Source organism: Dunckerocampus dactyliophorus, chromosome 8 (genome assembly GCF_027744805.1).
Source record: "Dunckerocampus dactyliophorus isolate RoL2022-P2 chromosome 8, RoL_Ddac_1.1, whole genome shotgun sequence".
Taxonomy (NCBI): Eukaryota; Metazoa; Chordata; class Actinopteri; order Syngnathiformes; family Syngnathidae; genus Dunckerocampus; species Dunckerocampus dactyliophorus.
In genome coordinates, this window is record NC_072826.1 from 30,800,001 (window position 1) to 30,912,433 (window position 112,433).

The 112,433-nt window shown below is 43.1% G+C and overlaps 6 protein-coding genes and 1 long non-coding RNA gene across 15 annotated transcripts in view; 5 read left to right on the forward strand and 2 right to left on the reverse strand.

Annotated features, from left to right (window-relative positions):
• The window catches only part of pfkmb (phosphofructokinase, muscle b), a 15,972-nt gene extending 11,496 nt beyond the window's left edge, over positions 1-4,476 (forward strand). For both annotated transcript variants that reach the window (XM_054785238.1, XM_054785239.1), the window contains 5 exons: positions 1,689-1,750; positions 1,825-1,936; positions 1,993-2,092; positions 2,182-2,287; positions 4,215-4,476. In XM_054785238.1, the coding sequence (XP_054641213.1) occupies positions 1,689-1,750; positions 1,825-1,936; positions 1,993-2,092; positions 2,182-2,287; positions 4,215-4,356 (522 nt within the window). In that variant the 3' untranslated portion in view covers positions 4,357-4,476. The remainder of the gene's footprint in view (positions 1-1,688; positions 1,751-1,824; positions 1,937-1,992; positions 2,093-2,181; positions 2,288-4,214) is intronic.
• A 5,124-nt stretch (positions 4,477-9,600) lies between these two features.
• LOC129186716 (prefoldin subunit 5-like) lies at positions 9,601-18,159 on the forward strand. Of its 4 annotated transcripts, XM_054785240.1 has the most exons (10): positions 9,601-10,908; positions 10,972-11,312; positions 11,393-11,521; positions 12,893-13,057; positions 13,146-13,916; positions 14,154-14,256; positions 14,378-14,409; positions 15,135-15,209; positions 15,303-15,408; positions 17,096-18,148. In XM_054785240.1, exons 5-10 carry the CDS (start codon positions 13,851-13,853, stop codon positions 17,497-17,499), a joined length of 786 nt encoding a protein of 261 aa, XP_054641215.1. In that variant the 5' UTR covers positions 9,601-10,908; positions 10,972-11,312; positions 11,393-11,521; positions 12,893-13,057; positions 13,146-13,850; the 3' UTR covers positions 17,500-18,148. The 4 variants fall into 4 exon arrangements, with proteins under 4 accessions (XP_054641215.1, XP_054641217.1, XP_054641216.1 ...); XM_054785242.1 differs by lacking the exons at positions 9,601-10,908; positions 10,972-11,312; positions 11,393-11,521; positions 12,893-13,057; positions 17,096-18,148 and adding an exon at positions 15,472-15,672 and having other exon boundaries at positions 13,691-13,916; XM_054785241.1 differs by lacking the exons at positions 9,601-10,908; positions 10,972-11,312; positions 11,393-11,521; ... (1 more) ...; positions 14,378-14,409; positions 15,135-15,209 and adding an exon at positions 14,743-14,919 and having other exon boundaries at positions 13,871-13,916; positions 17,096-18,159.
• Positions 18,160-23,052: 4,893 nt separating this feature from the next.
• On the forward strand, positions 23,053-90,289 carry frmd4ba (FERM domain containing 4Ba). Of its 4 annotated transcripts, none has more exons than XM_054783565.1 (24): positions 23,053-23,331; positions 52,667-52,732; positions 52,919-53,013; positions 53,428-53,520; positions 53,852-53,936; positions 54,674-54,730; positions 55,181-55,203; positions 66,959-67,042; positions 68,434-68,499; positions 70,047-70,104; positions 70,833-70,919; positions 76,766-76,842; positions 77,360-77,498; positions 78,960-79,101; positions 79,181-79,314; positions 79,410-79,526; positions 79,673-79,898; positions 80,013-80,069; positions 80,808-80,943; positions 82,956-83,120; positions 84,616-85,376; positions 85,463-85,589; positions 85,852-86,044; positions 88,439-90,286. In XM_054783565.1, exons 2-23 carry the CDS (start codon positions 52,667-52,669, stop codon positions 86,036-86,038), a joined length of 2,982 nt encoding a protein of 993 aa, XP_054639540.1. In that variant the 5' UTR covers positions 23,053-23,331; the 3' UTR covers positions 86,039-86,044; positions 88,439-90,286. The 4 variants fall into 4 exon arrangements, with proteins under 4 accessions (XP_054639540.1, XP_054639538.1, XP_054639539.1 ...); XM_054783563.1 differs by lacking the exon at positions 23,053-23,331 and adding an exon at positions 46,697-46,901 and having other exon boundaries at positions 88,439-90,289; XM_054783564.1 differs by lacking the exons at positions 23,053-23,331; positions 85,852-86,044 and adding an exon at positions 46,700-46,901 and having other exon boundaries at positions 88,439-90,277.
• LOC129185909 (uncharacterized) lies at positions 28,644-33,210 on the reverse strand. Its single transcript, XR_008572157.1, has 3 exons — positions 32,862-33,210; positions 32,509-32,652; positions 28,644-29,211 (listed from the first exon to the last, which is right to left on the reverse strand). It is a non-coding gene; the product is annotated as an uncharacterized LOC129185909 (long non-coding RNA).
• A 959-nt stretch (positions 90,290-91,248) lies between the features above and the next one.
• Positions 91,249-96,732, reverse strand: LOC129185908 (PRA1 family protein 3-like). Its single transcript, XM_054783567.1, has 3 exons — positions 96,518-96,732; positions 92,757-92,974; positions 91,249-92,677 (listed from the first exon to the last, which is right to left on the reverse strand). The coding sequence occupies exons 1-3, from the start codon at positions 96,694-96,696 to the stop codon at positions 92,502-92,504; spliced, it is 573 nt and encodes a 190-aa protein (XP_054639542.1). The 5' UTR covers positions 96,697-96,732; the 3' UTR covers positions 91,249-92,501.
• Positions 96,733-98,636: 1,904 nt separating this feature from the next.
• Positions 98,637-106,920, forward strand: trnt1 (tRNA nucleotidyl transferase, CCA-adding, 1). Of its 2 annotated transcripts, XM_054785146.1 has the most exons (8): positions 98,638-99,097; positions 99,301-99,430; positions 99,574-99,767; positions 100,003-100,141; positions 101,227-101,353; positions 101,455-101,648; positions 103,280-103,533; positions 106,351-106,919. In XM_054785146.1, exons 2-8 carry the CDS (start codon positions 99,301-99,303, stop codon positions 106,594-106,596), a joined length of 1,284 nt encoding a protein of 427 aa, XP_054641121.1. In that variant the 5' UTR covers positions 98,638-99,097; the 3' UTR covers positions 106,597-106,919. The 2 variants fall into 2 exon arrangements, with proteins under 2 accessions (XP_054641120.1, XP_054641121.1); XM_054785145.1 differs by having other exon boundaries at positions 98,637-99,430; positions 106,351-106,920.
• A 192-nt stretch (positions 106,921-107,112) lies between these two features.
• Positions 107,113-111,850, forward strand: avpr2b.1 (arginine vasopressin receptor 2b, tandem duplicate, 1). Its single transcript, XM_054785147.1, has 2 exons — positions 107,113-109,091; positions 109,640-111,850. Exons 1-2 carry the CDS (start codon positions 108,236-108,238, stop codon positions 109,906-109,908), a joined length of 1,125 nt encoding a protein of 374 aa, XP_054641122.1. The 5' UTR covers positions 107,113-108,235; the 3' UTR covers positions 109,909-111,850.
• Positions 111,851-112,433: the final 583 nt, after the last annotated feature.

Genomic DNA, 112,433 nt, shown 5'->3' on the forward strand with positions numbered 1-112,433 from the left:
TATCCAGGACAAGGTGGAAACTAACTGGCTACCTACTGGGAGAAGCTGCCTGGCCCGCAGGAAGGCGACGAGTAGCAAAAGGTAAGGTCCTCTATCTTAAAACGTAGGAACTGGCGGGCAAAAAGTCTTGGCTGAAGCCGAGAAGCCGGAAGCCGGTAGCCGGTAGCCGGTACCGTGCATCCATGTACAGCAATCAAACGACGCCCTCCTGCCACCACAGGTGTGCCTAAAAAGGTGTTGCGAAGATAGGAAACAGCTGTGGCTAGTTGGGTAGCTCCTCCCATCAGGACAGCCCAGGGTCTGAAACGAGGACACCAAACCATAAACAAAAGCAGGAACACTAAACCAAAAACAACCAAAGAGAAACTAATAGGCAGCTCACCTGAAGCAGCCAACAGGTGTCACTGCAGGGCGTGACACTATGCTGGCCAAATAAGTGGACAAGGTCAAAAACGCAATTCTAAAATATTAAAACGGAAAAAAAGGAATTTGGGAAAAAATAAAACACATTTCAAAGGGCCCTAAGAGTTTGTTAAAAATAAATGTTATATATTGTAAATCACACCACAAAATGATCTATAGCCATGTCAAATGATTGGTCCTACCCTAAAAGTATTTTGCACACCCATTTTTTCCAATTTGATCTTTTATTGGATCTTTTATTGGAGGTTTGTTACAAACACCAAACAATATTGTTGGTCATGCTGTGGAATAAAAACGTTTTGCTTGCATTATTTTGAATGCTTTGAAGAGCTATTTTCATAACCATATTCAATTCCACAAATTTATGTTTGTCACCAAAAGCTTATTATAAAAAATTTTAAAAATCGGATCGGACAGACTATTAAAAAATGGCATTGGAAGCCAACAAATGTGGATGGGGACATGGACACTTACACTTCAATACAGTGTCTTTGTCTTTCTGCACCAGAAGCTCTCTTGGTCACTGACCTCAGTCAAAGAAGCATACCATGCACTGTCATGACTATTCATCACTGTACTCCTGCTTTCATGTCACTTTAACACTCACATGTGACGCAAGCATAGCACCAGTTTGGACTGATTTTGGTTTCTTTTCAGGGACCAACTGTGACGTTCTTGTTAAGGTTTGGACCCCAGATGCAGAGTCAGAAAGCTCGTGGAGCAGTTCAAGTGTTTTTAAAAAGTAGCGTGCAAAATAGTTAGTCCACAAACAGAAGGCGATGGTGTTGGCAAAAAACAAACAGAGAGCAACACCATGAAGCAGTCAAAAAGTAGCCCAAGAGCTGGTTGGGTGGCTGGGAAGCACCCGGGCTAGCCTAGCTTAATACCTGTCCGTTTCTCTTGGAGATCAATAAAGTATCTATCGATCATCCCGTACAAAAAACTAAAAAATTAGCGATGCGAATAGCTGAGCAGGAGTCCATGTGTGGGTGACAAGCAGGATTCGGAACAAAGAACCAGCCACCCCCAGCTGCAAGCAGTCAGCTTAAATGGAGGGATGAGCCATCAGCCACAGGGGTGCCCGGGCTCCTTGACATCTGCAGGGAAAAGAACACACAGGCCAGGAGAAGAAAGGCAAACTACAACACAGTAAGGCCACTGCAGAAAGGTGGCAGAAAGAGCAGAGAAGCAGCAGTGGCTGGCAGGCCCACAATACGTCCTAAGAAAGGCTGCTGAGCAATATTCCCCAACTTTTGTGATTGTAGGTAAACGTGGAGCATCTGGTGGAGAAGATGAAGACGACGGTGAAGAGAGGACTCATTCTAAGGTCTGGATGGAAAACTTCTCAAAACAAAAATCTTGACACATTCATCATTGCCTGTCTTTTTTGTTGTTGTCCAGAAATGAGAAATGCAACGCCAACTACACCACAGATGTTCTCTTCAATCTATACTCAGAGGAGGGCAAGGGTGTCTTTGACTGTAGGAAGAATATACTGGGACACATGCAGCAGGTACGGCATCATGACATCATTCTGGGAATGCAGCAAACACTCTGCTGTGCGTCTAGGGGGGAACCCCCAGCCCCTTTGACAGGAATTTTGCCACCAAGATGGGGATCAAGTCCGTCTTGTGGCTGACTGACAAACTGAAGGAATGCTACCGACACGGTGAGGACGGAAAGACTCGCTCAAGTATTGATGATGTTCTCCTCACACTCATATATTTTTTATTTCTCACTTGAAATTTCGATTTCTAGGTCGCATCTTTGCCAATTCTCAAGATTCTGCTTGTGTGCTGGGCATGAGGAAGAGAGCTTTGATATTCCAGCCTCTGGCGGAGCTTAAAGAACAGGCCGACTTTGAGTACGTGTTTAGAGCAAGAAATGTCCACGTTGTCGTGCTTTTCAACAATCAGGTGTTTTCCACAATGTAGCCTTGACGCTGGACTTGAGACACTTTAAAAGCCCCACCCGGGACACGCTATGTTGTGTGTCTGCAACTTTTATGCTAACGAGCTGTGTGGCAGGTGGGCACCCTCTACAGGCAGTGTCACGACGCAATACGTACCCGGAACGCAATCGGTCCTGCGCATGCGTCACTTCCTCCTTTAGCTCATTTTTACGACAGCGCTTCTGCAACATCACGTGCTGTGGTAGTTATTATTTTTTACAAGTATGAAATAAATGGTCAATGACCGTACTTCATATACAGTATGTAATATGTTGTAAGTGACTCTTGTTAAAATACTTGGTTAGCTTTGGGATGTTTCTATCGTCTTGTGACATCCACCAAGCCTGAGCTACGTGAAAAGGTACAGAATGCACATAGTGCAGACGTAAACGTCATCGCCGCTACGTATAAACACGTAAATAGAATAAAACACATAAAATGCAGTTACATTTCAGTGTAAACCACCGTAAGTAGAGTGCAATGATGGATTCAGCGAGAGTTTCTTTTCTAAACGGAGAACTAGCATCCATCCAAACATCTTCTAGTAAATGCTTTGGGGTGTTATTTTTTCAGTGGCAAAAAAAAACAGAAAATAATTTATGGAACAAAGAAAAGAGGGCTTATTAATTGTCCAATTGCACTATGGATATGATATAAGAAAAAATGATTATGTTACTATTTGTCAAATTTCTATCTATCTTAATAACGTTTTGGGAGTGGAGTTGCTGTCGTAAAATAGATGTACGCCTCATGTGTATGCCAAAAAATAGGCTGACCGGATGAAGACACGTTCTGCACATGCGTGGAACCCAGTTGAACTGATTGTATTCCGGGTACGTATTGCACAGTGACAGGCAGGAAGATGCCTTAACATTTTAATACATTTCAATATGCCTCCTCTGTATGGATACAAAAATTAATCAAATACAAATATTTTCAATTTTCCTTATATTACATATTTACAGTGTTCCCTCGCTCCATCGCTGTTTCTCAGATTTTGTTTTGCGTCCAATTTTAGTGCTTTTTTTACAGGGTAAGGACACCGTTGCAGGCCGAGCCTGGCCCTTTAAGAAGAATTGCATTGTGGGAAGTTGAGTGTTGTAGTTCTGTGCTTTAGCAGGCAGCGGTGTCTCTCTCTTCTGTCTGCACCGCCCACTGTCTTCTGTGTCCTGATTGGCTGTAGACCATTGTCAGTCAATCTCCTTCTCGGCTACCAAATTCGCTAACCGTGTGAGCTGCTTGCTAACCGCCAAGACACTAAACAATAGAAGAAACAGAAGAAGCTAACCGCTAACCTAGTAGTTTGATCATTAAAATTCAAACGAACTTTGAACTTTGAGAGAGTTTAAAACAAGAGAGAAATGTGATAAAATGCCGGTGTGCTAAAAGTGTATAAAGTGCGTGGTGAGTGCTTTTACAGCATTAAAACATCAATCATTGGAAACAAATAAAGTTGGCTACTTTGCGAATTTCACTTATTGAGGACTATTTTGCGAACCTATCCCCAGCGTTAAAGGAGGGAACTCTGTATGTATTATTATAAATGAATTCATTTAATATAAATATTCAAATAATAATAATGATGAAATCTAAGATTAATAAGATTAATAAGATTAATATACTATCTATGAGACAAGACAGAAATTCACATAAGCTTCTCAGAGGTTACTCGGCGTGTCATTATGCCTAAAATAACATCTCTGTGCTAAGTGACATTGGTGCAAAATGGAGTAACTGGCTGGTGACCAGTCCAGGGTGTACCCTGCCTCTCGCCCAAACTCAGCTAGGATTTGACATTTTAATCCTTTCAATGTTTTTTTTGCCCTGTTTTTCTCCATAGACACCGTATTCCAAAAGAGCAATGGTGGCTAAAGTTGAGGCCCATCCAAAAAATCCTGGCCAAGTACGACATCGCCCTGGACACGTCCCTCATGGCTGAACTGGAGCACGTCATCAAGAAGACGGGCCAGGTTCCTCAGTAGTTTTAGCATGTTGTACATTCTGACCATCAGCTCTCAACATCACGCCTCTGCTGGCTCCATCTCTCAAAAAAGTGCCGCATAAATAAATGTTGTGGCGTAATGGAAATGAAGAGCTTCACAATAAACTATTCAAATCACACTGGTGTGTTTCATCGAAACAAAGACAACTGTACAAAAAATACCCCAATTGTGGGCTTCTTAAACATTCAGTCAAGACCAGTTACTCCTCGCAAAAGCTATTTCATTGAATTAAAAATGCACACTGTTTTAGTATACTTGATCTTGTTCATTGATGCATGACTACCATCCATCCATCCATCCATCTTCTACCGCTTATCCGAGATCGGGTCGCGGGGGCAACAGCCTAAGCAGGGAGGACCAGATTTTCCTCTCCCCAGCCACATCGTCCAGCTCCTCCCGGCGGATCCCGAGGTGTTCCCAGGCCAGTTGGGAAACATAGTCTCTCCAACGTGTCCTGGGTCCTCCCCGAAGCCTTCTACCGGTCGGACTTGCCCTGAACACCTCCCCAGGGAGGCGTCCGGGAGGCATCCTGACCAGATGCCCGAGCCACCTCATCTGGCTCCTCTCAATGCGGAGGAGCAGCGGTTCTACTCCGAGTCTCTCCTGGATGACAGTGCTTCTCACCTTATCTCTAAGGGAGAGCCCACCCATCCTACGGAGAAAACTCATTTCGACCGCTTGTACCCGCCATCTTGTCCTTTCGGTCATTACCCAAAGCTCATGACCATAGTTTAGGGTAGGACCGTAGATCGACGGTTAAATTGAGAGCTTTGCCTTTTGGCTCAGCTCTCTCTTCACCACAACAGACCGATGTAGAGTCTGCATCACTGCAGACGCTGCACCAATTCGCTTATCGATCTTGCGTTCCATCCTTCCCTCACACGTGAACAAGACCCCGAGGTACCTAAACTCCTCCACTTGGGGCAGGATCTCATCCTCGACCCGGAGATGGCACTCCACCCTTTTCCAGGCGAGAACCATGGACTCGGACTTGGAGGTGCTGATTCTCATCCCGGCCACTTCACACTCGGTTGTGAACCGATCCAGTGAAAGTTGAAGTTCACGGCTTGATGAAGCCAGCAGGACCACATCATCTGCAAAAAGCAGAGACCCAATCCTGCAGCCACCAAACCGGAACCCCTCAGAAATTCTGTCCATAAAAATAATGAACAGAATTGGTGACAAAGGGCAGCCCTGGCGGAGTCCAACCCTCACTGGAAACGGGTCCGACTTACTGCCGATTGTAGTGATATTATCAACACTTTTTCATACTTATAGTGGATGTTTGTGCAGCTTCCAAATTGTATTGTTGCTGCTGGAAGAGCATGGAATGTGTTATAGTGTATTATAGATTATGTATAACAGGTGACTATTGCTCAGGATGTTTTCTTCTCACCGCATAGAGCTTCCAATTTCTCAGCTTCAGTCTTATCAGGGTTTTTCAAAATGTATGTATGTATGTATGTATGTATGTATGTATGTATGTATGTATGTATGTATGTATGTATGTATGTATGTATGTATGTCGTGCCTGACTGACCAGTTATTAGTCCAAAAAATGCACATTCAAGCTGATATTATGTATATTTGGCCTTTATCATTTTCCAGCATAAAAATATCAACAAAAATGCAAATATAAGGCATTCAGAAAATCCATTCAAAGACATGTGACATGTAGTATTCTACACTGGTCACTAGGTGTCAGTAGTGTTACATTGAGACAATAGCCACCACAGCAAGTACTACAGTGTACACTAGTGAGGTCCTGATCCCATCTTCAGGATGAGGTTCGGCTGTATTTGGAAGATCTGATAATATCTGCTTCCGACACGAGATCGGGCCGATCCGGTTGCTGTATCACGTTGGTAACTCTGGGCCACAGTCCAACACGGCAAGTGCGGTAATGCGCCTCAAAGCTGGTTGCCACTCGACTCCCACCACCTGCAAGTAGAAGAAAAGGCAACACCACCGTGTAGACCTGCCCGCGGTGTACCGTGGTCGAGTTAGTTTCACGTTGGGCGATATGGACCAAAAGTGATATCCTGATATATTTAGGTTGAATATTGATTCACCATATACAGTATATCCCCATATTTTTTTTACACAAAGTGAGTTTAGACAAAGTCAAATTTAAATATGCGTGCAAAGTTGTTTTATTAAAATGTAAAAAAAAAAAAAAAAAAAGCTGCTGAAATAAAATAGTCTATTCTCTTTTTGAAATAAATATAGAAAAAGCGAAATATAATCAGACTTAATCACGCTGCACTCACGCTAGTCCCTCTGTAGCCGAGTTAGCGCCGTTAGCTCTTCCATCTTACGTTCCCCTTGATGGCAGACGGTAAACATGGTTTATACCGTCTTTTCCGCTTTCGGCGCTTCACTCCCGCTTTGCAGCCTCTCTTTCTCCGTATCTCCACGGGGATCTGCGGTCGCTCGGCGTGGCTCAAAGGTAACAGCTGCGCCCGAGTGTAAACAATGGAGCCGTCAATGAATGCGTCTCAAGCAAGCAAGAGGCAAGCTACAAACGTAACAAGATGAACATCCGCAGCTGCACACTTGTTTAAGGGGTCGGTATTGCACAAAAACAATAAGAAAGTACAAATAAAGCACTTTTAAACTCTAAAAACGCCGCAGAAAATACAGAGCTGCTGTAACTAGCTGCCACTTGGGCGGCGCCATCTTGAAACATGAGACCTCTGCATCATGCATTCATCCATTTTCTATGCCGCTTCTCCTCATTAGGGTCGCTGGAGCCTATCCCAGCTGACTTCGGGCGACAGGCGGGGTACACCAGCTTGTGGCCAGCCAATGGCAGGGCACATATAAACAAACAACCGTTCACACTCTCATTAGTCGCCAATTAACCTGTTTTTGGAATGTGGGAGGAAGCCGGAGTACCCGACGAAAACCCATGCACACAGAAATGCCCAAGGGAGAATCAAACCCATGTCTTCCCGATCTCCAGACTGTGACTATGTTGGCCAACATGATACCCACCAGAGCACCGTGCGGCCCACCTCTGCATCATATCCAGTCTATATCAATATGAACGATATGCTCGCTTTTGATATCGTGCTCAAAAGAAATATTGATATTTCAAAAATATCAATATCTCGCCCACCCCTGGCTGGCCGTGGCCACCATTGGCCATCTAGACATTTCAGGTATCTTATTGCCACCCCAATTAAAAATGTCTGGCTCCGCCACTGCTCGCACAGGAACTGCTTTTCTAACCGCTAGTTATTTATACTAGGGACCGTCAATAAATAACTATTACACTGAAGCGAATTTGTTAAAAAAAAAAGCCATATATTTTAATTCACACCACACATTGATCTATAACCATGTCAAATTACTAATCCTACATAAAAGTATTTTGCACGCTGATTTTTTCCAATTTTATCCTTTATTGGATCTTGTATTTGTCATAGTCTGATGCTGTGTGCTGCCATCTAACCATTTCTCATTGCAGCACACCTGCCTGCCTAGGGGAGGACTTCCTGTCACACCTGTGTTCAATCAGCGTTGGACTATTTAGCTCTTGCTTGTGGTTCAGTCATTTGCCAGATTGTCTCTTCATGTTAGGTAGCATGCTCTTGCTACCATTATCCTGGCCATGCTTAGCTCTCATAAGTACTTTAAGCTCTAGAACTTTTGTGCTACATTCTAGCAACCATCACAAGTTCTGCTGTTAAGCTTTTGCCCTTTTAATTATCGTACCTTGTTCGATAAATCTCATTTTTGCCTCATCTAGTTTTTGTCATCATTTTGCTACACGCTCTTTGTCAAGCGTTCCTAGTTTTGTAGATTTAGTTTTTGGTTGCTGTTAGTTTATCTACCTTGTTTTGTGTTTTGTATTTTGTATTTTGTTTTTTTCCTGCCTCAGGTTTTGTGCAGCGACCTCAGTTCTAGTTTTGCTATTTTGGTTTTTCTTCCTGCCTTGGAGTTTTTGTGCAGCGTCTTGTGTTTTTGTTTCCCGTGGCTGTGCCCGGGTTATGTTTTTGTTTTTGACTGTATTGTTTATTACACGACTAGGAGTATTAAACTCTTTTAACTTGCCACCGTTGTCTCTCTGCATTTTGGAGTCCAATCACACGGCGGTAAGCCACCACGTGACAGTATTGGATTAGGCAGCTGACTCACACAGGTTTGTAACAAAAGCCAAACAATATTGTTGGTCATGCTGTGGAATCAACAAGTACATTCAGCAATACTTTGCTTGCAGTATTTTTAATGCTTTCAAGAGCTATTTCCTTGCATGGTATAACTGCTGTTTTACCATGCACATGACAATAAAACTCTCTTGAATCTTGAATCTTGAAATTCATGTTTGTAACAAAGGCTTATTTAAAAAAAAGATCCGTATCAGATCGGCAAGACTGTTTAAAAAAAATAAATACAATTGATTGGAAGCCCAAAAAAATGTGTATGTGGGCATCCCTACTATACAGAAACTGAAAGTATAAGAGGAACAACAAGGATTCTATATTATGTCTTATTTTCTCTTATGTCTACTATATTGGCTAATAGGAGTGTAAAGGTGACAATAGGGGTGTTATTTCCTGTCTGGAGGGCTCTAATAAGTGTATTTAGAAGGTGCTAAACAGGTTTTCTATGCTCTAACTCCAAAAATATTCCATTTATAAAGGAGGAAGCCTGCTTGGCAGAAATGGATTTGTGATGGTCAGGTGTGGAAGACGTCATAAAGGAGGTCACACTGACCCGCGAGCATTCCCTAATGAAATTCTCTATAAGAGATATACGTAGACTTTCACCCCAGGGAATACGCCACATTTGCTCACTTTCTGAAACGAGCATCAAGAATAAAATGAAAGTCCTTGTGTGAGTACTCAGCCTGTTAGTCTTATATTATTTACTGATTTAGTATTTAATAAGCAAAAAAAACACTTATTATTGTATTATTCGAACAAAAAGGAAACGTTTGTCACAAGGAGAAAGTCGCCATAAAACACGCCAACACTTCCGCCTGGTGGTCAACATCAGGTACTGCATTATAGAATTCCGTGCAGGAAAATATGAAATTGACATTCATCTCATCCTCTCAACCTGACATTGGTTGGAGGGAAGAGCTGCTGCCTATACTGGTGTCAGTCATGAGGTGCTGGGTGACATTTAAGTATGTGGGTATATGGGACATTGCCAAGGAAGCCAATATGGAGCATGTGTAAATGATAGAACCTTGAGGCTGGTGGTGGTATCCTCACAGGTGTACTGGATGAAGGCGTGCTGCTGTTCCTTCTGGACGAGGAGCTGCGGGCGACACTTCTCACGAGCTCTACAACACGCTTTGCGATCTGCTTGACATCTGTCACGAGGAGAGCCCCCACAGCCATCTGTGTGCCGTCTACCTCTGTGAAATGGCCCAGGTTGTTTGTTTCCAGGATTTCAGTGAGCAGACAGACTGGTTATCGCTTCTTGCTGTGGCCTTTTTATTATTTGTCATAATTAACAGTAGGCCTGTGACGATAATCGACTAATCGAACGATTAAAAAATCAACAGGTCAAAGTTTGTTTCACGTGAAAATGCCTCTGCAGGTTATTTTTCTTCAAAACCTTTACTTTGTCGCAAAGTAAATGGTAGTGCTAGTGACATTTACTAACATTTTTACGCTTGAAAATGCAAATATAGGCCAAGAACATTTGCTGAAATATGAATTTTTTGCACTAATAGCAGGCTGTAGTCAACCACAAAATAGCAATCTTTTATTAAGACATTTTTGAGAAACAGCGATGAGGAGGCAGCAATGCTCCAACCGAGATGGAGTGCGGGATGAATGTGTTTTGTAGTCCAGGCATTGATGAAAGTCCCATTTTTAGTGTCTACATTTCTGATAGCGCCATATTTTGTTTAAATGCAAGCATCATTGTGACGCGTTTACCTCGCTGTTGGGAAGGAAGTACTGCATGAGCGAGCACTAATTAGATGGAATGGTTTACATCATCTAGGTGATGTTTGGTGGGCCAGGTGTGGCCCACAGACCGCCTGGTTCGGGCCAAGTATCTTTTTATACATGTGTCCATTAGTTGTGTTTTTTGGCCATCGTTTGCCATATTGCGGATTGACTACAGTATTATTTTTAATGGGAAGGTTGAGTCGTTGAGATTCACTCAGTTGCTTCAAGATAGGATTTCTTAACAGTCAATTCCACACCTTTTTCTTTATCAATGAACTGATTGATTATCCCTAGTGCTATGTCATGTTCACATGTGTCTAATTTGCCACTATAGCCTCTGAAAGCTTTGGAAGATCATCAGCTTGCTGTCAAACTTTCCCGCCAACTTGCCGACACCCTGGGAGGTGTGAGCTCCCTCTGTCAGTCAGCCAGCCTCCTCTTGGAAATGGGCGCCACGGAACTGACTTTGGTAATGCCCTTAGAACTGAAATTATGTTTTCAGGCCCAGATTGAACAAGCAGAGAAAATTGCTTCCGATACCATCAGCGAGGGACCTTCCTCTCTCTCCCTGCTGCTCGTTCTACTGAGAGCTCAGTATTGTTACAGCACAGGACAGGTACAGTCAGTCACAATTGTCACTTTAGAAGCTTAGAATGTATTTTTACAATCACATTTGCAGGTGTCTCGTGGGGTGGCGTATCTGTGTGCCGCGCTGAAAGAGGCCAATGAGCAGAGGCATTGTCGGAGTTGGTATTTACTGCGAGCTCAAGCCCTTGAGCTCTGCAGCTCCTACCTGAGTTTGGACACAAGTTCACTGCCACAAAGCCAGCGGAGCTGCATCACACAGCATGGTGCACTATAAGGCTCAAACGCCCGACCTTGAACGGTTCAGCTCTATCAAAGTTTCCAAAGCCCAGATGCTGCCTTATATGAAAGCCTCAAGCTCCTCAGCGGCCTGCTGCTCACTTTAGTGGGGAAATGCTTACATGGACCCAATGGAAATGGCTCAGATTGACAACGGTATGTTTAACACAAGACAAGCAAAAAATACAAAAATGAATCCAGACATTATTTGTCTCTTTCCTTCCATCATTTAACAGGAAGCAACCTTGTCGTGTTGTGCAAAGAAAATGGTTGTGCTGAGGAACCAGCTGTGGTGCTGTCAGTGATGCCAGACTCCAGTGCCAAGAAGCTCTCAAACTGGCCATCAAGCTGCAAGCGCTCAGCCAGTAAGTGCACGTCCACCTTCAACAATTTAGTTGGACACGTCCTCAAGGACCTACTACCTCTCCCACCAACGGCTGCATACTGAAAAATCAAAGGACGCAGGGGGCCACTTTGATATTAATTTTCGCCATAATTTCCGGTGTATAAGCTGCTACTTTTTTCTTAAACTTTCAACCCTGCGGCTTATGCAGCGGTGCGGCTAAATTCAAATCTCATGACATCTCCTTTACCTCAGAACTACAGTTTGTTTAAATACTGTGCCGCCTGCGAGTCAGTGAGTAAACGATAGCTCTTTCTTTGGCAGGAGCCAATCACGAGCTATCAGTGCACTCATGACCAGCTTGTCAACCCAAAGGAAATCATTATACGTACTGTATATACACCCGGATAATAACATAACACGGTGTCATCTTACAAAGAACACTTTGCTAACACTAAATTCATCACACAGCAACTCAACACCCATTCCGTTAGCACTGTTATTCTTGTATTGTAGTATTTTTTGTTTGTGACTTATGATTTTGTTGTGTGTTTTATATTGTACTTCAGTGTGAGTGAATTTTTATAAGCCATGTTGGAAGGCAAATTTCTGTTCTATGGAACAGACAAAGTTCTATTGTAAAGCATTGCATCTGAGCAACACATTCATTGGGGTGCTGAAATGACGTCGGCCTTCCTCTGGGCTTTGGGCTCTGGGTCCCCTGGCTCCCTCTATTGGACAGAGGCAGCAGTTCAGCGCCATCCACCATTTTCTATGCTCCTCCAATGAAATGGTTTTCTCAAATGAAATGCATTATGGGGATACTTTAAAAACATTTTTTTCATTTTAAACTTGTATTGGTACATGTTTGTATATTTCTGAGGTGTAACCTTTGAGTTTTGAGTTACTGTGTGATGATTTTAGCATTCTTTGTAAGATGACACCGTGAGTCAGACTGTTCTATTGACTAAGGACCTGCAATTTCCAATGGGTTGACAAGCTGGTCATGAGTTTATTCACAGCTCACGATTGGCTCCTGTCAAATAAAGAGCTGACTGGTCCTCACGGGTCGTGTGCGCCACAATATGCCATTTTATGACGTGGACACGTGCGTCTTATGTGTGTACACATCCGTTTTTCTACTATGAGAATATTCCATGCATTAATAAGGAATCCTACGTGGTGGAAATGAACCTATCACGGTGGAGTCTGGAAGCAATGAACCACCATAAACCAAATTCAAAAAGCAACTAGATCAAACTCACGGGCACAATCATCCCCACGGTTCCAACCAAAGGTTTTGCATAGTTTTGTTGTTGTGACGTGCATGTGTTGCTGTGGGCTGAAAAGCTGCTGTTGTCCTCTGCGTCATGTGCACTTCTGGACACGTCAGTTTCATGGGTCACGACGTAGACGTACGCTTCCTTGACAGCCGGGTGGTCCTGAAGCGTCCCATGAGAGCTGCCTCCCTGCTCATCGGGTGCAGCAGCGCCACTCTGGCCGTTCGGGGGGATCAGGAGGGACAAGGCATCATCCTCAATTACCTCATAGCGGGCTGGTGAGATGCTTTCTGTAGTTTTTTTTAAAACATTAAGCATTTATTTGCATCAAAAATGGCATACATCTGGCTTGATTTCATTCCACAGCCCCTTTGTTTTGGGAAACCTGTGAGATGTAACCGATCGAGACATCGACCGCTTTGCTAAAGCCTAGTTGGAATCCTGGTTGTCATCTGAATGTGGAAGCGCCCTGCTGGACAACATGGGCTCTTCTCGGCAGGCCACACACCTAAAACACCTCATTGGCGCCGCACCTGTGGTCTATGGCCTACCAGTCCATCTGCAGTAGCGCAACTCAGCCTGCTACAGCTCACATATTTCATTTTCTTCCTTTTTTATTGTAAAGTACTGCATTTTTTTTATTTATAACAACTGTTAACAGTGAGTGGTTATAACATCTTTACAGAGCATTTTATTGCACTTTTTAATTGACAAACGCTTGCTTGGTCTGTGCCACAAACAGTCATTTCAGTGCGATACTAATATTTAGTGTAATACCACACAACACATAGTATTTAAATCCATATTATCATGACTTTGAACGTTGTTTTTGCAGGATAGGGCTTTCACAAGTACACATGTTGTCATATCGACTTGTATGCATTTTTAATAGTTTTATTCAAGAAATAAAGCGACATACAAACCTATTTGATTCATTTTTAGACTTACATTGAAAGGATTTGTGCAGTCTTGTGCTGTGAGTACTCTACGGTCCGCTAGGGTGCGATCTCGCATGTCTGCGTTCAGTCTTTGAACCGGAAGCAAACATAAGAGCGTGACGTCACACCCAACATGGCGGTTAATCTCACGGACTTGTCTCTGCCTCAGCTAGAGGGTCTTAAAAGCCAATTAGATCAGGTGAATCTGCTCTTTCGTGTAGTTTAAGTTCGACTGAAGCGTAATTGTGCGTTTTATTGTGGTTACAACGTAAAGCTGCACACATTGCGGTGCGTTTTTCGAAGTAGTGTGCACGTGCTGTACGACAACATTAGCCTCCCCAGAAGCGCTAGTGTGACGCTAAATGCAGCACGTTATTACTGCCTACGGCAGTATAGTATGGCATTGTGTTTTATCTGTGATTATTTGGGTTTGCAGGAGATTGAGTTCCTGACGTCCTCAATAGGTCAACTCAAAGTCGTCCAGACCAAATACGTCGAAGCAAAAGATAGTTTGAATGCGCTCAACCAAAACAATCAAGGTAAGCCATCTTTTCCAAGGAAGACGAGATCTGAGCCATCTCAACATTGCACAACCGCAAGTTGTACTTTTTTACTTGGCATGTCTGGAAAAGTGACTTCGTTGTCTTTGTTCTCGTGCAGGTAAACAACTACTGGTTCCACTTACAAGTTCTGTATCCTTTACATCTGGAGTTCATCAGATGAACAGATCTAATGATCGTGTTTGACTTTGGAACGATTGGATGACTAGATCCCTCTTGCGTTTACAATTGATCCCCGCTTCTTTTTAATCAAAACATTTTCTATTTGTGGCAATTTTGTGCTTCTAATCTCCATAATTAGGTTGTTTGTTGGTAGAATAAATGACATTGATAAAGCTTAAATTATACAGAAAGTACTCAGAGGCAAAGTTGGTTTATGTGCAGTCAATCAGCGTGATATTCATTTACAAGTGGAACACACAATGTAACTACTGTAACCCGCCCTGTTTCGCACCGCCCGCACAGGACCTTGTAATGGGAGGCGAGAGCGCTGACCAAACGGCCAAAAGCCCGGACTGTCGACCGTGTGTTCAGCGCAGCTCTCAAGGCAGAGGGAGTGAGGTTTACCAACGTACACTTGCACAGCCTCACAGGCTGGCATCCGGTGGAACACAGTGTAACTACACCACACGGATTATGCAGGTATCAAAATAGATGCTCGCACATTACATGCAAAACAATACTATTTTAAACTCATGCCACAAGGCATGCCTTGTGGGTAGCAGGCTAGGAAACCTTAAAGCCTTGGCGGAGGTCTGCTCTTTACATTGGGATTACTTTGTGGACCAGGCATTTCTAGTGATCTCTGATGTTGGGAACTTTGACGGATGCATCGCCCTTAACGTGACCTTGTATAGATGTATGTGCCCGGCACGTTGAATGATGTGGAGCATGTCTTAGTGGATGTGGGCACAGGATATTATGTTGAAAAGGTAAGCAGGTGTATTCCAAACACCATCTGTCCAATTGAGTGATGCCTGTGTCTCTAAATGTAGAATGTATCATCCCTGTGTCTCCAAATGTAGAATGTATCCGATTCCAAGGCTTTCTTCAAACGGAAAATAGATTTCCTGACAAAGCAGATAGAGAAAATTCAGCCCGCACTTCAGGAGAAACATGCCATGAAACAAGGTGAGTCTGTCACGTAAGACGTGTGTTTATATTTGTTTTGATGTGGTCTGGTGTGCTTTGCAGCTGTGCTAGAAGTGATGAACGTAAAGATCCAGCAGCTGCAACAAAGCGGGCAGGCATTCAGCACCAAGGCTTAACCCATCATGACATCTCTTGAAATTAAAGCAAAGAAACTAAACAACCAAAGTGTCCTTCATTAACATATCATTAACATATCATTAACATAATGACGTCTCCTTACAGCATTTCTTTGGGGGGGGTTATTTAGTTAGAACTTTTTTGGAACTGCAGGTGGAACGTTGAAATGTGAGTGTACACTCGTATTTCTGACTTGTTTGATTTAGGAATTAAGATTGCTCCAATGAGAAAGGAAGGAATGTGTCAAATAAAATGTAAGAAAATCATCTCTGGTGAAAAAGCCCCGCCCCCTCATTGATGTAATCCTGTTGACAAACAGGCAGGCTCCTTGGCGGAGGTAAAAGTGTGAAGTATAATAGTACAGCCTTTGAAAGTCAGTGACGTGACCGAGCAGAGGGGGCTCAGTCATTGGTGACGTCATAGTCCCAAGATCGGCCCCGGTAAAGATAAAATAAATCTAGTTTACAGCCAGGATTGAATTAAAGTGCGTAGTCTGGATTTGACACAGTGCTGTGTGTGTTACACGATGTTTTGTTGTAGAATAGCAAGGTTTTATGTGGCAGGAATCACATGTCACACATTCTGTGCACATCTTTTCATCTGAGTGACAGCAACTCTCCTTGTTCATACAACGTAACAAGATAAAAACATGGCATCCAAAGAAAAGCGCAGAAGTGTGCTTGTACATGAAGCGATTGGGGGGAGAGAGGATCCTGGGGCCCACTTTGAGACAATAATGAGGTGGCTGATGGCTTATGGAATAAAGTGGCACGGCTGCGCTGGCTATGGTAGTCTGCAGAGGATATTTTGTTTGTGTGGATGAACATTTGCACACTTTACATAAGCAATGAACACCAAGTTACTCTTCGCTGGTTTTGCTATACTGTAGTGTGGTGCTCTTGCACTCAATGGCCACTAGAGGGCGCCAGAAAAAACGGAAATCCAACCAGGATTTCAGTGAACTTTATTTTGGATTTATCATGTTTACCTCATAGAAGTAATGCTCACTAAAATGTATCGAATGAATATTGTGTCTCATTTGATGAACCGTTTTGATACCGATCCCACACGTCCGTAACAGGACAAAATGCATTCTATGTACAACCAAACCTCTGCAGATTTGGAACAACAAATAAAGTGGCTATTATGCGGGACGTGCATGTAGTCTGTTTTTACGGATTTTAGTCTCTAGCGCATGCTGCTTAAATCACAGAAACTGAGTAATCCTTTCTGTATTAATGCCCATATCAACAAAATACAGCACGTCACCAGCGTAATATCAGTAAAATGCAATCATATAATTGTCTATAATATTAAAAATTAGGTCAGACTGACAGGAACAACTGGTCACACGGAATTAGCTTGGTGTCTTCCTGGGAGAAATGGCAGAAGCAGCATGATGACAATGACGATGACAGTATCCTGCTGTATATCAGTGTTGTGCAGTCAGGGCCAGCACGAGCACTAACTTACATTTGCAACTTGAATGATCATATTTCTTGTATGAAATTGTGTTAAATTATTCCCAACAGCCAGTTTGTCCAATCAGATTTCAGCTTCTCAAAGGAAAAGGCCCACACGAGAAGAAGAGTGAGAAAAGAACTCCTGCATCGGTGGTCGACCTGGCAAAGGATTCGGCCAAAGCAACCACAGCTGCTCCTCCAGAATCCCCAACTCAGGTTTCAGATGCAGCGGCTCCTCCCTCATCTTCACCACAGGCCTGGCACCCACCTGCTGCATCCACACCCCCCAGGGATGCTTCCTACTGTTGCTGACCATCGTGAAAGCTTGGTGAAATCAGGGATTAAAATGGTTCCCCTCACTCCAGACATGGCAAGATCTTGGATTCTATCCTCAAAAGAGAACAAGAACAGAACAAGACAAAGCGACTTCCCAAGCCTTTTTCACAAGTCACTTTTTCTTGCTCTGATGGTTGATTTATTATTCATTTAAATTAGGGATGCTGCCGATTTGGACACCGATCATCCATGAGCGAGATTGGACAATACGGATACAGATCACATGGATTAATTATACAGTTTCAATTGATTTATGAAGAGTGTTATTGGCCAAGGATGTCATTAGACAATTTCAAGGGCGCCTGGCAAATAGGTAATTATTTCAAAATAATCTTATGAGCAGATTTTTTTTTGGAGTGGGTGGGGTTCTATTTGTGTTTTATTCACGACTGGCAACATTTAAAGTGTACGCTGCTTTATTTACCAAGCACATCTCCACTCACACAGTGTGGCCACCGTCTTCATGCTATTATATGGTCATTTGTCATTATGACTGCTGTCATAGTATCACCAGCGTAAGGCTGGACACACCATGCGTTTGTTCGTTAAACCACACACAAATTTGAGGACAAGACATGATTAGTATCATGACAACAAGAGAGCAAAGTTGTTCAGTTACTACGTACCCCCATGAACGTGATGCCCGACCACGTGTTTTTTACGGAAATCGTCTGATCCTAATCGGTAGCGATCGATCGGTGCATCCCTAATTTAAATAGTAAATTAAATGAGGGAATCCGGTGTCAGAGACGTTATTACTATTATTTTTTAAAAGCCAGTTATTTTAACATAAAATTCAGTCTTTTTACTTTTTAATGGACATCTTTGGTGTTGTATATATATATATATATATATATATATATATATATATATATATATATATATATACATATATATATATATATATATATATAGTGAGAGCCCAACCATAACTGCTTAATGGGAGGGTGAGGTAGTTGCTACACAAGTCATATTTACATTTTCCAAAGCCTTCCCTTATGTTACAAATGCATTTTAATGTGAGCTCATTTAGGTTTTAATTTCTGTATACGTTAACCTCTATAATATACAGTATGTAACTATATTTACAAAAAGAACTGCATAGTTAAGCCTCCCCTCCTCCAGGGGGAACTTGGGAGAGTCCAATCAGGGTGATGACATGCACCTGGCCTGCACTCACATGGGCCCGCTGCCATGCTTGTGCCCAACCAATCACCTCAAAGAAAGGAGAAACTGATGAGACATTAGAAACAACCAATAACTTCTATGTGGAAAACTAACTAATTAAGGATCCAATCATTAGCAGTTAACAAAGATTAGTTGGCAAATAAATCTAATATAAATAAAGGACTAACCAAAATGCCATAAGAAAGTAGATACATTGTACACAGCGTGTAGGCGCAGCATACACCTGATCAGTGAGGGAGGGTTGGCAGCTCACTCACAGTGTCAACTGAATGTTCCTCGTTTTAGTACTTTGAGGAGCAGGCCCTTGCAACGATGACATCATGGCCATCGTTATTGAACGTAATCCTTCTAGCTGCATGGCTCTTTCTTGTGGGTGATATCCTCCATGATCCGTATTGTCATAGTAATGTGGTCTTTAATGTGTATCCGGATGGTTGATGCCTCCGACAACAAGCTCCGTTGCTTCTCCTGGACCTCCATTTAGCTTGATGTAGATTTTGGCATCAAGTCTGGTGCTTTCTTGCCGATGTCGGTATTGCGTTTTGTGTATTTGTGTATTTGTATTTCACGTTTTCGGATGCGTGTTCATATAGACATGTGTGCCTCTCAGCTTCTTTCCCTGTTTCAGCAGCACGGTTTTGAATTCCCTGTTGGTGAACGTAACAATGATGACGGGTGTGGTGTTGTTTCTGCCACACAGTGGGATGCAAGTGTCGATGGTGCTGATATCTACCTCTTTTGACTGTAAGAAGTCGACGATGTGTTGCTTAGATGAAGGAACATCCATTCCATCTGGTTCTCATTTGTTTTGGACTGCCCTATCTTTTGACCTGTGAGGACCACGTCGCTCATCCGTGCATTTGGATCCATCTCATCAATGATATTTTTCATTTGCTCAAGTGATATTTCCCTTTGCTTCTTTCTTTTCCGCAAGGGTGGTGTGAAAGGCAGCATCGTCCTTCAATAGTGCCTTGATATCATCCTGTAGAACCCTAACATCCTTGCATAGTGCTCTATTTTCTTCTATAGGGTTTTCAGCTTCTCGAAGAGCAGCGTGCAAAGCAGCATTGTCTTCCAACAATTCTTTAATATCGTCCTGCAGAACCTTGATATCATTGCATAATGCTCTGTTTTCTTCTATAGGGGGTTTTAATCTCCTCAAGAGCAGCGCACAAGTCTGTGTTTTCATCTTGCAACTCGTTGATTTCTTATCTTAGTGCTTCGGTATCCTTTCTCAGTGCTCTATTTTTTTCCATGATGATTGTGACACCATCATGGACGTCCGTGATTATTTGACAGAGGCTTTTGTAGTTATATTTAGTGTCTGCTTTCAGAAGCGATATATCCATCTTTGTTTTGAATGAATCTTGCAGTGTTTGCGATTGCAGACACCCCAATTTCTCACACTATTTGAAATGCAGTACGCTCTTGTATCTCATTCATCTCAATTCTGGAACTGTTTTTTTTACTCGAGGCGTCATCCTCCTTCCGTAATTCCAGGGCCGGTATCATTTTGCTTTGTGTTTGGCAATGTTGCTAGGCAACCTCTTTGAACTTGATAACATTTTTTTTTAAAGTTGAGCTTTTGGAGAAATCCAGCAAATAAGAGGAGTGGTTTACATTGACAGTTTATTCACCCTGACCTGAAAACTACTAAAGACATAGAAAAGACCAAGCTAGGAGGACACTTAAAGGCTGGTGGCACAAAGATAACTGCACAACAGCTGACCTGCTTCGAGGTCTGGTGAGAGGATGAGATGGGGATGAAGGTCGGTGCGCACTTATTGTTGGTGCAACTTATTGTCATCGCTCCTTTTGTACGGCGTGAGCTGCTCATGTATGCATAAAGTTTCTTTCAAAGCCAAGAGTCAATGTCTGTCAACACATAAAGGAAAATGACATTACCAGTCCATCAAGGTCAAGGCTGACGGTGGGGGGGGGGGCATAGTTAATCTGCCCTGGGGGGTACGGGGGTAATACGCAGCTAAAGACCAAAGAACAACGTGCTCACTGACAATAGGCTTGATGAGCGTGTGCCAATCGGGGGCCCTCTAAGGAGACTGACCTTACATCTGTTACATGAACATAATCCCCCTCAAATTGTACAAAATCATCATGCGCTGTAAAATCATCGTCTTTCTATTTATTCTATTTATTTCTTTGGATAATGAAATAATGAAAAGATTCTTATTTGGCTGCCCATTTGACAGAAGCCCTCTTGACTCGATATCATCATATAAAAAGAGGACGGCTTGCATGAGGTGTCATCTGAACAATAGCTCCAGGCTAATCTCAGTGGGTGCAGAGGGCAAACAAAGATTTGGTGTGTGTGGGTGGGGGGCATACATGTCACCGGGCTGAACCTCATCCCAGCATGGAGAAATCCTCACAAATGGGGGAGGGCTAGACAGTGACCCGTAATGCTTTGAAGAAAGCTTTCTTGAACCGGTAACTTGTGTGCCTTCACCGAAAAGACCCGTTTTCCGTTGTCTACTTTATTCCATACTCCATACATATCCATACTCCATATTCCATACATTTTCTATACCGAGAAAACCTTTTCTGGGTGCCATACCTCTCAGTTCACGTTGTTTGCAATAAGAGTGGACAGTTTCATCCCTCCCACTTCCTCGCTCCTGCAGTTTCAGTGGCTTCCCATTGTTCACTCAACACTGAGACCTCAGCAGAGTGGCACTCCTTTCCTTCCCATTGTGCTTCACGCACGGAAAACTCAGCCTTGTGTCAAACAGATTTCTTACTACCAAGGCACATATATATTTGTTTTCATATTTCATTCATCCGAAAAAGAAAAACATTTAACTCATTCTATCACAGCCAGTTTTCAAAAGACAAGCCCTTCAGCAGTACCGACCATTTTAGACCATTTTGACTGATATTTCAAGGCACACAGAATATTGTGTTCTACGGCTATATCAACATGGACGCTACCAAAAGAAAGATTAGACTCTTGTCTTTCATCATAAAAAAAAAATTGTTTCTACCTTTTTCCGTTCTTTAGTAATCAGCTGTAGGACATAGGTAGGTTTCAGGAAAATATCAGTTTCTGACTAAAACAGGGAGAAAAACAGCTTTTTGTGAAAAGATACATTTGAAGCATAACTTTCACATTGACACAAATATTTGTTGTTTTTGTGACAGCTCAAATATCTAAACAACTATACCACAACGTAAACAAGGGCTTGTTTTACATTTATTTACAAACATAACCCCATGAACTATTTTGCATTTTCACATTTGGAACTGGGATGGAGCGTGAGGTCAACAGGCAGATCAGCGCAGCAGTCGCTGTACCGGACCAATGTGGTGAAGAGAGAACTGAGCCGGAAGGCAAAGCTCTTAATTTACCCCCCCATCTATGTTCCCACCCTCACCTATGGTCATGAGCTTTGGGTTGTGACCGAAAGAACGAGATGGTGGATACACATGTGGCTGAAATGAGTTTCCTTCGTGGGGTGGCTGGACTCACCCTAAGAGATAGGGAGAGGAGCTCGGTCATTCGAGAGGTGCTCAGAGTAGAGCTGCTGATCCTTCATGTGGAGAGGAGCCAGTTGAGGTGGCTCGGGCATCTGCTCCGGATGCCACCTGGACACCTCCCTGGTTCCGGGCATGCCCAGCCGGGAGAAGGCCCCAGGGCAGACCTGGGACACGCTGGAGGGATTATGTCTCACAGCTGGCCTGGGAACTCCTTGGTGTCCTCCTGGTGGAGCTGGGAGAGGTGGCCGGGGACCGGGAAGACTGGACCTCCCTTCTGAGACTGCTGCCCCGGCGACCCGGATGCAAAAAAGTGAAAGAAAATGGATGGATGGACATTAGAAACTGAACTATGTGTGTGCATGTGTGTGTACATGCATGGGTTAAAATGTCCCTACAATGCGTAACCTTCTGCACGTACGCTCCTCCAGGCTCTCCCACTTCCTCCTTCCTGTCACGTGTACTTTTTCCATCCACATGATCTCTGTCGAGCTCTTATTCAATGCACTTCTGCCACCTTGTGGCCGTTTTTATGGCTTAAAATTGCTGTGAAGTGAAATGCATTAGTGGAAAGTTGCGTCATCACCTTTTTTTTCCTCCCACGCGCAAAAAAAACAGTAAAAGATGTATAAATACATTGATAAAATCGGGCGTTCGGGTTTATAAAAACGCATCACTACGTCTTCGGTATTGAATGAGTTAAAGTAAACCACAAAAAAATAAAAATAATGAGACAGAACAGCATAACGGCAAGAACTATTTTCACCCCCGCAAGTCGGTTTGTTTGTGTTATGTGTGTGTGTGTGTGTGGGGGGGGTCGTTTCTTGTAACCTGTCACATAAGTTGTTTTAGATCATTTATCCAATTAACCAAAACAATGGAGAGGAGATTTGGGAAGACTATGACGTTAGCACGTGACATTTTCTTCGCAATTTCGCATTTTACATAAGTTTCCATCGAGCGCGGTCCCGCTACAGAAAAGCGGCCCTCTGTCGGTCAGCGAGCTCACGTGCCCCCATCCTGCTTGCGAGGGCTGAGGATGAGGAGGAGGAAGAGGAGGCGGGCAGTGCGAATGGATGTGTCTGTGGTGAGCGCTCGCGTGCTCCTGCCTAACTCGGTGCCTCTTTTCGGATCTCACAGTCAGTCCGATGCTGAGCAAAGAACTCCGTTTACGTGTCCAGTCACAGTCCAGCCGTTATTGCATCCGGTATTCGCTGGGAGACTGCCTCGGGTCGGTGCCGGCCGGCACACAGCCAGTGAGTACAAACAATAAGTGGCGGCCAACCGAGCACAACAAAGACACAAGGTGAGCGGCGTTTGCTATACTCATCATTTTTAGCTCATGCGAGATGACTCGACTTTCACTTTAACTGCTGTAAAACAACATATAATAATATGATAGCGTCTTTTTGCTGACACATGTCCATTTATGTCGGATCTTAACTGCTTTGATTGAGTTCATGCATTTCAGGTGCACATTTACACAAAATGTACTTTTGCTGTGCACACTGTGCATGCGTGTGCTGTTTTACTGTCAGATGGAACTTGTTGGCATGTCAACATCAGCGCTTTTCCGGTCCGGAACGCACTGACAGCAGCTTGTGTAGGTAGAGTAGATCCTCGGGGGGTTACGGTCCACGACCAAGACGCCCCAGCCGGTGGAGCATCAGATACACAAGTCACATTTAACAGATGAGACGGCTAGCATTTAAAAGGCAGGAAAAACACTTATTTCAGACAAATACTCACAAAGGCCTTGCAAACTGCACTTGTGGGAATTGATTTGTGCGACGGCGCCCTCTGCTGGATCTGTAGCGCTTTTTTCAATTTCCGCTCAGAGAAAGTAAGATATTTGCGAGTATGCGGGGTGGCGAATGCCGAACTGCGACCAGGATAGCGAATAGCTTTTTGTGGAAGTTACTTTCCGGGACCCCCAGCGAATGTTAAAAAAACATGAGTAACTGATATGTCCTTAAAAATATCTATCTACCCCCCCCACCCCACCCTCATGCGACCCGATTTCAGATCAACATTTGTAATAAAAGTGATCTATCTATCTAACAAATTTTACTGGTTGATAATTGTGCTACAAATTATCGTCGATAATCGATTTTATCGACAGCAATTTTTGAGAATTTTTTGTTGTCATAGGTGTAATTCCTCCGCTGCCCGAGGCACCTCCGTCTGTAGTTTTTTTTTTCCCCAGGTGAGAAAACAGTGTCCCTGTCGGTTGTCAGTGTTCATGCGCTCACTGTGTTCATTCTGTTTAAAACCAAAATATTCTGATATATAATAAGTAAACAAATAAATACACAGAAATACTCCCACCCCGGGGCTGCCGGCAGTGGTATTCGCCTTAGAAACCATCGCTTCTGCGCCTTCATTCATGTTAGCGTATGCTGACTCACGAGGCTAACTGCTAGCACTCTGTATCCACTTGCTAGTAGCCCCCTCCACAAAGAGGCTGAATGAGATGAGGGCCCACTCTCTCCTTTCGTTCCACTATAGAACCAATGGGCACAGACAGATGCAGAGTCAACCCTCTTGTCATCCAGCCTAGGTAATTGTGAATTAGATACAGCTGCTTTTCTCTTCAATTGCCATTGTTCCCTCGTGACACAATTTAAGTTTAAGCCCTAAACATGCCTCACACGCTCATTAAACGCATTTAACGTCAAATGTGCAGGGACTCATCGCTAATGAACTAATGAACAAGAACAGGGAAAAGTGCAAAAAGTAAGCGCTTGCGTTTGTTTTTCCGTTTAAGACACAGCCAGGCTTTAATGTTGTCAGCCGGTTCGCTCGGTGTGAATATCCTGTTTCCCTGATCAAAACAAACAATGGCAGGCAGGAACGTGATATCCTGTACGGGTCGTGTGTCACGCTAAGTAATGAAAACAAGTGGCAAGCCCTGAGGTGGCCGTGAAGCGACAGCACGGACGTGACAACATCGCCGTCCATAATAACATAACGCCGTGTAGCCCCTTCATTTGTTGCGGCAAAGAGGCCGATCGTGAGGAAATTCAGTGAAGATGGGACAAAGGCTGAGGACGGGCTTGTGTTCACTGGATGCAATGAAAGCAACATGTGCTTTCTCTCTGTCACTCGCAGCTTTGTGTCGACTTTAGTCTGGGATGTTCATCTGATTTTAATGCGGTCAGCGCTTCCAATTCAATAAAGCTATTAACCACAGAATATTCCAGCGCTGCTGCTAGGCCTGCCACAGATGCAGTATTTACCAATCAGGCCCCATTAACAACCGTATCCATACTGGAGAGCGCTTACGTCCAGTGAATGCGGACTGTGTGACCTGTGCTGAAAAGCTGTTCCCAATTATGTTTTACACAGTCAGCATTTTCTTTTGTCCCCACATGTTTTGATTACGATGCACTCAAGCCCCATTTCAATGAGACCGTGTCAGTTGGGTGATGTGATACTGTTGTCACACGAGTTGGTACGATACAATGCATATCAGCAAGAAAGCATACCCCTGCCAGACTGGTTCTGACAACGTATGTCCACAACCAAGTTTGTCGTCTGGAATGAGCTTTAGTTGACGAGTAAAAATGTTTAGTGCTTTAAAATATGCATTCTTTGCAAGGACAACACATCTGAAAAATATCATTCATCCATTCATTACTCTTAAAAATGGATTTAGCTTGAATGAAAGGTTTATTTTATTTTATTTTATTTTATTTTTTATGTTTTGGTAGCTTGAATCCCCAAAATGTCAAGGTGGCAAATGATGACTTTTAAAAATGGAACTTTTAATAGTAATAAATACGGGTGTCACGAGACACTCAGTTCACGAGACTTTACATTTAAGAAAAGTACAATGAAAAAAATGTTTAAAGAAATATGACATTATATTGCAATCGACGAATTAAATTTCGACTGCGTTACACTCTTTGGCACTCTGTGTGTACGCAACCGGCCCCGCTGAGACAAATCGACTGTATGACTGACAAAAGGGCTCACTCTGTTCATGCCGTTGTTCTACGGAACAAACGTTCCATGGTGCTGAAACCCATGCACAGAGTGAAGCCTCTTCCTGCCTGTTTGGAGGCGGGACACGACAAAAACAGACACGGATGCACGTGGCAATATATTGAGACCGGCAAAATTATCCAGTTTGTTTTCATTAATTGTTGTGATTAATTCATGAATTTATGATTCCCCCAGGCCTACCAGTGCCCCCGAGACCGTTTTTTTTCTGAACGAGAAATCTTGTCACGTTTTAATCATGCGAAATCTTGTGACACCCCTAGTAACAAACATAATATCAAATATCATGGCATATTTATATGGCATATATACAGTGGTGTGAAAAAGTGATTTCTTATTTTTTGCATGTTTGTCACACTTAAATGTTTCAGATCATCAAACAAATGTAAATATTAGTCAGTGACAACACGAATGAACACAAAATGCAGTTTTTCAATCCAACTTTTTATTATTAAGGGAGAAAAACATCCAAAGCTACATGTCCCTGTGTGAAAAAGTGATGTCCCCTAAAGCTAATAAGTGGTTGGCCCCCCTTAGCAGCAACAACTGCAATCAAGCGTTTGTGATAACTTGCAATGAGTCTCTTCCAGCGCTGGGGAGGAATTTAGCACAATTGTTGTCATTCAGCCACATTGGAGGCTTTTCCTTGTCAAGGTCATGCCACAGCATCTCAATAGGATTCAGGTCAGGACTTGGACTAGACCACTCCAGAGTCTTCATCCATTCAGAGGTGGACTTGCTGGTGTGTTTTGGATCATTGTCCTGCTGCAGAACCCAAGTTGCTTTCAGCTTGAGGTCACCAACATTCTCCTTCAGCACAATTCATGCTTCCATTCATCACAGCAAGTCTTCCAGGTCCTGAAGCAGCAAAACAGCCCCGGACCATCACACTACCACCACCATATTTTACTGCTATGATGTTCTTTTTCTGAAATGCGGCCTTACTTTTACTCCAGATGTAATGGGACACACACCTTCCAAAAAGTTCTACTTTAGTATCGTCAGACCACAGAGTATTTCCCCAAAGGTCTTGGGGATCATCAAGATGTTTTCTGGCAAAATTGAGACGAGCCTTAATGCTCTTTTTGTTCAGCAGTGGTTTTCATCTTGGAACTCGTTTTTGCCCAGCGTCTTTCTCACGGTGGAGTCTTGAACACTGACCTTAACTGAGGCAAGTGAGGCCTGCGGTTCTTTGGATGTTGTTGTGGGATGAGTCGTCGTTGTGCTCTTAGGGTCATTTTGGTTGGCCGACCACTCCTGGGAAGGTTCACCACTGTTCCATGTTTTCTCCATTTGTGGATAATGGCTCTCACTGTGGTTCGCTGGAGTCCCAAAGCTTGAGAAATGGCTTTATAACCTTTTCCAGACTGATCTCAATTAATTTCAGTTAAGTTATGTTTTAGCGGGGAGGCAATCACTTTTCCACGCAAGGCTGTGAAGGTTTGGATTTTTTGTCATTCAACCTCAGCCATTTTTGAAAAACAACCCCTTCAGTAGCGGCCATTTTAGACGATTTTGACTGATCCTTCAAGGCACACAGAATATTGTGTTCTATGGTTATATCAACGTGGAACCTATGAAAAGAAAGATTAGACTCTCATCTTTCATCAGAAAACAAAAGTTTGATTCTACCATTTCCCGTTCTTTAGTAATCAGCAGTAGAACATAGGTACGTTTCAGGAAAATATCAGTTAAAAATATCAGAGAAAAACAGCTTTTTGTTTCAAGCTTTCACTTTGACACAAATATTTTTTACTTTTGTGACTCAAATATCTAAACAACTATACCACAACATAAACAACACAAAAAACTACAAATACAACACCATGAACTACATTTGGTACTCAACTATGTGCGTGCATGTGCCTGTACATGTTGTGTGTGCACATGCGTGCGTGTGTGTGCGTTAAAATGACTCCTCCACGCTCTCCAACTTCCTCCTCCTTCCTGCCTTCGGTGTCTCCAGAGGTTGTGGGTTTGTATCTCCGTTGAAACATCTCAGTGTGGAGTTTGCAGCAGGTTCATTGGAGACCCTAAACTGTTCAAATCGGGTTGCATGGGAGTGCGAATCCTGCGATTGGCTGGCGACCAGTCCAGGTTGTACCCCACCTTTCACCACCCCACCAAAGACAGCTGGGATAGGCTCCAGTGGATGTGGATGGATGGATATTTGAAAGCTTTCAGGCAAACCGATCTGTACAAACACCAACAACATTTGTCTGTCAAATGTTAAAAGGTGGGACTTTTGTGCAGTAAAGTTTTGTACATTTAAGAGATAACAGCACTAAACAGGACATTGCATCATCTAGAGGACCCCAGCTGACCTTCATGGCTGAGTGAAAATGTTTGCAGAGCTCTCAAATGTTGACATAAGATCTCATTGGAAGTCATACGCATGCTGGTATGCCTTTCATGTCAGGTGGTGCAACCGGTGTTGTTCCATCATAAAACTCTTGATTCTGTTTAAAAGCGGCACCGATATGCTTGTTAGTAAAGCAAAAGCAACTACAGGTGTCCAAACGGAAGCCTATTGACTTTGAAATTAGTTGAAAAAGTCAAGTGGAAGGAATGTTATGAAATAATCTTATTAAACAGTCCAGATTATGCTTCATATTTTGGGTGCGTGGTCCTGGGCTTTGTTTGTGTTGCACTGTGAATCCTCCATGTCTGTATCCTGGAATCTAACACAAGTAAGGTCGCAAGATCAGCTCAAATGCAACTATTAGCTGTCTTTTAACGGCATTGAAGCTATTACAAAGGACCACTATGAATCCAGTGTTTCCCTGTCTTCCCTGGGGGGGTACGATTAGCACACGATGTTGTTGCCGGAAGCTCAATTCACTCAGGAGGACTGTTTTCCAGTTTGTGTTTTTGGGTCAGTGCTAATCTATAGTCCCGGCAGTATGAATCAATTGCGAGCCCTTCCAGAGCAGATATTTGAGGGAGGGGGCTGGGCCTTCGATTGGGGTGGTCGTGTAGTAAAATGATGCCATTCAGACAAAAGTGTCACCTGATGAATGTAAATGTAGTCTGGAATGTAAACAAGAAAAACGCGTTTCACACCGAAAGTTGTGTCAACAGGAATCCGTTCCTCATTTGCCGTGAAAGAGCTCAGCAGTGTGCAGCCGGTATATCTCTTTTCCTTGTTTCATGTCTGCTTTGTCCTCCCAGACAGGACATCCTGAGTTAAACAAAGACACACACAACACACGCATGACTCACTTTCAGCATTTACGACTCTAGCAAATACCTTTCTGATTCCTGATCGACTCGCTCGTTTTTAAGTGGACTGTAATAATTGTCAGAATTTGTTTACAGTGAAAAACAAACAATTTGTTCCTAATTTTCCAGTGATTTAGTTTCTGTATCATTTAGATCAGGGGTTCTGAAATGGTCTCACCTTGGGAGCCACATTTTCCAGTGGTCATTAAGTCACAACCCACTTTTATTGAAGTCGTTTTTATTTGTATTTATTGATTTATTTATTTAAGACTTTTCTTTCAGTCACTTTTATATTTGTTATTTATTTTTTTCATTTATTTATTCATATATTTTATTTATATATTTATTATACTTTTATTTAACCGTCGGACCAAGCAAATAAATGTTTTTTTTTCAAATCTCCCATGTTGTCTATTGAAACATTAATACACAAAATTACATGTCCAAAGCATTTTAGAGAAGAAGAAGTGAGAGATGAAGCTGGGTCACATAATGATATCATTATGACATAATGATCATTTATCATTGTAATTTTTGACTCGCTGTCTGCAACCTACCCAGAATGGATCCGCGATCCACTTCTGGGTCCTGACCCACCACTCGAGAACCACCTGAATTGGTTTGGCTAGTAATGCAAAATAAGACAGATTGCTAACGGGTTGTTAATAAATACTTGAGTTCCATTGAAGAGCCTTTACTGTGAAGCTCTGTAAAACTCGACAATAGGCAACTAAAGCCGAATTAGATATTTTGTTAAAGTATGATCTTTTATGTGACTATGTGACATGTGACATTCAAAACGAAAAAGACGTTGCAGCAAGTGCCCCAAAAACTTCCATAGTCCAAATTCTTGCCTTCTTCATCTCCTATGCGAAATAATTTGGTTGGGAAAATGCTGCATAAAACCCTTGAAATTGCCACAAATGTGTCAGGACTTGATGTTGCGTCTCTCGGACGTATTTCGTTCACATTACAAGGCGCCGGTTTTTTTTTGTTAAAATGAAGGAACACATAAAAAGATCATATAAAAACAAAATTGAATTGGGACTCATACCTTTGATTCACATTTGAATCAAAGGCTGATGGATTCACAAATGATTCTTAGGCTCAACAAGAGACAGGGACGGCACAGTCAAATTAACTACTAAGAAACGTCGGTCTTCTTCAGCAAGTTTCAAATAGCACTACAGAGCGTTGTCGGCACCATAAAGAGTGTTCAAAGACGCCACCCCACTGCATCAAAAAAATCCCCTTCAGAATAAAAGATTATTTTCATATTTTTTTGCCCAGGCTAAGACCCGTGACCTACCAGTTGATCGCCAAATCAGTGATTTAGAACAATGAAGACATTAAAACAATCTCCAACATGCTCATCCACACACATGCCAGATTGTGCGTGTATTCTTCTCAAATTGCAGCGCTCCATCTCCACATCCTTTATAAATTATGTAAAACAGTACAGAAGGTTGGCTTTACACGTCGGCAATTTGTCGGAGTTTAACCAGACCACAGTGAGATCCTTTTACCCCAGGGGAGGATTTGTGGTAAATCTTTAACAGTATGTGCGTTTTGCCAGTATGGTGGCCCACAGTATGTCATCATTAACCATCGTAAGGTATGAACCCTCCCACAACTGCTCAGGGGCATGAAAATGCTGAGTCGACCCCCTCCGCTAGTGCATGCACTGCATTTCACCTGTTTGTGAACGGGTGAGCCGGCTTGCACGATGCATATAAAAACTCAAGACAAATTGAATTTTGAAAGGATACTTTGGCATTTGGTCATACATGGTCAAATATGGTCACAGTTGATTTTCAACATAATACATCTCCACTGGGGAGGTTATGGAGGGCATATAGTGCTTGCGTGGAGCGATTTGAAGTCATGTACTTCACGTAACACTGCTTTCTTAGCTTGGCTTCGTCCAAAACAAGCAAGTTCAAATTCACATTGCAAAGTATTATGATAAGTCTTCTGAAATGACTACAGACTGCAGGTATCCAGAATATCCAGTATCATATCCACGAGTTCATCCGCCAAGCTTTCAGGCAGTGGCGGGAACCCAGCAGATTTGTGCGGCCTTAAGGCCTTGTCTGTTTGTTTTTGTGTGCATGCGTCTGTGTCTGCGTGTGTATGTCTTTCACAGATGTGGGATGTCCTGCAATCGCAGTGAGGCCAAGGAAATGAAAATACCGACAGAGAAAAGCCCTTTTTCAGTACTTTCCTTAGAGGCCCAAATACACCCACACACCAGCATGGCTGTAAACAGTTATTGCGCCCCTGAGCTGAGAACGGGCGGGTTCGGTGCCTTGCTGGTAGTCAGGAAGCAGACTAGCACATCTCTGACAGCGAACTCTCTAATGGTACTTACGATCTGACCCGTCCCACAGTTCAAACAGTAGAATGAAAATAGATGAGATGCTCTTATTACCGTCTTACTTGCAAATGGAAACACATTTCCCGCTGCAGTCTTAACCCATTGCCTCAGGTCTAACAGTGATCAATACAGCACAACGCTTAAAGCCTCTTGTGAGTGTTTCTCACATTATGTGCCAGAAGAGATGGAGGCATAGCAGGGAGACTCTAGAGACAAGCATGGGATGTTCGTAGGTGTGTTAAGTTCAGGGCTGTTTCCTGTCTCGAGTTATTTTCACCCTCTATTTTTGAATTTTTGTCTGGGTTTTTTTGTGTGAGGTGGGTGGTTGCTTTGTGGTAGATGGTGGGTGGGTAGAGCGTGTACTAGGGATGTCCCAATCCACATTTTTTGGCTTCCGATCCAATTTTTTTTATAGACTTGCCAATGTTTTATTTATTTATTTTTTTATAATAATAAGCTTTTGTTACAAGCATGAATTGAATATAGTTATGAAAATAGCTCTTTAAAGCATTAAAAATAATGCAACCAAAGTCTTGCTGAATGTACTTTTTTTGACCAACAGTATTGTTTGGCTTTTGTAACAAACCTTTGTGAGTCAGGCCCTTCATCCAATAAAAGGCCATCCAATAAAAGATCAGATTGGAAAAAATGGGTGTGCAAAATACTTTTAGGGTAGGACTAATCATTTCACATCAATTTGTGGTGTGATTTGGAATATATGACTTTTTTTTTTTTTTAGCAAACACTCTTCACTCTCTTATTGATGATCCCTAGTATAAACAACCAGCAGTCACAGCGGCACTGGCATAGCCAGAAATGTTGCATTGGGGTGGCCAAGGTGAGACCATTACTCACATGGGGGAGGGAATAAGTTGATACCTGAAATGTCTAGTTGGCCAGTGGGTTGGCCGGAGAGTGACCAAGGGTGACCACTGCCACCATTGGCCGCCACGCAGCTCCGGCACTCTACTGCGGGTCCCGTGCGAGCGTGATGACACAGCAAAGATACAGTTGTCCCTGCAACTTTGACAAAAAATAATGGTAGAATAAGTGAAAGTCACATTAAATGCATGCCTTTTGAGAAATACTGCCAGAGCATAGCATTGCAATAACTGTTTTAATATTAATAAACTGTTAATAACTGTTTTGATGGCCTTAGACTTTTCTTTTGCAGAGTACTGTATATCCCATGCAGTCAAGCCTGAAAAAAAATCCTCATCAGCTTCAGTCACCTTCACCGCTGCAGCTTGAGATGAGGAGGAGTGGGGAGGGGAGGGAAGTCATTATCACCTGCCCCGTGGACCGAAACCAAGCACCCTGCAGGTCTACCACACTCAGAAGATGTAGGTGTTTAGTCAAACAGTAGGGAGGAAAAAAAACATGTCATAGAAAATCCAACATGTCTCTAGAAAAGCTGTCTTCTGCAGGTATCTTTACACACTCTTCCATCCGATATACTGCATATAAAAACTCACAGGGCCCATTTCTCTCAACAGTAGTCACAAATATGCCTAAATCTGTCTTAGTGAGTGCTTCTCTTGAGCTGAGATACTCCATCCACCTCGCAGGTGTGCCCTGTCAAGGTGCTGATTAGACAGCGTGGTTATTGCACAGGTGTGCCAATAAAAGGCCACGTCCAGCATTTTCAATTCGCTGCTGCAATAGTTGGTAAGCATAACCAAAGCTGTCAGAAACCGTCTCACGCAAGCTCATCTGCATGCTCGTTGTCCTCATCGGCCTCGACCCGCCTGCAGTTTGGCACCGTATCCAACGCTCACATTCGATGGTGACACGGGTGCGTTTCAGTGACGGCATTTTGAATGCACAGAGATACCGTGAGCAGATCCCGACGCTCACTGTTGTGCCATTTATCCATGATAATGCTCGGCCCATGTTGCAAGGCTCTGTTCACAAATCATGGAATACATCCGGGTTCTTGCATGGTCAATATACTCACCGGACATGTCACCCATTGAGCATGTTTGGGATGCTCTGGATCGGTGTATATGACAGCATGTTCCACTTCCTGCCAATATCCAGCAACTTCGCACAGCCTTTGAAGAGGCGTGAACGAACTTCCACAAGCCACAATCAACAACCTGAGCAACTCTTTGTTGCACTGTGTGAGGCAAATGGTGGTCTGAACCCCCAGACTATCCCTCAATACCGTAAAACTGCACATTTTGGAGTGGCCTTTTATTGTGGCCAGCCCAAGACGCACCTGTGCGATAATTGCACTGTTTAATCTGCATTTTGATATGCCGGGTGGATGGATTATCTCGGTAAAGGAGAAGTGCGGACTTACACGGATTTGTGAACACAATTTGAGAGAAACAGGCCTTATGTGTACACACACAAAAACATTACATCTTTCAGTTCAGCTCATGAAAGATGGGACCAGAAACAAAAGTGTTGTGTATCTATTTTTGTTGCGTATATACACAGTATATTGTTTGTGCGGCTTTATGTTTGATTGACTATGTTGTTGTCTTGCGGTTATGCTATCGGAGAGCTCTGTGTAATAAACTGAACTGTCCGGATGAGTGAATATCTCTGTGGCTACGATGAAATTAGTGGAACCTCGAGATAATACAGACTCACACAGATGCAGCCGCCGACTTTACATGGGTAAGAATGATCTGAACAGACAACCTCAGTCGATTACCGTAAGGCTTGTTCTTTTGAAGACGCTGATGGACATTCTCACTTTTCTGTACAGCGAGCAAATATTATGCAACATCACGGCGGAGAACGAGAAAAATAACCAGCTGTGAACAGGACACGGGCATGTTGTCAGGGTCAGGGTTCATATTATTCTAACGGGCTGTGCCGTAACCTCACATGAATCTTTCAAGCTCATGGGGAAAAGACCGGACAACAATAAAGGGTGGAGTAACACTGGTAGGAGCGTTTTCATCAGCACGACTGAAAAAAATAAACGATATCTGATGCGGTCAGATAATTGATGATAATAATAATTACCAAGGAGACCATCTGCCTCTTAATCCTGTTTGCTAACTAGATCATTAGAACATAACAGCTACATGAGCTGATTAGGGCAGACCACACAAGGTCCTGATCCAGATCAGATGCTCTATGTTGCTGGAACAGCAACGGGAAAAAAAGATCAAAGATTAGCAACAGTAGACAATGTTACATTGTCTTCTACCGTAATTTATCATTTTGTTTGCAAGATTATGAAAACAAAGGCCTGTTAACGCCCCCTGGCAAAAAGATAGCAACAAAACCAACTAGTAGAGTCCACTTAACAGTCAAGTGACAGAATGAAAAAATATCCAGAACAAAAAAACATAAAATGAAAACTATAAACTAATTTGTATTAGATGAACTTATTTGATCTCCTACCACGCTGAAAGAATTCTTATGCTATGTGCCCATGAAGCACTAAACCTAACCTAAAAAGAGACCACTGTTGGCGCAATAATTCATCAGTGGAAAAAAATACCAGATAAAAGTCAATCACCCTCTCTCTGGAGCTCCAAGCGAGATTTTGTTCGTCCACAATTACAACAGACAAGCTTTTTAGTGATTGCAAGGGTCCTGGGACCAGCGTCTCCAAGAAAAACAATGGTAACACACGTTCTGTAATAGATTGATATCCTGTCCATCTGTTGAAGGCCCATCTAAAGTTTACCAGTGCAGACCCAAACCATTCAGAGAAGTCTTGGGAAACTGTGATGCATTCATGTGAGACTAAAATTGCGATCTTTGGCATCAGTTGACTCAATTTGTTGGCGTTGTGAGCGAGGTGCTGCATCACTACGCCAGAAAAGTAGCTGTTCGGCGTTAGATCCTACAGTAACAATGTCGCTGTAGCTCGGTTATGTAAATGGAACATTGGTGCCGCTTTTTGGAGGTTTTTATTTTTTTAGAGGGCTTTAAAAGCAGAATAGGTGCTTCCCATTACGTGCATTGTTAGCTCCCTTGTGTTAGATGTTTTTCTCTCTTTAGAACGCACAGAAAAGGGAAAGACCATGTGAAAAATGGGCTAAATTCCCCCCAAAAGTGCAGTTTTCCTTTAAGCTCTGAAATCCCATTTTTAAAACTCCAGTGATGAACGGCTTATCACAAATAAGAGACCTTTTTTGGGGCTTTATTTCCCCAAAAATTTATGGATAGAAACTGAACGGATGAGGATCTTAATTTGCTCATATTTTCCTGTCCATGATTATCGTTTATACTCATTTCAAGAGCAAGGCCTGCTTGACAGGATGGAGATTAGGTACAGCATTTGGCTATGATATTTCTTACTAATGACACCAGGGATCATTACTGTGGTCCCTCCAAGAACATTCAAAATGTCACTCCCTAGAGGCAACCTTTTTTTTGGAAGAGTGTTTTCTAATTGTGGACACAGTTGCCACCACATGCTGCTTTCCTCTGACCTCTTCCTACGTGAAGCATCTGTCTTATATTCAGATCATCTGTTCCGCCCCCAGCCCTCCAGCATGCCCCCAAACCCTTCCCAATGTAACAAAAACTTAATCGCCTTCTGTTTTGCTCCTAAGCAAGAAGCTAAGCTACAGTTATGGGGCCAAATTATTCATCCATCCATTCATCCATGCATTTTTGTCCACTTATCTGGGTCCAGTCTCAGTAGGAAAGTCCAGACTTCCCGGTCCCCGGCCACCTCTTCCAGTTCCACCGGGAGGACACCAAGGCGTTCCCAGGCCAGCTGTGAGACATAATCCCTCCAGTGTGTCCTAGGTCTGCTCCGGGGCCTTCTCCCGGCTGGGCATGAACTTAATGTTTTGCAGAAAGTCCATAAAAACAAGAGACCACTTTTTGCGGTAGATCCTTAAGAACAGCACCTCACCAGGGAGGTGACCGGGAGGCATCCCGACTAGATGCCCGAGCCACCTCAACTGGCTCCTCTCCATGTGAAGGAGCAGTAACTCTACTCTGAACCCCTCCCGGATGACCTTAGGTTGAGTCCAGCCATCCTACAGGGGAAACTCTTTTTAGCCGCTTGTATCCACCATCTTTTTCTTTTGGTCACGACCCAAAGCATGACCATAGGTGAGGGTGGGAACATACCTGTAGATGGGGGGGTAAATTGGGTAAAGTGCGATTCAGCTTTTCCAAAAGAACCGTGGCCTCGGATTTGGAGGTGCTGAGTCTCATCCCAGAAGCTTCACACTCAGATGCAACCCGCCCCAGTAAACACTGAAGATCACAGCCCGATGAGGCCATAAGGCACCCACACTGGATTCCCTCAAAGCCTTGGCTGCGCGGGGCAAATCAGTCCACGTGAATAAAACATTAAGTTAATTTTGTACTGACATCTAAAAATCATGTGGTGTCCTCTCATCACGGTTGTTATCGCTGACATACAGTAAGTGCATTAGTGCAAGATTTTTTTTGCCACTATTTTTCTTGAGCTTCACGGTGTTAAGTTTGTGTTTTTACATGTCCCATATGATGGGGCGGTGATGGAACGCTGGAAAAAAATCAGCAAGTTTTGAGTGCACCGCGACTTTAAATTTTGACTTCCTTTTCCAGTCTACAGTCGGCAAGTTCTGAAAACATGTTCTACCAAACACCGATATAATACAACACACCGTAATAAACAGAAAGCGGTACTAAGGCCTGAAGGGGCTAACTATAAATGTTAGGCGGTAACCAAAATAACGCTGTTTTTGTACGCTCCAGTTTTTGTGTGATTCGACAATTTTTTTCCAAAATCTTGCCTCGGTTATTGTACACTGTGTCAGTTTTCATGCAATAAGCCGCAGGTGTCCACGTCGTAACATGGGATTTTAACTGTTGATTAAATAAATGCCTTTACCCAAACAGTATCGAACAGTGTGTGTAACATGGCTAGTTAAACAGCAGCCTTTACCAGAAAAGTCATTCATCGCCATCTTCCTCCTCCTGGGAACTAAAACCACGAAAGTCGTCTTCTCCAGCATCACAATTGAACAGCCTCATAATTCCTTGGTCACGCTTTGTCAGTAGCTCAAATTAGTCATTTAGCTTTCTTAAGCTCGTCTCTCCGTCACGCAGTAGTCAAGCCTTTCGAAACCCTGTGGTGATTCTGGACGGTTGGTGATCCAAGCAGTCCAAACAGAAGCTGTAGTACTCCTACACTTGATCAAACTTACTTAAGGGCAAACTTACTTAACTTACTTCAAAACGTGGTATTAGCCGCAGGGTTCAAAGCGTGAGAAAAAAGTAGCAGCTTATACAAGGGAAATTACAGTAGTCAATTGGCCCTGTATTGTGTCATTCCGTGAAATCAAGTGTCCAAACAAAGCACATGCGTTACTGACTCACTGTCCGTGCGTTTTTTATTGAGCGTTTGGTAAAAAAGCTGAGAAACCCGATTGAAGACTGAGGTGGAGAGGGTGAAAACCTTCAAGTTCCTTGGCACACACATCAGCGAGGACCTCACCTGGTCTCACAACACCCAACAAATTATGAAGAAGTCCCAAAGGAGACTGTACTTCCTGAGAAGACTGAGGAAATTTGGCATGTCCACCACAATCCTGAGTTGCTTCTACAGATGCACTATGGAAAGTGTCCTTACCACCTCCATCACTGTTTGGTACGGTAACTGTACAACACGTGATAGGAAGGCACTCCAGCGGGTGATCAAGACCTCACAGAACATTGTTGGGGCAGCCCTCCCCTCACTGCAAGACATTTATAAAACTAGAGTCCTACGAAGAACACACAACCTCATCAAGGACAGCACACATCCACAACACTCATTATTCACACTCCTACCGTCAGGCAGACGCTACAGGAGTTTGAAGTCCAGGACCACAAGGCTGGCAAACAGCTTTTACCCACAGGCCATCAGGCTTCTCAACGAAGCACTCACACACGCCGCACGCAACACACTCATAGCACTTTATTTATTTATTTATTTATTTATTTATTTGTATTATTTATTTGTATTAATGTCTCTTCTATTGTTGTTGCTTAATTTATTGGTATTTATGTTTCTTATGTTCTTTTTCTTTTTCTTGTGTTTTCTTTCTTTTTTGGGAGGATGAACAGAACAAGAATTTCATTACATAGCAGAACCACCAGTTTTACTGTGCATATGACAATAAAACTCTTGAATCTTTAATTCAATCTCTCCAAGTCCACATCAACAATAAGTTTTGCATATGTTTCAGTTTTCAGACCTTTGCAGAACGGATTAATGACGAAAACCGATGTACCACTATATCGAAGAAAAGGACGGAGGGCAGAACGGCACGCAAAAACCCACCAAAACTACAAAGTACAAACAAAATAAGCAGGGCAGAGAGCAATGCAAGAACTAACCCTGAGCTTGAGGAACAGCCCTGGCATGGATAACGAGATCAGGAATTAGACAGTCCAAAAATAATGGGCATCAAGATTCAGGGCAACAGCATGGAAAAAACACACGCGGCGCATGGGGGTGGTAGGTATGCCAACTGGAAAGATCCAGCGTCCGACAACAACGGAGAGGAGTTAATAGGACAAATAGGAAGCAGGCGTGTATTGCTGCGCCGTTGCCGACCGGAATAGGGAGCATCTGAAACAGAGAGCGAACAAAAAGCACAACTACAAATAAAACAGGAAGTACACAAACCAGAGCGTAACAATAAGAGCCCTTTTTTCATGTACATGTTTTCAAGTGAGCCATATCTGACATGGCTGTGTTTACATTTACTGAAACAATCCTGTTGCACATCCATTAAGACCGTGTCCACACAAATAGGGATATTTAGTCCAAATTATATTTAGATAAATTAGTGTTTGTGCGTGCGTGATGGGTAAAATTGAACTTTTTGGTTTGTGGCATAAGTAATGTGCACCATTATCTCATATTTTGAAACCTTATTTAACAACACAACATAAAGTTACTGGCGTGGACTGACTCTGTCCACCATTAGTTTAAATGTAAGCAACCTCGTCATTCTACCTCTACAACCAAATAACCATTTTTTATGTGTTTTTTAAAACTCACCATGGTTTATTCTGATGATGCTGCATCAAGTCGGTGTTTTTGAGAGCAACTGTGCCACTTGACCCTTGCCTCCCTTGTGTTACTCTCAAGTCAACCCTATGCATGACCAGAGAGGCCCCACTTTCATATTTTATGACCTGTAATCATGTATTTACAATGGCTGCAAATGGCCCACCTATGGAAGATCACCATATTTGACAGCTGGATCCTCCTTGGCAAGCATGCAAACAGAGTCCTGTGTGACACACATCTTGCACGTGTGTGTGTGTGCGACATACTGCACATAATATCTCGTATTCAGCCTGTCAGCTGTAGCCCCAGCATGTGGTAGAGCTCGTCAGCTGCAGGCCCGTGCGGATGACAGCTGTTTCTATGTGCCTTTCACTACGTTCATCCCCTTTTAAAACAATTAATCTGCCAACCCTACACGCTAATTTGCCGTGCTATGTGGAAATACGCTCGGGGACCTGGAAGTGTGATGATCTTGGCAACGCAGCCTCCTGGCATGACCTGTCTTGTATTCTCAACAGATTAAGACCCATTAACACTGGAGTTCAGGAGAGCGAAGGAGTGCTTTAATTTAGAGCAGCGTTCATGTCTTTTTGTCTAACAAGGAACACAGTTAATTGAAAACACATCCACATTATGTTCAATTTGCCTTTTCTTCCTCACCCGTCATGCTGGAGCTAAACTTCGCCATCTGCTGTTCGTAAGTGTGATTTTCAGCGTGACCTCACAGAGTCCCAACAATGGCTCGCCACAACATTTGCTAATGATGTGTCTGAGGGAAAGACAATAAAAGCTTGAAAAGAACAGGCCTTTTAATCATGTCATAAGCAGAACACGAGCGGCACAAAGGAGCGCTTTCAAGAGTGACGTCAAATGAGGTCATCATGTTGACCGTAGTGCCAGGCGAAAGACGGGGAGGATTGAGGCTATGCTAACGTCCGTGGAGAGTGGACAAGTGTTCCAGCACTCTCTCTCTCGCTACCTTTCTGTTGTTTCTATTCAGTTCTCGGGGGGAATTCAATCCATCACAGCTGGACTGTTCGGGTTGTTTTAGAAGACGTTTCACCTCTCATCCGAGCTCAATCCATGCTCAAAGACTAGGGTTAGGGTTAGGGTAGGGTTCGGTGGAAGTAGGATTAGGAGGAGGGTTCGGTTAGGGTTAAGGGTTAGGGTTAGGGTTTAGGGTCTGTGTGTCCCACCTGCCGGGATGAGAGGGGAAACGTCTTCTAAGACCACCTGAACAGTCCAGATGCGGTGGATTGAATGCCCCGAGGATACAATGACCAGGATGAATGAGAATATTCACAGGCTCTATGAAGTTAGTTATTTGTATACATGTTTACCTACCAGTCGTGTGCCATCAGCGCCAGCAAAGCCTTCTCTGCTGGCCTAAATACAAGCAGAAGCAATGACCTGCATTTCCAACTTCAATTCAACTCTGTGTTCCATAAAAGGGTATTAATGTATTCCCAACAGTTTATTATTATATCTTCATTTTGTAGCGTGTCTCTTAGCTGCACTGCTTTGTGTACATGTACAGTATGTGTATGGATTTTTTTGTCCAATCAGATTTCAGCCTCCACAGTTCGTGTTGCCATGTCAGTGTAATCAGAATCAGCAGTGCTGGCCCATGTCACTTAAACACTTGGCGCAATGGGGCTCTTTCTTATGGTTTCTTACAGTAATGCCAGCATTTTTCTGTCCAAAGCATACGCCTAACGTTCCGAGTTAATAGTGTGCGTGAACGCATCCTCAGATGAACAGCGCAGGGCTTAATTGAGCCTGGTCCGACACGAAAAAAGGTGACATACACGGACTTGTTCATGGTTCTGTGTGATTTATATGAACAAATGAGTTAGTTTATACTGTGTTTACTGTATATGTAGAAATAATATAGGGATGTCCGATAATGTATATTATGTTTGGATACTATATGTATATATACAGTATGTATGGATATTGATCTGCAATTCTCACACATCTGTCTCCTGATGTAATTGTCAGACGGCCTGAAAGCGCTGTTCTTCATGCCCCATGTGACTCTCGTGTGTGATCGACAGCGGCTCGTACACCATACTGTGTTTGGCTGTCACCCTGTGGCCTTTCACGCCTGTCTGTTCTTATCATGGCTAGCTAGTTTCAGTGGCTCTATCGCATCGTAATGGCTCTCTGATGACGAAACCAGCCCTCCAGAATTAGATCCAACTGGTTCTTGCAGTTGACTGCATTAGGCGCATTACACCCTTAAAAGACAAAGCATGTCATGCAATTGTCTCATGGCACGCTTTGTCGGAAAAGAAAATTCAATCGCGTGATACGTCCTTTTATACGTGTACAGTCAAGAAAAGAACCATCTAGCTGTGTAGATCACCATTTAACAAGTTTGGTTTCTTTTTTTATGTCTTCTGAACCCAATTTTGTTATCTTTCAAGACTTGAAGTCGTCTTGAGCTCTTATTGTATAATATTTCAGATTATTTGCAGTAATTACAGCGGGGGTGTTCAAAGTATGGATGCAGCCGCCGGCAGTTTTTCTATTGGCCCGCGACACATTCTGAACATAAAATGAACATGTTCATGTAAATAACATAAAATAATTTTTAAAAAGCATCAGCAACAATGGAAAAATCAGCAGTCATTTTACAAGAATAAAGTGAAAATATGAAGAGAAAAAAGAGAATACGGTTGTAATATGATGAGGGGAAAATAACGTCATTTTAGTAGCATAAAGTTGAAATATTGAAGAAAAAAGTTTTTTTTTCAAAAGTTGTAATATTATGAAAAACAAACAAAACTAGAAAAGCACTCGGAGAGCGCAGACCTGCGGCAAGCGCCATAGTTCCCCCCATATTGTGATTTACAGCTTAAATATTAGTCCTACATTTATTTTGTCTACATATTTAGATTCCTTGACCATGAAAACATAGCATTAGCAATAGGATTCATATTGATATCAATATTAGTTCAGTAGTTATTCACAAAAATCATATTTTCCGTAATGGCGGTTTTCTTCTGTATCTAGCGCCATAGCTTTTGAAGATACAACAAATCCGTTGGCACACTGCAGACTCTACAGTGTCTTGGCTATGTGTAATGGTGTTGCATGTTTATAGCTTCATTTGTTGTCGTCCTATGATTCTGATTGGAGTCTTCCAATTCCAAAGGTGTCCTTTTTTATCATATTCTGGATCATAGTATCTGGAACTATTCCATTATCTGGATCAGTCTTTGATATTTTGTAGAACCTGTTGGAAACGTGTCTTGTATATTTTTTTCCAAGCGCTCTGACCAATTTTTGTGGAGTTCTATGCACGAATGCCGAAAACGGTCCTATCTTGCAATGTTGAAGAATCCTTTTAAAAATACCTGGATCCAGATGGCGATCCGGATCACTCCCAAAATGTTATCAGTTCTTCAATATCCCATTTCTGACAATTCCTGAAAATTTCATCCGAATCCTTTCTGAACTTTTCAAGTTATTTTGAACACAAACAGCGCTTGGCGGAGGTAAAAACAAAAAAAACAACTAGGTTGTGGGAAAAGTTACATAATGTTACAAGAATAAAGTCAAAATATAAAGTCATAATTATGAGAAGAAAATTTACAAGAAGAAGAAAGAAGTTGCTATTTAAAAAAAAAGTCATAATTTAAAAAACAAACAAAACAATGAGTAAAGTTGTAATTTTTGGAAAAGTAGGTTGCAGAAAAAGTTAGACAATGTCACTAGAATAAAGAGAAAATATGAAGTCATAACTACGAGAAGGAAATTTACCAGAAGACATTTGAAATAGTTGGAATGTTAAAAAAAACAGCAGAAATGAAAAACAGCTGTGATTTTAGGAGAACAAAGTCCAAATATTAAGAGAAATAAAGTTATAAGGAAAAAATAATGTCATCTTAGTAGCACGAAATTCAAAATAGTAAAGAAAAAATGTGTTTGAAGTCGTGATATTACGAGAAACGAGCAAAACAAAACAAAGTTGTCAAAGATTACTTAAGAAGAAAGTTGAAATATTTGGAAAATGTAAAAAAAACAACAGGAAAAATGGGGGAAAAAAAGAGCAAAATTGATACTAAAAACTTCACCTAAATCACAAAGCAGAGATGTAGTTGTTTTTTTTTTGCAATATATATATATATAACTTCTTAGCATATCTACATGTGTTGGTTTACAAAATATCAACGTCCTTTTCATTTTTCAGTATGTGGCCCTCGCTGGAAAAAGTGTGGACACCCCAGAATTACAGTATATCATACAGTTTTAGTAGTATAGATATTATAGTATCCATAAAACAAAAATGAACATTGTCAATGTTGAAGATTGTCACACATCTTCTGGAAGACTGTTCCAGATTTTGGCAGCATAAAACTGAAACGTAGCCTCACCATGTTTAGTCCTGAGCCCGTGCCCCCCCAGGAGACCACTCCCTGAGCTTCTCACAGCCCAAGATGGTTTACGTGGCTCTGACATGTCAGATGTACAGTACTTTGCATGTTAGCTTCATTGGAGACTCTAAATTGGCCATAGGTATGAATGTGAGTGTGAATGGTTGTTTGTCTATATGTGCCCTGCCATTGGCCGGTCACCAGTCCAGGCTGTACCCCGCCTCTCGCCCGAAGTCGGCCGGGATAGGCTCCAGCATACTCGCGACCCTAGTGAGGATAAGCGGCATAGAAGATGGATGAATGGATGATTTCTTGCAGTATTTTATTTAAAATCCTAGAATCTCTTTGCTGCCCACTGCTGCCATGTTGTATACATTATGATGATGGTTATTTTCCGCAATGCATGATTGGAGCTGATTTACACACGCTGTTATAAACTGGACATTCTGAAGTGTTTAACTGCACGACTGATCCTCATTTGCACTGTGGAATGGCTTGCAAACAAAACAACTCATCTGCTCACTTAAATCAATGCAACATCACAAATATAAAGGATGTAGAGGTCACAGCGTCCTGGGCAGACGTTCAATAAAACAGCATCCCTTCGACTGCATGCAAACACTTAAGTGTTCTTGGGAATGCGGTCACACAAACAAACAACAGTTTCCATGTCGCCGCTCACAGATGTTCCATCGCTTTATTTTTCTTCAGCAACATTACCTTCATGTTCGCTGCCATGATTATTTGCGTCAGGCGTGCGGCGTGTCCATGACCTTTGTTTATTGCTCACAGCTGCTTGCTACACATGAAGACCTGGTAATAATGACTTGCAAGCACTTAGTTTTTACATCAAAGCCTTTGCAAATGTTTAACGCCCTTTCACTTTCTGCCAGGTCACTTCCACCGCCCCCGCTGACAGAAAGTGGGCCAATTATTTTTAACACGCCTGCAGTATGTAATGCAGTTCGTCGAGGATTTTGCAGGCCTTTTTTGAGACTGTCGCAGTTCGGGGTGTCACAAGGTCTCGTGTCGCAACAGATTAAAATGTGACAAGATTTCTCATTCAGGAAAAAAAAAAGTCTATAAATGAAATCAATTCATGAATCACACGACAAATGAAAATGAACCGGATCATTTTGCCCGGCTCCATATATTGCCATGTGCATGCGTGTTTTCCTCGTCTCTCGCCTCCAAAGGGGGCAGGAAGAGTGTTCATTCTGTGGTCTGTGCTGGGGGAGGCGGGGCCACGAGCATACACACAGCAGTGCAGCGAGGTAGCCTCGTGAGGAGCATCCATCCATGCCGCTTGTCCTCACCAGGGTCACGGGGGCATGCTGGAGCCTATCCCAGCTGACTTTGGCAGCCAATCACACTGTCAAAACCCGAGTTACCTAGGTGGTGCAAGACCACGCTTCTTCCATTTCAAGCAAGCGCGCCTCCCCACCTGGCTACTCCGTGTAAAGAGTTAAGCGTCCGCCCTCGAAGGGATGAGACTTGAAAGCAGCACAGCAAACTCACCCAGGTTTTCACTGCCTACTGTGAAGAGACGGCCCTATTTCATCCAGATCAAGCACGATGGCGTAACCTGGCGCTGGACCCCCTACTTTATAGCTGCTTTCCCCCAAATTGGTTTGTTGCTCTTCTTATGGACCTGGGATGAATTTACTCATCTATTAGCGATCAGAAGGACCTGTAAAACTTAATCATAATCAGGATAACCTACAACCAAAATTGCTTACTCTTTTAGCTCACCTCTGTCCTTTTAGATAGACTAAAAGGGTTTCATGAAACAGTGGGCAAGGGCAATAAGCAGTAAAAATAGGAATACAAAATGCATACTTTCGCAGCGTGAACCTGGGAGCAATGGGGATCAAGGGGTAAGTCCACTTTCCCTCATACCTCACCACTAAAAGTCACTCTGTATCCGATCTTCCCAATCTCCTGGTTGTATGGCCAACATGCGACCCACCAGGCCACCGTGCGGCCCCATCGTGAGGACCAATGCAAGGTAATTAAAAAGGATTTAGGAGGAAAAAAAGACGATTGCAAAGCCAAAATCGGTTAAAAAAACGTTAGCGTGTCCAGTCATATTTTTTCATTGAACTTTTCTTAAACTTAATGGTCTCGTGGGCCCAATCGTCTTGTGAGTTGGGTGTCTCATGGCTTAAATGCCCATTTTGCTGGCAGCTTTTCCACCAAATTTTGGAAGTTTTCATGTGTTGGTTGGTTGCAATAAAATTGCAGTAAGTTACGATTTTAGGGGAATTTGTTCAAGAATAAGTTATTCAGATGAATAAAGTATCTATCTATCTAGCGATCTAACTGCCCAATTACCTTTGAGTCCCTGAAAATATAAATTCTGTACTATACGTAGAGCGGGTGTCATGTTTTTGCAAACCCTCTCGAATTAAAGCTGAACCTTCACTCCAGACAGATATTGATTGTTTTCATAAAACATAAACATGTTCAAATACATCTGGACCTAACTGGGTATGGGTGAGTTTCTGCAAGAGAGCCTTGTGATTCTGCATCGCAAACACGCCTGACACGCGTTCTCCTGAGTGATGACTCTCACTGACATCATGTCAACGAGGCAGACACAGTATACATTGTGTCTTTGTGCCTCAGAGTAGCCGCCTTTTGTCACGTTGCTGCTGTCCGAGGGGCGCTAACGCCGAGGCTCTGCGGGGCATCTTTTCTCCTGGTTGCGTGAGGCGTCCGTCACCATCTGAGGTTCAATCTGTCAGGGTCACAGAGTCATGGCTGTGCGCTTGATTCGTGGAATGGAGGACCTGGTGGCATCAGGCAGCCAGCTCATATGGAGCATGGCGCATCAGACCTTGAGGAGGTGGCTGTTGCCATGTCGACGCTTCCTCGTAGCCTGGTTTAGGATTGAAAATTGCTACCAGGTATGGCAGCTCCTTGACTGATGTATTAACAACACATAGTAAATACGATATGTGTGTCGTATTTGCTTTGTGGCCTTCAGTCCGTATTTAACATGTTTGTTTATGTGCTGCTTCTTGATGAGTCACAGAGCTTGACTTTTAACGACACTCTCCAAGCACATATGGCACTCATCAGGACAGCCTGACCAAGCCGTTTGAACTCCATGTCTGACTAAAGAGAACTTTGAGCAGGGGTCCTCATAATTACTGGTTGGCCCCCCTTAGCAGCAACAACTGCAATCAAGCGTTTGTGATAACTTGCAATGAGTCTCTTCCAGCGCTGGGGAGGAATTTAGCACAATTGTTGTCATTCAGCCACATTGGAGGCTTTTCCTTTTTAAGGTCATGCCACAGCATCTCAATAGGATTCAGGTCAGGACTTGGACTAGACCACTCCAAAGTCTTCATCCATTCAGAGGTGGACTTGCTGGTGTGTTTTAGATCATTGTCCTGCTGCACAACCCAAGTTGCTTTCAGCTTGAGGTCACCAACATTCTCCTTCAGCACAATTCATGCTTCCATTGATCACAGCAAGTCTTCCAGGTCCTGAAGCAGCAAAACAGCCCCACACCATCACACTACCACCACCATATTTTACTGTTGATATGCAATTTTTTTTTCTGAAATGGAACTTTACTTTTACGCCAGATGTAATGGGACACCAACCTTCCAAAAAGTTCAACCTTTTTCTTGTCAGACCACAGAGTATTTTCCCAAAGGTCTTGGGGATCATCAGGATGTTTTCTGGCAAAACTCTGAACTCTGCCATGCAGGCCGTTTTTGCCCAGAGTCTTTCTTTTGGTGGAGTCATGAACACTGACCTTAACTGAGGCAAGTGAGGCCTGCAGTTCTTTGGATGTTGTTGTGGGGTCTTTTGTGACCTCTCGGGTGAGTCACCACTCTGGGGAAGGTTCACCACTATTCCATGTTTTGGCCATTTGTGGATAATGACTCTCACTGTGGATGGCTGGAGTCCCAAAGCCTTAGAAATGGCTTTATAACGTTTTTCACACTGATAGATCTTAATTATTTTCTTTCTCATTTGTTAATGAATTTATTTAGATCTCTGCATGATGTCTAGCTTTTGAGGATCTTTTAGTCTACTTCACTTGTCAAGCAAGTCCTGCGGTTCTTTGGATGTTGTTGTGGGGTCTTTTGTGACCTCTCGGATGAGTTTCCGCTGGGCTTTTGGGGTCCTTTTGGTTGGCCGGCCACTCTAGGGAAGGTTCACCACTGTTCCATGCTTTCTCCATTTGTGGATAATGGCAAGCATAATGGCAAGCTTTAGAAATGGCTTTATAACCTTTTCCACACTGATAGATCTCAATTACTTTCGTTCTCATTTGTTAATGAATGTATTTAGATCTCTGCATGATGTCTAGCTTCTGAGGATCTTTTAGTCTACTTCACTTGTCAGGCAAGTCCTACTTAAGTTTTTGAGAATAGGTGTTGCAGTAATCAGGCCTGGTTGTGACTGGAGAAATTGAACTCAGGTGTGATAAACCACAGTTATGTTTTAACGGGGGGAGTGGGGGCAATCACTTTTTCACACAGTGCCATGCAGGTTAGGATTTTTTTCTACCTTAAAAAGTTTCATTTAGAAACTGCGCCTCTGTTCACTTGTGTTGTCATTGAACTAATATTTAAATGTGTTGATGATCTGAAACATTAAAGTGTGACAAACATGCAAAAAAAAAGACATGTAAGGGGGGCAGACACTTTTTCCACAATCAATTTTGGACATATGGGTCATTATTTTACTTTAAAAAGAATACAAATCCCATAGTTTTTGCATGTATATGTTGTTTGTTGCGAGTGGTGACCCGTCCTTGAATGCACCAGGGTAACTTTGTCCCACGCAGCACTCTGAAAAACAAACTCCAGGCTCGTGCTGGTGGATGGTGGGTCTGCATTCATTTTGTGCTTTTAATTTGATGTTGTTAGTTTTACACATTACACATACTGTACATATTAGATCGCTATAATGTACCACCCCCCTCCGGTCTGCCGGAGATATGTGGGAACACGAGCTGATCCGTGGGTCAAAAAAGGTTGGGGGGGGGGGGCACTGCACTAGAGGACCTGTGTTTTCGAGCTCGAGGATAATCAACAACTATGTCGGTATTTGATTCATCGTTTTTTTTCATTTAAAAATGTAAATATCCTCTCATTTTAGTCTCACAAATGTGAATATTTTAAAAGTTATCTTTGTGTTTTAAGCATAACAAGATATTCACACACATCAGCTTTGACTTTGGAAAACAGTGATGGACATTTTTGGACCAAATCACTAACACTTACTCGATTAATTGAAAGAACAAGCTTCAGATTACCGGTCGGATGTGCCCTGAACACCTCCCCAGGGAGCCACCTCATCTGGCTCCTCTCAATGCGGAGGAGCAGCCGTTCTACTCTCGAGTTTCTCCCGGATGACAGCGCTTCTCTAAGGGAGAGCCCGGCCACCCTCCGGAGAAAACTCATTTCCGCCGCTTGTACCCGCGATCTTGTCCTTTTGGTCACTCCCCAAAGCTCATGGCCATAGGTGAGGGTAGGAACTGGGGCAAAACCTCACTCCCAACCCGAAAGGTGCAGTTAATCCACACTTTGAAGACACTGTGTCTTTCAACTGGCCTGGAAACGCCTCGGGATCTGGACGAAGCAGCCAAGCAGACCTCGGATAAGCGGAAGAAGATGGATGAATGGATGGAAGCTTCAGATAAATAGATGAAGAAAAAAAACGTTAGTTGCGGCCCTAATGTGTTTCCCAATCTTTATGGAGCCAAGGCACATATTTTACATGACAAAAATCTCACGGCACGCCACCAAGCGTGACTTATTTTGTTGCATGAATGGCAACAGGTGGACAAACAGGTTAACTGTGTGCCTTCTGCCATCTAGTGGAAGAGCATTTAGCTGTTCTGTCTGTCACTCCTTTGCTTGCATCGACAGATGAACTTTACTTGTAGTAAATGTTTATATTTTATTTGTTTACAATGTCATTATCGGACCAAAGAAATGAAGTTGGATACCTCTGTTTGTTTGTTTTTTAACCACATGCTCATGATCGTCAGTGGTGTCCCCCCGCTGTATACATAAGAATCAATATACAGTTACAGTATACAATATACAGTTCAGAGACATCTAGTTGGTATGCTGCAGGGCGGGTGCAGCTGACTTTGAGTAGGTCAGGTTTGAGGTCGTGTGAAAAGCAGCACAAGAGATTCCTGACCTGCGTGACACTTTGCTGTGCTGCCACAGCAGCTGAATACAGTCATTTCTTGCAGTAAAACATTCTTGTTTGTAGTAAAGGCAAACAAGATGAATACAGTAGCAGTTTTGTTGGAAAGGTGACCTGGTTCACGCTGCTTTCTGGCGGGTTTTTTTCTTCCAAAAAGCCACTTGGAGGTACCAGTGTGTACGTAGTTTGACACAAGGACACTACAGTGTGTACACAACAAAGGCGTACCTTGTCTCGCGTTGCACATCAGTTCTGCTGACTGCAACAGATCCGATGTTGAAAAGTCTTGAACAATAGAGAGTGTCGTCGTCTTATTAAAACTTTGGCAGAGGGATCGCTCTTCCCTTCACACACGTACTCACAACACATCATGCTCCATAGACATTCATCATAAACACATTATAAGGGGACTGTCTGTGTAACTCCACTAGTGCAACTGCTCAGCCAGATAATAAGGAAATGTAGCAAGAGGGATCAGCGTTGCCAAATTAGCGACATTGTCAGACCCCTTGAAAAAAGCAACAAAGAGACTTGGAGATTAAAATATGTGCGATGTCTCCTGGGATTTAACAAGTTTAGCGTGGCAAAGGTATACATACAGTACGTACAGTAACTGTGGATGTAGCTCACTGCCCCCCCTCACCTTGCAGGCACTACTCTACTCATGATTGGGCATGGGACACAGGCTCAGGCTTGATCACGCTGCAGTTGCCCGCCTTTGATGAGGGTGTGTAGTAGTGAGGGGCATCACGTATCGTTTCGACGCAGTGACACACTGTATTGACACTGTGTTGACACGGTGTTGCTGAATACTGACACTTGGTGGACTTAACAAATCCCTGCAGGAAACATAGTTGACAGACTCAACTGACACTGATTTGATGACCTATTGTATCCAATACCGTCATTTACGTATTTGCATTCACATTTTCTTGTTCCATATATGTAATTTAATTAAAAATCCTCTTTGATATTTGAGACACAGTTGATAAATTAAGTGAACATCTGTCATAATGTCAAAACCTCAGTGAAAGTGCTGTGAATGACAATGACAGTGGACTCATTGTTTAAAGATTTTTATTTAAAAAAAAATGAGTTTCTCCAGTGTTTTGTAATTCAGTCTATTTCGTTTCTTTCATGCAATTTCTCCTGCTTTGGAGAATGGCACAGAAGATGCTGGTGTGCATAGAAATTGGTTCGCTAATAAAAACAGATAAGGGAAAGTGGACTGCATACTCTTCCAATCATGAAGTGGGTAAAATGAGGAGATTGATATAAATACCTTATTGTCTGGCAGAAGGTCAAAATGATCCCACACGGCAGAAAATGTACGTTTTCCATGGAGGTCCTCCATCTTTGACCGCAATATTTGCCAAGCAATGAACGCGTCAATAACAGATGCGCTTCCTTATCAACACAGTTTGGCGCGCGACTGCCGTGTCGACACAGTTCCAGCATTGGTCACGTGACTATCTTAAAGCGGTACACGCACCGACACGGGGTTTGCCCTGGGAGCTCGGCGCACGCATCGGCGCATCTGTGTGGCTGGACCCATCACTAGTGTGTAGTCTTGATAATATCGATTATCGCCGATAATTTGTAGCACAGTTATCTACCAGCAAAACTGTGACAGTCCTTTTCATGACATTAGATTACCCTCACAGTGCATGAAGTCAGCCATGGCATGTCCGACACGACAGAGTGAAAATAAGTTCACCTCCCATTCCATGTGGAAGTGGTATGTGTTTAGCTTCTTTGTCCTTCTTCCCCACTCCGTTTTAAACCCTTTCCTAAGTTTATACTACAGTAAATAAATAGGAGGCTAACTACTCATCTTGCTAGCTTGCTAATAGTTACATTCATGGCCGTCTCTTGTGTCCCTGCAGTGATCCCGTAGCTTGCGCATTGCAGCTGAACAATGTGGTGTAGACAAAGAACAATAGGAGTGTAAAGGTGACTACAAGAGTGTTAGTTCATGTCTACAGGGCTCTAATAAGGGTAAAGATTGCATATAGAACGTCACAAACAGGTTTTCTATGCACTAAATATGAAAATGTTCCATTTATTAATATTGAATCCACCCCCAACCCCAACCCGCCACTGCCACAAATAGATTGGAGTTCTTACGGGTAGAAGAACCGCTTTAAGCAGCATATCTTTGCTTTGTAGGTTTCGGCACTTATTATTATTATTATATAACTCCAACCAAAGAGGATGATGTTGCACGGTGTGTCATTTGTCAGGGTGAAGTTCCCATGTGGAAATGTGCCGAGTGGCTCAACTTACCTATTCATTCACAACAAAGGCAAACATGACACTGCGGTGAATCACTGTTCATCCCCACAAAAGTGAAAGAACCATTTAGCCGCAGGCGGGTGGAAGCATGGCGTTTGGTTAGCTGGCCACAGGTGGGGGTGGAGGCTTGTTTTGCAATGAGGGCATCGCGTTGCAAAAGCTGTCATGGCTCATGTTTTCCTTCTTCCTTCAGATGACGGAGGGACGTCAGTGCCAGGTACACCTACTCGACGGCAGGAAGCTGGAGCTGCAGGTTCAGGTAGCACGCGACATATGATCTTGCATTCCTTTGAGGATGATAAAAATGTGTGGGCTTGCATATTGTATAAATTTAACTAACTTTTATCTTGTGTCTCATTTTATTTTATTTAAAGATATTGTGTGTTTATTCACGACAGTACTCAAACAGCCAGTTAAAGGTCTTTTTTTTAAACTGTGTTTTCAGCCCAAGCTTTTATCCCGAGACCTGTTAGACTTGGTGGCATCCCATTTTAACCTGAAGGAGAAGGAATATTTTGGACTTTGCTTCATTGATGACACGTAAGTCAATGCAACACACAATTTAGCACAAAAAAACCTTTCTTTTATTCATATTCAGTGCAAGTTATTGCAGCCGCTTGATTGCAGTTGTTGCTGCTAAGCGGGGCCCAACCAGTTATTAGCTTTAGGGGGGAATCACTTTTTCACACAGGGCCATGTAGCTTTGGATGTTTTTCTCCCTTAATAATAAAAAGTTTCATTTAAAAACTGCGTTTTGTGTTCAATTGTGTTTGTCTGAGACGTTTAAGTGTGACAAACACACAAAGAAAACAAGAAATCAGGATGGGGGCAAACACTTTTTCACACCACTGTATGCTGAAAAAAACCCGTTGGCTTCGATACACATTGGTCAGTTGCAGGTTTTCAGTTGCACCGGATAAAGGACTGATGACAAATTCTCTTCGTTCTCCATAGTGGTCAGAATAACTGGCTGCAGCTTGATCGAAAGGTCCTTGATCATGACTTCTCTAAGGCTTTAACTGCACTGGAACTCAAATTCTATGTGAGGTGAGTATGTTTAGTGCTGGGTGCTATAGAGTGAGTTGGCTGTTTGTGTGTGAATGTGACTATGGCTGATATGTATTTATTATTTAGCCTTTTTATATAGTATAGATATTATTCTATTAGTGTGTATCTGTTATTGACACACTGCGATTTCATTGTAATGTACACCTGTTGTGCAATGACAATCCATATTCTATTCTACTCTGTTCTATTACATTGCAGCTACATGTTTATACCAGCAGGTGGCACTCATGTAAACGCGTGGCCACTACACTGTACAGTATTTTCAATAAGTCCAATGGAGTTGGTGTAACAACAAATAACCTCCTCACAGATTTTACATCGAGAAGATCACCTTTTTAAAAGAGAACACAACTGTGGAGCTTTTCTTCCTGAATGCCAAATCCTTGATCTTTAACGTAAGTGTAACAGTTTTTTTAATACACAAGTGCATCTCAATAAATTAGAATATCGTGAAAAAGTTGCTTGATTTCAGGACTTCAACACTGAACATTTCAAAGATATTCAAATTTATCGAGATGAACCGCATACAACAACTAATATATCTATGGATAGTATGTATATAGAAAATGCGCACATTGCCTCATTTTGTAAAGATAAGTGTTTGTATTATGTAAATGAGTACTGTAAGCACGCCAATGTTTTTGTAAACGACTAAAATTACAAAATATTCTAGTGATTCTGTTAGTACTATTTAACCAGAGAATGGGAGTGTTGAGAAAAACGAGCAGTACATGAATGCAACAAACGGTCAAATTTTGTAATCCAGTTTTTTTTTCTCGCGGGGATAGCAGACTGGTCGCCATGGGAGATTGTTGAACCTGCTCGGACCGTACCACTCTAAGAAGGACGCCCAGTTTTCTTGATGGATTTCCAGTTAGACGCTCCAGGCACCAAAATTAGTTAGCTTTGTTAATAAACATCATGACACCGAGTTGAAGTACAGTCAATCTTTAGTGCTTGCCCTTCAAATAGTTTTTTTAGAACAGCGTTGCCCCCTTGATAGTGGATCAGTCCGTAACGGGAGGACAGAGGTACCGTCAAGTGTTTGGCTGAACTGCACTTCGTTGTCGTGTATAACACATCTTTTGTGATTAATCCCGAGTTGTTTTATTTCTTTTCAACAATAAAACAGGAGTCAATCGAAGTGGAGAGTGGACACGTTTTCAAGTTAGCTGCATTCGCTTTGCAGGTAAGCAAGACCCACTGCTTTCCACTTAAATGTTGTCAAAACTTAGCGGCATTTCAAACAACTCTCGGTTTAGGCTGAACTAGTGGGAGAGACCAATACAAAACTTTTTTGTGCTAATTTGACTACAAGGAAATTAGAATGTCTAACATAAACCTGGGGAGGGGAAGTACATCTTGTACATTCCCGTACCATGTATGCATTTGGCGAGCATGCTGAATATAAATGTGAGATATGGTTACAGTACAGCATCTCTTTAACAATTGCACATTTCAGGCCTGCATTTACTTAAAAAGAGTTATTCTTTTGTACTATACTCCGCAAATGTGGCTGCTGTAGCATAGTATAACCTCAATCAAATGTAAGTGTTATTAGTCCTGTGCTACTTGGTAAGTCAGTCAGCGAGTTTTGTTACAGTCCTGTTACTCACTTCAATGTTCACCTTTTTTCTAGGAGGCCAAGGGAGATTACACATGGTAAGAGCATTTTGTACAATTATGACAAATCCGTGAATACATGAGTTTCAGAATAATGGTAATTGCACACAGTGTAGTACAGCCACAGTCTGCCCGTAATCCATTGCATCCGCAATCAAACATGTTCGTGTTCGAGTTTGCAGATGTACCAAATGAAGGGTTCGATTAGACTGCATTTGAACAGATTTGGGGCATGTACGTATATGCTGTATATCCATATACATGCAGTGGTGTGTTTGCCTCCTTCCTGCCCCTTTTTTTGCATGTTTGTCACACTTGAATGTTTCAGATCATCAAAGAAATTTAAATATTAGTCAGTGACAACACAACAGAACACAAGATGCAATTTTATAAATGAAAATTTGGATTATTAAGGCAGGAAAAAAAATCCAAACCTACCCTGTGTGGAAAAAGTGATTGCCCACCTGTTAAAACATAGCATAACTAAAATTAATTGAGATCTATCAAGTCTGGCAAAGGTTATAAAGCCATTTGTAAAGCTTTGGGACTCCAGCAAACCACAGTGAGAGCCATTACCCACAAATGGACAAAACATGGAACATTGGTAAACCTTCCCAGGAGTGGTCGGCCAACCAAAATGACCCCAAGAGCGCAGCGACGACTCATCCGAGAGGTCGCAAAAGACCCCACAACAACATCCAAAGAACTGCAGGCCTCACTTGCCTCAGTTAAGGGCAGTGTTCATGACTCCACCACAAGAAAGACGCTGGGCAAAAACAGCCTGCATGGCAGAGTTCCAAGACCAAAACCACTGCTGAACAAAAACAACATGAAGGCTCGTCTCAATTTTGCCAGAAAACATCTTGATGATCCCCAAGACCTTTGGGGAAATACTCTTTTTGGAAGGTGTGCGTCCCATTACATCTCTCCAGCATCATACCAACAGTAAAATATGGTGGTGGTAGTGTGATGGTGTGGGGCTGTTTTGCTGCTTCAGGACCTGGAAGACTTGCTGTGATCAATGGAAGCATGAATTGTGCTGAAGGAGAATGTTGGTGACCTCAAGCTGAAAGCAACTTGGGTTCTGCAGCAGGACAATGATCTAAAACACACCAGCAAGTCCACCTCTGAATGGCTGAAGACTCTGGAGTGGTCTAGTCCAAGTCCTGACCTGAATCCTATTGAGATGCTGTGGCATGACCTTAAAAAGGAAAAGCCTCCAATGTGGCTGAATGACAACAATTGTGCTAAATTCCTCCCCAGCGCTGGAAGAGACTCATTGCAAGTTATCACAAACGCTTGATTGCAGTTGTTGCTGCTAAGGGGGGCCAACCACTTATTAGCTTTAGGGGGCCATCACTTTTTCACACATGGCTATGTAGCTTGTGATTTTTTTTCTCCCTTTTAATAATAAAAAGTTTCATTTAAAGTGCATTTTATGTTCAGTTGTGTTGTCATTGACTAATATTTACATTTGTTTGATGATCTGAAACGTTTAAGTGTGACAAACATGCAAAAAAATAAGAAATCAGGAAGGGGGCAAACACTTTTCCACACCACTGTACATGGCAGCTCGTCTGATATGTGGGTGTTCTATGATCTTCGTTCCTGCAACGCTGTGTCCATGATGAATTGAGTTGGGGATTGGAGGTGCTACATGTCAACAATCTGACATCAGACAATATATTCCAATGTATTGTGTAGGTAATGTTGTGCTCAGATGTCATCCAGGAGCAGGAAATCTCACTTTGTTTGCGTATGACTGCATATATTTACTGTAGATAATGTTCAACCAGCCTCGATCAGATTTGTATTTATTGCTAGGCGTCTTCCTTTCGTTAATGATTCTCGAATCGGCATCCACATGAATCTGAAACTTGTAAATGAAGGCAGAATTGTTGTTATGTTTAGACAATGACGACTTTGTTTGGACATACATTGGACTGTGTGCGACTCTTTTTGGAGACTGTGCCTGCATAATCTGTCCACCAGTGGAGATAAGATTAGTGGGCCTCAGAGGCTTGTCCTGCTGATAAGGTACGTTGTTTTATTTTGCCTGGCACTGGAATGAAGGGCATTCATTGGCTGTGGCTAGTAAACACTGCTCAGCATGAGTGTGTGGCTCAGCTGCAGAACAAGTGTCTTGCCGAAATGATGGCCTCTGTCCTTGCTGCTAACAAGTATAGTTGTGCTCTGTAGGAAATTAAGCATGTCTGAATGCACTTTGACCTCTTGTCCAACCCTTGTCTTTGTCCTCTTAGATGAAACTTGGCACCGTCTGTTTGTGCACAATAATGGCTTCATTATTCCAAAGCGGGACCGATCTGATACAATGTTCTTATTTTGGATCATACTTTTAATTATGACTGTGAACATTTGTGTTTGAATGTTTAGCTCATGGGCGCACAGGGACAGGCTGTACTTTGACCTTCCCGCAAAAATCAAAGCGTGAACAAATTAAGCTTTTCACTGGTGCATCCCCCCGCAGCCATGTGGCAGTATTTCTCCCCCTTTGTTTCTGCTCCTTTTCGTGAAGAGGCTCAGTAAATCCCCTCATAAAGCCTAAAGTGTAAATGTGCCTCCTCTACACTGTATCAGCAAAGGGCCCTTTAGCAGTGAGATTAGCTGGAGTCCTCCTCTTCTGACAGTCAGCTGCCTTAAGAGGGATGAGCCTGGTCTGCTGTCCAATAGTAGACGTGATTTGAGTTGGAGCATCGTGGGCCAACCCCCCACTGACTGTGGAATGAATGCGCTACCAGGTTTATTGTATTTGAATTCCTTTTGGTACATTAGCATGGAAACATGATAGACTACACAGTGCTGTTATGCTTACAACCGTTAGTCAGCTTTTAGTTATGTAAGTATTCATTTGAAAGTGCCTCAATTGTTTTGTCTTGCAGCTGTAAGTAGCTTAAAAAGAGCAGTTCAGACAGTCTGGAAATTAGCAGTGCCGTGCATTCACATTTTTTTTTTTTAATTAATTGTACTCACTCTACCTGGAAAGGGCATTTTAATGAATGTCCTTGGTCACATGCATACAGTGGTGTTTGCCGCCTTCCTGAGTTCTTATTTTTTTCCATGTTTGTCACACTTAAATGTTTCAGATCATCAAACTAATAGAAATATTAGTCAATGCAATAATAATACATAATAAGGTAATAAGTCCAGTCCAGTCCAGTCCTTCCACAACAGGAGTTATGTGTGGTATCGGATGATATCGGAACCGGAAATTGAGAGTTGGACAGTATCGGTTATCGGCAAAAAAGCCAATATTGGCCATCCCATCATATTTTTGATATCGGTGAAATAACAACTGTTAGATTACAATAGATGACTTTGCTTCCTTATCTTAAAATTAGCATCATAACTCATCTTCTGTTGTTCGCTAAGTTGCCCAGCCGGTGTTCACACATGTGGTTCAGTAATCTGGGATGCACCAAATGTAAAAAAAAAAACAAAAAACGGTGTGGACAAAAAGCTATTGTTGTGATCATGCTTAATTGTACTTGTGAGTGTTCCCTGTTATTGGTTCATTCACAGAAATATGTTCCCTCATTGTGCCTCCTCCACAGTCACCACATCTGAGTGGTTTGGAAGAGCTGACACAGGAGTATTTATCTCCAGCACGCTGGGTAGGCTGCTCTGGGCTGGGCTGTACCGGGCGTAGGAATTGGCCCCACGCTTCAGGCTGTGGGGAGATAACAGACGTAGTAATGAATTCCAGATTGCTGACAGGGCAGTGTGGCTGCGGAGTAGATCACACCGACAACGGCGGGCCCCAACTCCTCGTAAAATGTATGCCATCAAACACGCAGCATAGTGCCGTGGCAGCAAAACCCAGTCGACCTGGGAGAGGTAGCAACAGGGAGCGGGGAACGCCCCTGCCCTTGCTAAAGCTCCCCCCTTGTTTTTTGATTAGTAAGCTGCTTCACATAACTGAATCATTATAGATCGGACATACACGGACAGTCGCTGTTAAATTCTATTATTTTTTTGACTGACGATTAGAAAAGACAATTTAAGGTCAAATGGCTTTTGGTCTCAAAACCTAATCCTTTTAATTTTCATGTTATAGGATTAGTTGGTTTCATTTTCAAATAGTGTGCCGAGCGACTGCTTTTGGACAGTCCTCGGGACTTCAACGTAACCTTTCAACAAAGGCAACCGAGTCTGCCAGGAGTTTTGAATAGCTTTTGTTTAGGTCCCCAGTGGACTGGCCTGCCAAGCCAGCTCTCTTTTTGTTCAGAGCTGTGTGCACTACCTCCGACACGATGTTAGTGAGTCAGACCTAGGGGCACGCCACCATTTGTGTGCACGGATAACGCGGCCAGTCCGTGTGAGACTTGAAGCCACTGACGTTTGATGTGAGAGATTGAGGGTAAATCTCTCATGGTTCAATCTTTAACTACCCAGTCAAGGTAAATCAATACGCTGTTGTTTTCATACAGTATTTTGAAGCATCTTGTCTGTTTTGAAGTGGCTTTATTATGGATATATTATGTCTTCCTAAGTTCTCTCAATGTTCTTTATGACTTAAAGGCCCTCAGCAGGCTTTGATATATTAAGTTTGGCAGGACATCAGTGAAGTTAAAGTTTACTCTTGGCACACACTGCTTACGAGACTTTGTACTGAAGATTAAAAAAATGAAAACACTTTTCTTACAGTGTGCACCTTTTCAAAAAGTTCTTCATAATTGCTATGACTATCATCAACCCCCACACATAGATTGAATGCAGCCGGAAGCACAAATGTGGCAAGATTGGCTAGGAAAGGGAATAACAGAATGTCTGAAATGTTAGAGTTTCATGTACAGCACGTACAGCTTGTAATTATTCTCTAATAATATGTTTGTCATCATCTTAAGTGCAAATGTGGGGCCTTGTGTCTCCCCTATGCTCCAAAGGCTAAATGAGGATCTTGATTCCTTTTTCAGAGTACAGTCGTCCCTCGCCACTTTGCGCTTTCCAATTTCTCGGCTTCACTCTGTCACATTTTTTCAAAACTATATTTATTAATAAATCATGCTGTTTTTATGCTACTGAGCCTGAATCAATCACAATGGACCAGGAGCCGCTGGAAGCCCGGTCCCAAACCCTGCTAAAATAGACAAGGAGCTGCGACACAGACTGAGCAAGGCAAGTGTCGCTTTTGGCGACGGTGGAAAAATAAGCATGTCTCCATCGGGGTGAAGTGCAAAGTCTGCAGAGTCGGTGGTTTTATCAAGCATGGACCATATACAGGGCATAGGTTAAATCACAAATGAGGAAATTCTGTGTCATGCAAACCTGCCAGGCTTGGCTGACGTTCTAATACGGAAAAACCTCAGATGGCTCGCTCATGTGCACAGAATGGAGAAAAGCCAGCTTCCAAGGCGCAACTGCTCTACTCCCAGCTCTGTGAGGGAATTGGTAACGAAGTAAGGCCGCGAACAAGATTCAAATATGTGGCAAAATGAAACATGAAATGGAAAGACATTGACCAGAATGCCTGGCAGCCATCAGCTGAGAGCAGAGTCTTGTGGAGAATTGCTGTCAAACAGATGCTGAAGTCATAGGACAGTCTTAGTCGAATTGACTGATTGCAAGAGAGATTAGTCAAAACTAGGGATGCTCTGATCTGGTTTTGACGCTGCTGATACCAATCATGTAGATTAATTGTAAATTTTTAAACGTACTATTGGCTATATCAGCTGTCACCAGTGTTTTTTCTTGTGAGAGCTACTTTTACAAAATAAAAATGGCCAAGAGCCACTCATTTTTGTAACATTTATTTTCATAGCTTATTTCAGCCCAAGCAAAACGAATATGCTTGTTTTACCAGAACATGAACAAAATGCTGCTATCCACAGCTCACATTTTGTATTTCACAATGCATTCCTTTCAAGTGTTCTCACATTAAGAACTGAAAACATGAATGAAAAGCAGGCTTGCAGGCACCTCATGTGTTCATGGGGGGCTCACATTGGTGACTCCCTGGGCTATATGATATGAAAGGGGAACCTGTGAGGGTTTGTATGACAGTTGTCTGGATCCCAGTATGCAGAGGCGTACACGAGTTATGAGAGAAAGAGTCTTTAATACTGGTGTAAACAGCTCAGGAACAAAAAACTACGATGCCACGGAAAAGAAAAGGGCATCGCGGAAAAATGGAATAAGATATACTGTAACTGAAAAATATACCAAAGCTGGTCAGGCGGAGCTACCACAAAGCCGTGAGGAAAAACCAGGCGGGACTGGATGGCCGACGGCAGCAGCACGGATCTTGGCTTGGAGGTTCTGCCACGAGGAATCACCGAGTGCCATCCAGTCGCCACAGGTGAGCTTAAAAAAGGAGTGACCGACAATGAGGCACAGCTGTGCCTGTTCTGTAGCTCCGCCCAACTAGAGATCACCTGGGTCTGTGTGATGACACAAAAGCAGAAAATGAACAAGGGAAAGGAAATAAGCCACAAATAATAACCTGTACCCAAAATGTAAAACTAGTGTCTACGCCAGGCGTGACAGTATTCCCCCCCCTCATTCAATGGACGCCCCCTGGTGGACCACCTGGTTTGTCTGGGAACCTACGGTAAAAATCAGAAATGAGGTTATTGTCGAGAATAAGCGGCCGGGATATCCATGAACGGTCTTCGGGACCATAACCCTCCCAGTCCACCAGAAACTGCACACCCCTGCCTCGTCTCCTGGCGTCCAGGATCTCCTTGACGGTGTAGGCAAGATGACCATCCACAAGCCGGGGAGGTGGGGGGGTCGCCAATGGGGGGCTCAGAGTACTGGAGACCACTGGCTTCAGACGGGAAACATGGTGGACCGGATGAATCTTGAGAGAAGGGGGAAGTTTTAGGCGAGCCGTCACCGGATTGATCATCCGCTCTACCTCATAGGGACCAATAAATCTGGGCGCTAGCTTCTTAGTCTCTCCTGCCAGGGAGACATCCCGAGATGACAGCCATACCTTCTGGCCGGGCTTGTAGGCGGGGGCTGGTTTGCGGTGGCGGTTGGCGAGCCTCTGATTACGCTTGGCCGTATGGGATAGAGCGGCCCTGGTACTGCGCCAGACGCGATGGGCACGGCGAAGGAATGCGGCCAGCGAGGGTACAGTGCAATCGGCCTCTTGGGAGGGAAAAATGGGGGGCTGAAAGCCGTGCACCACATGAAAGGGGGAAAGGCCTGTCGCAGAACAAATGAGGGTGTTGTGGGCGTACTCTACCCATGGGAGATACGTGGACCACGAAGAAGGACACTGCTGGCACACACACCTCAGTGCTGCCCCCAAGTCCTGGTTGGCGCGCTCCGATTGTCCGTTGGATTGGGGATGGTAGCCAGATGATAAACTTGCAGATGCACCCAGAGACTTGCAAAAGGCTTTCCATGTGGCAGAGGAAAATTGAGGGCCCCTGTCCGACACCACGTCCTGAGGGATGCCGTGAAGGCGCACCACATGCTGAATGAGTAACTTGGCTGTCTCTATGGAGGAAGGGAGCTTGCGGAGGGGTATGAAGTGTGTGAACTTGGAAAATCTATCCACAATAGTGAGTATAACAGTGAATCCTCTTGAGGAGGGCAGACCGGTGACAAAATCCAAAGAGATGTGAGACCAAGGGCGAGACGGGATAGGGAGGGGGTGGAGCAGTCCTGCTGGCGCCTGATGGGACGACTTGCCTCGTGCACAGTTGTAGCAAGCCGCCACAAAGCTCTTGGTGTCCGCATGAAGGGTTGGCCACCAAAAACGTTGAGCGACAAGAAACGCCGTACGTCGGGCCCCTGGGTGACAAGCGATCTTAGAGCAATGAGCCCAGACCAGGACCTCTGAGCGAAGGGGTCTTGGGACAAAGAGGCGGCCAGGCGGACAACCACTTTGAGGAGGAGAATCCTTGGAGGCTTCTGCCACCCGTCTCTCGATCTCCCACCGCAGGGCCCCCAGAATCCGAGACTGGGGGAGGATAGTCTCTGACTTCGGCTCTTCCACTGCCGGGGAATACATCCTGGATAATGCATCAGGTTTTCCATTGAGGGAACCAGGGCGGAACGTGATGCAAAAATCAAACCTCGTGAGGAAGAGGGCCCACCGCGCTTGGCGAGGGTTAAGGCGCTGGGCAGAACGGATGTAGGAGAGGTTACGATGGTCCGTGTAAATCACAAAGGGGTGAGCCGCCCCCTCCAGCCAATGTCTCCACTCTTGGAGAGCGAGTATGACTGCCAGAAGTTCTCGGTTGCCAATGTCATAATTCCTCTCTGCTGGTGAGAGGCGTCGAGAGAAAAAGGCACAGGGGTGCAGTTTCTGATCCGCTGTGGACCGCTGGGAGAGCACGGCCCCGACTCCGGTGTCAGATGCATCTACCTCAACAAAAAAGGGGAGAGTAGGGTTAGGATGAACAAGCACCGGAGCGGAAATAAAAAAATGTTTAAGGCGCCGAAAGGCTCGGTCTGCCTCCAGCGACCAACAAAAGGGAACTTTAGATGATGTGAGCTTATTCAGAGGTTCCGCCACCTTGCTGAAATCCCGTATAAAACGCCGGTAAAAATTGGCAAAACCCAGGAACCTCTGCAACAGCTTCCTTGATGTAGGAATGGGCCAGAGGGCCACAGCCTGGATCTTGGCTGGGTCAGGTCTGAGTTGCCCTTTTTCCACAATGAAACCCAAAAACGACACCGAAGACATGTGAAAAGTACACTTCTGGGGTTTAACGTACAACTTATTCTCTAGCAGTCTTTGAAGGACTATACTGACGTGCTGCCTGTGTTGTTGCGTGGAACGAGAAAAAATAAGGATGTCGTCTAAATAAACAAACACGAACCGGCCGATCATATCACGAAGAACGTCATTGATCAGACACTGAAACACCGCAGGAGCATTAGTGAGACCGAAGGGCATGACGCAATACTCAAAATGCCCTAACGGTGTGTTGAAGGCAGTCTTCCATTCATCCCCTCTCCGTACCCGCACCAAATGATAGGCGTTGCGTAGGTCGAGCTTAGTAAATATGACCGCGTCATGAAGCGGCGTAAAAGCGGAATCGATGAGGGGCAGAGGATATTTATTACGGACCGTAATTTTATTGAGGGCGCGGAAATCTATACACGGACGTAGAGTACCGTCTTTCTTTTTAACGAAGAAGAACCCAGCTGCAAGCGGAGAGGAAGAAGGACGGATATGACCCGCAGCCAGGGAGGATGAGATATATTCCTCCAGTGCATGTTGTTCAGGTTGTGAAATATTGTACAAATGGGAGGAGGGGAGAGGAGATCCCGGCAACAAATCAATGGCGCAGTCGTATGGACGATGGGGGGGAAGAGAAAATGCTTTGATCTTGCAAAAAACCTCACTAATATGATGGTATTCTCTGGGTACAGATGACATATCGGGAGGAGTACAGGTGGGAGGTTTAACAGCACTGACAGGGGAAGAGGCAGCCCGGAGACAATGACTATGACAAAAGGTGGACCAATTAGAAATTTTAAGAATAGACCAATCTATAGTAGGATTATGCCGCTGCAGCCAGGGCAACCCAAGCACCAACGGGGCTGAACGAGACGGAATAACAAAAAACTTAATTACCTCGTGGTGGTTACCCGCAAGCAGCAACGAGACCGCGTGTGTCTGGTGGGAAATACTCGCCAGGTGGCGCCCATCAAGAGAACGGACATTCTTAACATTATCCATCTTAGAAACTGGAATATTCATAGAATTAATCAGTCCACAATCAATAAAATTTTCATCAGCCCCCGAGTCAATAAGTGCCCGTACAGGACACGTTCCCCCCGGCCAAGAAAGAGTACCTTCTATTTGGAGACGTCCCACCATGGATGACGAAGCTGAGGCCTGAGTGAGAGGGAGGGGTCCTCCTCCCCTAGGCGTATCCCCAGTGGACGACGAACGACGTCTTGTGGGCCGGGCTGGGCAGGTTGCGATGTTGTGGCCCGCCTCCCCGCAGTAGAGGCATAGGTGCAACCTTCGGCGACGGCTCCTCTCCGCCGCCGACAGACGACTACCTCCGAGTTGCATGGGCACCACCCCCTCGGCGTCTTCTAGTGGCGTTCCGGCGCTGGAGGGTGGAAGCAGCGGGTTCGAACGAAGACCAAGCTGTGGAGCCGAATCAAGCCGGGGTGGTGGAAGAGGCTCCGCCTTCCGCTGTGCGCTGCGCTCCCGCAGGCGGTTGTCGAGGCGGATGGAGAGTGAGATGAGATCCTCCAAGGAGCGGGTCTCATCCCGAGCGGCCAATTCATCCTGGAGGCAAGCGTTGAGACTGGCCAGGTAGACACACCGCAGAGCCTTCTCATTCCAGCCGCTTTCTGCTGCCAAGATCCGGAAGGAGATTGAGTGATCCGCCACGGACGCGGCGCCTTGACGTATGGTAAGGAGGCGGCCGCCAGCCTCGCGTTCCCTTACGGGGTGATCAAACACACTCCGGAATTCTGCCGTGAAGAGAGGTAAGCTGGAGCCCAGTTCCGGTTTGCTTTCGCACATCGCCATGGCCCAACTGGCGGCACGACCGGAGAGCAAGCTGAGCATATATGCCACTTTAGAGGAGTCCGTGGCGTACGTGTGGGGCTGTTGGGCGAAGATCAAGGAGCACTGGTGTATGAAGAGCTGACACTGGCCAAAGTCGCCGCCATACCTTGCTGGGTGTGGAATGCTGGGCTCACGGAAAGCGAAATGGGAGGATACAGCAAGTGTATCGCTTGCTGCTGCGGGCTGCGTTGGTTCAGCAGCCGCTGTCTGCGGGGCTCCCGTGATACTTGCGTGCAGCTCGCGCACCAGCGTGGTCAAGTCACTCAACGTTTGCTCGTGGGCACTAATGCGCTGGCCATGAGCCCGAAGAGCCATCTGGACCTGACTCTCCTCTGCGGGATCCATACTTATTGACTCGGTGATTCTGTGAGGGTTTGTATGACAGTTGTCTGGATCCCAGTATGCAGAGGCGTACACGAGTTATGAGAGAAAGAGTCTTTAATACTGGTGTAAACAGCTCAGGAACAAAAAACTACGATGCCACGGAAAAGAAAAGGGCATCGCGGAAAAATGGAATAAGATATACTGTAACTGAAAAATATACCAAAGCTGGTCAGGCGGAGCTACCACAAAGCCGTGAGGAAAAACCAGGGGGGACTGGATGGCCAACGGCAGCAGCACGGATCTTGGCTTGGAGGTTCTGCCACGAGGAATCACCGAGTGCCATCCAGTCGCCACAGGTGAGCTTAAAAAAGGAGTGACCGACAATGAGGCACAGCTGTGCCTGTTCTGTAGCTCCGCCCAACTAGAGATCACCTGGGTCTGTGTGATGACACAAAAGCAGAAAATGAACAAGGGAAAGGAAATAAGCCACAAATAATAACCTGTACCCAAAATGTAAAACTAGTGTCTACGCCAGGCGTGACAGAACCATAACATTTCGACAAAAACATAGTTGACTTACTTTTTCAAACTCACTGGTGAAACTTAGAGGACCAGGCGCCTTCTTTAAGGAGACTTTGGATGCGAGAGCCCCGACATCACTTCCTGTCTGCCACTCACGCCTCCCCTTGGGAACTCATTTATAGCAATACACACAAACACAAGTCTTATGTCATAAATAACTTATTTACTCTTCTTATGTGTACTATATTGGGTAACGAGTGTAAAGAAGACTATAGGGGTATTATGTCTCAAGGGCATGCTCTAACTACGAAAATATTCTATTTATACATAAGGAATTCTACTACATGGAAATGCGGTCAGGTCAGGAACCAATAAACGAGGGATTACTGTATTGTTTTGAATGTATCAATTGTTTTTTTTGTTTTTTTTATATAGCACTGAAACTGCCAGATCAGATCTAAAGCAGCTCCCAGTTCTGCCCACCCAAGTTCTCAGAAAGCACCCGTCGCTGAGCTACTGGTAAGTTATCTGAGCAGTTGTGGTCTCCTAAAGCCACATAATGGTACACGGTCCCCAATCTCCCAAAACCCATATGTCTACAGAGGTAGACCTAATACTAAGTGAGTATTTTTACGCATTTTTACCTCAAAGTACACTGGTATTATACGGTCTGTAAAACTACGCAAGAAGTTTGGGAGGCCAGTAAATTCAGTTGTTCATGGTCATATTAAAGTCATGGTTTGACAGAAAAAGATTATCCTTGAACTTAAGTAAAACTAAAATAATGCTATTCGGTAATAGCAGAAAGGATACGTACGACCAAATGCAAATAAACGGAGTGGACATTGAAAAAGTGAAAGAAAACAAATTCCTGGGGGTCATAATAAACGAAAAAATGAGTTGGAAATCTCATATTAAATATATACAACAAAAGGTGGCGAGAAATACAGTACTTCAATATTGAATTAGGCAAAACATGTTCTTGATCAAAAGTCCCTCCACACTCTGTACTGTTCCTTAGTATTAGCATATCTAACATATTGTGTGGAGATATGGGTAATCATTACAAAAGTAATCTTCACTCACTCACTGTACTGCAAAAAAGATGGTGAGGATCATTCATAATGCCAACATAATAGACAACATATAAACCCTTTATTTTTAAAATCACAGATACTAAAATTTGCAGATTTAGTACTCTTTCATACCGCTAGAATAATGCATAAAGTTAATAATAACTTGTTAGCCAAAAACCTCATACAGTATTTCTCTATCAGAGAGGAGAAATATGATCTTAGAGGAAAATTCAACTTAAAACATTTATACACGAGAATTACGCTGAAAACCTACAGCATTTCTGTATGTGGAATTCAATTATGGAACGGATTGAGCAAGGAACTCAAACTAAGTACAGAGATGAGCACATTCAAAAAAACAATACAAGCAGTTGATGTTTGCTAAATACAAGGCAGAAGAGTCTTGATCATCACAATGAGTGTTCTGTCATGTTTGTTTTTTTATTTTACTGTTATTTATTTATTATTATAATGATTGTCATATAAAATATAAGATGGAATGCAGGAAGTGCAGGATTAAATAAGTTTTGCTTCTTCCTACTCCTTTTGGACATGTGACTGTGAATGAGATGTATTCCATTGTAACCTTCATGTTCAAATAAACTAAACCAAACCAAACCAAACCAGTACTCAAACAAAAGAAGAATTTTGGCCGATGGTGGTGCTGGATTCTTCTTTCTGTCCCAAAGAAAATATAGCTGGGAACAATGTGGGTTGGTTTGCGCTAGGTAACAAAGTTGAAATTGTGACTTAGATTGGAATAGATATAGAAAAAAAATCCCAAAAGAAAACATTGCAGATTTGAATTTTTAAGACGTTTTTGTGCAATTCCAGTGAAGAAGAAGTGATTGAGCATTACAAGAAACTGAAGGGTCTGACCAGAGGACAAGCCATTGTGAAGTAAGTTGTCAATGATTTCCATTGCACTTCCTCTAAAGTAGTTTCCGCATTGTGTCTGTTGTAAGCAGTCGTTGTCACCCGGCCAGAAGACGTCATTAATTAGAGGATAGCACCGTTCATTATTTCATTATCAACTGCATATCCTGTTCAGACTCACATGTGAGCTGGGGCCTATCCCAGCTGATTTTAGGCAAGAGGCTGGGTACGCCCTGGACTAGGGTTGGGCATCGATGAGAATCGGGAATAACATTAATTCCAATTTTTCAATTTCAGTTACTAGTTTCAATGCCCACTTCACCGACCGGAGGAAATGACTGCGAGCACCAACGAAGAAGACTTAATTTAATTTTTAAAAAAGCGTAGTCGGCTGAGTGCGACATTTGCGACACAAAGATATCGTGCAAAGGAGTGCGCACGACCAACGTGACTAAACACCTCCAGATTCATGGTGTACAAACAACAGTCTTTGACGCGCCGCGTCGGATGTCCTCTAAGTACTGTAATAAGAAGCATGGAAGTCAAACAACAAACGGCATCTGTCTCATGCCAGTGTAACCAAGGGTTGCGGGGTGCTCGCTGTTGTCGTGGAAGTTCGGTGTAAATATAACTACAGCTGCAGGATGTTCATGTTGATTCAGTTTATTTGTTTTCTTTAGCAAAAGTCAAGAGACTTTCTCAACCCACACACCACACTTCTGACCTTCAATATAAGAGCACGTTGCACTGCATCCTATTTACTGTGGTAACAAAATAAGGGTGTCATAAAAACACACTAACACAAACAACATATGTGGAAATGTTTTTTAATGGGCTTTTCAAAAGTCAACATCTTTTTGTGAAAGTGTGTACTCCTGTGAAAACAGTTCTGTGGTAAATTCATAGTAAAGTCATCTTATTTCAAAATTCATGGGGAAGTTCAGGTATTTCATCTGACCCAATTCTCAAAGCATCGGAATTGAGAATTGTTAGGAACCGGAACTGAAACGAGGTATCTGAAGCGGAATCTTTCAAATGCAAACGATGCCCAACCCCACCCCAGATTGGCCGCGGTCAATCACAGGGCACATGCAGTATAGAAAAACAACCATTCACACTCACATTCACACGTATGGGCAATTTCATCTCCAGTTAAACATGCACGTTTTTGGACTGTGGGAGGAAACCAGAATACCCGTAGAAACCCCACGCAAGCACAGGGAGAACATGCAAACTCCACACAGAGAGGTCTGAGCCGAGATTAATTAGAGGATGTGCTGATAACGGCCAGCCGAGGAAACTTAGGAAACCTGTAGTTCTGTTGTTTTTTTTACAGGGTTTTAGGTTTGTACAACCCTGGTCATTTATGCACTGATGTTTTATGTCCTTCGATTGATCAATGGACTTTCCGACCCTCTCCGCCAGGGCTGTGAAACAAATCGATTGACTTGCCGTCGTAAATGACCGTGGCTTGTCAATGACTGCAGTTTAACTCTCATCTGTCGACTGTAGGTTGTCAGTGATGAAGTGTAAGTGGCTATATTTCTTATAACCTGTTCCTCCTTCCTTAGGTACCTGGCCCTGGTGGAGTCCCTGCCAACATATGGTGTCCATTATTACCCAGTAAAGGTAACACGTGACCTCAGTGATACACACACCTTTGTTAAGATGTACATTCAATACAGTAGAGTTGTTCTGTAATGGTAATTCAATTATTGTAAATACTTGAAGTACTGTATACATTTGTTCAACTTTGATGAGCAACCTGCAACATGCTTAAAAAGCATGTTCATGTTGGAACAGGTGTGAACACACCTATAGACTTCCATCCATCCATCCATCCATTTTCTTCAGCTTATCCGAATTCGGGTCACGGGGACAGCAGTCTCAGTAGGGAAGATCAGACTTCCCGGTCCCCGGCCACCTCTTCCAGTTCCACCGGGAGGACACCGAGGCGTCCCCACGCCAGCTGTGACACATAATCCCTCCAGCGTGTCGTAGGTCTGCTGCGGGGCCTTCTCCCGACCGGGCACGCCCTGAACACCTCACCAGAGTGGCGTCCGGGAAGCATCCGGACTAGATGCCTGAGCCACCTCTACTGGCTCCTCTCCATATTCTTTGGCGACTCGAAATTGTTAATCGGTGTGAATATGACTGTTGAGAGAGTAGTTGTTTGTTGGTGCTGTATGTGTCTTGTGATTCACTGGCGACCAGTCCAAGACCCTGCTTATAAGTCAGCCAGGATAGGCCCCACGTAGCCGTGACCCAAACGAGGACATGTGGTTTTCAAACATGCATGGATGGATGAGGGGGTACTCCCACTAACAGCGCTACTGGTGTTCTGTGCTTTCTTACAGGACAAGCAGGGAATACCCTGGTGGCTAGGTGTCAGCTACAAAGGCATTGGCCAGTACGACTTACAAGACAAGCTGAAACCAAGAAAGGTTAGTAGCTTTTTATTTACCACAAATTTTGCTTGAACCCTTCAAGAACATGTGCTGAACAAACAGTGAGATTTGTGTTACAATGCCATTTTTAATACCTTAATACCCAACTGATATTAAGTGGTTGGATTAAGGGGAGGGTGGCACCGGGATGAGTGACAGTGAGTGACTGGCTGGAGCGGCCGAAAGACGACTACTCTACACGTGTGTTTTAACAGTGAAATAAACCTTTGCTTAGGTGTCTTGCTAGGTTTATCCATGACATGGTTAATGATCCAGCCAACGTGTAAATAAGTGTCATGAAAATCCCGGTTCCCATGCCAGTCCCAAGAAAGCAAAGGTTGGGTGGGAAAGATGTTATCAGCTTTGACGCTATGGATTCAAGGCTGTAGGTCAATAAGGAAAAATGCCAGTACAAAAAAGTGGCATGGATTGTCGTGAGCTTTCAACAGTTCAACTTGTGTTGTGTTGTTATTTAACAGATCACTTCACAACAGACAAAACAGTATGCTACTACTATTTTAAGTTGATGAAAACAGTAATTAACATTTGCGGATCTGGCATATTTTTTTTAAATGCATCGTTTAATAGCTTTGGATGCTTCCTTCGGGAGTTACTGCTCAGCACGTGTTCAGCAAGCCCCGTGCTCCGGCCTGTGCAATAACCAAGGTCTGCTGAAAGAGAATTGAGAGCACTAGCCGTCGAGCGAAAAGCCCGGACTGTCAACTCGATGCCCGGCATGACTCTTAAAGTGTCGGTGCCTATCATCGAAACCCCTATGAAGGAGGGTGCCCACCTGACAACCCTAAAGAAGTTTGAAACCCACCCTCCACTCACAACATCACCACAGCTTGGAGATGACTGATGCATACATTGTTAACATTCATGCCCTGTGTGCCTGTGTTCATTCGGGAAGGGATCCACCTAGTCCTAAACCACAACTTAAAGTGTCAGGTTTACCAACGAATATCCACACAGGCTGTCACCCATTACACATACACGTGCATCTAATTCAGCGTGTCGCTAGATTGCAGCAGCATCAGCACTGGGGTGCTGCTCTTCCAGGCGCACGGTTGGCCGAAACGTGCATGGAAGCCAGTGTGTTGTGTCGAGTGCGTTGTGTTTACACAATTTCATATGTACGTAGGTGTTGACTTTGTTGATCGCAAAAGCAGGAAAATAGAAGTTCCGTACATGTGAACATAGCCCCTATCTAATTTTTCACATCTCAAAAAGCGGACATTTCACCTGAGTGTGTCGGCCTTTTATAGCCACTGTATGGCAGGAACCTGTTGACTTAGCAGGTTCTGTTGTTGCACTGGTTGCCAGGAGCGATCACTTGTGTGAGTGGCAGTGATGTTCTATAGGAAGCAATGGGCCTCTGTGGCTTACGTTGGCTCTAAGCCATCTGGGTGGGTGGGTTGTAGCAGTTTGGGTAGACTCTGACTCAGTGTAGTTTCCTGTTTATTTATTTTCACCTCTCAACTGATCGTTACAAGTCTTGAGACGTCTTTCTTTATGGGTCGAAGGATACATTTGTTCTGTCGAGCTGGAATAGTGCTTTCTGCACCAAAAGGCAAATGTACTGGAGCGCTGCAGTTGCACAGACGAAAGATGTGCATCCCAGACTTCCTGTAAGATGGTTCGCCAGAATATAACCAAGGAAACATTTTCTCTCTCTCTACTCCTTCTGTTACTAGGACTTCTCAATCAGCAGGCAATTAGACACTCCTTCAGACTACATGCTTGTCTACATATCTAACAAATGAGCAGAGCGTCTGTGTAGGCTCTCAGTCGTACAGGAGTTGTCCATCGAGGAAAAGGCTTCTTGAGACGTCATCTGTACTTCTGTGAAGAAGGTGTCGGAGCTACCAGCACTTATTAGTTCGCTGACGAAGCTCTTCGGATGAGGAGCGAAACGTCCGACACCTTCTTCACAGAAGTACAGATGACGTCTCAAGAAGCCTTTTCCTCCTAAATGAGCAGAGCCTTTAAATCTATTCTTTATTTCAAGTGAGAATCTCCATAAAATTGTCACAGAATACAGTCGTTGCTCGCCACTTTGCGGTTCGAATTTTGTGGCTTCACTCTACAAAAATATATTCATTAATAATTCGCTATAATCTTGTTTGGCTCATATGGCCTATTATTATTATTATTATTATTATTATTATTATTATTATTATTATTATTAGACAAAACATGCATATTTAAGCATATGTAAGACATTTGTTGGCCTAAATTAAGCATTTTCAAGAATGAAAACGCTAAATTAACTAAAATACAAATAAAGGCATTCAGAAGACTCTTTCAGAGACGTTGTGAATGATATGTAGTATTCTGCACTGGTCACTTGGTGTCAGTAATGTCACTGTAATGTTCGATGAGGCACACAAGCGTGAGATTTATCTCCAGAGCAACGGGTTTTTATTGCAGGTTTGAATTATCTCACAACAGGCACAATAATCCCTCATAAAAGTTGCTCATTAAAACACAAACACAAAAAAACTGTTGCTACAGTAACTCACGCCAAGCTAAAACTCTGAACCCTCGATGTCAATTCCTGTCCGTCCGCCACTGAGTTCCCTTAGGGAACACATCTATAACAACACACACAAGCACAAGTCTTATTTGTGTCTTAAATAGCTCATTTACTACTATTGTGTCTACTATAAGAGTCATACGAGTGCAAAGGTCACTATAGGGATGTTAGTTCATGTTTAGAGGGCTCTAATAATGTTAAAACCCATATTTAGAAGGTCGTAAGCAGGTTTTCTATGCTCCAACTACGAAAATATTTTATGTATAAACATGGAATCCCACTTAGCGGAAATTCTCTTGCCACGGTTGGGTCTGGAACCAATGAACCGTGATTAACGAGGATTAAACAAGCTACAAAGAATGGGAAATAAAAACTGAACAGATACATTCACTTGTCACTCATCATGTCTCAGTACGTGTTACTCACTGTCAGTGCACCATATGGAAATGTACAGCCTTGACAAGAAAAGAGTGTGTGATGTGACTCTTAGGGGGTGGAGCAGACTGTCCTGGTTGCGTGGATTGTTGATGTTGGCAAACATCAGCAGGTGACGTGATGTTGCTTAATGTTACTTGTTAAGCATGTCTGAAACAAATGAATCATGCCATACCATTACTGTATTGAATGTGAACACATTGCTTTATGACACACGTGGCGCCAACGACATACATAAAACATGTATATGCACTCAAACCTGCAGGATAAACATCTGCTGCCAGATATTGCAGGATAGGTTGCTTTGTTTGGACTCTCCCTAGAAGCTGTGCAAAACCTTTGTAGAGGTTAAATGTCGCCTGTGTTGTTTTAACTCTTCCTTCAGGAAAACCACTTTTAGTCTGATGGTTATTAGCTTTGCAACGTTTGAGGTGTGTCACATCACTGACATACTTTGGCAGTGGCCTCGGCAGCAGTCGCTGGAGTTTCCTCTCTAGTTTCATTCATGTGCTAGCGCACAGGCGTGAGCTTTCTCTAACGAGAGGAATGATCGGATGAAAGTGTTTTATGTACTATTGTTATTTGATGATTCAATGTTAATGATGCTGAAAGTGATAGGGAACAGTGAGATGAGCTCACTGGTTGGTTTCCATTGTTTTATTAATTGTTTCACTGTTGTGTATTTGAGAAGACATGCGCTATTGGTTTAGTTGTCCACCAACTATTAGACAGTCAAATGTATAGCATGAAAATTTTCATCTACAGTACAGTTTCCTGGACCAAGTAGCCTGACAGACTGCAAAGTCTAGGTCTATTAATGATTAGTCCAAAGTAACAGATTCCTTGCATGTTTTCCCCAGAGAGTAGAGAGAGAGAGATTGAACAACACACCCAAGTTCTGTGAAACGTTTTCAGTAAAACTGGGGCGGTAGTGGCTCAGGAGGTAGAGCAGGTCGTCCAGAAACCGCAAGATTGCCGGTTCCATTCACCCAGTCACTGTTGTGGTGTCTCCAGGCGGGACACTTCACCCACCTGCCCACACTGGTGTACCGGTGGCGGTTGGAGAGGCCGTAGGCACAAATTTCTGTCAGACTACCCCAGGGCGGCTGTGTCTACAGATGTAGACACATCATGTAGATGTAAGATTATCACCAGTGTGTGACTGGGGAGTGAATGAATAATGGGTTCACTTCCTTGTGAAGCGCTTTGGGTACCTGGAAAAGCGCTATATAACATCTAATGCATTATTATGGGCATATCTGTGTGGAGTTTGCATGTTCTCCCCGTGCGTGCGCGTGTGCGTGCGTGTGTTTTCTCCGGGTACTTGGGTGTCCTCCCACATTCCAAAAACATGCATGTTAGATTAAATGGCGACTCTAAATTGTCCATAAGTATGAATGTGAGTGTAAATGGTTGTTTGTCTATAGGTTCCCTGCCATTGGCTGGCCACCAGTCCAGGGTGTACCCCGCCTCTGGCCCCAAGTCAATGGATGCATACGGTAGTAGTAGTAGTAGTAGTAGTAGTAAAAATTCTGTATGTAGAGTAGAGCTTGAACAATTAATCCAATTAATCTACAACTATTTTGGTATAAGATTAATCATTTTTATTTGAAAATGTACATATGCTCTGATTTCAGCCCCTCAAATGAAAGCAGACCTATTATCCTTGTGTTTTAGGCAAAACAAGATATTCACACACATCCGCTTTGACGTTTTTGCCTCTTTTCTGTTATGTTGCGGAGCAAACAGTCTACCTGGTTAATCAACTAAGAAAATAATTGTTTGCTGTAATGTAAAGTAGTATGGAATTAGAAGGAACTACATGCTTATTTAGGAGCTATGAAGTGTAGCAGAATTTTTTTATTTTGTATTTTTAAATGGGCTTTTATCATTAACATGTATACAACCTGTTGGTCTGGTCTGACTAAAAGGGAAGGAAGAGCCATGCATGAGCGGGAGAGGGAGCAGCTCTGAGCGATACAAAGCATGAGGTGTCTGTGATGTCAGAGGACGGGGGTGGTTAAAGGGGTGTGGCTCGCAGCACAGTTCAGCTGAAACTCTTGCAACACCTATCAGGGCTCTCCAAGAATAAACAAGAGAGAGCATTGTTCAAGGAAGCTCGGTCCCTGTGGGAAGCTCAAAGTCAATAGGATTCAATACACCAGGGATAGCTAAAACTTAACCAGCAAGGTAAGCCTTTAATCAGTCCCACCTATTAACTAATATGCGTTTTAATCATGGCACTCCTTAAGTTTGTGTTCAGTTTTTTAAAATAATATATGGCAAGTGCCTGAAATTGCAGACAAGCCTTATTTTTTTTGTTTGTAACTTAGGGGTACATTCAAACATATTGCATAAATGTGGTGGTGAGTTTCATAAAAAAAAAAAAAAATGCTTTGAAAAGTCTTCTAAAAGGGGAGAGAGTTGCTCACTGGGCAGTGGCCTGAGTGAACTGTTTGGTGAGTCCAGTTTCCGAGGAGCAGATGTGTCAGTCTGAAAGAGAAATGCTGCTGTTTCCAGCACGCTTCTTCAGAAGAAGGAAATGAGAAGCTACTCTGCACCATTTTTTGCACCATGCGCTTGGCAGCCGATGTTTAAATAGCCGATACATAATCACAATTGCTCTTCTGGTAACGTCACTTGATTTTTCTGGCTGGCCAGGTCTTTCCCACCTTCTGCTCTTGTATCATTTATCACTGCAAATACAGCTCATTTACCTGAAAAACAAAGTAACAAAGACGAGCTACTTCTGGCTTTAATGAGGACGTACTGTAGTTGTGTATCTATGAAATACTCGGGCTTTCAGTGTATCCAAGTGCTGCTGAAATACTTTCCCCCTCCGTCTTAACGCCCAACTGTCTGTCTGCAGTTGTTCCAGTGGAAGCAGTTGGAGAATTTGTATTTCCGGGAGAAGAAATTTGCAGTGGAAGTGAACGACCCACACAGGTCAGAGCCGGCTGAATGAGTTAATCTATCCTAACACATTTCTGGGGCTCTTTCCTCTTTGTGTTGTTTTACGCTGACTCTAGTTGCAATGAATGTCCTTGCACACTGTGGAGGGCGTCTGCAGTGAGCGCCTGCTATAAGGTCTTAATGGTTCAAACCCGTCTGTTGGTTCTTTAAAGGCTGTTATTAGGACCACTGTTTGTCACCTTGCCTTTAGATGTGCAAGTTCCAGACGCCAAAGTGTTTTTTTTCCATTTGCAAATGATTACATTAAAAACTTAGAGGTTTAATAATGAGGTTATGACAAGTCTGTTTTTTTTTCAGTTTATTTTTCATGGCACACAGCCAGTCAAATACATCGTTGCATGGTGTCTAGGGATTGCTATGATATGCTATGATGTATAAACATTGTAATCATCAATTCTTTCATTGATGTTTTGGGCAAGTGCTCACTCAGGCAATTGTCATTTCTGGTTTGACTTTAAAAAGATGTTTTATTTTTTTTTATGTCCAACAGTCAAACAGTGAGCAAGCGGACTTTTGGACAGACCGGCCTTGTCATTCACTCCTGGTATGCCAGCCATTCTCTGATTAAAACTATCTGGGCGATGGCCATCAGTCAGCACCAGTTCTACCTGGACAGGAAGCAAAGCAGAGTGAGTATTTTGCTTCTTACTCTCAGTCCTACTAATTTAGTAGTAGAAGGGCTCCAGTGTTCAAATTTGCTTGCAATCTGCTGTATTTTGAAGATCGCATAATAATAATCTGTTTCCGCCACGAGGTCGGGCCGATCCGGCTGCCGTACGTTTGTACCTGTGGGCCACAATCCCAACATGGTAATGCGCCTCAAAGCTGGTTGCCACCCGCAAGAACAAAAGGCAACACCACCATGCAGACATGTCCGCGATGTACCGTGGTGAACTTAGTTTCATGTTGGATGTTGGATATTTGATTCTGTAGCTACAGCAGTAGTTCCCCCTCATTGTGCCCGGACTGCTCTGTAATGTTGCGGGGAGCTCACACATGAAGTGCTGCTGTAACCGCTGGTTGTTTATACTAGAGACCGTCAAAAAATTACAATTGCGTTGAAGTCCTATATTTTATATCACACCACAAATTGATCTATAACCATGTCAAATGATTGGTCCTACCCTAAAAGTATTTTGCATGCCCATTTTTTTCCAGTTGTAGCTTTTATTGGATCTTTTATTGGATTAGAGACCTGACTCACAGAGGTTTGTTACAAAAGCCAAACAATACAGTATTGTTGGTCAAGCAGTGGAATAAGGTAAATTCAGCAATACTTTGGTTTCATTACTTTTAATGCTTTGAAGAGCTATTTTTATAACCATATTCAATTCCACTTGCTTATTAAAGCTTATTTAAAAAAAAAAAAAAAAAGGATCGGCAAGACTGTTAAAAAAAAAAAAATCGGATCGGATGGGAAGCCAAAAAACGTGGATCGGGACATCTCTAGTTGAAATATTTGGAATATTTGGATGTTGTCGGCTCTGTGGTAACAGAGAGGTGGGCCACAAGGTAGAGGTAAACGTGATGATGTTTACTGTGCTGAGCATTTTCATTCTCAAGCTGAATGGTGAAGCAGCGGAATTGCTGTTTAATTAGCAGCGTGGTGAAATGTGCTCATTCAAAGGGAAAGTATACAGAAAATGTGCAGCGTAAGGCTTGGAATGGACAAAAGCGCTTTGAAACCACCCAGGCAAAGATAATGAGAACAAGGTGCAGGGGCTTCATAGCCTTTTAGTGCTACCCACTGTCTTAGATGCTGTTTAGATCCCCCAAGTTGAAACATGGAATGCTGCTAAACAACATGAGTGGTGTGTGATGTCGCCTCTTGCTGTGGAAATAGATCAACGAATGAGGTTGTGGTGGCAAAGGAAGATGGTGTGTCGGTGTTTATCCAGGAATCGAGAGCCTGTCCTGATAGATGAGACAGCAGTTGATTTCCCCGGCATGCGAATGGAACAGCTGCTATCTGCGTACTTAATTTATTAAAATAAAATACTCTCATTGCCCACTTCAACTCTCCTTTTCTGACTCCCGTTTCCTCCTGGCATGCTTTTTCAATATCCTGTACCTCTTTTCCTCCTGGGTAGTCAAATATGACGACAACGAGGAGTTCAGGAGACATTGCCATGGATCTCACAGAGATTTCTTCTCAGCGGATAACTAAACTCACCAGCCTCGAAAGCAAAGACCACCTCATCATGGCAAGCAGCGGAAGCCTCATCTCGGCCGGTAAGTCGTGGCTTCACCCTTTACTGGCCTCAGGTCTGCATCCACTCTAATTGTAAGACGATCGTACGTCTTCCTACAGGTTCTGCTGACTCTGACCTTGGCGAGGAGCAGAAGAAAGAGAAAATGACCGAGCTAAAAAAGAAAGAGAAAAACCTTCAAGACACACTTGCGCAAAAACTTGAAGAACTAAAGAGGATCTGCATGCGAGAAGCGGTTAGACACTCAACTACTTTTTTTTTTTTTTTTTTTTAATAATTCCTGTAAATCATCCGAACGGTGAGCTGACTGTTTATTGCTGTCACTTCCAGGAGCTTACAGGCGCATTGCCTAAAGAATATCCCTTGGCCACGGGCGAAAAACCCCCTCAAGTACGACGACGCGTTGGGACAGCATTCAAGCTTGATGACCTTTTCCCCTATAATGAGGTTAGAACAACATAACCGCCTCTTCGTTGTTTGTGTTTGAAGTTTTGTAGGCTTAAAAAGGTTTCTGTACAAATCTGACAAAGAACCCACTCCTTAATAAACTTCCACGGTGAATGAAACTAACCCTGTCGTACATTACTCTTCAGGATCCACATTTAAGGAATCTGGAAAGCAGATTCGCCTTGCAGCAGAAGATTGTGGAAGCGGCCATGAAGTTAACCAACGAGGGTGATCTATCCAAGACGGTGAAGAAGAAAAGGAGAAACAACTGTTTGGATGCAATGAGAAAACTGGAGGAGATCGAGAGGGAGATCAATGACTACAGGATCAAGAAAGGAAAACAACCCACCCAGAGAGCCTCTGTGATCTTAGGTAGCATGAACAACCCACATCAATGCCTGGAGTCTACTTTTTCTTAACATTAAAGAATTTGAAGAGTTTTTGTTGAAAGATGCTGTTCAAATTTCTCATCATTTCTGTTGCCAGATGATATCAATCCATCAGACCTCAGCTCTCTATCTGACAGCTTCACACTGGACGAAGGTAAGACCTGTGTTGGTCAGTCATCACACCAAAGACGTAGTTGTACATTGTTTTTTCAACCCGAACGCTCGCTCCCAACAATACGTCGTTTACGTTTTTTTGCGCGAGAGGCGAAAAGAGGTGATTGCGCAAGTACGCAATAAAAGAGGTCACTTTTCATACAGTTTGAAGCCACAAAAACGGCCACAAGGCAGCAGAAGTGCATTTGATGAGGGCCCGGTGTGGATTTTTTGCATGTATGACAGAGAGTGTGGAGGAGTGTAGCGTGTAGAAGGTTACGCATCGTAGGGAACGCATGCATGCAGGCATGCGCGCGTGTCCACACACAGTTTACTTCCGAAAGTGATGTCTCAGCTGTCATAAAAGCAAAAAAAGTTTGTCAAAGTGAAAGTTATGCTTGAAATGTATCTTTTCACAAAAAGCTGATTTTTCTCCATTTTTTTAGTCAGGAACTGCTATTTTCCTGAAACTTACTTATGTTCTACTGCTGATTACTAAAGAACGCAAAAAGGTAGAAACAAAACTTATTTTCCTGATGACAGATCAGAGTCTAGTCTTTCTTGTGGTAGGTTCCATGTTTGTATAGCCACATAGAACACAATATTCTGTGTACCCCAAAAAATCACAGTCAAAAGGGGTTGAATTTTGAAAAATGTCTGGGATTGAATGAGTTGATTGCCAGTTTTCACGTGGTATGCATCATCACATCAGGTTCATGTGGGCTCTTTTTCATCCCAGATGACGAGCTCAGTTCCCAGAGACGGCGGTCAACGTCAGTCCAGTACTCACCAAGATCCCACCATGCTGAGACTCTGAGGATTCACTACAGCAAAGAGAGACGAGCTTCCTCTAATGACCAACACACAGACAGCCGGTACGGTATATCATTTGTCATGTGACGGGTGCCGCACAGCAGCGGTTTTCAAACTGGTGGGTCGCCACCCAATATTGCAGAAAAAAAAAAATCCAATGACTCGATGTCTGTGAATGCACCTTGCGCTCTTGTCTGTGCTGTTCAGTTGCTACACCCCAACCGGTTGTGTGCCTAGGTTTCTGGGGTGACCGCAACAGTCCCTTTTTCCACAATGTCCACAATTTGGGTCGCTGCTTGTCATTGAGGGGGATGGTGGGTCCCGCAGCCAAACCAGTTGAGAACCACTGCTTCACAGTCTGTATAAACAGTGCATCCCCACATGTTTGGACCACAGCGATACCTCGTTTATTGCAATTAATTGGCTCCAGACCTGACCGCGATAATTGAAATTCCTTGAAGTACAATTCAATATTAATAAACAGAATATTTTCATAGTTAGAGCATAGAAAAGCTGTTTATGACTTTCTAAATACGATTTTTACCGTTATTTGAGCCCTCTAGACATGAAATAACTCCGCTATAGTCACCTTCACACTCATGTTACCCAATATAGTAGACATAATCAGAGAAAATAAGTCATTTCAGACATAAATAAGACCTGTGCTCGCATTTGTTTCAATAAATGTCTTCCGAAAGTGTGGACAGGAAGTGACGTCGTGAATTCAGAGTTGAGTTTTAGCTGGAGTACGGCCACAGTGATGATGATGACTATTATTATTTTGTTATTATTGTGCCTATTGTGACATAAATAACTATAAAACAATAAAAGCCTGTCATTGGCCATCAAGTCTGGTGCATGTTACAAGTGACACCTAGTGGCCAGTGCAGGTTACAGTTCATCCACGTCTTGTATTGCCATAAACTATTGTTGTATTTTAGTTCATTTAGAACATTTTTATCCTTGAAAATGCTTAATTTAGTCCAAGAATACATAACATTTGCTTAAATATGCATTTTTTGGCTAATAGGCCGTAGGCGGCCACACAACAGCGATAATTTATTAGTTAATTGTTGAAAACATGCGATAGAGCGACCCTAAGTCAGTAATCACTTACAGGTCAGATGTACTGCACACGTGTTCCGCTGTTAAAAAGCCCACAGTTTTTGCATGCTTGTCTTTATGCTTCACTGATGATGTTTTTTTTTGTCAAACATTGAGATTTTGCATCTTGTGTGGCGGTCCTTGAACGCACCATAGTTGCTGTGAGACGTAAAAGTGAAAACTTTACACTTTGACTCCATCCGTTCATGGATCGCCATACATGTTCATTCATTACTGGCGAGTACCGGGGTAGGCTTCAGGAACTGAATCTAATCTAATAATTACAAGAGTCACTCTTATTGCAAATGTTGATCCGAAATTGCAGGAGAATGTGATAAGTCAAGCCAGCAGGTTTGCAGCGGGGGGAGGGAAGGGAGCGAGCATTGTGTCAAAAAGATACATTTTTATGGGCGTCTCAATGACTTGTGGATTTTCAGCATTTGCTGGTGGTCCTGAAAGGTAACCCCTGCAAAAAGCAGGGATCTACAATGTATATATACTTTTTTAACATGTGCTTTGACTGCTGTTTGTGTTTGTGTGTGCGGAGCTAGTACAGGCCTGTAATGTTGCTCCAGAGCTGCATTCCTACCAGCTGCCTCCTCCCTCCTTCAAAAAAGTCCCCCCCCTCCCTTATCAGCCCAAATGCACCAGTTTTAAAAATAGACAGGGGAGAAAAAAAAAACATGTCAGTGCCTGTGAAGAAGCAACCAACGATCCCCGTCTGTGAGCAGAGAGAAGAAGGGGAACATGAAAGTGGCATTGTACCCAAGTTCTAATAGCTCCATTGCTGTGTTGCTGGATGTGAACTCATTTTAAGCAGTCAAGATGCATTCTGACCTACATGCTGTATTCAGGACAGTGCTGCCGCGGTTTTGTTTTCCTTTTGCTTTTTCAGTTTGAGAAGCGGGAGGGAAGTGTATATCTTGACAGGAGGCTCTAAACTGAAATGTGATTGTTATCTGCCTTCCAGGTTAAACTACGGTCACATCCAGGAACCCCTCCACCGCGGCCACCGCGATGCCTTATTAAGCCACAACAGCCCATACAAGTCAGCCACCAGACAACCATGTGACGCGCGCAGTATGCCTCCTACCCCACTGCTCACCCGCAATGCCTACAGCAGCACCCAGCTCAAGTACGTCACTTTTTAATCAGATATCCACTTCCTTAGCCCCTTCGCCAACATTTCAAGGAACTTCTTAAAACTTATTTATCAGGGTAAATGATTAGATTATATCAATTATTAGGAATCTGTGTGGTTTGCGTTTCCATGCCACCTCAAAGTTCAGGGTAATTCATTCAGATAAGGCGAATGATGCATGGAGGAGTAGTATATTTTTACATTGATGCAATGGAAATAAACTGACAGACCAGGGTCATAAGAGTCCTTATGGTCCATTTCAGTGAGAAATCACAGTACCTAAATTATAAAGAAGGTGAGGAAACACTACTGAATTCAAGCAGCGTCTGTTACAATAGGATTGTAATGTAAAGGTAGGATAGGAACCTTTTAACACAGGTAGCAGGGGGAACATTGTATGGGAGGCACATAACAGAAGGTGAGGTGGGCTAGTGTGTCTGGGCATCGGGCATCGGGCATCGGGCATCGGGCATCGATGGGAACCGGGACTTGCATTCCTATTCTCCCGGAATGGTTTTTTTTATTATTTCAATCCGCTGAGCGGCAATAATCACAGACACATATACGTAGACACCACATCGAGCGCTGTCCGTACGTCAACGTCGTCGCCATATTGGATGCATTAAACTGCGCATACAAGTAAATGTACTTACGTTAAAGAGACATTCAGACGTTTCATCCATGAACTTTAGTTAGCGCCCTCATTTAAACCATGCAAACTTTTATGACCGTGCGTTTGAAAAGAATCCAAAGTGAGAATTGTTAGGAACCGGATTCAAATTTAAACGATGCCCAACCCTAAGTGCGTGTAACGTTGGTTGTACCTGCTGCTGAAGCTAAAGTGAGCCAACTGTACGGCTCTACCACAGTGAAACGGCAAAAAAGCAAAAGTGATTTTAAATGTTCATTTATGTTATATTTGCATTATTTTCCGCATGTAAAACTGCAATTATTCTCTGTAAAATGTGTTTTGTGTTAATATTTTTGGGGTGTCTGGAACGGACTAATGACGAAAGCTGAGGTTGAGATGAGTAATACAATAAGTCGCATCTCTACTTTTAGTTATAGTGCATCCAAATGGTGCTGCCGTAAGCAGATAGAGCTGACAGGCTTGCACACGTGGGTCTCTGTCACGTTGTTATTAAGCCAACGCGATGTTTGCAACACAATAAAAGCATTATTGGACCCATCCTATCTGTGTTATTAAACGAAACAGTGGCTACATTGTTACACTATTGACTGTTGAGGCCCACATCAATCTGTGATGCGTTTAGAGATGGTGTGGTGACTTTGCAGAAGCGCAAACCCAAGCTCCACGGCGTAATTTAGCTGTAAAACAAGGCATTAACATTGGACGCTGACACGCTCGCTGCTCTGTCATGGTTGTGCTCATAATGTGTCCACAGGAAAAAAAAAAAGAGGCGATGGTAAACATGGATGTATTTTGGTTAGGTAAAGAATGATTTGATATTTTGTTTGTCACTTTAAGATCGGAGGATGATCCACAGCATTTTCGCCAGCGGAGCGGGAGTCTGGAGTCCCAGTCTCAGTTTCTACCAGAGACCGAACCACCTGTGCCCGCATTCAAGTTTTCCCCAACCCGACGCAGCAACAGCACCGAGGTGCTCGATGACGGCTCCTCCTACACGAGCCAATCCAGTGTGGAGTATGTCGTTCCTGGTCACCACAACCACAGGCGTAGGGTGCGCGGCCGCCACAGGAAAGATATTTACGCCAACACGGGCAGCATGCCCAACCTGGCCCAGCCAGAGACACACTGTTATGCTTACCAGCCCCGGACCCGACCCACTACGACCGCCTACTACGTCACGGGATATCCCAGCCATGCGGAGCCCGAGCCTTACTCGAACGGCGTATACATGTACGGCAGTGAGACGGAAGGACACTACAGTGTCAATCAGTCCTACCATCCCACCCACGCTGCTTACCGTGCCCACAACTTGCACACTCGCTACAGCAATGATGAGATAGATGGCACATCACAAAACCTGTACGCGACACTGAGGCCACCCAGGAACCGCCCGGGCCCCCGGAGTGAAGAGCAGATGTCGAGGAACTTTCAGAAGGCAGTTGTCGCCGAGCACTTGATAGGCTGGTACCATCGCAACACGGCTTACAAACAGGCAGCGTACAGCTACGACTATGATCGAGGTTCTCAGCAGAGTGTGAGCTACCCGACCATGCCTGCACCCCTCAGCCACAACAACAGAAACCTCTCCTACTCATCAGGTTAGACGAGTCTCGGTGCAGCCTGTTAATCCTGCGCCGACGTGCAAGTAGCTCAGTGCTAACTTCACATTCTCCACTGTCCTCAGTTTCTTCGACTGGAAACTGGCACGGCCACATAAGCGGTCGTAGCATACTGGATTGCGACATGCCCGTGCAGACGCCGCAGACCTACACGTACACGACAGCACCTTTCAGCCTCTCCAACCACAGCAGGTAAGAAGTCAAACTCCCTGATCCTCCGGTATCCTGAGAGCTAAACGCAAGCTTTTAGTGACCTGGGAATGATTACTGTAGATGATGGTTGGCGTTATTGTCACCTCCACATAACTGCAGACAGAGTATGCATTCTTCCATCTTGTAACATGAGAGCCGCGTTCAGCAGTGGGATTAGAGGATCTGTGCACCCAACGCTCTAATCCTCCGAGTTTAAGATTGCTTCTCCCCTTAACTGTCCACCGGGCTGGCTTTCTCGTAGATATGGCACTTCGCAGATTTTTAGCGGTTCCTGGCACAGCACTGATGGCCCGGGAGGCTGCATCTTTTTTCCTGCAAGTTCTTCCTCTTCAGTTTCCTCCTCCCTTCCCTCCTCTTCCTACTCCCCCGACTGTCGAGCGAGGCTGGTGGCCCCCAGAGGGCACAGGCCCAGTCAGGTGCCCCTGTAGCTCCTCGTAAGTAAACAGCCACGGCCGGAGTCTGTGCGTTTGCTGCTTTCCAGACGCCATAGTCTGCTTGTTGTCAGTGTTTTGAAGTGAACTGACTGCTCAGCGTCACGTATGACGAGGTAACTGCATGGCTTCTTGGCACAACACGCCTGCTCTGCTTCTTCCTGGGGTTGGCATATTGTCATCCGGTGGTCACATTCCTCTGTAGTGGGCTTTTTTCTAATGTCTCATGCTGTTTGCCTCCTTCACGGACTATACAGAGGCCCCCTGGCCCTGAAAGCCATGACGTGCCCCAAGTGGGTCTTTAGAGAGGCACACCACACTACGGAGGAGGGAAATTAAATCACCAGCCCCCAAAATCCTAAAAAGAAGGATGAGAGACAACAGTGTGCCCCAAATAGTTGTCAAGGTGATGGTCATCTGTCTTTTGCACATGACGGGGATTGGCTGAATACTCAAAATCCTTTCTTGTTTTGGCAACGGTCAGTGATGTGCGGTCAGGGGCATCATCATTTTTAACATTTTCTTACGTAAAAATGTCTGAATTTGCATATTTCCTGATCAAATGCAGGGCAGAAGCCTAACATGAGGCTGCGGCAAGTTGCTCCACTCCGCTTAATGTCATACGCTGAGGCACGCGGTATGGAAGGTCCTTCTATAGAGAGGAAAAGCCAGCGCCAGTGTTATTTATTTTTTTTACTTTTAGAGTCAGCAACTAGTCAAATGTCATAAAGACATTTTGATGGTCTCCTAAATGAATGAATGAATTTGACTGCCAAGATTATATAATTATATATCCAAGCTCAAAACAAAAGCTAATCTGAAATCTAATGTAAAAGTACCACAAAAGTTTTTCAGTTCATAAAATAAATAAATAAATGAAGGCCTGTCGCGATAACAAATCTTGCTAGACGATAATTGTCCTCCAAATGATTGCCGATGGACGATATTATCCGCGACATTATTTTTGAGACCATTTTTTCATGAATGTAATGCTTATACTGTATATGGCATAATAATGCGAGTACACTGTATCAAGAGCTTTTAGATCAAATAAAAGTGTGCAAAAACATGATGTAAAACAGTACAGTCCCCAAAGTGTATTGATTTGAAAAAAATGATCAGTAGAAAATCAAAACGTAACGCCCATCATGGACACTACAGCATATGTCTGATTTTGAATGAGTGGCACTTTCGTTATTGTCTGAATATTGACAGAAAAAGGAGAAATAACCCGGAAATACAAAAGTTGACATTGTGTGTCAGACGTCAGCTCGTTCACTGTTAGCAACATCGTGTGTCGGACACGCGGTTTACGTTTAATGAGGTGTAGTAATGTCGTGTCGGAGTTTGGTCAAAGTACATATTTTGGATGCAGCAAAACGCGTCTGTCACAAGTGTTGTTGTGTTGCAAAATGACAATGGCTGAAATTGACATCAGATTGTGTTTTATACACAACAGACACCAAGAAAGTATTTAGCACCGTTTCCCCCGTTTATTTGATATGTTTGCAGTATGTTTTCACGTGGCTGTGGCTTCAGACCACCGTGGTCTGTGCGTCGTGACCCCCGAAGTAACTGCACTGTTGCCGGCACCCCTTTTAGGAGAATCACTCACTTGCTTTTGCTTGCTTGTTACTCCTCACAACGCTCACTTGCAGCACTCTGTGTGTGCACTCGCTAGGGCCCCGCCTCCCTCCCACTGGGACAAAGACACAAGGTTCACTCGCTCCGCTCATTCCCCCATAGAACCAACACGCCAAGGTGGTGAGACACATGCACAGAGTGAACCGTCTTGTCATCCAGCCCGCTTGGTAGAGAGAGGGGAGGAAAACAAACACACATGCACACGTCGATATATCGAGGCGGGCAAAATGATAGAGTTCATTTTTATTCATCGCGCAGTTAATTGATTTATGGATTACCGCGACAGGCCTAAAAAAGTGGGGCTAAGAAGTATTTGAAAACAACATTTTTAATGGACGGATGTTAACTCCAAAGGAGTCAGTGCCTCAGCAGCCATGAACCTCACCACACTACCGTGTCAGAGGTGAAAATGTGACCCCTGAGCATTGTCGCAATCGCTAGTTACGTGTGTGTCTGTGTGCTACTCGCTGGTGACAATGTTTGGTCATGAAGTGCCCAGCATGCCAAGAATGTACATGACCGGTCTGTCATTGTCCAGCGTTCGTACTAAAATGACTTCCAGTTTCTTAGCACCGATTTGTATGTAGACATTGTGTGGAGTTGGCCTTTCACACATGCGCCACACAATCACATATTTTGTGTCTGATGACACGAAATGCCCGTGTTTGCCGTGCTTGTGTGACACGTAATCATCTCTTACTCTGGTCTGACGGTGGTGGGTTTTTTTTGTTTGTTTTTTTGGGCTTACTTCAGATCCTACATAGACGTGAACCAAACGCACGCAGGAGTGGACCCCCAAGACCGGATATGCTGGCACGAAGACTCCAAACCAGGAACGATAGTTTAGCTGCCTGTCATTCAGTAATATGACAAGTTGCCACTGTGCCTTATACTGCACTTACCTGTTTTTTCCCCCTGAACAAGGACATCCAAAGAATGAAGGAATTCATATGGACTTATGCCGAGTGTACTGTTCGCTTAAATACAAATGCCAAACGGACTACTACTTATTCATCTCTGTGTCTGGATTGACACAAAGTGCTTATCGGGATGGCACTCGTGCGCTGTCGCTGTACCAGCAGCCGCAGAGTTGCTCTGAAGAGGTGAGTGAACTCTGCAAAGGAGCCTCTGAGGATCAAACCAGTGAGCCACAGCCAACAACTTCTGCCGCTCGCACACGAATGTGTTCATTGCGCCTACAAAGGATCAGACGAGGATCGATCGGACCCCCAATCAAAAATGAAGGAGCTCGATAGGCACGAGTCGGACAAAGATGGCCGGTGAGTGGCCGTCAGATAATCTGCTTTTATTTCGGAATACTTTCAACCACCATGACAGTGCTTCCTGTACTCATTTGTATTCAGTGTGTCGCCGTACTGGTCACGTATCTGTGTTCCTGTCTAACGCCAGTATTACTCCCAAGAAACAGGGTTACTGCCACTGCAACACAAATACTGGAGAGAAGAAACGAACAAGGAAAAAAAACAAACATGGTTACTTCATCCATGCTGGAACTCATGGACGGGTGCTCCCAACTTCTCTCAAGAGAATAAACTGTACATGTCGTTATTGTTAACACACTGGTTGTTGTTGTTTTTTTGTTTTTTAGAGCTTCTTGTGTATTTGAAAAGCATGTAATATATAGTAAATAATGTTAAGCTGGTTCTTAGGAATTTGTATCATTTCATTTGTTTGAATAAAAAGAAATGAGCGTTCGGGTGGAAGTGATTTGTTTGCTTCGTAGGGCGCATCTGGTTTACAAGAACAAAGCTAATCCACTTGAATGGAGGAGGGGTGCAGGATTAGATCTAAGTCCATTAAATTAGTTAATTGAATGTGTGTTCAGGCATTTTAGTTAATGAAACGGTCTTGGAAATAGTACCATTAGTGGAACGACATGCACAAGGAGAGTGCTTTAACCCCTTATGTGTTTACTTTTGCAAAGAGGACCCGTGAAACTGCATTATTGTCTTTCACAAAACTACAGCAAACAACCCGAAGCTCAAAGCTGTGTTTTTATTGTCTGGTATTTTCTCATCCACTGCTGTGTGGCCAGGCTGGTTTCTTGTGTTCTTAAACACTAAAGCCACCAAACCAGTCTTTAAAACCCGTCACACCCACTTCTGGGCAGGGACCACTTCTTCTGTCCTCCCATTGAATGACAAGCTAGTGTTTATTGAACCCAACCCTCCTCCCTCTTGGCAGAAATGTGCTGTACACATGTATGGATCCTCCCCCGTTCATGCTCTCAACCCTTCACCTCATTTCATTCCCTGACCCGCATTTTCTACTGCTGCAAGCGTGAATTGGTTACCACAGTTAAGCAGCCCTGAATGACCACAGGGGAGGTCTCGCGCTATCCCCCGGCTCCCTGGCTTTTACGTGTTTGGCATCCAGCTGTCTCCCGCTTGTCTCTGGGCCTCGGCTGATTCACACCAGCTGCAGGCGTTAGTGGGCGGCTCCAGGCGACACGCCGCTACTCAAAGACCTCTTATCTGCTCAGCAAACGACGGCGCTCAATCAAAGATTCCCCCTTGATGATGTCTTTGATGTCCCTCGTCCTCGCTCACACATTCTAATAGGACTGTCTGTGAGGCGTGTCATTACTACTCCGTACAGTAGATGGCATCCTAACCGTAGTAGTCAAAGGCGCTACTGCGATTTGCTACCATTGCACATGCAAATGGTGCAACAACGCAAATGCCGTGATCAGCCCTCATGCAGGAAGCCGGAGCCTACAGTGGACGTTTTGTTCCAAATGAGACGGCGTCGTACAGTTTGGTGTGCAGAAGACACCTGTCGGGTGCGTGCACGTGCTGGGAGCAGCTGCAGCAGAGAGAACAAGAAGCACCACTGTGCTCGGTCGGACATGATTGTACTTGAGCTTGTTGCCGGCAGCGTTTCACAAGGCCGACGAGGCTGCGGGGGGAGGGTGTGCACGGCAACATGGGTGAAAGCCTTGCAGCGCAAGTCAAAACTGGAGAGACGCTGGGCGGATCCGGTGGCTCACCTGCAGAGCTGCACAGGTCAGGTCGTGCCATGTGGCTTTTCCACACATTTACAGCTCTAGAGATAATTTAGAAATGGTTGGTACTCGAATGGTTCAGGATAGAAAAACTTTGCATCCTCGTCCTCACTTGGCTTTTTTTACACACGTGTCCCCATAACCCTCTCGTTTTCCCTGGGAACCTCCCTTATTTTGCCCTTCTTTCCTGACGGTAGCCACTGACGCGGAGCTCCATTGACGTACGGAAGTGAATTACATGAATCCACACATTGAACAGTGTCAAGGCCCCACACTATCATGCAGAGCAGCCCATTGATTAGCATTGGCCGAGCTAATAAGTCACCCAGAGGGCTCTGTCAGGATCAAACACTCAAGGGGGGCAGTGGGGAATTACTAATGGATTCAGGGTAAGACCTCACACTGATTTGCAGTCTTTCCTTTCAACCGATGACACACGTATTCCATCCATTGTGACTCCCAAACAAAGCAGCTGCTTAAGACATTTATTGCAAAATATCTGACTTTGGCTGGTCTCCATATTATTCTTGTAAATTTACAACCTGGCTGTTATGGCCGCCCTCAGACGCTTCTTTTAACAGTAAATAAAACATACTTGTATCATCACCTCATGATGTTACTCCTCAATTGCGCATGCGCATTTTCTTATTATATCTTGAGGAACAAATCGATGAACTTGCTTTGAAATTAGAAGACAAGGTGACAAACAAGATATTCAAGGATTTATTTGGGGATTTTTTAAAAATGCTTGGAATTTCTTCTTTCCTGGTCAGATTATATCAAAGTTTAGCACAATTTTTCTGTCAAAGTGAAAGAACAAATACTTTTACAAGGTAAAGAGTGGAACACATTCATGACGGACATTATTTCCAGGCTTTCACGTGCTTAAAAAAAATCTGCTGGTCCCGAATCTTGTGGTTGAATACCGTCCTCTAAAGCCTGTCATTTTACAGTACAGTGCAGTCACACCTCAGTTTTTCATCATTGAGTTTTCGTCCAAAACATTTGCCTTGGTTTTTATACAATATTGCACGTAACAAATTAGTCCGTTTGGCCTGCAACTGTATCGTTCTGCGAAATCGAGTCCCCGAACAGAGCAACAGACACGCGGCCTACCATGGGGCCAAAGAAAGCTGCGAGCGCCAGCACCTTGAAACAAGGTAAGAAACACTATTGAATTCCACCTGGCCAGGATGTACGGGAAGTCTGCATCAACGCTAAGTTCCATCCGTTTGTCATTTCTCATTTTCTGTGTTTAAAACTATAATTCTTCTCTATAAAATGTATTTTTTTTGTTAATAGTTTTGGGTGTCTGAAACAGACTCATTGGATTGACATGATCCCCCAACAGCCTCGGTTTTCGTACGTTTCCGTTTTCATTGAGCCTTTTCGGAATGAATGAATGACAAAAACCGAGGTACCACTCTATACAATTATTATTACTACTTAGAATTATTATATAAAACGTGCAGTTACGCATCACGTCTCGTCAAGGCATCCACTTGCTGGAAAATGCTGACTTGTGAGACTAGCTCGCATGTACCTGCAGCACTCCTTCTCCCCTGCAGATGGCGCAGTCAAACCGCTTTTTTTTTAAGTTACCATAAAAAAACAAACAATCAGTTCTGTGCCTTTTAATGAAGTTTCAGTTGAGAGAAATCCGGTAGAGTTGATGTGTGTCTGACAGATTTTCTACCCTGAGGGTCTGCTGCTGCATGCACACCGGGACGGTTCAGACATGCACGGTTTGCGTGTAGATCTTTGGTAAACACGAGTGCCGTCCAATCCCAGTCACTCCTTCATTTTGTCCTCCAGAAAGGTCTGGATCTTCTGAAAGTTATCTTCTTGCTGACCAAGAGTCTCCAGCAAAATTCCCATCGGGGACTTTTTCAGTCCAGCACATTCGATTTTGTTCTCCAGTTTATTCTTCATGTTGCGGAGGCGAAAAGAAGAATGGGCCAGTATCACTGAGAGGGAGAGAGTTAGCCACGTGTTCATTTTTGGCGTGCGCCTGAAAACTGTGTAAGATGATTGTGTGTAACTTACAGGTGAGGGGTAACGTGACTGCCGTCATGAACACCATGACGCTGCCTAGCAAGGATATCAACATGTAGCTGGCCACCATCACCACACCCACAAAGACCGTGGGGTTCTTCCTCTTGAAGTTGTTGATGATGGTTCTGTTCTCGCCGGCCCACACCGAGCTCAGAAAGACTCCCGACACCACAGCTATGGCGGTGAACATCCCCAGCGGGTTCAGGCACCTGCGGGACACCAGAGCAGGACACGTGAAGGCTGCGGGGATAGAAAAGCTGCAGTTTTTTTGTTTTTTGTTTTCCCTGGCGAACCAAGCGGTCGCTGTCGCCACCAAGTGGTAAGAGTGAGTCATTACAACAACATGGCCCTTCGACCGCACGGGTGTCCAAACTTTCATATACTGAAACGTGAAAGAGTTGAACAGCCACTTTGATGTTTGTTAAAGGTGAAAAAGCATATTGTATGAACTTTGGCCTTTTACCCTTTTTTCCCCCATTTTTTGATATTTTTTAATTTTCTAAATAGGTCAACTTTCTTCTTAAACATTCTTTGTACATGTTCTACTCGTAAGAGTATGACTTTATTCTCATGATATTCTAATTTTCATTATATTAAGACTAACAGATAACATCTTTTTCTTTAATATTATGATACTAAAATGATGTTTTTTCTCATAACAAGAGCTTATTCTCGTAAAATTGCAAATGTTTCTCATTACAGTACAACTTTTTTCTCTTAATACTTTATTCAGGTAAAGTTACTACGGTTTATCCCATTTCTGCTGCTGTTATTTTAATGTTAATTTTCCAACTATTAATTTTTCCCTCATTTATTCCGTAATATTTTCACCTTTTTCCCATAATATTACAACTTTTTCCCCAACCTAATTTTCCAAAAATGTCTATTTTGCTTTGTCTGTTTCTCCTAATATTAGGACTTAAAAATAACTTTTTCTTTAACACTTCAACTCTCTGCTACTAAAATGACATTATTTTTCTTCATAATATTCAAGAGTTTATTCTTTAAATTGCAAACATTCTAATGTTTTCTCATTAGAATATAACTTTTTTCTCTTAATATTATGACTTAATTTTGGTAAAATTACAGCTGTTTTTTCCATTTCTGCTGCCGTTTTTTTTTTTTTTTTAATGTTCCAACTATTTCAGCTTTCTAAAATGTCAACTTTCTTTTGTTTAGTTTCTCATATTACAACTTTTTTAAAAGTCTTTTTTCTTTGATATTTCAACTTCATGCGACTAAAATGATGTGACTTTTCCTTGTAATAAGTTATTCTCGTAAAATTCTGACATTTTCTCAACAGATTACAACTTTTTTTCTGTAACATTTGGACTTTATTCTTGTACGATGACAATTCTTCCTTTTTTCTGTTTTTGCATTTCTTTTTTTTTTTTTTTTAGTTTTCTTGTTGAATTGTGTTTTTGGAATGTGCTGTGGGCCGCAGTTTGGACACCCCCGTTTTACAGGGTGCTGTTGCTGCACCTCCAAAACACACAGGAAAACATGAATTCTTCAGGTAGACACCAGAAATATTCACTGGTTCATAGATGAAAACATTACTACTCTACTCTGAAAAAACATTTAAAAATTGAAATTTGGACTGACACACAAAAATGATTTTATTTTTTTAAATACAGCCGTAAGTTTCTGTAAGCGAAGTACATCACGCATCTTCCAGTATGTGCTGTACAATGGAGGCATTTTCCTGGCGGCCAGGCACTGTGGGTTTGTGACTAATCCGCTGTTGGCGTGCCCCGGCTGTCATGTCACCAAAGTTCATGTCGGCGACCTCAGGGAGTCTTAACCTGGAATTTAACTTTCCGAGCCAACAAAGTGAGGAAAATCCTGGCGTGGGCATGCCGTCATGCACTGAAGAATACGTTTGACCATCTTTGGACCTGAATGAACTTGAATGGTGGCGATGGTCCTGCCGTTACATTAGATGCTGGGATCATGCCGTGTGTTCATCACCACACGTTAACGTTGTCAGCAAACCACTTAGTACCCACTCACTGACAGAATATCCAAGACTGAACTTTGACCCAAGCTAGGGATGGATCAATGGGAGGCGACTAAGCAATCTGTGCTATCTGCAGATGAAAATCAATCATCAGCCGTCACACTGAGGCGGGCTTTGTTTAATCAGCTCATTCTTTCATCTGCTTTGTGTTCTTTGGCGTTTGTGAATGACAAGGGCCCGCCAGCCAGTGGGGGGGGGCGTTTATTTTCTGCATGCAACATACAACACCTACAGCAACTTGAGCGATATGGTTCACGCACACGTCTCCTGAGAAAGAAAACCACGTGAAAAACCAACTCGAGAACGATTTCGAGAATAAAGTCGTCTCAGGCAATGCCGGCCGCATCAACTTCCAAATTTTTTCTTAAATTCATAACTTTATTCTCGTAAATTTAGGACATTTTTTATAAATTAATGAAATGTAGGACTTTTTTCTCGTAAATTTACGACTTTATTCTCGAAATCTCAGATTATTTGAATACTCCGTAACAGGCATTGCCTGAGGCAGCTATGAAAAGGTGGGACTTATGTGACCTTTGCAAAGGCAATATTACGACTTTTTCTCATAAATTTACGACTTTTTTTCTCGTAAATGTATAACTTTATTCTCCAAAATTTAATTTTTTTTTTCACTTGTAAATTTACAACTTTCTTCTTGTAAATTTACAACTACACTAGGTTCTCTACTTATGAACATCCGATTTGCGAACATTCGAAGATACGAACGCAAGCTGACTGGTGTATATTTTCATGTGTTTTGCCTTTTGGAACTCCATATTTATACTGTACATGCTTGACCAGTAGAGGGCACTGTGACACTGCTAATGGGACCAACAGGAGAGGAAGACGAGAGAGAGTGGAAGGCTGAATTGTAGCTGTATGATACAACCCAGCAGAGCTGGTAAATAAAGTTATGAAGAGTTACTAGGCCTGCTTATTCTACACCACCCACAGAACACTACCTCTGAGAAGAGTCTAATGACGATGACCATTTGTCCTTTTTTCAATAACTCCTCCTCCTCCTATAATAACAGAATGACCTCATAAGCACCTAGTCTGCCAGAAAATAAGAAGACATAGCAGGAAGGCTCGGTGTTGCCAACTAAGCGACTTTGTCAGTATATTCGGAACAGCAACAAATTGAGTGACTTTTCTGGTCTTATTGAACACTTTTGGAGACTGAAACATGAGAGCACATATTGCTCTGGAGTAAAGCAGCCCCCACATAACAGCACTCACAGGTGGCTCCGTCTTGTTTATGACATTTTTAAAAATCACACACACAAACAGAAGCAACAGAGGAAACTTAATTTGTATTTCTAAACATTTGTTTTGCTTTTCATCACTTTTTGTCTCCCACGGCGTCATTTAAACATAACATATTACAAATTACTTCTACAAGGGCGCATGGTTCACAAACACTCAAAGCCATACATATATACATGTTAGTACTTAACTATTATTAGTACTGTATTTGCAAAATATACACAGAATACTGGTAAAATACAAAAGCACACATCCTGCCTGTATTTATATCCATCCTAATAGGACTCGTTTACTGACTGTTTGCTAATACCTTGAAGGGTTTCTAAGGCAACTGTCACGTTAAAACGACACCAAACTGGATATTTCGTGAAGTATTATTTGATTTTTAGAAGTACAAGCACCACAAACCCACACATTAGTGAATGCCAATGAATGAGCAAATGTCAACAAGTGTCACGTTACTTACCTAACAATAAGGAAAACACCAACAGCTAGTGCCAAATAATTAGTCTGATAGTAGAGCAAGTTGCTGACGACTCTGTTATTCCATTTCGCCATATCTTTTGTGTCTGGTTTGGCGAATCTTTCCCAACCGGGAAAGAAGTCGTCCCATGTTCTGAGCGGTGCCACTTCCACTTTGGCCATTTCACTCCTGCTCTGTTGACTAATCCGACTGACAGGAAGCAGGCGACAGCAAGTCCCGTGACCAGATCTCGCGAGATCATTTGGGTCCTGTAGTCCCCTGCTATTGGTCGGTTGTCACGTGCATAGACAACATATCGAGTGGGTTTGTCCCACTGATCTGTATAATACATCTGGCTAGCTCTTTGACGATGACTTGTGAAGCCACGCGGCCGCCATATTGCCACTCGCAATAAACACTTCTCGGGCAAGCTTTTGCATTCGTGGTGAACTTCTTTTATTAATTCGGATTGGACACAAATTTTGCCTTAAGATGCCTACATGTGCAGCTATTAACTGCACAAATCGCCAGTGCAAAGGCTGTGGACGAACATTTCACGTGTAAGTATGATTGAAATGTAGATTTATGATTGATCATTTAAGGGTTTTGCACTGTCGATCTCTCAGAAATTTTCGATCGTGTAAAATTCCTCTGATTAAATATATGTCCAAAATCGATATGTTTATATAGCTCTATAATAGCTAGTAGGAAATTTACATACTTTTGTTATATCATGATATATGTATTTATTTTCACCTTATTCCTGTGTAGGTTTCCGTTTAGCCGTCGACAGTTGCTGTCATCATGGCTCGTAAACATGAGACGACATAAGTGGACACCAACACGTAAATCAGTCCTTTGTAGTGACCACTTTGAAGCAGCATGTTTTGACAGAACTGGCCAAACAACACGTCTCAAAAAGGATGCACTTCCCACAGTTTTCCATTTTCCAAGGCATTTGCAGAAGGTATGCATTTTACAGTTTCATTTTCTTACTCCTAAGAATTACAAAGGAGACATTTTTCAACTTCAGTATTTTCTGTTGAGAGTTGTTAGTAATGCATTAAACTGAAATAATAACATTTATAACACAGATGTGATATTTTTAAGCTTAATTGTAATGCTTTTGATATTTTTTCATTTTCGTGTTGATATCTCCATTAGCACCATTTTGGGGCCATTTAATTTCAGTGCTGCCATTAATGTATGAAATGTATGAAAGTGGCAAAATTTCCACCCTTTAGCTTTTTTTCTTTCTAGACAACGAAACCCTGCAGAAAACCTCCAAAGGAAAGAAACGATGCTCAACCAACTTTGGATGAGGAGGAGGAAGGAAACAACACAGCCCCCCAAGATTCACCTAGTTCATCTGCCATCCTTTCTATATCAGAAAAGAGCTTATTTCTATTTCATAATACACAAAAAAAATCAGCAAAATGTTAAATGATTTTAAAACTTGTCCAAACTCACTCTCTTTTATGATTCATATTTTGTACAGACGAGAGCATAGTGAATTGTATGAAAGTAAGAATAAAAAGTAAAGGATCATGACCATGGATTTTAGTGGAAAAAAGGGATGGGATATGCAGTTCAAATGAAAATCTCTTTCTAGAGGAGTAAAACTATCATTGCTATAGGGGAGTGCTGAGCCAGGGTGCACAGTAGAATTTTGTCCCAAAGGCAATGAGAATTGGAAGGGAAAAAGTACATTTAATATAGCCAAAAGATAGAGAATAACGTATCAAATGGTTTTTAAGGGACGAGGGTTGCGTTACTTGAAGGAATGGGAGAATCTCCCCGCTTTTTAATGTCAAATATAGATGTTCTGTTAGCCTCTTCATCTGCTTTGTACATTATGTACGCTGTGCCAATGTAGTCGTTATGTGAGTGGTAAGATGGCGTCTCTTTGGCTTCAACGGCTTGCACTCCGCCGTGCGACGTATGAGCTATCCAGATATATTATACAGATCACTGGCTGTGATACGTCAACGTCGCCGCCATATTGGATGTGTTAAGGCTGCGCTGTAAATGAATACAAGTAAAGGTACTTACTTTCATAAAGTGCGTGTGTGTGAATGTATAAACGAGACGACTTAACTTAACTTTCTTTGCAGAAAGGCGCTTTGTGGAAGTAAATACATTTACTTGTATTCGTTTACAGCGCAGCCTTGACACATCCAATGGGGTCGCGACGTTGACATACGACTCAGCGCTCAATGCGGCGTCTAGCTATGTCTATGGTCACGTGCACATAATTGACAATTGCACAAAATATGAAGAAGAAAAGGATATGATTAAGGGGGTGTTTTGGTCAAAGGGACTTGTCAAATAGGACACAGAAACGACAAAAATAATCAGAACGTGTAATTTAAAAACCCGGACTATGGTTGGAGAATGTAAGGGCGTAGAAGCAGCGGAGGGGGCGGCAATTCACCATGAATGGTAGCAACCTCGTCAAAACACAAAAAGAAGAAGAAGGTTGTCACCTGACGTCACAACGCTTCCCATGTTGCTCTGTATCCGAAATGTGATGCGTAGTACGATGAAGTGAGAATGACTTAAAAGCCCTCGCTTCTGATTCAGGTGACATAATTTCGTTCTAACTTACGCGTTTTGTTGCCAAACGTGAGTGGAATAGTGTGACAAGTAGTGTGGGAGTCACGCGGCAGCATGGCTACACTCGCGTGTAGCTAACGAGCTAATAACAAGCAGACTGACAACTCGCTCCATCAACATTTTATGGAATTTTTATTACCAGTAAGTTTTTGTGATATTATTTTTCGCAGATGTGGAGCAGAATATTGAGACCTAGTGTGACCGGTAGGACGCGTGTCTTGTGGAAGAGCCTCTTTACGATGCAGCTAAAGACAAGTGAGTTCCAGGTGTTGTTCACCGATGGACTCAACGAACTTGCAGGTGAGACGCGGGCATGACCCGTGGCGCTGGGCATAATACTCACATAACTTCAGTTAAAACTAATGTCGTTTGGAGACTTATTTGTGTCTCAACACCGCTTGAGATAGTGACCTCTAAAATGAAGCCGTCTCTGATCTTGGCAGAAATCTTTAAGAAGCACGAGTATGAGCTGAGAATAGCTGGAGGTGCAGTACGGGACCTGTTGTCTGGAAAGCAACCTGAGGATGTGGATTTTGCCACCACAGCCACCCCTGAGGAGATGAAGCACATGTTCCAGGCTGCAGGGATCAGGATGATAAACAATAAAGGAGAGAGGCATGGAACTATTACAGCTAGAGTAAGTCTAAGTGGACATACTGTACATTCAAATAAGTGGTTCAGAGGTAATAAACTACTGTATTTGTGTAAGATTGCAGTCATTGTGTCAGTTGAACTCCAAGGTTTATTAAAGGTTATTTCACTGTCTCAAACTCTTGTCCCGCCGACGCCATTAACACAGTGGCATTTTGTGTTTTATGTCAGTCTTGCTTCTGTTCAAGGTTTTATGGGTTTTATTTCTCCATCTTTCACAGCTTCACAACGAAAACTTTGAAGTGACGACGTTGCGGGTGGATGTTCAGACAGACGGTCGTCACGCTGAAGTGGAGTTTACCACCGACTGGCAGAAAGATTCCGAGAGAAGAGACCTCACCATCAACTCAATGTTTTTAGGTCTGTGTATACAGTCGTCCCCCATTTATAGCGGTTAATTGGTTCCCGACTCGACTGCCATAAATGAATTTCCGTCATATAGGATTTGGTGTTAATAATACATGGAATATTTTCAGAGTTGGAGCATCGAAAAGGTGTTTCACTTTTTAAATACGGGTTTTAACATGATTAGAGCCCTATAGACATAAAATAACACCCCTATAGTCGCCTTTCCGCACCTGTTAGTCATTGTTTACAACGGATTGCACAACTATTATGCTAGACGGCCGCTTTAGCGGGCCAACCAGTTAGCCTCAAATGTATTTCTTCTAAACTTAAAGGGTTTCAAACGAGGTGCTGTGTTTTACATTTTTTAAGTCAGGGGTGTCCAAACCACGGCCCAGAGTCCATTTACAGCGCACGGCTGTTGGGTTTTTTTTGGCCCTCAGCACATTCTAAAAATGCAATTAAACAAGAATACATAAAGAGAAAAAAACACCAGCAAAAATGGAAAAAGAAAAATGTTATGAGGGGAAAAAAAGAGAAAATATTAGGAAAATAAAGTCATAATTTTAAGAAGAAAAAATAGCCTTAATTTGAAATATTAAAGACTAAAAAGATTTTTTTTTAAATCATCTTAAGAGGAACAAAGACACAAAAGAAATTTAGATTGTGTAAAAGTTACAATATTCCAATAATGTCAAAAATGTTATGAGAATAATGACATAATATTAAGAAAAAATATCAGGTGAAAGTTGAAATATTTGTCAAAAAATAAAATAAAAACAGCAAAAATTGAAAAAACGAGCAAAAAAGCATAACATAAGGGGGGAAATATATATATATATATATATATATATATATATATATATATATATATATATATATATATATATATATATATATATATATATATATAAAATATCCTTAGCACCGATAACACAAAGCTGAGAGTCCCAGGTTTAAAAAAATATAAAAGTGGCCCCGCATCCTTTTGATTTTTCAACAAGCAGCCCTCAGTGGGAAAAATGTGGACACCCCTGATTTAAGAAGTACCGAAAAGTCCTATTTATTGACTTGGTTTTCTGACTTTGTCATCTGTGTAGGTCTTGACGGCACATTATATGACTATTTCAAAGGATACGACGACCTACAGAACCGAAAGGTTCGGTTTGTTGGCAGTGCAGAACAACGGATGCAAGAAGACTATTTGAGAATACTGCGTTATTTTAGGTGAGCTGGGTCTTCGTCATTCACTCACTCGAGGGGTTTGCTTGCTCGTGTTTAAATAATAGCCGGGGGGGAAAAAATGGGTCGGTGTAAATTCCCAACAGGTTCTATGGAAAGGTGGCTCTGAAAGCCGACGAGCACGAGCCTGAGACACTGGAGGCCATTCGAGCAAATGGCAGCGGGCTTGCAGGGATATCGGGAGAAAGAATTTGGGTCGAGCTGAAAAAGATTGTGGTTGGCAACCATGCTGCTCAGCTGCTGGAGATGATGTACAGCTTGGGGCTGGCACGTTACATTGGTGAGACTAATACTCTACTACTACTATTCTACTATTAATATTCGTCTACGTTTACTAAATGATTTATTTAGCATTTCGTGTAAATAGACCCATTAGCGACAGTGTTTCCCGTGCATATCTTTTATTTGTGGTGGCCCGCCTCAAATACATTTGGGCCGCTACAGATAGATGTGGTGCAAACTTATGTTATTATTTAAGCTTTGGCGCTACCTGTTTGCCCACACTCAAAAACACATTATAATGGGACTTGTTACAACTCTGCACCGTAGATGGCACCGTAACTCTGCTACTTGACACTCCTCACATGTACGTGCCACAAGTGACTCGGTGGCACATAACACACCTGTTCATCAGTGTAATGAGATATTACTGCCAATTCCGGTGTAGAAGCATAGATCACAGTAGCCTAGCAGAAAAGTCATTCATTGCCGTCCTCTTGGGAACTAAAACCACAAAAGTCTTCCTCTTCCGTGTCAGAATAAAACAGCATCATAATTCCTTCGTCACACACGTCGTTGGTCTCTCTCTCTCTCTCTCTCTCTCTCTCTCTCTCTCTCTCTCTCTCTCTCGGATTGTTAAGTCACACTTTTAAAAAGTCATTTAGCGTGTAGGCTACCCCATGAACATGACAGCTGCTTGTAGTTTGCCTGTGGGACAAACTAGCAAGCTGCCTAGAGAGAGGCAGCGATAGCCAGGAGAAATGTGTAAACAAAGATGCCAGAAGGTCGAGTGAGATTGAAATGTGAGCGATCACACACGCTGGCATTGATAGACTTGGATAGACTTGTGACAAGCTGTCGTCAGTTGACTCCACATTTTATGGACTGTTTTTCATTCTCTCGATACTAAGAAGCAAAGTGCGTTCCTCGTCAACGCGAGACGAGTCACGTATGTTTATGTGGTCGCATGTGTGCAAGTGCCAACAGGGCAGACATGCGATTCCGGTGCATGTTTATCAAACTAAAGTATAGCGGAATTTTTAAATTAGATTTTAAATTGTTTTCAAACTAATTGTGGTCAATATATGTGTAAATACTGTAGTAAGCTACAGTATATACAGTATGAATCTATATAGCATATACAGTGTATGCATTCACAATATATTACTTAACTTTTTCAAATTTAAAAACAAAAACAAATTTTTTTAAGGTGTGGCAGCTTTTATTTTACCGCGGCGGTGCGTGACAATCAATTACATATAGCGGAAACCCTGCAGATCTTTTATGGCCCATCCTAGGCTGAAAACATGGTTCTATAAAGTAGATGCTATTGTCTCACCCAGAAAGCTTCTCCTCTGTCGATTAAGTGATTGGGTGATTGAATAAAACGTTTACCGTGGCCCTAAATCCCTCATGGAAGCTGCTCGATGGTGTCTTTTGAAAGCACAACCACCAAGCAGGGTAATCAATTCTCAAGAGATGAAGTGGATGGAGTAGTTTCAATGCCCCCGTGTTAATGTGGGCCTGAAAACTTTGTAAACGCCATACTTTTAGCAGAGGACATCTGCTGGAGGTGCTACATTTGTTTTTAGCGCTTCGTGGGCTCATTTTAGGATTCTCCGAACATTCTCAAAGCAAAAAGAGGCCTCTGCCATTTGTTAAAGAAAACAGTTGCTCCCTGTCTGTCCTCAGGTTTACCTCCTGATGGCAACGTCGAGGAGATGAAGCGCGTTTGGCAGAATGCCAAAGGCCGCTCTCCCAAACCCATGACCATCCTTGCAGCTCTCTGCTGCTGCCCGGAGGAGGTGGACAGGATGGACATCCGACTGAAGGTCTCCAAGGAGGAGAAGACACTGGCTCAGTTCCTGGTCCGATACAGACGAGAACTTTGCAAGAATGATGATGAGCCAGACAGTCTCAAACCCTTCACTGACTTCATCATAGACGTAAGTTTGGATCATCTTGAAGCGGAACAGTAGTGCAGCTGCAATTACAATACATTAGCTTGGATATTAATCATTTATCAGTTTTACATTAAAGGGATAGTTGGGATTTTTTTTTTTTTGACATGAAGTTGCATGACATCCCCATCAGCAGTGTAGTACATCAACAGTGACTTACCCCCCACTTGGTACCCTAAGTCCAGTTCTGGTCGGATTTTGGTCGTTCCAGGTAGTCGCTGGGGTTTACACAAGTAAGGAGTTTGGCTTCTCAAAAAAGTAATACATTTGCAACACAAAAATGCCCCCTCAAACAAATCAGACCTCACAAATAGATCGCCGTTATATTTGTCTCCTGCCGTATCCCTGCGCACTGTCGCCTGTGCGTTCTTGCGTATGTGATGAAGACGCTCGCATCTTCTAAACTGAAGACAAATACATCTGGTAAATAAAAATGAGGCAACCTAAGTCATGTCAAAAGTTAAAAAAGGAAAAGCTGAGAGTCTGCAAGGATATACTGGACATGGACTGAAATGACAAGACAGCAGATTTGTATTTAGGACATTACGACCACAAAGCAAATGGTGCTTCAACAAAGTTAAAAAAAAACAAAAACAATTATGAGGTGATTATGAGAGATATTTATTTATTTAAGTGGTTTTAGAGTTATTTATTCCAGTCTTTTTGTCCTTTAAATCAGAAACTACACGGTACATACAGCAAACAGAACATCAAGGCCGTGATTGGTTGGCGTGCAGTACATTATGTCTTGGGTGTATGCGACTCGGGTAAACAGTCTCCTGCAATTTTCAGATCAATATTTGCAGTAAAAATTACTCTTGTAATGCATCGATTAGTTCCATCTGCAATAACACTCCCCTTCTCTCTTTTTTAATTACCTTCATTCGCTCACAACGGGAAGCTTAATAGTTGACAAGAGTTGCATTTGTATTTATTTATTTAAAATAGGGACACTACATATTTAAGAACATACACACAATATGAAAATATGTCCCATTCTAGCCAAACAGGACAGGTTGATGCTTAAACACAGTAAAGCACAGAAAAACACTTTGAACACAGTAAAATACAATGAAACACTTAAAACAACACATGTTGGATTGTAAACAGCTACAGTGGTGTGAAAAAGTGTTTGCCTCCTTCCTGATTTATTTTTTTGCATGTTTGTCACACTTAAATATTTCACATCACCAAATAAATTTAAATATTAGTCAGGGACAACACAACTCAACACAAAATGCACTTTTTATTATGAAGGGATAAAAAAAACATCCAAAGCTACATGTCCCTGTGTGAAAAAGTGATGGCCCCCTAAAGCTAATAAGTGGTTGGCCCCCCTTAGCAGCAACAACTGCAATCAAGCGTTTGTGATAACTTGCAATGAGTCTCTTCCAGCGCTGGGGAGGAATTTAGCACAATTGTTGTCATTCAGCCACATTGGAGGCTTTTCCTTTTGAAGGTCATGCCACAGCATCTCAATAGGATTCAGGTCAGGACTTGGACTAGACCACTCCAAAGTCTTCAGCCATTCAGAGGTGGACTTGCTGGTGTGTTTTGGATCATTGTCCTGCTGCAGAACCCAAGTTGCTTTCAGCTTGAGGTCACCAACATTCTCCTTCAGCACAATTCATGCTTCCATTCATCACAGCAAGTCTTCCAGGTCCTGAAGCAGACCATCACACTACCACCACCATATTTTATTGTTGCTATGATGTGCTTTTTCTGAAATGCCAGATGTAATGGGACACACACTTTCCAAAAAGTTCAACTTTTGAGTATTTTCCCAAAGGTCTTAGGGATCATCAGGATGTTTTCTGTCAAAATTGAGACAAGCCTTAATGTTATTTTTGTTCAGCAGTGGATTTGTTCATTGGAACTCTGCCATGCAGGCCGTGTTTTTGCCCAGTGACTTTCTTACGGTGGAGTCATGAACACTGACCTTAACTGAGGCAAGTCAAGCCTGCAGTTCTTTGGATGTTGTTGTGGGGTCTTTTGTGACCTCTCAGATGAGTCGTGGTTGCGCTCTTGGGGTCATTTTGGTTGGCCGGTCACTCCTGGGAAGGTTCACCATTGTTACATGTTTTGGCCATTTGTGGATAATGGCTCTCATTGTAGTTTGCTGGAGTGTTAAAACTTTAGAAACGGCTTTATAACCTTTTCCACGCTGATAGATGTCAAGTCATCTCGGTTAAGTATGTTTTAACGGGGAGTCGATCAAGTTTTTCACACAGGGCCATGTAGGCTTGGATTTTTTCCTCCCTTAACAATAAAACGTTCATTTAAAAACTGCATTTTGTGTTCAGTCGTGCTGTCGTTGACTAATTTTTAAATTTGTTCGATGATCTGAAACATTTAAGTGTGACAAACATGCAAAAAATAAGAAATCAGGAAGTGGGCAAACACTTTTTCACACCACTGTACATGACATTTTGATTTGTCAGTATGCTGGATTTTTTTCTTTGAACATGTTCTCTGGCAGGTCTGATGTAAATATTCTGTACATAGTTTGTTTGTCTGCTGATTGATGAAATGATAGATTACATGGGTGGTCTGTATAATGAGTAAACTAATAAAAACAGACCCTAAATATGTCTGGATCAATAACTAGAATGAGTTATTCCCGATATATGATAAACTATTTTGTGAAACAAAAGGCTTTAGGTGTTTGCTTTCCTATCATTAAATTGTGATAAAATAATCGGTAAGATGTCTTGTCAGAAAGTGGTGTTTATCTTATTTTGTTGTTTAACATGTTGAGTGCATTTCATGGCTTCTTAAAGAACATGTCACTGTTTTTGTCAGAGTCGGGAGCTGGATACTCAGAGTAAATTGTGTGAGCTGCTGAAGTATCAAGGTGAGTACAAGCTGCTGTCTGAGCTCAGCAGGTGGGCCATCCCTCGCTTCCCCATCAGCGGACACGATCTCAGGAAAATGGGCCTCCTCTCAGGCAAGGAGATAGGCGCCACTTTACAGAAGCTCCGCGACATCTGGAAGAAAAGTCATTATCAGATGGACAAAGACGAACTCCTCAGTTATGTTAAGTCCTAATGGGCTGCTGCACTTGTCAGAACCAGTGTGTGTGTGTGTGTGTGTGTGTGTGTGTGTGTGTGTGTGTGTGTGTGTGCACGTGTGACCAAGAATAGGAGCCACAGCTTTGTTAAATCAAGCTTGTAATAGCGCTGCTCGCGCTTGTATCGATGGAATTGACTCGTGTATAATGCCAACCATCATTGACAGAGACATGCACGCCCGCTGATGAATGCAATTTCATTTTAATTTCATAAATTGCACCACGGTGTCAGTGTTGTACATCGCATGTGGCCATGAAAAGGCGGAAAATGCACTAAATTCACAGTCGGACATAAAAATATCTGTTACTGACACTCCATTTCATTTATCAGCGTCTTTGTCATTTAGTCCAATACCTGGAATAAGTTGAAAACATTAGATACTTTATCTCCAAGAGAAATTCACATTTCCAGCAGCTCTGTAAAAGTGTCCTAATAAACCTGATCACATAAAAATAAAACAAAGCAAAATAGATGAGTTAAGAAAAATAAGAAAATAGGATAAGAGAAAATAAATACATAACAATTTCAATGATACGTAATAAATAATGACACATAATAATAATACATAAGTCTATTCCTGTGGGGGAGGAGTGATCTGCTCATTCTATCAGTGGAGCAGGACAGTGATAGTAATCCGCCACTGAAACTGATCTTCTGTGGGGGGATGATGCTGTGCTTGCATGATGCTGGTTGTCCATGATGGAAAGGAGCCTCCTCCGCGTCCTTTGCCCTGCCACAGATGCCAGGCTGTCCAGCTCGGTGCCAGTGACCGAGCCTTTCTGTTGTGTCAATGCTCAGTTCAGTTTCTATCACAAAGTGAATCTTGTCCTCCAGGATGTTTGCCCAACAGTGGCAAATGCATCTGCATTATCCAGGTTATTTACAAAATGAAAATTGATAGTACATAATATCATCACCGCAATGTTGAATCTGAAGCCTCTTTAACACAACAATCTTGCAAAATTGCCATCAAAGCACTAACAAAAGACCTGGCGTTCATCCACCTTTGCCTTTTAGGCAGAACCCAGTGAGTTCCCTTACTTGCAAGTGTCCTGCATCTGCTATGGGTCTGATACAACATTGGAAGGCAGGAAATTGCTAGGATTTTCCAACATAAGTCGGGGAAGGCTTGCTTTTATACAGGCAGTGTAAAATGGGCTTTGAATAATGCTATTTAGGCTGTTATGTGTATGCTGATTTTCAATCGAGATCAAAAACGTATGGGCACACTTCAAATAGATTTGTGGAAAAAAGTATCAATCCGATACTGATACTATCGGTATTTGGGTCGAGCTGAGGAAAGGCAGTGAAGGAGACTGAAGTCTGCCAAATGCTTTCCAAATAACCAATTCATTGCCGATGTAGTGTTGGTGCAACAAAATAAACCTAAAACAACCTGGGGGCTAATCTCCCCCTGTCTTGTGTGATGAAACGTATAGATTCCCTTACATGGTGAATTGCCCCTTTGGAAGGTTTGCTCCTCCTCCCGTAAAGATGACATAAAACAGGCTGCGTCCTCCCCCACCACCGCTTCCCCTGGAGATGCTCAACACACTAGTGCGCTTTTTCTTCTAGTTTGTATGGATGACGTCAACACTCACCTGTAATGTGCCGCTATGGAGCGCTTGAGTGACAACCTTACGAGTAACACCTCTCAGGCCGATGTGCACCCTGAGGACGATCCGCGGGACGAGCGCTTGGCGCAGGTGGAGGTCGCTCTCCTCTCCGTCATCTTCACCACGGCCGGGATCCTCAACTTTGGGCTCTTGCTGATGCTGTGGAAGAGGAGGAAGCAGCTCTCCAGGATGCGCGTCTTCGTCTTCCACCTGTGCGTCGCCGATTTGGTGGTGACGTTTTTCCAAGTTTGTCCGCAGCTGATGTGGGACATCACGGACCGCTTCGTGGGTCCAGACGTGTTGTGTCGCGCAGTAAAGTACCTGCAGGTGGTTGGCATGTTCGCCTCCACGTACATGATCGTAGTGATGACCATCGATCGTTATCAAGCCATCTGCCACCCTATGGTCACCTTCCAGAGGCACAGGGCGCGCTGGAACGCTCCTGTGTGCGCCGCCTGGTGCACCTCCTTGCTGGGTGGCATCCCGCAGGTGTTCATCTTCTCCCGCGTCGAGGTAGCCCCCGGGGTGTACGATTGTTGGGCCAGGTTCATCCCGCCTTGGGGCTTGAGAGCCTACGTGACGTGGACCTCTCTGGTCATCTACGTCTTGCCGGTTCTCGCTGTGATCGTGTGCCAAGTGCGCATTTGTCGCGCCGTCTACTCCAACCTGCACTTCAAGTCGCACCATGCCCGGGGGCAATCGGCCAGTAGGGCCTGCAGCGGGGCGGGAATGTCCAAAGCCAGGGCGAAGACGGTGAAGATGACCTTGGTCATTGTGCTCACCTACATCATCTGCTGGACGCCTTTCTTCACCGTGCAGCTGTGGTCCGTGTGGGACCAGGAGGCACCCGTGCAAAGTAAGAACCATAAGCACTAAGAGTCGGTCAAAATAAATAAGTTTGCAAATGCAAATTATCTTCTGTTGCTTCTTTTTGTGATTTCTTTTAATGTTATAAGCAAGACGGAGCCGCCTGTGAGTGCTTTTAGATACCATATGAATCTACAATAAGATGCTTTTTTTAAAAACAGAGTGGGGTCTGAATACTTGCTAAATATAAAGTCACTAAGTTGGCAACGCTGATCCCTCCTGCTACATCGTCTTCTTCTCCAGCAGACCAGGTGTGTTAGGAAGCAGAGTTACAACGACAAGCTCTATTATGTATTTATGAGTGAGGGCAAACGGCCACAAATTTATTTGTGGCCGTTCAAATGCACTTGTGGCGGGCCTCCGGAAATAGATGTATTTGTGGGAAACACTGGAGTTGTTAAAGGTGGAAAAAGGGAATTTTCCTATCGTGCAGTGACCAGTACAGTACGCAGAAGTGCACGTGATCTATCAATTTTGTTAATAAATGTCCATATTCAGTCTTGCCAGTCATCCTTTCATCTCATCATGTGCTTCCAGCTGCAACCTTCACCATCCTGATGCTGCTGGCCAGTCTGAACAGCTGTGCAAACCCTTGCATCTACCTGATGTTCAGCGGCAAGTTCCCCAGGAGGCTTGCGGACGTGGTGTGCCGAGGCAGGGCTAATCTGCAGGAGTCGATGCAAGAGGAAGCCACTGTGGTCAGCTCCCTGTTCACCAACCTCAAGAACCAGTCAGAAGCGAAACATTTACCCGCCCTGAGACCGCTTCATGGCGTCATAACGGGGACAGGGCAGGAGACGTCTTAACCCACAAGACTGTGGATGTCCTTGAGTCATTCCTTTCCAGCAGGGGTGTCTGCACTTTTTCCAGCGGCACCACTTTGGAATTTTTACATTTGTAAAAAGGCTGTGCTATTAATAGTCATTACCAACATTTCACTCTTTTCTCTTTACATGATGCCTTTTTTGTTCTATCTGCAATGTGCCACGGGTTCATTAAAATGAGCCGTCTGCCACAAATGGCCCCTGCGACGCACTTTGGACACCTGCATTCTAATAATGTGTGATACAGTATCACTGATTTCCTTTCCGATTCGATGCTGAGTAAAAATTCAGAATGGTATCGGTATTACCAATGTGATATCGATACTTTCTGTCGGGTAAATTAAAAAAAGTAGTGTATTTCAAATCTAAAATTGTATTTTAAACAAAAAAGAAAAGTAAAATAAAACAATAAAACCATTCAAATAAAAGAGGAATTATTAGGAACCACTATAAAAATGAAAACTAATTCACATAAGATGCCATTTACGGTCCGCTGTCGGCCGCTGAGCTGACGCATTATACACGTTCCCGCGGAAGAAGAAGTAGTCCCAACAACCGCCTATTTAGACAAGATCTCAATAATGTACTTTCCGCTGTGTTCCTCTTTATTATATACATACATGACTGAAGTGACAAAGAATAGATATTTTGATTTGGAGAATGGAGTTAAGAGCATAAATCGCTGGTATAGGAGGTATTGATATTTCAGTATCAATCCGCACGTCACTGCTGCATTCCCCAAGCTAGCTCATTCCCTAAACGCGGTTTTAAACTCATTTATCAATTTTAATGCTATAACGACGTGTCAAATATTACAATTCTACTGTTATTTATATATTTCTTGAATTAATTCATATAAAATAAGCTACCATAATGTGGGTTTTAGCCATAAAATTACTATGAAAAGCCTGACGTCACGTGACGGATATGCAACACAGCAAAAACGTCAGTAAGCCACTCAGTCACTGTTTCAATTATTTAAAATAAATATGTATTATTTGGTTCAGTTCAAAGTACATTTGCGGTCTTAAGCACAACAAACCTGTGGAGCTTTTGAAATAAGGATGCATTACCCAATGTAACAAACATGGAACATCACTTAAACACCACTTTTTAAATAAAGCATGTGTTCCACGTGGATGAGAGGCTGAAACGATGAAACACTTTGCAGTTTTGACCTGAGAACGTTTCGGAGTGGACAGCCCCGTAGTCTGGGGAGGTTCTTTGGGGGTTGGAGGAACTTTGCCATCGAGAAGCAGACTTACGTCTCGCCAACAACAAAATGCAATGAAATAAAATCCAGTTATGCAGTTACAAATACAGTTTTTGCAAAGATACAGTCATAATCAGTTCAGCTCAGTCATGAGTGGTTGTTTTGGATCGCTAGCGACGTTAATTATTGTGGTTGTTTTGTGCCACGTGGTGTAGGTAAAATCGTAGTGCTTTTTAAAGATCTCCCTAAATGGATGTCATTTGTGCAGGCGTAATGTGTCGTTATCATTACGTCAACGAGACACAGCACATCAGTCACTCAAAAGGATGGCTTCCATGATTGGATGATTATTTTCACCCCACCGGCAGCTTACTGATTGATTTATATTGTCACTTGGCAAATTCATGTTTTCCTACATATTTTTGTGACATCTGTGACACAGTACATCGTTTGAGTGATTGTTCGGACATTTCCTTCAGCCTCAGGTCAGAGTGAAATATTCCCGTGTGTGATTTTGCTCCGTTATGGTAAGTAATCGTGTCGATTGTTTTTCTCGAGTGCAAATGTGTGGTGTCTTGTTCATATGTTGTACAATCACCTGTTGAAAAGTTCCATTCCTTCCGTCATTGCCTCTTCATGTGAAGTACTGAAGTAAACAGCAGCTTAATGGTTGTTTTCAAATATGTTGGTTATGATGGTCACCAATAAATCTTGTGTGCATAAACAAGCCTGAAATGCACTCCTTATTGTCACCACAATCAGTCAAGCGGAACCAAGAAATCTGTCCACTTGTCTTCAGCCTGATTTGGAGGGAAATCAGGAGGCTGAGCCCTTTTTCCAAATGCACCCGTATTTCTTAGGAATTTTCGAAAATGAAAATGTTGCGTTTCTTTTTTCCTTGAGTGTATGTTCCCACCCTCACCTACGGTCATGAGCTTTGGGTCATGACCGAAAGAACAAGATCAAGCGGGTGAAATGAGTTTCCTCCGTAGGGTGGCTGCACTCACCCTAAGAGATCGGGTGAGGAGCTCGCTCATCCGGGAGGGGCTCAGAGTAGAGCCGCTGCTCCTTCGCATGGAGAGGAGCCAGTTGAGGTGTCTCGGGCTTGGCCAGCTTGGAGGAGGCCCCGGGGCCGGCTGAGGATACGCTTGGAGGGGTTATGTCTCACAGCTGGCCTGGGAACGCCCTGGTGTCCTCCCGGGAGAACTAAGAGGTGGCCGGGGACCGGGAAGTCTGGAAGACTGCTGCCCCCGCAACCCGGAACCGGATGTTGAAGAAAATGGAAGGATGGAGG

Bases quoted from the DNA above. Each gene is read 5' to 3' on its own strand.
- LOC129186716 (XM_054785240.1), top strand. From the start codon at position 13,851: ATGGCGGTTAATCTCACGGACTTGTCTCTGCCTCAGCTAGAGGGTCTT. The intron at 15,210-15,302 runs GTAAGCAGGTGT...CTCCAAATGTAG, and splicing joins CAGGATATTATGTTGAAAAG to AATGTATCCGATTCCAAGGC. The intron at 15,409-17,095 runs GTGAGTCTGTCA...TTGTCCAATCAG, and splicing joins GAAACATGCCATGAAACAAG to ATTTCAGCTTCTCAAAGGAA.
- frmd4ba (XM_054783563.1), top strand. From the start codon at position 46,752: ATGGCTGTGCGCTTGATTCGTGGAATGGAGGACCTGGTGGCATCAGGC. The intron at 53,521-53,851 runs GTGAGTATGTTT...ACCTCCTCACAG, and splicing joins GAACTCAAATTCTATGTGAG to ATTTTACATCGAGAAGATCA. The intron at 70,920-76,765 runs GTTAGTAGCTTT...GTCTGTCTGCAG, and splicing joins ACAAGCTGAAACCAAGAAAG to TTGTTCCAGTGGAAGCAGTT.
- LOC129185908 (XM_054783567.1), bottom strand. From the start codon at position 96,696: ATGGCCAAAGTGGAAGTGGCACCGCTCAGAACATGGGACGACTTCTTT. The intron at 92,975-96,517 runs GTAAGTAACGTG...GGTGTCCCGCAG, and splicing joins GGTGTTTTCCTTATTGTTAG to GTGCCTGAACCCGCTGGGGA. The intron at 92,678-92,756 runs GTAAGTTACACA...TCTCCCTCTCAG, and splicing joins AGTCACGTTACCCCTCACCT to TGATACTGGCCCATTCTTCT.
- trnt1 (XM_054785145.1), top strand. From the start codon at position 99,301: ATGTGGAGCAGAATATTGAGACCTAGTGTGACCGGTAGGACGCGTGTC. The intron at 99,768-100,002 runs GTAAGTCTAAGT...CATCTTTCACAG, and splicing joins ATGGAACTATTACAGCTAGA to CTTCACAACGAAAACTTTGA. The intron at 101,649-103,279 runs GTGAGACTAATA...GTCTGTCCTCAG, and splicing joins GGGGCTGGCACGTTACATTG to GTTTACCTCCTGATGGCAAC.
- avpr2b.1 (XM_054785147.1), top strand. From the start codon at position 108,236: ATGGAGCGCTTGAGTGACAACCTTACGAGTAACACCTCTCAGGCCGAT. The intron at 109,092-109,639 runs GTAAGAACCATA...ATGTGCTTCCAG, and splicing joins CCAGGAGGCACCCGTGCAAA to CTGCAACCTTCACCATCCTG.